The sequence below is a fragment of the Durio zibethinus genome, chromosome 25 (genome assembly GCF_047325235.1).
Source record: "Durio zibethinus cultivar Kanyao isolate XHJ-2024 chromosome 25, ASM4732523v1, whole genome shotgun sequence".
Classification (NCBI taxonomy): domain Eukaryota; kingdom Viridiplantae; phylum Streptophyta; class Magnoliopsida; order Malvales; family Malvaceae; genus Durio; species Durio zibethinus.
The window spans coordinates 18,767,965-18,908,165 of NC_143186.1; the positions used below are offsets into that span (position 1 = coordinate 18,767,965).

Genomic DNA, 140,201 nt, shown 5'->3' on the forward strand with positions numbered 1-140,201 from the left:
AGTCATCTGAGAAAGAAATTCTGAATCTTTAGATGAAGGCTTTAAAGGTGAAATTGTGAATCATCAAAGGAGAATCTTTGAGTTCTTATATGGGAATTTTTTAGAAATCCTCAAATGATAATTTTAAAGTTTTCAGATGAAAATCTTCAAGTTTTAAATAGGAATATTTGAGATGAGCAACTATAAATTTATTGGATGCAAGTTTTACATTTTACAAATACGAATCTTGAGACCTTGCAAATTTGGATTCTGGTAAAACTAAAATTTTGAAAATCAAATTTCAGTTAATTTTGGCAAAGCTGAAAGGTTATTGCGAATCTAAACCTTTGAATTGTAAACTCAAATTGTGAATCTTTAAGTTTCCATCAGACATGATCTATGACTCTTCTGGACACTATTATTGATGAGCAATTTATTTTTTCAAAGTTATGTTGCCTCTATTTAAAGGAGCAATTTATTTTTTTAAAGTTTCGTTACCTTTATTTAGAGGAGCATTTATTTTTAAAAGTTGTGGTTGTCTCTATTTAGAGGAACATTTTATTTTTCCAAAATTTTGTTGCCTCTATTTAGAAGAGCAATTTATTTTTTTAAAGTTGTGGTTGCTTTTATTTAGAAGAGTAATTTATTTTTTCGAAGTTCTGTTGCCTCTATTTAGATAAGCATTTTATTTTTCAAAGTTGTGGTTGCCTCTATATAGAGGAGTATTTTATTTTTCAAAGTTGTGGTTACCTCTATATAGAGGAGTATCTTATTTTTCAAAGTTTCAAAGTTATGGTTGCCTCTATTTAGAAGAACATTTTATTTTTCAAAGTTATGGTTGCCTCTATTTAGAAAAGCATTTTATTATTTTAAAGTCGTTGAGCTTCTGTTTAGAAGAGCTTTGTTTATTTTTTCAAAAATAAAAAAAAAACAAAAAAAAATGCAACAAAAAAAGAAAGGAAAAAAGAAAAAAAAAGTGTGTTGAGATGATAAGGTTGTCTACGTCTTTGCACAATTTTTGTTTCACAAAAAATGCACAAAAAGGGGTAGTTGTAGACACCCAATCTATCTGGGGTCTACCTTTTTTATTAATTAAAAAAATAAAATAAATAAAAATAAAAAAATGAGAAAAAAATGGTGGATGAATTGGTATAAAACTGGGCTAAGGAGTTTGAAGTGGATTGGAAGAGATTGAATAGGACTAAAGTCCCAAGGAAATTGGGATTTCTATTCGACTTTGGAGTTAATGGTTTTAAAGCCTTATAAATGACCCACAAATCAAATTGAAAGGATACACGAAACAGAAGAACATAAAAGCAAAAAAAAAGGGGTTCTGGAGAGTAGAAAATAGTTTTAGATTTTTTTTAGGAATTTTTAAAATTTTTGGCAATTATTTTTTGAGAAGTTTCTAGAAAATTCTAGAATCCGATCAATTTTTCGACAAATTTTCTAGCTAAACTTGAATTTTTTGGCTAGAGTTTCCAGTTTTCGACGTACTTTTTCAGTTTTTTGTTAAATATTCAGCTGAAAAGTGGGCTTTTTTAGAGAGAAGGGAGAGAAAAAAAATGAAAAAAGAGAAAGAGAAAGAGAAAGAGAATTCTGATAAAAATAATCGATTTCAGCCTTATATATTAGTATAAAACAATGTCATTTTGGGCGTGAATAAGTCTTCAGGATCCGCGCATTTTTGCTTAGGCCAACCTAACCCGATCACGACCCACGTCTGACCCATATGCTAACCGTCCCCTGGAGCCAAGCCAATCCGAGCCGTACATTCTCGAGCCGTTTTTCTCCCTCAAGTTGAGCTGATCTCAACTATAAACTGAACCGTTTCTATTTTTTTGTATTTTTAATTTAATTTTTTTAATTTTAATTTTATGTGTTTATTTATTTTAAGAGTATTTTTGCATGATCTAATTTAATAAAAAATTAAAAAAAGTAATAAAATTTTGAGAATAAATATTAATTATCCAATGATAGAATTTATAAAAATTTCAAATGGTAAATTTTTATAAAATTTTTAGGTGAGAAATTTTATCTAAATTTATCCTAAATGGTGGGATAATTTAGATTATGTTTTAATAACAATAATTAATATTTATTTTCAAACAAAAAAATATAAAATAAAAACCATAAAAATATAAAAATTTTTGGAATTAAATACAAATTACCTAAGGATGTGATTTTTAGGCATTTCAAATGATAAATTTCTAAGAAATCTCTAGGATAAAATTTTTTTCTAAATTTGACCCAAATTGTGGAATGATTTAGATGAAATTTCAATACAAGTAATTGTATTTTTTTTCAAATAAAAAAATTTTGGTGAAAATATGTAATAATTATCCAATGATGAGATTTTTAAAAATTTCAAATGGTAAATTCTTAAGAAATTTTAGATGAGAAATTTTTTCTAAATTTGGCTCAAATTGTGGAATAATTTAAATGGAATTTCAATAAAAGTAATTGTCATATTATTTTCTTTCCAAGGAAAAAAAAGAAAAATTTTTTTTAAATAAGCTCAAATGGTGAAAAATTTAAAAATTCAAAACAAAGAAAATATTTTTAATTTAGTCCAAATTGTGGAATAATTAGATATATTTTTAACAAAAAATAATAATAATTAAACATTTTTCCGACGACGGAGTCTTTTTAAGAAATCAAATGGGATTCTTGAATACTCTTGAGGTGAGAAAATATTTTTTAAGAATTCTACCAGATTGATGGAGAATCTTAAAAATTATTTCTAATATTTAACATAAAAAATTTGAAATCATTAGACTCAAGATCATAGGATAAATTTAAAATAATATAGTACCATCATTCGGATGGGCATGTGGGGATGCTATAACCTTCCCCACATGTAACGACTCCCAAACCCTGTTCTGGTTAATAGACCTGAACTTATTCATTTAAGGATCCTTAGTCAAGCTTAAAAGCTCCTTAAAGTAATAGATTCTTTAAATAACCAATCACACATAGTAAAAAAAATATTAGTGACAACTCCATTCATTTGTTAAATTTAGCTATAAATTTACGAATCTATATGTTATAATAATTATCTTTAAACCTTATATTTTTTCTTAGTTATTTGCACGTAGTGATCCAATGAACTCGATGCATTTGAAACCTACAATATAATACAACTTTTGGATTAACAAATAACTATTATTTACTAATTAATAATACTACTAACTGTTGTTACCTATTTACTGCCCATTGGTATAGTAGCTGAGTTGATGTCCACGCTTAACACATGTGAAAATTTTGTTGCCTGGTAGTTGCAAATTTAACTTAGCATTTACCCTTTTAACTGAAGCTATCGTGACCTCAAGTTCGCTCACTTTTTAAACTTTTTCTTCAAACTTTAACACTTTAGTTGCTTTTTCTTCTAAATTGACAACCTTATTTGTCATAGCTATAGGATTATGAACTCCCAGATTCCACTCCATGATTAGAACCAAAGTATATCATTAATCTAATGTCAAATGCATGAATCCCAAACATATAGTCACTCTCTTAAAGTATCAAGCTTAATTACTTAAATGAGTCAAGTATGTATGATTGAAAAGCATTAAAAATGTAATATTGTATGTGGTAGCTGCGTGATCAGGACTAATGATGATGTTTTTAATTTGCTTGTTCCAAATTATGTTAACATAGAAAATAAACTCCATCTATATTATCTTCTATCTCTATAAAGCTTATCATTAAATTATAATTTAAAATAAGATAAAAACACGATTTAAAATTATAATAATAATAAGATATAATTTAATAAAATAAAAAATTATATTTTATATTTTTATGTTAAATCATAATATATAATTTTTATATAAAATATGATATAAATATATAAATTTTAATATTTTATGTTATCTAAATATACAAATCATTATTTTTATGTATCATCTTCGCCGTCAAGTGACATTAATAATTGTCTCTCTCTCTCGAAGTCTCATCGTACAACATCATTAATCCATTCTTTGCACCAAGCTAGACCCACCGACGTCAAACCTTTTTTCTAATTATTATTTATTATATAGTTATAAGACATGAATATATATATATATATATATCAGTAAATTTGACAATTTCATTTTCAAGAAAAAGCAAATTTTAGCTTCTGTCAAAGCATCGGTATGGGATATGGGATAATGCCCTATCCATGAGCTAATGCAAAACTGATAAGCATCAATAAACATCAAGTTTATAGATGTTTCTAATGATTCCTACCACCATCATATAAAAATAAATAAATAGAGTTAAATAACTCAAAATTTAATTTAATTTATTTATATAATTCCTTTTAATTATTGAATTAAATTAAAAAAAATTTTTGGCAATGTAATATCAAGTTAAATCAAAATAAATTAATATATATTATAGATTATGAGAGTCCAATATATTTTTAAAAGCCATATTCTTGTAATCTATTAATAACATTTTAGATGGTGTATAGCTTTAGAATAAAGAGGCTTTTTTCATTTTCAATTTTTTTGGCAAATGAAAAATAAGAATCAAAATGTATTTGATAATTGAAAATAAAAATAAATTTAAAAATTAAAAATAAAAATAAACACAATATGAGGACAAAATTTTTTTTTAATTATAAAAACATGAAATGTTAATTACTTTTTGCTTTTATTTTGCAACTTAAAAAGTTGATCCGTATTTGAATTTTTTAGAAGTTATTAATTAATATTTATAATTAAATGCCATTATAATAATTATTTTCATAATTGCTTATTTTGTTTTTTTCCACAAAATACATTTTTTAGAAAAGAAAAGAAAATAAAAAACAACAACCGTTTTCCAAAAAATGAAAATAAAAAATTTCAAGCTTTCCATTCCTATATGATCCAACTCAATTATAATTAAGCCATCCCAAAATTGTCTCTTTTTGTTTGTTCTTCAGCCCAAATTTTCAAAATCTAAAGCATTTATCTGGGCTCATTTACTCTATCTTGGGCCACTTTAGATTATTGAACCCAAACAAAGCCCAACATTAGATACTTAACTCAAATAAAGTCCAAAATTTAGAATTTTGAAATAAACAAAGCCCAAAATTTAGATGTCTTAACCCAAACAAAGCCCAAATTTTAGTTTTCTAGCTAAGCCTAAAGCCTTATTTCTCCAATCACGGCCGTTTTGATTTTCTATTCGATATTAGTTTCCTTCACGTCTCATTTATTCTTATTTTATTGAGCTTAACTCTGATTTTACATTGAAATCTGTAAATATATTGAATTTTGGAAAAATATTTAAGTTATTCAATTTTGTAGTTAAATATTTTATATATTTTTTTCTCTGATTTTGAACAAAAAGGAGGGATTAGATAGCAGTGATGAGCTCTTTAAAATTTCGTTTGTTTCACGAAAAATAACTTTTAGTAAATAATTTTTATTATTTTTCAAGTGTTTTTTTAGTAGAAAATTGATTAATCAATGGAAAATAATTTATTAGTCAATAAAAAACAATGCTATTTATTTAAAATTTATCTTACAGATTTGAAAATGAGAAAACATTTTTTGAAAAAAAATTATTTATGAGTAGAACTATTTATAAATACTTTTGAGCATAATTTACTTAAAAATAATATTATATTAATAAATAATATACTAAATATCATTAATTTAATTCATAAATATTATTAATAATATATTATTAATAATATATTATTAATAAATAATATATTATTAATATAATATATTAATAAATAATATAAAAAATAACAAATTATTTTATTTTAAGTATTTTTATATTAACATAATATTTTAATATTAAATATTATTATTAAAATATGATTATTTTTTAATATTAATAATTTTAATAATAACTAATTTTTAATATTCTAATAGTTATATTAATATTATTTAAAAAAAGATTTTCTATAAAACAATCAAATAACGAAAAACTTTTTTCACTAACTCATTTAAACAATAGTAAATCTCTTTCAATTCAAAAAATGTAAATATTTTCTAGAAATAATTTTTCAAAATGTTATTTTTTGCAAAACATTTTGCAAAACAAACAGAACTTAAGTTTAAGGAGAAAAGTTATGAGCGGAGGCTTATCAGCTTCAATATAATTTTTTTTTCTAAATTTTAATTTATTTAGCTAAATCAAAATTTTTTTGTCAAAAAAATTCAAAATTTAATCTTTGATTAATTTAAAATTTTGATACTTTTTGGTCTTTCACTTTTAGAAACAAAAGTAACAAAGATGTTTTTCTGAACTAAACACGAGATATTTTAAAAAATTAGGTTGATATAGTCTAATCTTTATGTAAGCTCTCTAAATTTTATCACGTAGATTAACTGGATACCCATATATTTGTTTATGCAATCCTGGATCACGTTCTAAATTAGATAAATTAATTACCTCAGTTTCAATTATAGGAATTTTAGAAATACAAGTTTCATAGTGGTGGTGGTCGTGCTACATTTTATGAGGTAAAATTAAAAAGTACATTGGCTTCTAGAGTAAAAGATGTTGTCTGTTATTTTATATTTTGATTATTTTTCTTAAAGAAAAAAATCTATTGATCTTGACTTCATAACTACAATAATATTCCTAAAATTTTAAATAAAATTACTAACCACTATATAACATAACAAAAAAAACCATTTTTACCAGCACTTATAAGTGCTGGTAAAAGACTAAAAAAGTGTTGCTATAACTATTATTGATAGTTTTTTGACCACTGGCTAGGTGAGTGTTGGTGAAAACTTTTCGGTGATTTAGCCATCGATGTCGGAGTTATACATGTATTTGACGACAAGATGTTTCTTAGCTCTTTAAACTATTATTACAAGGAAAAAAGTTTTAAAGGCATTTTAAAATGCCGGTAAAAGTCATATTTTTATTCAATATTTTTTTATATTTATAAGTAAGAGTAGACATCAAATTTGTTCGACCTTGATCAAATTTGCTATTAAATAATATATATTAATAAGATAACATTATTATTGTTAAATACAATAATAATTTAAAAAATACAAAAAAAAAACAAAACAAAAGCTAAAAAACAAGAAAAAGAAAAAACAAAAGAGCCAGTGCCCCCTTGTTCACCACCCATGCCCCTACCCCTGCCAGGACCCTGTGCTTACCCAGGCACAGGGCCAACACTAGTAAACAAAGCAATAAAAGGTAGAGGAAGGCTGGAGCTTGGGGTGCCACATACGGCACCCTCCCTCTACCAAGCCAGGCACGGGGCATGAAAATAGAGCTCCATGCCAGACCCAAAAAAAGAAAAAAAAAGAAAAAGAGATCTTGCCAAAAAAATAGAGCTTTCTGTCAAAAAAAAAAACAAAAAAAACAACAAAAGTCATAGTCCCAAAGGTAGGGGAACCCAGCGCCGAGAGTTCTGCAAAAGGAGAAAACAAAATCAGTCTAAAAAAAAGTCAAAATACAAAAAAAAAAGAGTTTGACTAAAACTTTGAAGGTCGATTCAGGTTGTTTGGGACTCATTTTGGTGAAAGAAGGGTCGGATCTGTGTTTAGGGGAGCGAAGAGGATCTTTTAAAGATTTTTGAGATTTTTCGACTACCGACCAGCGACCACCAGCGACCGTCGACACGACGGTCGATGACCGACTAATCGGTCTAGAGAAAAGGGGTCTGAGAGTGTAGAGAGAGAAAAAATGAGAGAAAATTTTTGTTGGCTTTTATATAAAGTTGAATGCCAAAATAACGTCGTTTCAGTAAATGATCAAAATGACTTCGTTTTGCCCCAAGATTTGCCCATCAACCGATCGACCTGACCCGGGATCCGTACAACAAACCCGAAGACCCAGTTTTCTTTTTCCTTGATTGGTCTAGTTGGACCGGTGCTGAATTGACCCAGATCGAGTCGGACCGACCCTGAACCGCTGAATCGACTAAGACTGAGCCGGACCAGTCCCAAATCGCTGAACCTGATTAGATTGCAGAATCGCTCGGACCGACGTTGATCGGACCGTTGACCGATCTAGTTCAGGTGATTTTTTTATTTTTTTTGAATTTTTTTAAAATATTATTTTTGTTACTTTAAATTTTATTATTAATATTTATGAATGTTAAAATGTTTAAATTTGCTAGATTAAAATTTTGTTGTTTTATAATATTAATAAATAAGAATAAATAATGAAATATATACTAAAATTTGGTGATAATTTTGCTATTTTTAAAAATAAATCTTATAAAATAATATAAAAATAAGAAAAAAAATTTTTTTATCTAATAATGAGATTCTAAAAATATTCTGAGTAGAGATGCTTTAAGAAATCTTTAGAGAAGAAGATTTTTTTAAAATATTACTAATGTATTGGAATATTTATAGAAAACCTTCAATATAATAAAAATTTCTCTTTTTTCATTTTTTAAATAAAAATAATAATAAAAAATTAATTAAAATTAATAAAATTTTTAAATAAAAAATATAATGTGTACATTAACATATTATCATTTGCATTGCATGCATGACATAATTTTTTACGAAAAGTAAATTTGAGCCTCCGAGGATGAGATTCTAAGGTATTTCAAGAAGCAATGTCTAAGAAATCTCTAGGTGAGAAAGAGTTCTTTTAATGTTACCAACATACTGAAACATTTTAAGAATTATTTCAATAAAAGAGTTCTAATTTATTTTTCTTGAATAAAATTTGAATAATAAACTCTTTAATATAATTAAAAAAACCAATTTCCAATAAATGAAAAAATCAAGAAAATTATTTTTCAAACACCGAAAATAAATACTATTTTTATCAAAATCAATGGATAACACATAGTTAATTGGTATCGTTTTTAAACGGGCACTGTAGAGGTGTTAATCCTTCCACACGTAACCGACTCTCGAACCCAAACTGTTTCACAGACCATAAAATTATCTTTTTAATAAATTTTAATTAATTTTAAAATTTTATTCAAATGATAAATTTTAATAGGTGACCAATTGCACTTAGCCAAAAAAGATTGGTGGCAACTCTGTTTTTCGTTCATTTATTTTCATTTTCAAATTCGTCGAGCGACTCCAAAACTGTTACGACAGTGAGCTATATTGACATTTAAATTGCCCCTAATAGTATTATTTTATTTTTTTAAAATACTTTTCATATTCTAAAAAAAATAATTTATGAATGCATGATATTTGATAATTTATGAAAGCAACCTAGCCACTGATGTATACTTAAAGAAATATACAATCTTTAACACTTGAAACCAAAACTAGGTGATGAAAGAATATGGTGAAACGTAGCATTTAAAATGTCTTGAAATGCTATAGCACTTTGAACCAAATCCTCATTCATCCATTCTAACAACTAAATTTACTTGGAGAAAACCACACCAGGGCAAAAATGATGTTTGTCTTAACAGCAAGTGACCAAATTTTTTTTAAAAGCAATCTTCAATTTATTCTTGATATAAAATGAAAAAAAATAGCATAAGAGTAAGAGAAGAAGTTGTTGTGGGTATTATTATTAAGGGTACAAAGTACAAAATGCACTCGAACAAAGCAAAGGTGAAATACAACCAACATAGTCTTAGCCACGAGATCAGTTGTTAAAAAAAATTAAAAGATCCTTGAGACTTAAAAATTTAACGTTTGACTATATTCAACTTCAATGCTTCTTTAAATTAATTTCCTTTTAGCCAATATATCATCAATTTTTGTTAGAAAATTAAAGACTAAAAAGAAAAAAAAATAAGGTTAAAAAGTTATGATGAATTTATGGCATTTAGAATACCTTTCCTAAAACTTAATATCTTTCATTTTTGCACTTACTTGGGAACAAAGATTGTGAAATATAGAACTTTTAGCAAATACAAAAAACCAATTAAAAAAAGTCCTCAAACACAAGTACAAAATGGTTCATAACATTAGAGAATTTTAGCTTCAAACAACCTAAATATTTGCATACCATCATACTATTTTTTCTTCTTTTCTTCAACAACTTTAAAAACAATACTTATGAATGAGGTTATCAATGTTATGATTTATAAGTAGTGTTTTTTGTTAATGTCTACAAGCTGTTAAAAACATCAAATAACCATCAAAGACAAATTGTAACTTAATACCAATCTTATTACAAATACCGAAACTAGCAAAACACAAAAAAGTTATCAATATACCAATTATCAACAACAATATAATAGTATCATCCTTAAAATATAACAGTGAATATCATTCTAAAGCTATCAAATTATCAAAAAGTTATCAAAATACCAATGCAATAGCATTATCCTTAAAGCTTTCATCTTTCTTTAGTTATTTGCACGTAGTGATCCTAATGAACTCGATGCATATGAAACCCACAATATAATACAACTTCTAGATTAGTAAACAATTATTATTTTTTAATCAATAATACTACTTATTGTTGTTACCTGTCTATTACCCATTGGTATAGCAGTTGAGTTGATGTCTATGCTTAGCACATGTGGAAATCTTTTTTGCATGGCAGTTGCAAATTTAGCTAACTCAATATTCACCTTTTTAAGTAAAGTTATTGTGATCTCAAGTTCGCTCACTTTTGAAACTTTTTCTTCCAACTCTAACATTTTAGCTACTTTTTCTTCCAAATTGGCTACCTTATCTGTCATAGCTATAAGATTATAAACTACCAAATTCCACTCCATGATTGGAATCAAAGTATATCATTGATCTAATCACATATTAACTAAAAATATTCCAAAGTCTAGGTTCACAAAATTTTAAAATCCATATACAATTAACAATTCTAAACATTCCACAAAACTACTTATATGTAAAACACAAAAAACAACTTATATACATAACACAAGAAGCAAGATAAAATCAACTACAAAAAATACTATACAACTTCAACAAAAACTATATTTCAAATAGAAGATTTGTTATATAGTTACTTTTAAGATGGAGATTCTAGAATCATTTGGATTAGAGTAAAGATTTGAGAGAGACAATGGAAGAGCTTTTTTTATTCTTGGTGCTGATGAGCTTTAGCACAACGTTTAAGCTGAAACTAAAAGAAAAACATTAGAGATTTTAAAAAATTAAAAAAGATTCATTAACTTTGATAAACAATAGATGAAAATAAAAAAGTAGAACGTCTATACTTAGCTACAAGCAAAGGAAATAGAAGTTTTAGCAAGAAAATCAAAGTTTGTAGCACAGATTGGTAGTTTGTAATAGAGATTGTAGTAGAGCTTGTAACAATCGAAGAGAGATCAATGAGAATGGTGAAAATGAGAGTGTGAAAGATTGAAGAGATAGAGATTTAAGAGTGAGAGTAGAGAGATCTAAAAAAAAAAAAAAGAGACAGATGCAGAGGAATGTTATTAAGTCACGTAAGAGAGGCAAAGTTATGTGTTATGTGAACCTTTAGATAAGAGTGTTTTATTAAGTGAACTTTCAAATAAGAGTGTTTTATTAAGTGAGTGAGATAAGATTATTATATGTGGGTTAAAAATGACCTTAAAAATTAAACTATTATATGTAGTTTTATTAAGCCAGTAAAATAAAAAAATAAGAAATTATTGGCATTTTTATGAACCCTCAAAATTTTAGTGTCACTAAAATTAAGAATTTTTGTAGTAGAAGTATAATAAAATAAAATTTTTATATCTATTTATAAAATAGTAATGTAATAAATCAATGCAAATAAATAAAAATATAAACATCATATTAAATTAAAATAATCTAATAAATCAATGCAAATAAATAAAAAAGATATTAAATTAAAATAATAAAATAGATTAATGCAAACGTATAAAAATAAGGTGCTTATTAAATTAAAACAATCTAACAAATAAATATAAAACTAATTGTAAACTAATAAAAAAGAATAAAAAAACTTAATTTGACTATCTATTTGTCTTTTTAAGAGTCAAGAAAATGTTTCAACCGTTCAACACCAGTCGAGATGAAAATTTTATTTTTGTTAAAGCAAAGAGATGATCAGATTAGGAATTGGATGAAGAATTTAGAAAAAAACCTGTTTTGATAAAAGTTTTAAAGAGATGTCGATTAGATATATTAATAAGGTGTATAGATATAACAATAAAATAATTGATTTGGATTTCAATTAGGGTTAAAAAGTAAAGTGGGCTTCAATATAATTTGGATTTTTAAATTGAGCTGAAATAATAAATGAAAAATAGTTAATGAAATAATAAAAATAATAAAATAATATAAAAAAGTTAAATTTACACATTTTATGTACCGATTGGGGAGTCAATTTTATATTAAATTAATATTGGATCCTGGCTTCGCCCAATATGTTAAATTAATTTTTAACACTTTATTTAATTAATATTTGATTAAATTAGAATATAGAATAATTTAATATAAAGTTATTATTGTTAAATGCACAAAGCTTTGTTAAAATAATTGGCAATTACTATAAAATTAAATAGAAAATGTTAGATGTGCATTTTAAAGTTACAAAATTCCTAAAAATAGTAGTTGTTAAATAAAACATTTAGTTTGTAGTTATAATTAATTATTAAGAAATTTAGTCATAGTCACAATAGATAACTAATTTAAAATTATTGTGTACTATCATAACAAATAAAAGTATTCGTCAATCTTCAATTAATTATCAATGATAAATTTTTTTTACCATATTGAGAATGATTTGTTTCTGACATTATAACGTATGGTTCATTATTTATTTTTTTCAAGATCTAATAGATTGATAGAAAATATGACAAATGCTTATAGAAATAGCTTGAAATATGCTATGGAAACAATGTCATAACAAATTGTTAATAGAAATTTTGAATGTATATTTTGTTATATTATATGGTAATAGGATATGGATAATTGTTTATCAAGATGGAATGATTATTGACGTTTGCACCGGTCATCAACTGTCAAAACAACGATAAATTCTCATAGAAATAACAGAAACTTCCAAATATAAAAAGTTAAACTCATAATTCAACGGCCCTCACTCACAAAGCTTAGAATGAAACAACCCAAATGACAAAGAAAATCCAAAAAGCACCACACTATAAAATACAGTTGTTAAGCCATCAATACCCTTAGTATACTTTTTATCAAGTTCTAATAATATTTTATTATCTAAATTTTTAGGGGGTGCCATGGCACTGCCAGTCCTCCTTTAGCTTCGCCTCTTGCATTAACTCTTCCAACGTGGCTTTTACATTAGGAAGATAAGCAAAATTCAAAACCTCAACCGTAGTCTCTTCCAAGCTTCCATGGCTTCATATTTTCCCTATATAAACCCTCGTTCGAGCTCATCAAGATCATCTTTAACTTCAAGTATTAGCAAAGATGGCTTGTTCTAAGCTTCTTCTTGTTTTGTTTCTTGGTGCAGTTGTTTTCACCACTTGTAGTGCTAGGAAGCTCACGGGAGGTTTTGACGATGAGGACCACTTTTATCGTCGACCGAGATTGGTTTTCGCTCAGGAGGACGAGGTGGTGGTGGTTAGGAGGTGAAGGAGGTCGAGCTGGATTTGATGGGGGTGCTGGTGCCAGTGGCGAGCTTGTTGGAGGTGGTGAACTTGGCGGAGGTGGGCGTGGAGGGTTCGGAGGTGGTGGAGTTGGTGGACTAGGTGGTATTGCTGGATCTGAAAGCGGTGCTGGTCGTGGATATCATGGTGGAGCTGGGGCTGGTGGTGGGCTTGGAGGATTCCCGTGAAGACATGCAGAAGATAATGTCACATGCAGCAATCCCAAACATATAATCACTATTATAATTTCTAGTTTAATTACTTAACAACGTTAATCATGAGTCAAGTATGTATGATTGAATAACCTTGAAAATGTAATATTGTATGTGGCAGCTGCATGATCAGGATTAATAATGAAGTTGTTTGATGTTTTTAATTTGTCTGATCCAAATTATGTTCATGAAGAAAATAAACTCCATCGATATTTTTTCTTTGAACAAACATATATATATATATATATATATATATATATATAAAAGGCTATGAGAGGTTGATCTAAAAATTTTTGGAGATAATAACCACGTAATCCATTAATAAAATGTTAGGTAATGTCTGATTTTAGAACACATAATCCTTTTTTATTTTTATTTTATTGAAAAATAAAAAATAAGATTTAAAACATATTTGATAATTGAAAATTAAAAATGAAAATGGATTACAAAATGACAAAAAAAAAAGATATTTTCCATTATGAAAACATGAAATACTAATTACTTTTTTGCTTGTGTTTTTGTAAGTTAAGAAGTTAATCTATATGTGAATATTTTGGAAGTTATTAATTAATAAATATATAATATATATTTATAATTAGATATTATTACTAATAATTATTTTCATAATTGCTTATTTTGTATTTTTGGAAAATATTTTTTGTCTTTGTTCATCAAATACATTTTTTACAAAACAAAAATTATTTTTGAAAAATTAAAAATATAAAATATAAAAATTCTCGAATATAATTTTTAATTTTTAATTTTAATAATCGAGATTTAAATCATAACAACCTTTAAATAGTAAAATAAATTTTAGACCCAAGCTTTCCATTCTTGCTTAGGCCAAACCTTGAGCAATCCAACTCAATTCTAATTGAGCCAGCCCAAAACTGTCTTTTGCTGTTCCTTCTTAAGCCCAAATTTTAAAATCTGAACCATTTATCTGAGCTCATTTACTCTATTTTGAGCTATTTTTAATTTTTGAACCTAAATCTAGCCCAAACGTTTGATTTGGAACCTAATAAAGTCCAAAACTAATATTTTAAACCCAAATTAAGCCCAAAATTAAAATGTCCAAACCCAAATGAAGCCCAAATTCAGATTTCTAACCCAAACAAAGCCCAAAGCCTTACTGCTTCAATTGCAGTCGTTTTGATATTTCTTTCGTTCTCGGTCAAGAGAAGAAAAGAATCTGCACTTTTCGTGCATCTACCAATAAAACGATGCCACGTATCGAACTGGCAGTAATGGATACAGCGGCCTCGCTGAACGCGCATCTTTGCGGTCGCTCTCAGCAACACCTCTCTCTTCAAAAACCCTACTTTTTTTAATTATACTGTATTCGACAATTCTCATATTTGTCTTTAAAATCAGGTCAAACCTCTCTCTGTTCGATATTTGTTTCCTTCACGTCTCATTCATTCTTATTTTATTCAGCTTAATTTTGATTGTACACTGAAATCTGGTAAATATATTGAATTTTGGAAAAATATTTAAGTTATTTGATTTTGCATTTTAATTGCTGATATATAATTTTTTTTCTTCTGATTTTGAAAAAAAAAATTAGAAGGGGTTGAATAGCGGTGATGCTGGGCGCTTTAAGGAGAAAAGTTGCGAGCGGAGGCTCATCAGCTTCGGTTAGAACTTTTTTTAAAAATTTTAATTTATTTAGCTAAAGCACTTGTTTTTTTTTTTAATTTTTTTGTGTTTTTTTTTTCCAGGTGTTGGGGAAGTCATTGCGGGCGAATCGGCCAGGTGTTTCAGCATCTAGAGTTTCTTCCGATGCGGGAAAAGAGGTAAATAATTCAGTTGAAAATGAATTGGATTTGGTAATCATGCTTGAATTTTGATTGATCTTGATTCTATTGAATCTATTTAAAGATAAAATCATGCTTATTTTGTCCAAAAAATTTGAAATTTGACCTTGATTAATATAAAAATTTGTTACTTTTTGGCTTTTTCGCTTCTGGAAGCAAAAGACTAAGTAGTAAAAGTAATAATCTATTGGAAACTTTTGTTTTTTTTTAATCAGTTGGGTTTGGCTTTTTATCATTAATTGGTAAATGTTATCACAAGATTTAAATTTCAAGTGTTTGAACAGATGCTATTACTTCAACTGAGAGGAATTGTCCATGTCCGGAACTTCTCTCGTCTTGTTCTGCCGGGTAAATCGTTTGGGCGTTTTTCTTCTCATGTTGGCATAACTTTAGTGATTATCTTTGTTATTAATGACATATTTCATGATTATTATAGGCTGTTCTACTGGTTTAACAAAGACAAGGTTAGTTGGCTCTGAACCTTGTAATAATGCATATCAATTTAAGGAATTAAACTGTCTCTCATTAGTCATTAATTGACACAGTGAGGGTATGAGCTGACTTCTGGATTAATCTGATGTTTGATGTGTAAATTACCATACCTATCTTTAATAAAAGGTCCATTTCAATGCAAAGTAGCCCATCTCATTTTTGTTTTTCCAGAAACTAGATAAGTTAGGGCAATTAGAAAAGGAGATTCAATGCTCATGATTTTTTGTTTCAATTTTTTAAATCAGTTTGCCATTCCTTAGCACTGCTTTCCCCTGACAGCTTTTCTTATGTACAGGGATGTCATTTCTAGCATTCAATTGGAGGCTATCATGCAAAAATCGTGCAGGCCTTTCTCTTCTGGAGATGGTATAATATTGATTAATTTCCTTAATGATATTTATTTAGCCAATGGCTATCAGCTTTTTATTTTTTTATTTTTTTATCTTATTGGTTTTTTTAAATGGTTATTAATACATGGTTATGTCTTTTTGGTTTTTGCAAGAATTTAATTCATGTGCATTATAATCGTTCATTTGATCACCACTTTATCTGGAATAGACCAGTAACATCTAACCAATGTCAAACCCGTTTTACACTTAGCAGTTGGTACTAATGTCAAAATAAGAAAATTCTTCAGAATTTCTTTCAACCTCTGGAAAAGTGCGAAATCAATATTATGAAAAGTTGGCTGTAATTTAGTTATATAATGATTTGAAGTAGAACTTCTATGCTAGTAGACTTTCACTCCATCGTTTTGGCATTTTTAGTTCATTTTTCAATTTGTACTTGCAAAGAGTACATATTGATGAGGAACAGGTGTCTGCTTGACAACAACCATGCCTTCCTTTTTATTTCATTATTACATTATTAAAAGTTTTTTTACTTTCTCAATTTCCTTGTGATGAAGGGGATCTGGTTGATGCTGTTGTCCCCTTTATGGGAGAATCAATTACTGATGGCACTTTGGCAACATTCTTGAAAAGTATGTTCTACAATTGTAATATCCATCCATTCAGTAGGCATTCATCTTCATGTTTGTAAGTGCTTGATTGAGCATGTATCTAAATTTTTGAGTGCAGAACCTGGTGATAGAGTAGCAGCTGATGAACCAATTGCTCAAATTGAAACAGATAAGGTACTTTCTTTACATTTTCTTCTATTGAGAAGACATGGGTTTATACCCCTAATACCTGCAGTGTTTATTTTCATCAGGTAACAATTGATGTTGTCAGCCCCCACGATGGTGTGATACAAGAGGTAATATATCAATAAACCTGTATCTTTGGGTCTCACATGCATGCACAAAAATGTCTAGGTTGCTGGTCATTCCTAGACTCCTACCTTCTCATTTCTTGGAGCTAGGGGATCGGACTGGATCCTGAATGTTAATGTCATAATTCTTGCCAGTATGTAGCCAAGGAAGGAGATACTGTGGAACCAGGTACCAAGATTGCTGTCATTTCAAAGTCTGCTGAGGGTGTACCACCTGCTGCTCCCTCTGAAAAGAAATCGGGAAAAGCTGCTTCCAAGCCATCTCCTCCAGCTGAAACTGTAAGGGAGGATAAGCCAAAAGCTAAAGTTGAAGCTTCTTCTTCTGCAGAGAAGCCTAAAGCCCCTTCTCCTTCACCTCCAAAGCGAACTGCTACCGAACCTATACTTCCACCCAAGGAGAGGGAAAGAAGAGTAAGCCTTTTCATTTTCTGTTTGCGTCCAAATATTAGCTTTGGTGAAAAATGATGTTAGCATCTTAGAAAATAATCCTGAGTGTATGTCTTTATGATTACAGGTTCCTATGACAAGGCTTAGGAAACGGGTTGCCACACGATTGAAAGACTCTCAGAATACTTTTGCATTGTTGACAACGTTCAATGAAGTGGACATGTGAGTTCAATTTTCGCTCATATTTTAGTTCTTTGTATCAGGTGTTAGGCATCCTGCTGACTGTCTGTGTTACCTCACTTTGCAAACATTTCTATTTTGGTCTGTACTGAACTATTTGCTTCCCTTTTCTGATACAAGTTTTCTATGAAGTTAATCAGATCAGCTTATAAAGGCTATGGAGTACTCGTGATGAAGCTGATTCTTTTGATTTGTTTTCTTGTCTTTATTGATTTGCTTCTCTTTGCAGGACTAATTTGATGAAGCTTCGCTCTGATTATAAGGATGCTTTTGTTGAGAAACATGGTGTCAAGTTGGGATTTATGTCAGGATTTGTTAAAGTATGCAATGATTTGTCCCTGAAATGCTCACAAATGTATTCATGGCCTGCCTTTACTAACTTTGCTTTCTCTTTTTTCTCTTACCATATTTTCTATTTTGTTGTATCAGGCTGCTGTTAGTGCACTTCAGCATCAGCCTATTGTAAATGCGGTAATTGATGGGGATGATATTATTTATAGGGATTATATAGATATCAGCATTGCTGTTGGTACTCCAAAGGTAATCTTTCTTGTGGTTGTCTTTTACATTCTTTGATTTGCCAAATTGCAATTTAGCCATTTAAGGGCTTACTGAAACCTGCATTCTTAGTGTTTCTATCAGCATTCTTTACCGGCTAGTTTGCAAAGAAGCTTATATTTCTGTGGGTTTTATGCATGCAAAAGTGAATTGAAAATAAAAATTTCATGTGAACATAGAGCAATTTGTAAAGTTGAAACGAGTAGTAATCAATAGGCTCAAGATGAGATTTGTCCTTTGACAATTAAAGAACATTATAGATTTGTTGAAGGTTTTTTTTACTTGTTTTCTTTATTTACTGAGCTGAAGTTGCTTTATTTTATTTCATGACAAATGAGAAAATGAGATATCTAGAAGATTATACAAGTCTTTTCTCATTATGTTACTAGTCTTGAAAGTTACCTTGCTAATCATAATACGCCAGTATTGACAAATATATGCATGGACCTCATCCCTGCACGTTCATTGAAAATTGGAAAAAAAAATGGAAAAAGAAGAATATGATTCATGTTTCTATGTTAAGCTTTTTGTTCCTTTATCTTTCATGCCAGGGACTTGTTGTTCCAGTCGTCCGTGATGCTGATAAGATGAATTTTGCTGAGATAGAAAAGACAATCAACAGCCTTGCAAAGAAGGCTAATGATGGGACCATATCAATCGATGAAATGGCTGGAGGCTCATTTACGATATCCAACGGTGGTGTTTACGGAAGTCTGTTGAGTACCCCCATTATCAACCCTCCTCAGGTTAGTAGTTACAAACTGAATATCTATGCACTTCTTACACATGCTTGTATATGTATGAGGGTTCCATACACTTCTGACTTATCCGAATTGGTAAGAGGTGTTTGCTCACTCTTCTTAGTTTCTATATTTAGCTTTTGTTTTTGACCAGAAAGAGAATATTCATACATTAAAACAATTTTTTTGCAGTCAGCTATCTTGGGTATGCACTCAATAGTGTCCCGACCAATGGTTGTTGGAGGTAACGTAGTCCCGAGACCAATGATGTACATTGCCCTCACTTATGACCATCGGCTGATTGATGGAAGAGAGGCTGTCTTCTTCTTGCGTCGTATTAAGGATGTTGTTGAAGACCCTCGCAGGCTGCTACTTGATGTTTGAAACGCCTAATCAACTGTAGTGATATTTCATGGTTTTCTGACACGCTTAGAATTGGATGTATACGTCCTCTTTAAATGAACAAGAATAAATGCCTGAAGTTTTGTAGGGTTTCATTTGTTGATTCACCCTTTACGAGTTTCGACATTGCGGCCGGCCACTGTTGAACTACATCGAGTATTGAAATACAGATTTCTAGTTTCTGTATTGCAAATATGTTTTTCTTTCTTTAAATCCAGATGTAAGGGGTACACATATTAGCAACTTGGGTTTATTTTTTTATCCGCAAATCGACATTTGTGACATTAAATATGGAAATCAGACATGGACAGGCTGTTTCTTCTTATATTCATGTATGGTGGTTATTCAAGCTTTTTCACTCTCCAACATGAGAATTCAGGCTTAGATTCATGTATGATTGAAGAGTCGGAGTGAATTTTGCTTCTGATCTTCACCGATCACCGTCCACGCCTGGACGGTCGCTGCCGTCTAGGCTTAGTGACGAGTTAAATTTGCAATAATATTGGTATAGGCTGAAGCACCTGGAGCAAAGGTTGTTGCTATGACGAAGGCAAACGCGTTGCCTAAGGAATGAAGACAGAAAAATAATCGTGTGGTCCTGTGGTTAGTAATTTTCCATTGTTGTTTTCATGTGAAAGCGCGTCAATTCTCCCTCTTTCAGTCTTATAGACTGACAAATCCTGGTTTCCTTGAATGGCAGAACTTTGGGTTTCAAAGGGTAGAACTCATTCGGCTGTTTGTTCATGACCATGCAAAATAAAAGAAAAAAAAATAAACTCGTGTATTTGCTCTAAGGAGAAAGAAATCAAGATTTACCCATGGATGGTCAAAAATCAAAATTTTGACCCAAGATACTTTTATTTAGCACCTTTTTCTCGAGTATTTTGTTATCAACTCATAATACGAGGAAAAATGGTGGAAGTAACAGTTTGAATAGACCTAAATCATGGTTTTTAGGAGCTTGTTTCAAGTTTTGATATCATGGAATTATTATAAAATTTTGATGTGATTCAATCACAAAATAAAATCTTAATTTAATACCATTATTCTAATACTTAAAATCTTATTACCAAAACTTGTTTTGTCCTTTTATTTACCAACTTCCTCTTAAACTAATATTACAGTGTTGGGATTTTTGGAAAGCATTGGCATTTCCACTTTGTGGAAAAAGGTTATTGGTTTGACTCGGCAGAAAGAGCTTCAAGAGAAAACTGTCAATGGGTTCACATTTGTTCACACTTTTCTTTAGCAAGGAAAATGTCAACTGACCCATTAAGTGAAGTTTTTTAACCCGCTCTACACCTCAATAACCACACCGAAAGTCAAATTCTGTCGTGTTGAAACCGAAACCATGGACCAGTTCTGTGAAAAATCCAGGAAATAAATGATATAAATAACCCACTACCTTAAATTATTGTCCATAAATGCATCTGATTGTCACTCATTTAACAGCAAAAAGCCTTTGAATCCCAAGGAGAGTGACCATGGCTATTCTTCAAACTTCTTCACCATTTGTCTCTTACTGTTCTTCCTCAGCTTCCCTTAGAAAAACCAGAGCCACTCTATATAACCCAAATGTTTCAGTTCGAAAGCTCCTGATCAATGATGAGTTTAACCAAAGAAAAGGGTTGATAACCTTCAAAACAACCAATCCCCTGATAGAAATTAAGCTTAAACTTGAAAATAACGGCGCAAACAAGGAAGAAATCTCCAATTCAATGGTTTTGCAAGAGACGTATGCTATAATGGATATTGTAGCAGATAGAGTTGAAATGCACAAGAATATTGGAGCACAGCGTGATAACTGGAACAGGCTTCTATTGAATTCTGTCAATGGAATGACAACCACAGCTACAACAATGGCTGGAATTGCAGCTGTTAATGGAAGTGGAGCATCATTTATGGCTCTGAAGCTATCTTCCAGTTTGCTTTACATGGCAGCAACCGGGGTTTTGCTGGTGATGAATAAGATACAGCCTTCTCAGCTGGCTGAAGAACAAAGAAATGCTTCAAGATTGTTTAAGAAGCTTCACGAGGAGATAAAGACAAACATTGCTATTGGAAACCCAGATTGGGATGATGTGAAAGCTGCAATGGAGAAAGTCTTGGCATTGGATGAAGCTTATCCACTTCCCTTACTTGGAACCATGCTTGATAAATTTCCATCACTTGTACAACCAGCTGTGTGGTGGCCAGAAGAGAAGAGTACTCAACAGGAAAAGCTTGTCAGGAAAGTTGAAAAAAGTGGGTGGAATGAGAATCTTGAAGAAGAAATGAAAGAAGTTGTTGGGATTTTGAAGAGAAAAGACACTGAAGAATATATGAGACTAAGTAAACTAGTCTTGAAAATCAATAAAATCCTAGCCATATCTGGCCCCTTGTTCACTGGCATAGCTGCAGTTGGTTCTGCCTTGATGGGATCATCTTTCTATGGCTCATTTGCTGCAATACTCAGTGTAGTTTTTGGAGCTATGGCCGTTGTCGCTAACAGTTTGGAGCATGGTGGGCAGATAGGGATGGTGTTTGAAATGTATAGGAACTCTGCTGGATTCTTGAGGTTCATGGGAGAAACCATAGAATCAACCCTGGAAGAAGGAGAAGCAGATGAGAGGGAAAATGGGGAATTATTTGAAGTGAAGGTAGCTCTTCAGCTTGGAAGAAGTTTGTCAGAGCTCAGAGACCTAGCAGATGATGCATCCCATCCTCATTCTTCAATGAAGGAAGGGGATGGAGAAGAGTTTGCAAGCAAGCTCTTTTGATTCTTATATTTGATCGTCATTGGATATTTGCATTAGTTGGGAATTGAAGACTGAAATCTCTGGTCAACCTTCTCATTTCATGTTCATTTTACAGATTGTGATTGTACAAGTTTTGATAATGTAATTAAACAAAATCTAGTGAATGGTCAATTAGTTGTTAGGTTAAGAAGGTGGTTATGGTCCAAATCAACTCAAAATTTACTTATTAATTATGGAGATCAATTCTATGTATAGTCTTATATAGTAATATTAGGATTGAGGACTTCTTTCCTTCTGAAATAGTGTGAATAAACTTCACAATTTGGGTTCTCTTCATCTCTTGAGTATTTTATAACTGACTAATGAGCTTTAATGATTTGTTACTGGCCCAAGTTCCCCTCCAAGAAGGGAAAGGACTGGGACAGAAATGAATTAGAATATTAGTTGAATGAAACCATCATCTAATGTCTAAACTCTTCTGAGTAAGGCGCTGCTTGTGGATTTCTTAGAAACCCAAGTTTTGGAAAAGGCTTTGGGAGAGATGGACAATGCCCTATCGCCTATCCCATTTAGATATTATCAATCTATTAGTCGCCTTTTCAGTAATGAGCTGGATCTAGTGGACTTCTTTTAGCAGCTCAAGTTTCTTTAGGCAGAAATGTACTATGATTTCACAAAAGCCCAACTTTCCTTTGTGAGTTTGGATAATGGAGGAAAGGGTCATGAGAGATGGACTCTGCCTAGGCCCATGTAGAACATTTATCAGAGTTAAATATTTCAAACTAAGCCAGTTCAGCCCAAGTTTTGTCATGGGAAAAGAAAAGGTCGGTCCAAGTCTTCTTAATTTTTTTTATTAAGCAGCGAAGCAAAGGGCATTTAAACTTTGCTCGACAAAGAGAGATGCATGTCTTCTTTATTTATGAAGCCAATATTTTTTGACATTGGAATTGTAGAAAAAAGATTATAGAAAGTGCTGATGCTTGAAAACTGAGCCTGCTAGTTATTCTATTTCACCTTGTTAATACATGTTATGTCCCTTCCTATTAGTAAAGATAATATTCTACCGTCCCTATACTTGTGGAAAGTATGATTCTTTAATTCAACCAGCAACTGAAGTTTTGAAGCAGATACCAAAATTTTCTATGGCAGACCTGGGATTTTTACTCCATTGTCACCCCATATATTGTTTATAATTTTTCTCAGAAACCATTTGCACTAGTTTCTTGAATAGTTCATTGAGATGATTCATCTCTTGTTTACACTTGTTTCTGCTGAAATGGCTCTTGTTTTGGTACTTCTATTCAGGTCTCCTAAGGAACCTGGTGGTCAAGGTATTTGACAAAATGAAGGAAGGGAAAGGCCCTGTGATTTCAAAGACTGTTGAAGGAATTTTGTTTGTTTTTTTTATCTCTATCTCATACAATGTAATGGAGAGCCAAAAACGTTCATTGGAAGGAGGTGTTCTCAATCCAACTGATGAAGTTCTAATGGCAAATCAAAAATTGGAAGCATCTCTTATGGGTAACTTACAATCATCAACTTAATTTAAAATTCCTAAAATGTCTGAATTTAAAGTTTTTTTTAACTATGTATAACAAGTTTTGGACCTAACTTTTGCGTTTTGATACTCAGAATCTCTATTACTCGAGCTTGGAGATGAGCATCGGGTAATAGCTATGTGTGGATGCGGGTATGTTTAATTTTTTTTCTAAGGTTTTTCATATATATTTATAAGGTCTGACCTCGTATCTATGTCTATCGAATATAATTTTAGAAAAATAAAAAAATCTAAGCTTAAAATTGCAAAATCTAACACAAATTTAAGATGCTAGCTAACAAACAGGACTCAATTTCAATAGATTGTCTTGTCCTATATATGGAAAAGTTAAGTTATTGTAATAATCTTTCACAAATATAGTTATTATAAAATTTATTTAAAAAAAAGTTAAGTTACAAAAGCTGCAGGAATTGCTCCTTGCTAAAGAAAATAAATTTAATAGAATAATAGCGTACTGAATATGTAGCATATAAAACAGGGAATAAGGTTAGACATCAAACCATAGCTACTTAAAGATGTCATTATAAAAAGATCAAAATGCAACTAACAACTAACATGAGAGTTTAGACAAAAGCTCAAGTAGTATATGTTAAGTTCTACATATCTAATTTCATTTAATAAAAACATAGAACATGTCTTCTTCAACCATTTGAAAAAAAAGAATGATAACTAAAGTTCAAATGATTATTTGTCACAAATTTTCTCAATCCATCTAAGAAAATTTTACTTTTAGTTGAATACTTAAATCGAACAGACCAACCTATGAGACCATCAAGATGATATCGACGTTATGTGTTGGATGGTATTGTTTATAGAATGTGGTAGATATATGCTGAATTTTAAAAATAGTTTAACAAACAATGGCTAACAATAATTAATAAATGTGATATTCAAAAATTAAAATTATTTAAACGTAATAGAACTTATATGAAAGTAGTTTATATATGCTGTATTAATTACGAAGACATAGGATGATTAAACATTTGTTTTTGTCATGGTAAGTTCAAATGATGGATAGTCAAAACCATTGTTGTCAGATTCAAGTTTACCATCTTCATCGGCCTTAATTTTGACATGCTCATCTAACTTAAAAGTTGTATGCTCAAAATAAATAACTTTGGTAGTTTTTTCTTTTTTTTTTGGTAACAATTCACTCATTACGTTTTTTATGATATTTGAAGAAGACGCCTGCATTAATTTTTTTTTTCTCATCTATGAAAATAAAAAAAAATAGAATCTTAAGAATATATCATAAAATAATTACATTGTTTATAAATGAAAAATATTTGAAATTAAGGTATTATCTATTCTTGCTTGAAGAATGTTTCTTGTGATAACAATACCACTTTTAGCATATAGAACAACATAAATAATGAATCATTGTTGTATTTCGAGATGAATACATCATCAGATTGCGAACAATGTGCATCAACAAAAACTTTCCAATCATTTTTAAAGTATAGTTTACCATTGATCTTAACTAAACGCATTCTAAATTGAGTAGGAAGTAAACTTTTAAGAAATGTAGTTCTCAGAATTTTAACATATTGCAGATGTGTCTTTATAAAATTCGTCAGAAGTCTCTGCAATCATAGTGTTTATTTGAAAGTATTTTGTCAACATAAATTTTAATACAGATATGTATGCATTGTTAATCAAAATTAACTTATTTTTTTACACTTATCATCATAGAAAAACAAATCAGTAAAGTAATAAAACAAGCAAAGAAAATTGTTATTTTATTTAATAAGTATTAACAAACTTAGAATATATAGAGTTAAATTATAAAACATTAAGATAACAAACCAGAAAATAGAAATTAATGAATAGTTTATTAAAAATTTATATTGATAAGTAATAATATATATATATGTGCAAATATAATAAAGCAAGAATTTGGCTTTTTTTTTTTTTTTTTGATGAGATTCTATGTAAATGAGGAAATATTTTTTAATAGGTTTTGAATTAGCCCAAAAAAACATATATCTCACGAAGGTAATGAGTATTAAAAAAAAAAAAAGCATGTTGTTCACAAAACCTAAAACAGTTTCTGCATTTCAACCAAAAGGAACATAAGTAGAACAAAATCATAACAAATAATAGTAAAAATAGTATACAGTGGAGCATTCAGTTGAAATATTGAGTGAAAATAAAAATTGAAAAGATTGATAAAATATGTGTTTTTCATTTATATCTATAATTTAAAATGGTAAGAAAAAATAGAAAAAATAGAAGATTGTTAAGAAATAATTTGGTTACCATTAAATCTTCAGAGATATCTTCTTCATATAAATCTTAAAAATTTGTGGAACATGGTTGAAATTCACAAGGTATTCCAACTATTCATCTTTCGGGTTTACCATTTTTTTGTAGAGTTGGTGTCTGCCTCAATTTTATATCGAGAGATTTTGAAGATTTGTTATGATATATAAGTAGAAGTTTAAATCTAAACTTGTGAGGTACTTCTTGTGAAAAGAAACTGTGAGACCTTAAAATTAAAGCTAATAATACCTCGCATGTTGAGTGTGAGTCTCCACAAATGGTATTGAAGTGCTTGCCAGTTGGATAGGAACTAAGCGCTTCACGATAAGAGTCACATCTAGAATTCTAATGTTTGAAGTGATTTTGATTCTATGGTTTTGTGTGTACAGTTCTATGGATATGTCTGTACTTTATGTTAGGCTGGACAGAGACATCAAGCTTTAACGAAAATAGTTTGTGATACCTCAATCCCATATTAAAAGATTATAAGGATCTTGTATAATATATAAATAGAGGTTTAAACCTAAACTTGTGAGATATTTTTTGTGAGATAAAACTATGAGATCTTCAAGTCAAAATAGACAATACCTCACAAGTTAGATATGGGTCTTCATAAATAGTATCAAAGTAATTACCAGTCAAATGAAAGCTAAGGTCTACATTATAAGAGTCACCTCCAAAGTCCTGTGGGGGCTAATTGCTATACAATGAAAGCCACCTTTAGAATCTCAATGTTTGGTTTAATTTTGATTCTATGTGTGATATGACTGTAGTTTTGTCTATACTTTGTATTGGCCTTAATAGGGCCGTCAAGTTTTAACGTGAGAGTTTATTCTTAAAAGATTTTGAGAATCTGTTATGATATATAAATAAAAACTTAAATATAATCTTATGAGATCCTTTTTATGAGATAAAATAGTGAGACTTTCGAGTCAATGAACTTACAAATTGGGTGTAGGTCTCTATAATTGATATACCATTAGTTTTGGTTTCTTTAAAAATTTCAAAGATTGGTTGTTAGGGTTTATATAGTTTGAGAGAAACAATTTAATTAAAGTTATATAAGTGTTAAAATTCTATCGATTATAAAGTTGAAGCTGAATAATTTAAAAAAAAAAAAAAGAAAAATTTGGATCCTAAATGTTAATGTCATAATTCTTGAAAGTATGTAACCAAGGAAGGAGGTACCTGGAACCAGGTACTAAGATTGCTGTCATTTCAAAGAGTGCTGAGGGTGTACCACCTGCTACTCCCTTTGAAAAGAAATCAGAAAAGCCATCTCCAACTGAAACTGTAAAGCAGGATAAGCCAAAAGCTAAAGTTGAAGCTTCTCCTTCTGCGGAGAAGCCTACAGCCCTTTCTCCACCACCTCCAAAGCGAACTGCTACTGAACCTATACCTCCACCCAAGGAGAGGGAAAGAAGAGTAAGCCTTTTCATTTTCTGTTTAAATCCAAATATTAGCTTTGGTGAAAAATGATGTAAGCATCTTAGAAAATAATTCTGAGTGTATGGCTTTATGATTACAGGTTCCTATGACAAGGCTTAGGAAGCGGGTTGCTACACGATTGAAAGATTCTCAGAATACTTTTGCAATGTTGACAACGTTCAATGAAGTGGACATGTGAGTTCAATTTTCCCTCATATTTTAGTTCTTTGTATCAGGTGTTAGGCATCCTGCTGACTGCCTATGCTACCTCACTTTGTGAACATTTCTATTTTGGTCTGTACTGAACTATTTGCTCCCCTTTTTTGATACAAATTTTCTATGAAGTTAATAAGATCAGCTTATAAAGGCTAAGTAGTACTCGTGATGAAGCTGATTCTTTTGATTTGTTTTCTTGTCTTATTGATTTGCTTCTCTTTGCAGGACTAATTTGATGAAGCTTCGCTCTGATTATAAGGATGCTTTTAACATGGTGTCAAGTTGGGATTTATGTCAGAATTTGTTAAAGTATGAAATGATTTGTTCTTGAAACGGTCAATAAGCATTCATGGCCTTCCTTCAATAACTTTGTTTTCTCTTTTTTCCCTTACCATTTCTTCTATGTTAAGCTTTTTGTTTCTTTATGTTTCCTACGAGGGACTTGTTGTTCCAGTTGTCCGTGATGCTGATAAGATGAATTTTGCTGAGATAGAGAACACAATCTACAGCCTTGCAAAGAAGGCAAACGATGGGACCACATCAATTGATGAAATGGCTGGAGGCTCATTTACGATATCCAACGGTGGTGTTTATGGAAGTCTGTTGAGTACCCCCATTATCAACCCTCCTCAGGTTAGCAGTTACAAACTGAATATCTATGCACTTACTCATGCTTGTATACGTATGAGGGTTCCATACACTTGTGGCTTATCACAATCTGTAAAAGAAGGCTATTTCCCTTGTCATGCAGTTGATTGATAACTTGATCCTGATGCTTGTTGGATTTGAATTCAAGCTTCGCAGTTCAAAGGGTAATTCAAAGTTTCTTGGTTGCTTAAAAAATGTTGTTTTATATTTAAGCAGTCATGATTGTAAGAGTCGGTGTGAACTTTCGCTTCTGATCTTCACCGAATCACCGTCCAGGCATAGTCACGAGTTAAATTTGCAATAATATCGGTATAGGCCGAAGCACTTGGAGCAAAGGTTGTTGCTATGACAAAGACAAACAGGTTGCCTGAGGAATGAAGACTGAAGAATATGCGTGTGGTCGTATGTGTCATAACATATAGATCTGAAGATTTATCGCTAGACATTGACTTTAGGAATCATCATCAATCTTTTTTGTTTAGGTGTGATTGGTCACCTAAAGAATTTATCTTTTTAAGGAGCTCCTAAGCTTGATTAAGGGTCCCTAAAAGAATAGGTTCGGATCTGTAAATCAGAACAGGATTCAGGAGTTTGATTACATGTGGGAAAGGTTATAGCACCCTCACAACCCCCATCGAAAGATGGTACCAACTCGATTTCGTGTTATCCAATAAGCCTTAAAAATTACCAAATAATTAATTATTAGAAATTATCCTTAATTGACTTTAATACTTTTGACAGAAAATTAAGAAAATTCTCTCACCTCAAGAGTATACAAAAAAATTATTGTTTCACTTGCAGAAACTCCATCATCGGATCATTTAACATTAAAATTTTTTCAAAAGGACAAAAAGAAAAATGGATGATTTTAATATAGGTCTTTTTTGTGTTTTATCAAATAAAAACTCATGCTTTTATACAAAAAAAATTGATACTTTCAATTTTTTCTTAAAGCATTTTAAGGTTTTTTTATTTTATTTTTAAAGAAAACTGATACTTTCAACTTTTTCTTAAAAATATATATTTTTTAAAATTTTATTTTTAAGAAAAATTGGCTCTTCTAACTTTTCCACTAAAATGCTTTTTTTCAAAAATTTTATTTTCAAGAAAAATTAATACTTTCAACTTTTCCTTAAAAATATTTTTGAAAAATTAAAAATATTTTTAGAAATTTTATTTTTAAGAAAAATTGATACTTTCAATTTTTCCTCAAAAATATTTTTTTTAAAAATTTTTATTATTTTATTTTATTTTTATTAAATTAAAACATGCAAAAAATACTCCTAAAAATAAATAAGACATAAATAAATAAATAAACAAATAAATAAAATACCAAAAAAAAAAAAAAAGAACAGCTCGACTCGAGGGATTTGGCGTGGCTCGCCTCCAGGCACAAAGAACAGTTTGAGGGATGTAGCTTGGCAGCTGGGCTCCAAGGATCGATAGATAAGTTGGTCAAGCACAGGTCAGAAATAAGCTGACGCTCGGGTCAGGTCGCATGCTAAAAAATGCGCGAATCCTGATCCCTTCTTAACCTGTTGTGTGGGAAGATACTTCTTTACGTAATTGAAAATTGCATCTTTCTCCCTTACATCACCACTGCCATGAAATTGAAGCTCCACCTCAGTTGGCAGTAGCACAACAGGTTGGCAATCAAAACCATGACCCACATCAAGAACAATGGCTATAAATTCACTCCCTCATTCAAGAAACAATTCAACAAAGACTTTATCATCAATTCCCTGAGAAATAATTTCTTTGGCCTTTTTAAGTGAATCAGTAACTCCATATGCAACTGTGACACCAATGCTTGACCCTGCTCTTGTTGGTTTGGCCACAACTTTCCCTGAGTTTAAGTCCAACTGGTTGCGTGCAAACCATTTTGATAATTTAGATTCATTCACTTCACTTCCCTGCAGTAAGAAACTAGGTACTGTTACAAACCCATGCTTGCTAAGGCCCAGGGAGGCATCATACTTGTCAAATGCTTGACGACACTCCTTGGATCCTGAGCCAACAAATGGAACATTATTTTTTTCCAATAACTCCTGAATGCCACCCTCTTCACCAAAACGACCATGTATAACAGGGAAAACTCTGTCCACTGAGGCAGCTAGATGCTCAGCAAATTCAGACAAAGACTGGAAAGCTTGGGCAAGGCTTTCCAGCTTAAAATCAAAGTCTGAAGGAGCATTGGAATATACCTGAGCAGAGGATATTGCATAGGCATTGAGATGAGAGTCAATATAATAACAGCTCACATGCAAATCCTCTCTCTGTATGTGATCAAGTACTGAGCGAGCAAAGTTCAAAGAAATCCCACGCTCCGTCGATGGGCCTCCACATATCACACCAACTCTCAACACCCAAATCTTCTCCTCTTGGTCCACCAGTACAACGTCCGCCACCTGTGCAGTGACGCATGTAACTGTAACTCCCACCGTTTTTAAAGATGAGGAAAGAAGAAACAGTAGTCACTAGTTTATGGGTGAATTTCGCAATCAAGTTTGAGGAGAGATGAAGAGAGGGTGATATCTTGGCAGCACGGAGGAGCAGGGAGAGATTGGAGAAGCACGCGAGGGATGCCATCGACAGAATTGAGTTAGGAGTTTATGGTTGAACTGTTTGGGTTTTGGTCTATGCCCGTTGCTCAAAAGGCTGACAAATTGGATTGCTGGGAACGAGTTTTCTAGGAATCATTCTAGAAATTGGATATATTTTCTTCTGTGTTTTTGTCCCTGATTTCCTCTGATCCTTTGTTTCTCTTCGTTGCTGTGAATCACAATGATTTATAAAATCATATTGATAAAATTTCAATTCAATTCTGATTAGCATCTAAATAGAAATCATCACAATCATCAAGCTTAATCTCGATCTTTTAGCTTTTCTCTCTCTCTTTTTTTAATTAATTAATCAGATAATGGAGAAAAGAAAAAAATACAATAAATAAACCATAAAAAAAAATAAAAAAAATGATAAATACGAAATAAAAATATGAAATAAAAATGAATAAAAATCCCTACAATCGAACTTAGATTGGTTTTAATTGACAAAAAACCCCGGACAAAATGAGGTGTCTACAGTTGTCCCTCTTTGCACAGTTTCTGTACAACAAAAATCGTGCAAAGACGTAGACATCCCTCATATCTAGATAATCAGCTTGACATTTTTTTTTTGTTTTTTTTAATTTTTTTATCAGACACTAAAACTTGCTAAATGGCACAAAACTCCCATATGTAGAGGCTAACAACTTTTGGAAAAAAAAATAATAATGGCTCATCTAAGCAGAGGCTGACAACTTTTGAAAAGATAAAGACTCCCTTAAGCAAAGGTTCAACAACTTAGAAAAATAAAAGGCTCTTCTAAAGAGAGGCTCAACGACTTTGAAAAAAAAAAATTCTCTAATCAGAAGCTCAACGAAAAAAATAAACAAAGCTCTTCTAATTAAAGGCTCACAACTTTTGAAAAAATAAATTACTCATCGACAATCATGTCCAGAGGAATCGTAGATCAGATTTGATAAAATTTGTAATGGACACTCAAAGATTCATAATTTGAGTTCGAAAATCAAAGGTTCAGATTCGCAAAAACCTTTTAGCTTCGCAAGGGTTCATTGAAATTTGATTCTTAAAATTCAGTTTCATAAGGATTCAAATTTGCAAGATCTCAAGATTCGCATTTACAAATTACAAGACTCGCATCCAACATTTAAAGATTCTCATTTGAATTTTGGAGATTCACATCCAAAAGTTTAAGCTTTTTTGTTTGAACTTGGAGATTCACATCGAAAAGCTCAAAGCTTCTCATTCTAGTTCAAAGATTCACATCTTAGCAAACTTTAGGATTTTATATCTCAAAGATTCTCATTTGAAATTCAAATATTCTCATTTGAAATTCAAATATTCTCATTTGAATTTAAAGATTCACATTCGACAAATTTTGAGTTTCACACTTCAAAGATTCTCATTTGAAATTCAAAAATTCTCATATGAATTCAAAGATTCACATTCAACAAATTTTGGGTTTCACACCTCAAAGATTCTCATTTAACACTCAAAGATTTTTATTTGAAGATTCAAAGATTCTCATTTGGAAACGTCTTAAAGATTCTCATTTAAGACTCAAAGATTTTCATTTGAAAAAGTCTTAAAGATTCTCATTTAAGGTTTAAAGATTCTCATTTGAAAATGTCTAAAAGATTCTCATTTAAAACTCAAAAATTCTCATTTGGAAACATCTTAAAGATTCTCATTTAAGACTTAAAGATTCTAATTTGAAAATGTATTAAAGATTCTCCTTTAAGACTCAAAGATTCTCATTTAAAAAAGTCTTAAAGATTTTCATTTAAGACTCAAAACTTCTCATTTGAAAACGTTTTAAAGATTTTTATTTAAGACTCAAATATTCTCATTTGAAAATGTCTTAAAGATTCTCATTTAAGACTCAAAACTTTATCAAAATACTCAAAATCACTTTTCCAAATAAGCTTTAAACTTTTACCAAAGTCAAAATTTTGTATGTACTGAATGTCATTATCAATTGTGCAAATGCTTTCTTAATGATGCAAATGCAACAATCTAGATTCTCACAATGTCATATTCTCAACCATGATTCAAATATTTACTGCATAATGCATATGCATAGCCAAACCAAAGTTTCAAATATTCTCTAAACAATAATGCAAATGCAATGCATGTAATGTAGATATCCATGTCATGAAATCCTAATCAAAATGTGGTACCACGGTTCTCAAGATCCCACCATTTTGTAATTTTTTATTTTAGCTTCTCAGTATTTTAGAACGAGTTTCGTCAACTGATCCTCATCATTTTCATCACTTGATCATCATTCACAGGTTTTTCAGCATTAACAATTTCAAAACAAGTTTTTATCTTTCATCGTTAGGTTACCATTCACAGGCTTCTCAGTACTAACAATTCCAAAATTAGTTTTGTCCATTGCTTCATACCACCTAATCATAATTCATAGGCTTTTCAGCACTAGAAATTCCATATTATGTTCGTTACTCATTCACCATTCATAAGTTTCTCAACACTAATCATTCCAAAATAAATTTCACCCATTGATCCTCATCAGGTATCACCATATTCATCTCTTGATCACATAATCTTTTTAGATTTTTACCCTCTATTCATTTTGTTAAGCAATTTATCCCCATGTTCATCATTTGGCCATCTCATGTGTCATTTTCTCAAGTTTTCGCAATCTCTTCATCATTTTTGCCTTATCATCTTGGATTTCTTTCAAAAGAATGCACGAATCTTTTATGCACGAATCTTTTATGCACATTATCATTCATTCATCACCATTTTAATTCATGACAAAGATAATGCAATCATACATTTTCTTGATTCATTCTGGAGATATGAGAATAAAATAGCACTTGGTGAATTGGGAGAAAAGTAATCAGTGAAGATGAGTTTGGTACAAAAATAAATGAAGAAAGAAACAAGTTGGATGCATATCATTGGGATGAGTGGTATATCCAAACAATGAATATTCAAACAATTATGAACATTAATATAGGTTTCTTTTTCAAAAACTCATTTCATTGACTGTCAAAATCATTTTGAGCTCATCAAACTTTGCCCCAGCTTTGAAAAATCTTTAGATGCCTTGATCTTTCATATATTTGAATTGTTCATCCAATTTTTAGCTCAGATATTTGTCTACCCAAATTGCCCTTTCGGTTTTAATTTGAGTTTTCTTTTTTCTTTTCATCTTTTTTTTCTCTTATTTTTTTATTTTTTTATTTTTCTCTTATTTTCATTTTTTCATCCATTTTTTCCTTTTTCATCATCTTTCATCCACTATTGATATCTCTCACACATTAATCTTAATATAACATGATTCCATTATTCCATCATAAGCATGCTTTTGCCCAATATATGATCATTCAATTCGAGCATTCACACTTAATCCAAATGAACTTTTCAAAGTTGTAATATAGGCCATGGTGAGGGGTCATGAAAGAAATGGATAAAATAGGCTCAAAATATGTGTTTAAAGGGTTTAAAACCAAAGGATCATTCATTATTTGATGCAACTTGGCATTTTGCCCCACTTTACATCATTTCACTACTTTTTCTTTTTTCATCGATCTCATTCTTCACAAAAAGATTCCTCTTATTTTGCCTCAAATCATGTATGGCATTCATTTTTTTTTTTTTTTACTTTTTTTTCTTTCCTTTCTTTCTATCTTTAAGACCTTTTACGATTTTTTTTTTACTTTTTTTTAAAAAGCCCCACAGTATAGAGGGTGATCCTTGGTTAGGATTTTTTAGAAAAAAAATTATAATAGGCTCAAAGGGGTAACAATGAATGATTTTTTGAATGGTAAAAGAAATATGGTCATTTTTCATTTCAAATGTGAATGTTTTCCTTGAATTTCATCTATTGAACAAAAATAAGCTTATAAATTTTTACACATTTCTAAGATATATCTATTCCATATCTGCTAGTAGCTAGCTTCTTTTGCTTAAATGATCTCATTAGATCAAGGTGAATGAGTTCTCAAAATTAAATCTCAAAATTATTGTTAGCATCATTATCTAAACATTCATCGTTTGGAGTTCAAAAATGAGAATGAAAAGTTATGAAAGGTGACAAAGAATGGAACAGTGATTGAATGAAAGAGAAAATATAATGAAATGCATTATCCTTGCCCTTTATTAAAATGATAACAAATGAAATCCTATTACATAAAAAAAATCCTAACATTACTTTAAAAGAAATCCTAAAATGACACATAGCTTCCAACCAGCTTTGACATTCTTATCTAAAATCATGCCCCTATGCAATTAAGTGAAGGACTTTTATTGACATCTTACCCCCTGATTCATCGAAACTCATTAAGCCTTTTTGGATCAAACTTTACACTTTATATTTAAAAGCAAGGCAAGTTTCAATAAAATGACTCACGTTCTCATTATGATAATCACACGTCGCATTAACATCATACCATTTTGGATAGGGCGGCTTTAATGATTATAGAATAACTTGGTACATAGAATAACTAGAGATACCAAGTTATTCTTGACCAGTTCTGGGAATAACTCAGTGTAAGTCATTGGGATAGGGTTAACATGTGCCCTTTCTTGATTATCCCGAGATATCTTTGAACCACTCGCTTGGTTGTTAGGCTTTGAAACTATTGTAATGATATGACTAAAATCATATACAGGTATTTGAAAGGTTGATTGGTAAGTTGGTAAGTAAGCTGGTTGTGGATATGGTTGGTAAGGGTAATGTGAGATATTTTTCACAGTAAGATAGTATGGGGGCGTAACCTTGTGGATAAGGTTGATATCCCTTGAACTGTCTATCAAGGCTTACGGCTTGAGCTTCAGTCTCTTTCTTTTTTTGTAGCTTTTTGGTTTTTTTTTTTTTCAACTTGTCATTTTTAATAGCATTCTCAATGATTTCACCTGAGATCACCATGTCAGCAAAATTTTTTATGGTATTTTCTATCATCTTTTCATAATAGAGAGATTTTAGAGTGCTGACAAACAATATCATGATCTTTTTCTCAGTTAATAGAGGTTGCATTTGAGAGGCTATGTCCTTTCATTTTTGGGTATATTCTTTGAATGATTCAATCACTTTTTTTCATATTCTGCAAAGACAAGCGATCAGAGGCCAAGTCTATAATATGCTAGTACTGACTAATGAAAGCATGGGCCATATCATTCCAAGAATGAATGCAAGTCCTATCCAACTAGATATATCACCTAGTAACAGAACCCGTGAAACCGTCTTGGAATACAAGTATTAATAGCTTATCATTATTAGCATGGGCAATCATTTTTTGATAATACATGGTAATGTGAGTCTTCAAATATTTGTACCATCGTATTTCTCAAATTCTAGCATTTTAAACTTTGAAAGAATAACAACATCCGGGACCAAATAGAGCCTAACAGCATCCACTAAACCATAAAAATCAATGCCTTCTATGGCTCGTAACCTCTCCTCTAACAAGTTCATCTTCTGTTCAACTTTTGAGGCTTCTAAAGTCTTATTATCTTTAGGCCTTAGCTTTTTTTTTTTCTTTTGGATCATCTAAATTAGGGACTAGTATTGGTTTTATTGTCTTTTCAGTAAAGACAAGATTTACATAACTTTAACATTGCCTTGAATTTGAAGTTGATGGCATCTAGGGTATGTGTACCTTACAGGATAGAAAAACTGCTATGGTAGTGGGCCTTGTACGGGTTGGGCTTGATGTGGCCCAAATCAGAAGGGTACAATAGGTCATCATCTTCTTGTGAGGGATGGTCTTGTTGGCTGGTATTCTCCTCTACACTCTTTCCCTTATTTAACTTGTTCAAAGCTTTCAAAATCCTATTGAACTCTCCTTTTAGCTTTTCTTGAGCTTTTTCTATCATCTTGAGATGACTGAAATTTTTTTCTTCCATTAGTCTAGCTCGAGCTCTTGTATTATATTGGTGGGTGAAGTTACTTTGTGGAGCTATCCTTGAACTTTTAGTACCACAATTATGATTAGAAATGTCATGCTATGCTTTATGCATGATATGTTGATGCACAAATGAAATGTACATTTTTATGGATGAAATCTAATATGAAAATGATGCAGATGCACAATGTTACATATGACAATAAAAATGATGCATGACATGAATGCAAATACACAAAGTCAAACAATCAAAACAGTTAGATCAACATAACTTATTCCTTCTTGTGTCCTAGTTTTGAGGTATATCTATCATTGGATAGGGAGAGCTCTATCTTAGGTTTAGGCATTTCTAAGATTCACTATATGTGATTCAAAGCTAAAGTCTAAAGGGTCTCAAATTACTCCTTACATCATTGTTCGTCACAGACTAGTAAGGCATCCCAATCCTCACCCATTACAGGTTGCAAGCGAAAAATGTTCAATTTAAGTGAGAGTATTTCGCTAGTCACTGCGGAGGCATTAAAATCTCACGAAAGTATAGGTATTTTACTCCCTCTTAAAAGGATGAAACTGAGTATAGAGCTCATGTTATGCATATGCATATGAATGACATAGTTTGCAACATAAATAAAATGAATGGAAAAGAAAAACAAATCCTTACAACGAATTCAATTTTATTAGGCTTTTTGGATAACACAAATTTATTTGTTTGCCTGACTCTCAACTGTTTTCCAGTGGAGTCACCAAACTGTCATAACATATAGATCTGGGGATCTATCGCTAGACATTGACTTTATAAGTCATCACAAATCTTTTTTGTTTAGGTACGATTGGTCACCTAAGGAATCTATCCTTTTAAGGAGCTATTAAGCTTGACTAAGGGTTCCTAAAAGAATAGGCTCGAGTCTACAAACTAGAATAGGGTTCAGGAGTTCGATTACATGTGGAGAAGGTTATAGCACCCTCACAACGCCTATCGAATGATGGTACTAGCTCGATTTCGTGTTATCCAATAAGCCTTAAAAATTACCAAATAATTAATTATTAAAAACTATTCTTAATTGACTCTAATACTTTTGGTAGAAAATTAAAAAAAAATTTTCACCTCAAAAGTATACAAGAAAACTATTGTTTCACTTGCAAATGCTCCATCGTCGGACCATTTAATTAAAAAATTTTTAAAAGGACAAAAGAAAAAATGGATGATTTTAATATAGGTCTTTTTTGTGTTTTATCAGAAAAAAACTCATGCTTTTATACAAGAAAAATTGATACTTTTAACTTTTTCTTAAAGCATTTTAATGTTTTCTTTTTATTTTTAAAGAAAACTGATAATTTCAACTTTTCCTTAAAATGTTTTTCCTTTTTGAGAATTTTATTTTTAAAGAAAATTTGTACTTTCAACTTTTCTCCTAAAATATTTTTTTTCAGAAATTTTATTTTTAAGAAAAATTAGTACTTTCAAATTTTTCTTTAAAATATTTTTTAGAAATTGGAAATATTTTTAGAAATTTTACTTTCAAGGAAAGTTATACTTTCAACTTTTCTTCAAAAATTTTTTTTTGAAAATTTTTATTATTTATTTTATTTTTATTAAATTAAAACATGCAAAAAATACTACTAAAAATAAATTACAAAACAAACAAATAAATAAAATACAAAAAAAAAAATGAACGGCTCGACTCAAGGGATTCGGTGCGACTCGACTTCAGGCACTAAGAACAACTCGAAAGATGTGGCTTGGTGGCTCGGCTCCAAAGATTGACGGGTAAGCTGGTCAAGCATGGGTCAGAAACGGGCTGACGCTCAAATCTGGTCGTTCGTTAGAAAACGCAGGGATCCTGGTCCCTTCTTAACCTATTATGTGGGAAGATACTTTCTTCATTAATTGAAAATTGCATCTTTTTCCCTTACATCACCATTGCCATGAAATTGAAGGTCCACCTCAGTTGGCAGTAGCACAACAGTTTGGCAATCAAAACCATGACCCACGTCAAGAACAATGGCTGAAAATTCACTTCCTCCTTAAAGAAATAATCCAACAAGGACTCTATCAATTCCCCGAGAAATAATTTCTTTGGCCTTTTTAAGTGAATCAGTAACTCCATATGCAACTGTGACACCAATGCTTGACCCTGCTCTTGTTGGTTTGACCACAACTTTCCCTGAGTTTAAGTCCAACTGGTTGCGTGCAAACCATTTTGATAATTCAGATTCATTCACTTCACTTTCCTGCAGTAAGAAACTAGGTACTGTTACAACCCATGCTTGCTAAGGCCCAGGGAGGCATCATACTTGTCAAATGCTTGACGACACTCCTTAGATCCTGTGCCAATAAATGAAACATTATTTTTTTCCAATAACTCCTGAATGCCACCCTCTTCACCAAAACGACCATGTATAACTGGGAAAACTATGTCCATTGAGGCAGCCAGATGCTCAGCAAATTTGGACAAAGACTGGAAACCTTGGGCAAGGCTTTCGAGCTTAAAATCAAAGTCTGAAGGAGTATTGGAATATACCTGAGCAGAGGATATTACATAGGCAATAAGATGAGAGTCAATATAATAGCAGCTCACATGCAAATCCTCTCCCTGTATGTGATCAAGTACTGAGCGAGCAGAGTTCAAAGAAATCCCACGCTCCATCGATGGGCCTCCACATATCACACTAACTCTCAACACCTGACTCTTCTCCTCTTGGTCCACCAGTACAGCGTCCGTCGCCTATGCAGTGGCATGTGTAACTGCAACTTCCACCGTTTTTGAAGATGAGGAATGAGAAGAAGAAGCAGTAGTCACTAATTTGTGTGTGAATTTAGTAATCAAGTTTGAGGAGAGATGAAGAGAGGGTGATGTCTTGGCAGCACGGAGGAGCAGAGAGAGGTTGGAGAAGCACGCGAGGGACGCCATCGGCAGAACTGAGTTAGGAGTTGATGGTTCAACTGTTTGGGTTTTGGTCTATGCCCGCTGCTCAAAAAGGCTGACAAATTGGATTGTTGGGAACGAGTTTTCTAGGAATCACTCTAGAAATTGGACATATTTTCTTCTGTGTTTTTGTCCCTGATTTTCCCTGATCCCTGATCCCTTGTTCCTCTTCATTGCTGTGAATCACGATGATTTATAAAATCATGTTGATAGAGTTTCGGTTCAATTTTGATTAGCATCCAAAGTTAAATTAGCATCTAGATAAAAATCATTATAATCACCAAGCCTAATCTCTATCTTTCAGGTTTTTTCTCTCTTTTTTTTAATTAATTAATTAGATAATGGAGAAAAGAAAAAAAAATACAATAAACAGACCATAAAAATAAAAATTAAAAAATGATAAATACGAAATAAAAATCTGAAATAAAAATCCCTACAATCGAACCTGGATTGGTCTCAATTGATAAAGAACTCCGGACAAAATGAAGTGTCTACAGGGTGGTTAGTAATTTTTCATTCTCGTTTTCATGTCAAAACGCATCGATTCCCCATGTTTCAATCTTAAACTGACAAATCCTAGTTTCCTTCAAGGGCAAATGTAAAACCCCTATCTTGTATCGAAAAATTTTATGGATCAATTATGATTTATAAATAAAGATTTAATTTTAAATTATAAGATATCTTTTATGAGATAAAATCATAAAATCTTCATATCAAAGTGAATAATATCTCGTAAGTTACGTGTAAATTTTCACAAATAATATGAAAGTCATCATCAATCAAACGAGAATTAAGTGTTACATCATGAAAGCCACCTCTAAAAATTTACGGAAGATAAATATTACATGGTGAGAACCACTTTTAAAATTTTAACATCTGATGTAATCCTGTAATCTTTGTATACTTTATGTTGGATTTATCCAATATTTAGTGTGATTTGATAGACCTATATATTTTGTATTAAGTTTGATGAAGACGTCAAAATTTAATGAGAGGAGTTTATAACACTCTAATCTCATATCGAAAATTTTGTAGATTAATTATAATATATAAGTAAAAATTTAATCTCAAACTTATAAAATTATTTTTGTAAGATAAAATTATCTCAAGTTTGGTGCGGCTCTCCACATCACAAGTTTGAGTTTCAGAGGGTAGAACTGACTTGCCTGTTTGATCATGACCATGCAAAATGTAAAAGAAAAAAAAATCATGCATTAGCTATATACAGAAAGAAATCAAGATTTACCCATGGATGGTCAAAAATCAAAATTTTGGCCCAAGATTTTTTTATTTGGCACTTTTTTCTCGACTATTTTGTGATCAATTCGTAACATTGAGGAAAAATGGTGGAAGCAACGGTTTGAAGAGGCCTAAATAATGGTTTTTTTCAATGGTTTTTAGGAGCTTGTTTCAAGTTTTGATATCATGGAATTATTATAAAATTTTGATGGGATTTAATCACAATCATGAAATCCTAATTTAATACCATTATTCCAACACTTCGAATCATATCGTGAGGAATAAACATTCCCTAATAATCTCCCCAAGTTCATTCTCCACCGAAAGATTATTGCCCTTCCATTTACCAAATTCCTCTTTACCAATATTAAAGTGCTGTGCTTTTTGGAAAGCATTGGCATTTCCACTTTGTGGAAAGAATTTGGATTAAAACGAGATTTCACTAATGAAAAAGCTTTCAACGCCCTCCAATATTCTTTTTTTTTTCAAATATTTTTTTGAAAGCGCTTTTTTAATGTAAATACGTATTTTTATAATTATCATTTAAAAAAAAGTTGTTTAGTGTTATAGTTTGATGTCAAATACATCTATTTTTAAAATAAAATGATCAGTGTTTTTATGTCATTATTTATCTATTTTATAAATTTTATAAATTATAATTATTTACATACTTCTATACAAATTTCATAAAAAAATAAATAGAGATGGAAAATAACGTAAAATGATCTGATTCAGCCAGAAAAAAAAAGAGCTTCAAGAGAATGTCAATGAGATCACGTTAGTTCACACCTTTCTTTAGCAAGGAAAATGTCAAGTGACCCATTAAGTGAAGTCTTTAACCCGTTCTACACCTCAATAGCCACATGGAAAGTCAAATTCCATCATGTTGAAACTGAAACCACGGACCAGTTACTGTGGAAAATCCATGAAGTAAATGATATAAATAACTCACTACCCTTCAATTATTGTCCATAAATGCATCTGATTCTCACTCGTTTAACTTCAAAAAGCCTTTGAATCCCAAGGAAAGTGACCACGGCTATTCTTCAAATTTCTGCACCATTTTTCTCTTACTGTTCTTCCTCAGCTTCCTTTAGAAAAACCAGAGCCACTCTGTATAACCCAAATGTTTCAGTTCCAAAGCTCCTTATCAATGATGAGTTTAACCAAAGAAAAGGGTTGATAACCTTCAAAACAACCAATCCCCTGATAGAAATTAAGCCTAAACTTGAAAATAACGGCACAAACAAGGAAGAAATCTCCAATTCAATGGTGTTGCAACATATGTGTGCTATAATGGATATTGTCGCAGATAGAGTTGAAATGCACAAGAATATTGGAGCACAGCGTGATAACTGGAACAGGCTTCTATTGAATTCTGTCAATGGAATGACAACCACAGCTGCAATAATGGCTGGAATTGCAGCTGTCAATGGAGGTGGAGCATCCTTTATGGCTCTGAAGCTATCTTCCAGTTTGCTTTACATGGCAGCAACCGGGGTTTTGCTGGTGATGAATAAGATACAGCCTTCTCAGCTAGCTGAAGAACAAAGAAATGCTTCAAGATTGTTTAAGAAGCTTCACGAGGAGACAAAGACAAACATTGCTCTTGGAAACCCAGATTCAGATGATGTGAAAGCTGCAATGGAGAAAGTCTTGGCATTGGATGAAGCTTATCCACTTCCCTTACTTGGAACCATGCTTGATAAGTTTCCATCACTTGTACAACCAGCTGTGTGGTGGCCAGAAGAGAAGAGTACTCAACGGGAAAAGCTTGTCAGGAAAGTTGAAAAAAACGGGTGGAATGAGAATCTTGAAGAAGAAATGAAAGAAATTGTTGGGGTTTTGAAGAGAAGAGACACTGAAGAATACATGAGACTAAGTAAACTAGTCTTGAAAATCAATAAAATTCTAGCCATATCTGGCCCCTTGTTCACTGGCATAGCTGCAGTTGGTTCTGCCTTGATGGGATCATCTTTCTATGGCTCATTTGCTGTAATTCTCAGTGTAGTTTTTGGAGCTATGGCCGTTGTCGCTAACAGTTTGGAGCATGGTGGGCAGATAGGGATGGTGTTTGAAATGCATAGGAACTCCGCTGGATTCTTGAGGTTCATGGGAGAAACCATAGAATCAACCCTGGAAGAAGGAGAAGCAGATGAGAGGGAAAATGGGGAATTATTTGAAGTGAAAGTAGCTCTTCAGCTTGGAAGAAGTTTGTCGGAGCTCAGAGACCTAGCAGATGATGCATCCCATCCTCATTCTTCAATGAAGGAAGAGGATGGAGAAGAGTTTGATAGCAAGCTCTTTTGATTCTTATATTTGATATTCATTGGATATTGTACGGCTGGGAATTGAAGACTGAATTCTCTGATCAACCTGCTCATTTCATGTTCATTTTACAGATTTGATTGTACAAGTTTTCAAAATGTAATTAAACAAAATGTAGTGAATAGTCTTATATGCAGCCAAACAAATGATGGTAATAACTAATGAAAGACTATTAATATAATCAACTGAAATTGTAATTAATTATGGAGATCAATTCTATTTATAGTCTTATATAGTAACATTAGGATTGAGGACTTCTTTCCTTCTGAAATAGTGTGAATAAACCTGACAATTTTGGTTCTCTTCATCTCCTTGAGTATTTTATAATTGACTGATGAGCTTTGGTGATTTGGTACCAGCCCAAGTTCCCTTCAAAGAAGGGAAAGGCTTCTGAGTAATGAGCTGCTTGTGGATTTCTTAGAAACCCAAGTTTTGGAAAAGGCTTTGGCAGAGATGGTCTATTCCCATCCCCTACCCCATTTAGACGCTATCAATACATTAGTCTCCTTTTCAGTAAAGACCTGGATCTAGTGGACTTCTTTTAGCAGCTCTAGTTTCTTTAGGCAGAAATGGACTGTGGATTTCATAAAAGCCCTAGTTTCCTTTATGAGTTAGGACAAGGGACGTAAGGATTAGGAGAGATGGACTATGCCCAAGCCCATAGAGAGCATTTATCAGACTTAAATTATTCAAACTAAGCCAGTTTCAGCCCAAGTTTTGTCATGAGAAAAGAAAAGGATCGGTCCAAATCTTCTCAAATTTTTTTATTAAGCGGCAAAGCAAAGGGCATTTGAACTTTACTCAACCTCCTAATGTATTTGAATCCTGACAACAAAGAGAGAAACACATCTTCTTTATTTATAGAGCCAATTTTTTTTATATTGGAATTGTGGAAAAAATATTACAGAAAGTGCTGATGCTTGAAAACTGAGCCTGCAAGTTATTCTATTTCATCTTGTTAATACGTGTTATGTCCCTTCCTATTAGCAAAGACAATATTCTATCCTTCCTATACTTATGGAAAGTATGATTCTTTAATTGAACCGGCAACTGAAGTTTTGAAGCAGATACCAAAATTTCAACATGTTGTTAACATTTTCTGTGGCATACCTGGGTTTTTTACTCTATTTTCACCCCATAAATTGTATATAATTTTCTCATAAACCATTTGCTCTAGTTTCTTGAATAGTTCATTGAGATGATTCGTCTCTTGTTTACACTTGTTTCTGCTGAAATGGCTCTTGTTTTGGTACTTCTATTCAGGTCTCCTCTAAGGAACCTGGTGATCAAGGTAATGGACAAGATGAAGGAAGGGAAAGGCCCAGTGATTTCAAAGACTGTTGCAGGAACTTTGTTTGTTGTGTTTATCTCTATCTCGTACAATGTAATGGAGATCCAAAAACGGTCATTGGAAGGGGGTGTTCTCAATCCAACTGATGAAGTTCTTATGGCAAATCGAATTTTGGAAGCATCCCTAATGGGTAACTCAAAATCATCAACTTAATTTAATTTTCCTAAGATGTCTGAACTTTGAGTTTTTAACTATGTATAACAAGTTTATGAAAGTTTTGATACTTGGAATCTTTATTACTCAGACTCAGAGATGAGTATCGGGTAATGGGTATGCTTGGAACATGGATATATTTAATTTTTTTTTCTAAATTTATATATATAGATTCGATCTTTGTATCATATCCATAGAATATTTTTAAAATATAGGTACTTCAAAAAAAAATCTTAGTATAGCTTAGAACTGCAAAATCTAACACAAATTTAAAATGCTAGCCAACAATCAGTACTTAATTTCAATAGGTTGTGTAGAAAACATGTACATGGCTTCCAATTACGGTAAAAGTAAGCTGAAATTAGACTTGGAATTGGGAAATAATTATTGTCTGAAAGGGCTCTTTACTAGCTAATCTGAATTGCTTCATGGAATTAGCCAATTGCAGCATTCGATCTTACATGCAATGAAAATAGTCAGCGGACACAATTGATCTACCATTGATTTTAGAGTCTGGAACTATCAGCTCAAAGGTTTAATTTTTGAAAAATAGCCCCAATTGCCCTTTAACGTCTTCTAACTTTGATATTAAAGGATTATATAACATATTTCAGGGTTTGCTCTATTCCTTGCACTGGTTGCATATAGATTACACTACTGTATCAAAGAGCTTTATCCGACAACGAGGAGAATATCGGAGACAGCTGAAGAAATGAAACTAAAGCCAGATTTAAAGCATCATGATCTTAAAGAACACCCAAAGAGGGCAACAGCTTCAAGATGAACAATTGATGTTTAAACCTAGAGGCATAAAGATGCCTGAAAAATTAGTGTCCCCTATGATACTCTCTTGCTTCTGGTAGCCTAATCTTTAGGCTTGGGTTACTTTGAAAAGCAGAAATATGAACATGTCTAAGACATGGTCATATGTTATGAACTGCTGCAATTGTAATTGCTTAAATTATATGGCTACACACAGTTTATTACTGTTGTCTGATGATCCTGCTAACTTTGGTCTATCTAACAAATCATGAATCGAAATTTATTTTTCATTTTCGATTCATTAATTCTCAGAATTTGAATGAGTTTTACCCTGAGACTGGAAAACTGGTCTGCAATGGACCCAAACCCTTCAGCTGATGGTTTCAAAGATGAGAAATTTTCAACTTTCACAGCCTGGATTATGTTAGCAGGCTTTTCCATGGTTCTATTACTCATTATTATTATTATCAAACAATGCTTTTTTTCTGAATGTGAAAGGGTAATAATACCTTGTCTTTTCAAGTAATTCATCACCTACCAAAGAAGAAATGATGACATTGTAAATGGCTAACGCTGAGTCTTCATTTCTCCATCAGTTGACTCAAACAAGAATTGGCAAACCGAAACCTTGTTGGTCTCTCCAACTTTTTGCACCTAAAAGCCTCTTCTTTCTTTTCACATGGGAAGTTTCGACTGTCATCACGTAAGCCTGAGAAGAGTTGACCTTCCTGATAACTCGGCTTTGTTACAACTTAAAAGTCATTGCCCGACACAATAAAATAATGGAGTCAACCCCCCATTCCGGTCTCCCTCAAGCACCCAATGCTTCACTATCATCAGCTTTTCTGTAAGAGACTGATGCAATTAATCAAGATCAAGGGAAAACTAGGTGCAATGTTTTGGACTTTGGACTTTTTAATTTTCCACCAAATACTCGTGTATGACACAAATCGGACGGACATGGATATAAAGATTGAATGTCCAAAAACATAATCCTCACTAATTGGACATTTGTTTTATATACTTATAAATCCTTATTTTATGCAGAAAATAAGGTTTCTAATTTGGCAAAGTACAGCAATAATGAACTGCCATATGATTCTTGTAATTGGTGAGGGAGGTAGGCATATGCATTTGCCTGGGAAGGGAATATGCTAAGATCAATTATGACTCATACCCAACCCACAAAGGTAAAGAGAAGACAAAGTTGACTTCTTTGTTATCTTATCTACCCAAGCCTTTAAGTCTCCTCTGTTCACACAAACAAGTGTGAACATCGAGAATAGAGGCTGATGATTCAGTTGATGACTTTGTTCAAAACTCATACTTTTCAAAACTGCAACAAAGAAGTTGATCGCCGGCCGGTCATTTCTGCCAGAAAAAGGAAAATTTGGAGAAATTAACATGGAAAATAGGAAAATGAATCAAAGATGACAGATGGGATTGGAATAGAACAAGAATTTTCATTTACTGTCTCAAAATTGAGATTGTCTAATACAAAAATATCATCTGTTACACTGTCAAATGCCAAAATACTGCTAAAAGTAATAATATTTTCTGTAGGATTTTCTAAGAAGAAATCATCATCTAAGATGAACCTTTCAATTTCAAGTTCTTCTTCAAAAGAATCCAGGAATGATGGAGTTGTAAATGAAAATTCATCTTCTACTGTAACATTGCTGTCATCAGAACATTCCTTTTTTTCTTCAATGCCACTGCTTCTAACTGTGATCCAATCTTCACTCCTACTCCAATTGGAAGCTGGTGACAGATCAGTGCCTTGAAGCAATTTCTTGATCCTGTCAGTCGGAGAATTCAAGGAAAGCTCTTTAGGAATCAAATTCTTAGGAGTTTCCACCACATCGAGTGAATCCCAGAAACCTTGATCCAAGACGGAATTTGGAGAATTCATGGTAGAGTCCTTTACTTCCTTCAAAAGGGTATCTGATTCTTCCAAAAATGGATGTTGAAGCAATTCTTTAGCTGTCCATCTCTCCTTTGCATCTCTCCTCAAACACTTGCCAAGAAAATCCTTTCCTTTCTCAGATAAACACTTTGGAATCTCAGGTACTTCACCTGAAAATCCAATCTTATAAAGAGCTGACACTGGATCATTCAGCTCCGGCCATGGCGAATTCCCAGTACTCATCTCTATAATTGTACATCCAAGAGCCCATATATCAGCTTCAAAGCCCTGTTCCTCCCCACGTGCCACCTCTGGTGCCATGAAAGCCGGTGTACCGGAAAATGCTGACGTGTCAAAATCTTGATTATCACCAACTTTTCCCATCAATTTAGCGCAACCAAGATCAGCAATCTTTGCACCTTCTTTACCTATCAAAATATTTTGGCTCTTGATGTCACAATGTACCACCCCATTAACATGAAGATAATCCAAACCTTGTAAAATCTGCTGACTATATAATCGAACTTTCCCTTCATCCAATCTTCCTCCAACCCTTTGAATTTCCTCGAAAAGCGTGCCACCGGGAACATACTCCATGCAGAGATTGTACATAGGCTGGTTACATGTTTCTTTTGTAACATCATAGCCTATGTACTTAACTATACGAGGACAGCTTAATTTGGACAACAAATAATTCTCCCTTTGTAAGAACATAGAGTGACATAACTCGGTGGACTTAACGGCGAAAACCTCCCCCGAAGGGATTGCGGTGGCTAGTGAAACGGTGGCGGTGGCGCCACGGCCTATGGCAGGTCCTCTAATCCACTCCATTAGAGGCACACCAAGAAACAAAGAGAAAAAAAAAATGTTGGGGCTAATATTGATGCTACGGCATGCAAGAAAACGTGTAAATATATATAAACTTTGGGGGTACCTTTGGTTTTGGCGACTAAATCCAAAGCATATGCAACAAACTGGGGAAAGATTCTTGATGACAAAATTCTGTTTCTTACTTTGTCAGACTTGGGTTTTTTTTTTCCTTTGAGTTCATAGAGCTAGAATGTACCAGGTGGCAAGATGTGAACGCCTTTGTTTGACAGCTCTGACCGCCTATGGACGGCGGTTGCTTAAGCTTGTAATAAAGCCGTTCACATGACGACACATTAGCACGTGCCGAGATTGCAGTGTTAATCACATATTATTGGTTAATTAATCCTTAATTACGGTTTTGATTTTTGCGGCGCAAAGGCGATTAGTCAACAGTTAAACTGTTAAAGTGTGAACCTGAGTTGGATTTTTATTTTTGTTTAGCTTAATTTGCAAAAGAGATTTTATTAAACTTAATAATTTTAAATACGATATAATTATATAATATAATAAATATAAAAATAATAATTTAAAATTTTAATAAAAATTTTATATAAATTTAACAAATATCATTATTTGTTATGTTTAACGTGTTGGTAAAATTATCATACGATAATTTTAATATTTTATATATATTTAATATAAAAGAAATATAATATAAATTAATAGATCTAATGTGAATACAAATTAATTGGATAGACTTGAATGTGAATACATGCATGAATCATAATTTATAAATGTCTATGTCATTTGTGCTTGTTAAGTAACTTAGTAAACTGTTAATTGATTTAGAGTTTAGAAAAGTTATTAAAATGATGTGAAAGATGCTGTTTTAAATTATTGTTAAATTATTCAAAGCTTATCTCGTTCATGCATCCATGCTTCACCACCATTAAAAAAGTTTAGGGATTTATAGTAATTTGAGCATTTGACCCTTCACTTCAAGGGTGATATTTAAAAGTAAGCTATTTGGTTTTTATTTTACTTGTCGATATAAAAATCTTACATTGTAAAGAACATTAGATTTATAAATATTTTGAAAAAAAAAAAAAGAAAGATTTTAAATTCTATTAAATTAAATGCTCGGATGTTAAATTTGTAAACTTTTAGTCGAAAAAATAATTATATTAAATTGTAAAGAGAATTCAATGCAAAAGTTTTCACATTAAAAAGTAAAAATAATGAAATTTGAAAAACGTACTCTCTCTGAATTATTTTTTTGTCCATTTTTTTATATCTCAAAATTATATCTTATTGCTTTTTAACATTTAAAATTCTTACTTTTTTATATTTAAAAATTATCTTTTATAATTTTTTTATTTTTTAATATTAAAAATCATGAAATTTTAATTTTATAAAAGAATTTTAAATTTTAATATTAAATAAATTAAAGTCAATTTTTTTAAAATTTATTAAAATCAATACATAATAAATATTTGAGATGAAAAGAATATGCAAGTTTTTTTGTTATTATTATCGAAAGTAAGAGTTGAATATTATATATTTTAGGATTATTTAAAGATATTTGAAGTAATCTTACCGTTGTGTCAAACTGTCAACTCTTTTTTTAAGTCCATTAAGTTATTGCCTAAAACTTGTAAGCCTTCAGGTACAAGAAATAATTGAATGTACTGATTTGGAGGCTGTGGAGATACTCGTTCCACACCCATACTTTGCAATGTGAAATAAACAAAACCTTTTTGGCCCAAAAACGTGTCCTTAGCTGCTCCAATGGCGCCATGAAATTGAAGAGTTGGCCTATTGATTGGAGGAATCAAAGCAAAAGTAAATAAGCCAGCAAAAGAGGTTGCAACCAACATCAACAAAAATTAAAGTTAAAAAAGATTCACCAACTGTTTTTCCATGGGTGGAAAGTTGGGTTTGAGTCAGAACTTGATGACTGTAAATCAGATGTATGGAAAATTTTCGATTTGGATCAAACATTTGAGTGATGTTCAAGCAAATTCCAAACTGTGAAAGCCAACTTTTTCTTGAAATTGGGGGTTTTTAAGTGACCCCAAATTCCATTTCTAAGTTTAAAACCTTGTCCGCTTTTGATTGAGAATAGTGGGAGGGTCCTTTATTTGCATTTTGCTTAGGCTCTTTCAGCTTGTCGGTGCTGATATTCTTTACTGGTTGCTGCCAGTCCTTTACAGCTCACCCTTTACAGCTAGGTTCACCAGGTGAAACATGAATTGGACCCATTAACTTTTATCAGAATTTGGCAGAGACCAGCAGTCCCACCGCCAATCTTCCTCTTTTTGTCACTTTCTTATCTATTAACCTTAATTTTAATCCCAAATTAAATCAAATCAGAATCGAGTGAATACAAAAAAATATTCGAGCTCAAAGTCCAATCATAATCTGTTATTAGAAGTATGATCTAAATTTGATTAAATTTTAATTTTTAAATTTAAATTTAATTCAAAATAAGATTCAAAATATTTGATTTCATTCTATTAAATTTATTTAATAAAAATAAATTCACTTTTTATGTTCAAAAGTTTATTATAAATTCAAATTAAAACTCAAATTGATATGTAAAAAAGTAAAATAATAATTTTTTAAATTAAAATAATAAAAATATATAAATTTTAAAATTTTAATTAAATTCACAAATTACTAAAAAAATATATTAAAATAATCTAACTCAATTTTAACAATAAATCAAATTATTTAAATTTAAATTCAATAATAACCAAATTAAATTTAAATTTTATCCGTATAAAACTTAAATAACTTACAAATAACTTATAATAAAATAATATAACTTACAAATATTGATATATTATTTACACTCTTATATATTAAATAAATACAAAACTCTTAATTTTAACTACTTTAATATGATTCAATCTTTGCAGTTCAAAATTTTTACTTTTAACTGCATCCAAACATTTAACTAAATGATTAAAACAAAATTTCCAGCAAAACTCAAATTCTTTTCCAAATAAAAATATTCCCTTAATTTTAGTCGCTTAATAATGATGGTTCATTACCTATTTTGGTCTGGTTGTACTAACCAAAACTGAAGCGAACTCAACGATTAACTACTAACAATGCACTTCAATTAATAATCAAAACAGCTCACAATAATCAATATGTTATCCACAATTTTAGTATAGATAAATTTGTGTTTAATTGTGACCTACTTTGCCAGTTTCTTCTACTTGGATTCGCTGGCTCATGTTCACTCTATTTCTCCATGAGAATTGTTTACGACCCACCCTCCTCAAGACTGACAATTCAATATGACAGTTGGACATCCAATCCTTATCTGATTATAATCATTGTTCCAATTAATGTAATCATTGATTTTTATTGAACATAATTCTTTTCTACTCTATTATTTGAACAAATCTCATTTCGTTACGCTACAAAATTAAAAAATTATGAGCTTAACTTCGTTTTTCCTACAGTTAGAAAAACTGACCCGAAATTGAAAAGCTTACCTAAGCCAGCCGAATTTGAACCAGATCCAAACTAATTTAATCAGGAAAAAATCAACAGTTCAAACCTGTTCAATCCAAACCTGAATCGACGCAAACTAAATAAATTTGAAGCTCAAACGACTCGAATTTTCTTATACATAAATCATATGGGTTCATTAAGTGAACATCAAAATCACCCATAAATCCATCCTTTAATCATGCCAGCCATCCATTCATTACACTAAGCTGGCAAATATGTCTAACCAACATCTAAGTACCTGACTGCAATAATTTTAATGATTAATCAATTCTTCTAGATGAGAAAAGAATTACTACATCAATTTGCAAGCCTCATATCCTGCAACATTGAGCACTCAACCAGATTGCGAAGTACATGAATGATTAAACATACTTAAGAAGTATCAGGAACAACATACCTTTCCAGCAAGAATCGCAAAGTTCAGCATTCCGAGTTCAAGTAGCTGCGAAAGCCATCTTAGCTTGAATAAACGCTAAAATCAGTTGCACCATTATACTATTATAGGTAATTATCGATCACGGGAAATTCTTTCTTAATCAAAGTGCATCACAAGCAACAATCTAGTGAAAACTCACAGATCATGTTGCACATATATTTACATGTAATTATCATTTGATACTTAATTCCACACATTTTAAGAGTACTACTAGCACTGCATTAAACTAAGGTGTTTAAATGTAAATAAGTTTCGCTTATGCAGCCTCAGCAAATCCAACTTGCATGTTCCCATAGTCAAACACTGTATGGAACTGGCCCATAAAGACGTCGCCCAGGATCCTGTATATCAATGAATATTATTATAAAAGTATCAAATATTTGCCAGCCTAAAAGTAGACATCTAATGTGAATATAATAAGTTAATTGTAGACAATATAATTATCCTTGGATGTATATGTGGTCAAATATAAAGAATACCAGAGAGGTCCGCGAGGAGGTGGTACATCCAGAGCAGTGAATCCACTTATGCATTGAGCTATATCTCCCTCGCCCACTTTCAGGACATACTGATTTCCCATAACCAAATACGGGAGAGGTCAGCAACAAAGAGAGAATCAGTGGACACTAACATCCCATTGCAGCCAAATCAGCAGACTTAAATTCATTACTTAGACCTACCCAAACCTATAGATAGATAATTATTGATAACTGTGACGGTACTCATTACTGGATCAAAGTAATGTGATAAACATGTTGATCATGAATATCATCAAAGGAAAAGGCCAAAATACCTTAAACAAATTCAGCCTAATACATCATACCTGCTCAGGGGTGAGCTCAAATATCTTTCCACCTATTGTGAATGAAACATTAGGCATAGAAGATAGACTGTTACAATCAACAACTGATTCTCCCATTGGACTAGGCAACCGATCACAGAGCTGCAATTATCAAGTTGGGAAAAAGTAAGCCCCTAGTCGAACTTGCCAAAATATACTAAAAGATTGAAGTGGAGGGCCATTTACCTCATTCACATAGTCTAGTATATGCTCCTGTGTCTGGTTCTGCTTAAGTTGGTTTTGCATCCATATAACTGCCATCTCACAGACAGAACACATTGCATCACGATAATTGCTAGAGGCTTTTCCAGCATTCTCATTCACAATGCTTTCAATCCCCATACTGAACATGATACATTTAAAAAAATCAGTGAAGCAACAGAACACATTCATTCAAAAACATAAACAAAAATTCTAAGCTGACTGATTTGAGTTAAAATGACAATTTCACTTAAGAAACAGGGGGAAAAGAAAAAAAGAAAGATTTTTTGTCCAACCTTACACCTCGAGTTCCATCAAAGGTGCACAAACCTATTTGTGAGCAAATTTTCAGTGGCTGATCCTGTCAATGCATTATAATAAAAACACTAATTAGGAAGTCCAGCAAGAAACTACCAGAATCTAATTCTAACCACCTCCAGATTCCATGTAGCTGCATTGCAATAAAAGCATGTTTAAAACCAATCATATACCTTTCCTAGTAGCATATCAATTATCATTTCTCCATATTGTGAAACTACAGCCTTGCATTCTTGACTTACTACCCCTGATGCTCCAATAGCATGATTGACTTGAGCAATGATGGCCTGAAAATGTAGTATAAAAAGTAAAATCACCAATGAATGATCATGACAGACAAAAACTATTTTTGGCAGCAAATAGCCAATGCAAGCACAGTGACAGGGTCAATGTAATGAATACCATTAGCCCTCTGTCAAACGGTTATAATCATAGATATCTATAATCAGAATATCTGACTAAATATCAAGGTAACATATAACAAGAGCCCTGAATATTTTGCTCTTACTATATCAATGTCATTAGAGGGATAAGCTGGAATAAGCACGTCATAAGACATAAAACAACCTTAGGGGTTCTAGAGTGAAGCTTAAGTGTCTAACAAACAATAGCAACATCCTTAAAGGGAAGGCAACGAATATTGTCATTTTGGTCATTAATAAGAGCACATGTACATCAATAGAATTGTTTGAAGAAAGGAAAGGAGTGCAACTATATGGCAGGAAGTGTTAGTTAAAGAAGAGCTTCTGTCACGGGTGAAATGACACATCCAATGTTTCAGGGATAAACTATCATAGAAAGGACAAAAACATGGTTTACAACAACCTTGCTACACAGGCACAGCTTCACAAGCATGCATGCATGCATAAATAGACACAAATATTAATACAAACCATGGGACCAGTCAACAAGGAAGTCCCAGAATCTGCAATAGCACTGCAGCCACTGGCACAAAATCCTGAAACAGGTATAAGAAAGTAAGGAAACCAATAAATGACTACAAAACATTTGTGTCCCTTATCTTATCAATTATGTTTATCCTGTTAAGCATAATACATTAAACATGTGTACAATTATCTTCATAAGAAAACTTTGAGGACAATTTCTCACCAGTTGTTTGGTTACCAATCAGGACATCACCCAAATCAAACTGCACACCAGAAGAAACAGTAGCACTCATAAAATGAATACATGAAGTCAAATATTAGATAAAACACATTGGAAGTTTAGAATCCTAACCTGCCAATATCCCTTCCTTGTTACAGGAACATAAGTGTGATCCCCCTTGTAATGTTTTGGATCCACCCCACCAAAAACCACTTCTCCTCCTACATCATCCTCAGGATTGCGGTTAAACCAAAATGAAAAAACCGGTTCCTTAACAAGACCTTGATTGACCATATTGTACCTGGAGCACTTACAAAATCAATATCCTAGGCGATGGCATTCTTACACAACAAACATCTTATGCCAACAAACTGAAACCAAAAAACCAAAAGAGCATATAAAACATAAAACGTTCTATTGTATACCACACAGGCAAAGCATTTCCAACTGAAATCTCTTGGAATCCAAGTCCAAGTATACCATCAAACTTGGCAACCAAAAATGTTATGCTGGGCTCTCTTGTTGCCTCAATAAATTCCTAAACAGCAAAAGAAGAAAAAGTTACTCGTTCAGAAACACATACCACCAACAACAGCCATGTCAAGGAATTACAGCTCAAACATATGTAATAAACAATTTAATGAATATACCTGATTTTTAACTACAAGATCACCAACTGTTACAAGGTCCTCACTAAAGAATCCAGAAATAGCTCCACTGCCGTATTGGATATCCGCAGGTTTACCTGCAAGTAGACTCATTAAAAGAGTATATGCAGGCATCTACTTCATTATCCTCACTTTGACTAAAATAAACAAGGATTAATAATTACATCCTTCCTGTTAGCCTTATCCAAGTTTTCTCAGTCAAAAGCACAAGAGGACTGACTAATTATGCATAACAACAAACACACGAGTTTTCCAAACGGAGCAAATGGGGCATATATTAACCAAAAAAAAAGCAGTTAAAAAATTGCAAAAAGAATAAAGTAAATAACACCTAAATTCAACTACTGCATTTGCTCTCAGTGACATTTATAGACTGATCAAAAGATAATAACAGGTTTATAAGTGGATAATCAAGATGTCATAGATTTCAGGAATGCTAGAATGAACCAAGAAGCAGAAACAAACCATTAGCCTTGTAGGTACGTGAACGGCTTGATTTATATCTTGAATGGAAATAGCAAGCTATCTGTACCGAGACACCAGCAACATGTAAGAAATATTCCAAATCAGACAAGTCCAATTCTTAGGCACTCCAATATCAATTTTAAGAAACAAAACTTACCGAGAAATAACACTTAGATGAAGGCACCCACAAATTAGAACTACCAGTGTCAAAAATCACAGTGAAATTCTGTGAAGGAGTGCCGATACCAATCTCACCAAAGTACTGTGCATCCAAGTAGTTCTTTAGTGCCACAATATCAATGTCCTCTGCTTCCCGTAAGTTCCCATGGAGATGATACTTTCTAAGAGAAGCTCTCAATGCCTCTCCCTCCTTGGAATCAAGGTGAGTAGCCAACCGATTGTTTCCATCAAACTTTCTCTTTTTGAGTCCAATTCTAAACAATCTGCCATTGGGTGTGGAAAAGACGATAGGAAACAGAAGAAGACAAAGAAAAAGAGTGACAGTAATAGTTGTCACTATTGTACCCATTCTGATAACTGCGAGTCTGCAATTGTAAGGTAACATAACAAAGATTTAATCAGATATGATTAGAAATACAAATGGCAAAGCTGCAATAATATGATATCAACACACAGCTAGAAATAGTTCCTTCACACAAAAGCTAGCACACCAGCCACTTTTTGCTTAAAGAGTGACAAAACCATCTTCAGTTCACTTAAGCCTAAAACATCTATTCAAATAATGCTGCCATGTAATATTCTATCCCCAAATGTAAATGGATCTGCCCAAGTTTTGTGACAACATCATGTCCATTCCATGCTTTTTATTATTGAATTTTTCATATCAAAAGATTGGTCACTGAGAAAACACAGCACACGTATACATAAACACCTACAGCATAAATAATCAAAGCTAAGTGGAATCTTACTTAAAGTCAAATAGTTACTCTACACTTAAATTAATTGAAAGTAAGTAGTATCTATATTATACCACGTGTCCAACACTGGAAAATTTTTCATGTTTGGTTGACGATAAATGGGTGGAAATAAATATCTATCTACTTAAAACTTCGAAAAAAACATCGTAAACTTGATAAAATTGAATATTGAAGTCAAAGGGATCTCATCAAATTCAAATAGTTAACTTTCACTTTTCTCAGGTTCCAAACTCTATAAATCTCAAAATATCTCATCAACCAAACAGAAAACACAACAAAAACTACCATAAAGTTAATGAGAATCCGAACTTCAAAATTAATACGGTCAACTAAAAACCAATATCAATCAAAGTCAAACAGTAGATCTTCACTCAATTCCTTTTTAAAGCGAAGTTCAGTTTTCTATGACCCCAAACACTAAGTATCACAAAAAAAAAAAACAAAAAGCAAAATTACTAAAAAAAATTAACAAAAAAAGGAATCAAAAGCAGACATAATAAAAAAAGCTTCTTACATTTTTTGATGATTTCAAGAAGAAAAGGCAGAGCAGAAAAATGAAGTGAAGCAGAAACGACGAAGATATTTTTATATTCCTTTAGTGGTCTCCACTCTCTCATTTATTTTGAAAGCGAGGGAGTGTTGAATTAGCGGGTTTCTTGGAGAATCATATCCGTACAAGTAAACACGTGTACGGTGGAGACTATTTTAAAATTTGTTGCTTTTTCTTGTCGAATAAAAATTTGAGAGTTTGATCCAGTGCGGATGTGTGTATGAGGATATTGATAAGGAAGGGAAAGCACACCGTTGGATGAAGCCAGAAAGTTTAGAGGGTAGTTCGAGATGGTAGATCTGGTAAGACAAGAAATAAATAAAGAGGATAACGTTTTCAGATTTTTTTCTAAATAATTGCTTTTGGGTTGTTCTTCATAATTGCTTTCCGAGTGTACTTATGGGTCGATACATACTAAATGGGCCAAATTCAAGATCTTTAAATTATTGCCTCTGTTATTTTGTGAACAAAATAAATGTATTTAATAAAATGATATATGTATATTTTTTAAAATATTAAAAATAAGGCATATATTAATCTGTTAACTTCACGAGGTTAAAAAATATATATAATATATCAAAAATGAATTAAAAAAAAAAAACTAGACCATTTAAATACTTTAAGATTTGATTTAATAAATATTTATTATCCTTTTATTTTAAGTAGATGGTTAAGCTTCAAAACTCTAATTTTTCTTAGCTTACCTTAATATTAATATGTTCATTTTTTTGGTAAAATGAAATTAAATTCAAATTTAATAATTAAATTATTAATTAATATATTAACAATTAAATTTTTTAATTTTATAAACAATTTCAAAAAGTTACTTATTAATTTAAAGTATATATTTAAAAATTAATTATTTAAATATATATATATATATATATATATATATACACACACCGGCAAGCTTTGGAATTCTTTATTATTCAAGTAGACATGAAACTCACTTATTCATTATCGTTAAAAAGCCAAAATTAATTGTGCCATTCGAATTTACTCTTATAAGGAAACTAAAAAATATTACATAGATTGCGCTTATTTTTGGGTACTCTTATTAAGGCAACACGAGATAAAGGGTACTGTTTTAAATAATAAAAAAAAAGTTTATTGCTATGAAAGGTTATCGAAAATTAAATATGAATTTATTTGTAAGATTGACAAAGCAATATGAAATTGGAGATGTACACCAAGAGAAAAAAGGCATTAAGCATGTAAATTTTGAAATATTTTGATCATATTATAAACAAAATTGAAGCTGCATGTCATGATTGATTTCTTAATTTTAATGATAAGTATAAAATTTTTTATAATTTCAAATATAATAAAAAAGTTAGATTTAAAAATGATTAATATCATGAATAATTTTTAAATTATAGTAAAATATTTAATATATTATTTAAATTTTAAAATTATTTAATATGATACTTAAATTATAAATTTATTAATTAATATTATATTTAAAAAATTATTTATCTATTATATATTATCATTTAAAATTAATTATATTAAAGATAAACATCATATTAATAAACATATTTATAATTTAAATATTATATTAAAAATTTTTTAAAATTTATATATCATATTAAATATTTTATAATGAATTCTTCGCGCTATTTGAACAAAAAAATGTGGGTGAGTGAACGTTACTATCTTCTTCCCTATAATTGGATTGGATTTGGACCTAAAAGGGCCAAATTTGAAATTATTAAATATGACAAAACGGCCTGCTTCACATTAACAAAGGGCTGAAGCTAGTTTCAAAGCCCAATCAAGCAAATCAAAAACCAACCAATGGAGGCCCAATACAAAAAAATCCTCCCTAATCAAAGAATTGACTTTTTTTTTTAATAAATTATGTTATCTATTGATAAAATATTAGACTGTTAGTTTCAGTAACAAAATTTCAATTCTAAAAATCTTAAATAAAAAAAAAAACAGAATTCATTTTTTTAAAATAAATAAAAATACACGACAAATCGATAAGAAGAGAAAAGAAATTTTCTTTTAGATTTTGATAATTCAAATCTATTATCCATAATAAAAGTCTAATTTTAGCTATAATTATTTCCAAATTTTAGCTATATCTTTTTTTTTGAATAATTTTTTACTAATCAAGGATAAGAAAAAGGTAAAAAGAAAGGCTTACTCGAGCTACAAGAAATAAGCATGCTTTTACTATAGTTACTTAAAATCCTTGAATTTTTCCCAAGAGAAAATTTATTATGGGACCAAGAAAATAAACACTATTTTGATTTTGCAGGCTAATTGATATTACTATTCATATATAAAACTTAAATTGACAAAGAAACAAGAAAAATGATCCATATATATAGTAGTTTAATTTGGTCATATAGGGTATAGATTGCTTTGAATTGTCACATTGGAATCTACCGATTCTAAATTGGATTTTCTATAACTTACATTATGTTTGGTAGGAAAGAAGGAAAATGGAAGAAAAGGAAAAAGATAAGGAAAGAAAATGGAATGAGAGAAAAAGGAAAGTTATTTTTTTATTCATTGTATTTGGTATATAGACAAATGATTGTATGAAATAGTAATGTCATTCAAATCATATCATATAATTACATTATTAAAAAAAATCAATAATTTATTATGCATCATATGTGATAATTAAACAATGAATATTAATTTTAATAAATTAAATTTTTAATAATAAATAATTAATTTTTTAATAGTGTGATACATACCATATTTGAATTAAAAAAAAATACTAACATGACGTAATTGTTCGTACAATATTTTCTTTTGGTATATATATGAAAGATGAAAAATAGAGGGAAAAAAGGAGGATAAAGGTAAAATTATAAATAAAATTATTAATTTAAATTAAATGAGTGTTTTATTCTTATATTAAGAAGGATTGAAATTGAAGGAAAAAAAAAGTACAAATTTACTCATTTTACTTTTCTCATCTTTTTCACCCCCACCAAATCAAGAAAAGGATTAAAAAATTTTGTTTTTTTTTCAATTCTATCCTCTTTCCCTCTTACCAAACATAAACGTAAGATTCTGATCCCAATTCCCAACTAATGATATAATTTACCCTATCTAAGTATGAAATTAGGCTTGTAATTTGCTTGTTTTTATATATGAAAAGCCTAACATGGGAATAGGTCGGCCATTGCCACCAGCCTGAGCCTGAGCCCAATTAGCCTAAATTGCACCATCTATTGCCTAATGTTGTTAATGTTAATTATGAGTCCAATGCAATTAGCTAGTAAAGTCAATTTGAAAAAGAGCAAATTTTAATGTTAATTATGCACCCAATGTGTCTAAATTTCTAGCCAGTAAAGTCAATTGAAAAAGACAAAAACTTTCCTGCATAAAGACTAGCTTACTTCATATATTTTTTGCTTTTATCAATCAAGAATCAACATGTTTTACAATAGTTTAATGCCCTTCTTTAAATGGTTCTCTTTTACATCAAAATGTTTATAATATACCATAAATCTCTTTTTCCTTTGATATGGGGGATAGAAATGATTCGAATTTTGTTCTTTGAACCATGGATCATATATCATCCCGAAAACTAAATGCTCAAATGAACCATAACTCTAATTATGTATACCTCATTTTTATTATGATATTTTTGTCGATTTATATCTTAATCCTAAAAATAAAATGATTTGACCAAAAACTCAAAATTGTGCGAATTTGTCTTTAGCGTGAAAAAAAAAAAAAAAAAACCCTACTTGCCATCACAAAAGAAGCTAAAATGAAGCTATTGAAATTAATGTTATTCAAGCTTATACCTGCTGAAGATAGTGTGACTTGATACCTCAATTTCTTGGTCCCCTCTTAGAAACCAACATATAAGCTAGAAACCCTACAACTACAAGGCCTGCCCTGATCTACTACTTATTAATCTGACCTAAAGAAGAGTGTGTCATTTTCCTTAGGGCATGCATGCAATTCTTGGATAAATCTCAGGTGTGAGAGGTTGACTGTATACCTTTCATTTACTCCAACAAATTTTATATATAGTAATATTACTCATATTGATGGCTTAAAACATGTTTCAAAAAATTAGGAAAACAAGCAATAATTCATCAATTTAAAAAGAAATTTCATGCAAATGTGCTTTAACTTCTTGACATAATGGTTTATTCATGTTCCCCTTTAAAAGAAAGTTAAGGTTTTAGTTTTCAACCTAAGCTCATTACTGGGCTGTGACATAATTTTAGCTTCTAAATATTAAAAAAAAAAAAAATTGGATTGGGAATTAAATTTACCTTGTGATCATGAAATTAAATTTCAAAAATTCGAGTTTGAGGTTGAATTGTAGAGTAAACCAAAATAAAAAGGATATTAACTTTGATAGAATATTGAAAAAAAATTGTTCGACTTCAAAATATAAGTCTTTGGAGAACATTAAGAAAATGGGCTTTAATTTCTAACCTAAGTTTATATATAACAATCAAATATATAGACCTAGGTTGCATTAACTGGTAATAAAATTAATTTAATTACTAGCTAGAACTCTAATAATACTTGAATTTTTCAACCATTGGGGAAGAAATTAATGTTCAATTTCAAAATATAGGCTGTTAGTTATGTTTATCAAACTAAATTTTAATTATGAACGAAAGTTTGTACTAAGAAATTGAGTTTTTAGCGACATCTTTTTTATTGTTCACGAATGATTATAAATAATCGACAAAATATAATAAATTTAAGATGTATATAGTCAAAAAGAAACATAGCAAGACTTTGTGAAATATTGGGATAATTCATTGTAGCTAACTGATAATTATTATTTAATTAGTAATTCAAATATTATATAAAATATATATTTATTTAATGCAAAAAAGATTAACTCTTGTCAGCCTTCGCATGAACCAAGATACATGTAAGTAACATAAAACCCTAGAACATTACATCCTTCTAAAAAGTAGACCACTTTTCTAACCAAAAAAAAAAGTTACAAACTGCAAATTAAAAAAAAATACATTAATTTTCTAACAAAATGTTCTTTTTTTTTTTTTTAATTTAAGTATTGTTGTTGTCTCCGTTGTTTCTTGAACTTGTGCTATTGTTATTATTACCACTGATGTCTCTCTGAGAATTGCCTATAATGGAAGTAATGGCTGCTACTAGAGCTGCAGTGAAGTTGGGATCAGCAGTGATGGCGGCAGCTGTGGCGGCGGAATCAGCCATGGAATGTGGCTGCATTTGATTTTGAGCTAAATGGGGATGTTCAGTTCCCTGAGAGGTAAAAAGAGTACCCAAAGCTTTTGGTTGGTTATAAATGGGGTGGCCAAGCAGGTGAGGCAAACTTGAAATGTTGTGAGACCAATTTGGAGGAGGGGGATGAATTTGGTTCAATGGCCTTTGATTAGGGCCGGAGTAAGTAAGGTCCAATGTAACAGAAGGAAATGGAGCTGAAGCTGAAAGAGTGATCAAATTTGGTGAGCAAGGGAGCATTCCTTTTGGGAGGATGTTCGAGTTCATTATCCCATCTGGACTAGGCATTGATCCGGAAAGTAGCATTGATGCTGCTGCTGATGTAGTTGATGCCATTGCCATGGCAGCGGGAGGGAGTGGATGGTTATGATTACCTTCATATGTTGTAACAAGGATGGTTCGATCATCTGCACACCTTTGCACCTGTTAAATTAATGGAATTCAAGATCACTGCAATTCATGAGCTGTCAAGGGTAAAAATAAAAATTTGAATTATAAAGATGATTAGAATTTATACTTGTTTGCGAACCGAACAACCAGTAGCCATGGTGCAGCGGTAGTAAGCTCGAGGGCAAGGGTTTCCTTTTGCCATCTTCTGCCCATATTTTCTCCATTGACAACCATCAGAAATCTGCACCCATTGAATAAGTATTTAGCTTTGAATCTGTCTGGTGATAAATAAACTCCTATGAAAGGCAGTTATTATAGGGTTGTTGAATACTAGAATTGATGATCCCTAAGAAACTGATTTTAGTGACTTTCTGCAATAAATAAATAAAAAAAAAACCATAGCTAGCAACCTAAATCAATATATCAGTTTTATTAACTGAAAGACTGCTAATGACTTATTAAAGGCCAGGAGAGATTCTGAGAAGCCTAATTTAAGTAATCTTTTGCAACCAAAAAGTAGCAAAGAAAGGATAAAATAAGTTCATGAAATGGTACCATAACTTTACAACTTTTCCTACTGACTTTCTTAAAATCTACTTCAACAAAAGTAGGCGGGGGGTGCCAAGTGCCAACCTAAAATTGTGTGCTCACCGGCATGTTTTCTTACACGTGGGCGAGTTTAATTCTTGTGCTATATTACTTGTTAGAAGTAATTATCAAATACAACTGGAATACCATTAGTTTGTACTGATTTGAAGTATTCTTATTTCCTGAATTGCTTGATTCAAACAAAATTCTTGATTAATCTATTAAAAGCTTACCATTGACGCTTCAGATCGAGCTCGAACTGAGACACGAGCTTTTCTAATCATGGCCGTGGTCTCTTGTGCTTTTTCAACATCCCTTGAGGTATTGAACTTGGCAACTTTGTGAGATAACCATCCTTGATGAGATCGGCCTTCAGGGGTATCTTCTCTCTGATTTCTTCCAGGGTCCATTAAATCTTTCCTGCTTGGAATATCGCGTGGGATTATTTCATTTTTACCACTGTTTTTTTGTCTTCTTTCCATAGACTCAATAATGGAATTCCCAGGCGGTCCTGACAATTCCTGGAATCTACCCTCTGAAGAAGATTCTGAAAGCTCATCTTTTTCAGCCTTTGCAGCTTGTCCCAGATCCATGAATTGCCTTGCAACAATAGCTACTCCATGCCTTTTCTCTTCTATTGCGCTATTCATCTAATAAAATAGATAAAAAAAAAACACATATCTATCAGTTATTAATTATTACTATCGAAACTAGATAGAAACTGATCAAATTGTTTAGTTATGGTGTAATTCTGCCGCAGTTTTACCTCAGTATTCGCTTCTGAACCTTCAGCTGATCTTAGATTTCGTTGTCGTTGCATCAATGAACCAAGATGCATCTGTAAAGCGTAGTAGTTACTATTCATCTGATTTAAAGTAACTCTCAGACGTTGATTTTCTTCGTTTATTCGTTCCAGTTCAGCTCGAACATCTTCTAACTGCACCATGAAAATTTTCCTAATATTAGCATCCAAAATCCTCACAGTTTCAGCTATATGATCAATTCAAAAATGTGTTGTAAAGTCCAGTCATCCACACCTGATTTGCTCTTTGTTTCTCTTTCTGATTCTGTGATGTAATTATCCTATGATCACGAACTGATTTCTCACTTGCAGTATTAGTTGTCAAGAGATTTAAACCAGTCTAAAGCAAACAAAAGAAAATTAGTTTCAAGTAAATAGCAAAATAGGCTAATGAAAATTAAAAGACGAATGAGTTTGGTACGACATAATTCTCTTACATTTATATCTGCTTCTGGTTCATTATTCTCTTGCACCAATCCATGATGTTCACTTTCCATCTTCACATGATCATCATCAGCCTTGACTTGTGTTGTAGAAGATCGATTATTGGCGAAAAAGTCCATCTCGTTGACTACTCGTTTCCCATCTGATGATGATGATGATGATTGAACCAAAGAAACATGCTGGTTATCAACAGGATCCATGAAAACTTGTTTCCAGGCAAAGGGTTTACAAGATTTTCGAAAAGGATCGATCCCGAAAAGAGATTGCTTGGGATGGAGGAAAGCAGTAGTGGCAGTTGCATCAGCAGTATCAAAGGAGAGTCTTGCTCCTCCTTTGTCCATAAATTGAGAGAAAGAAATGGGGCAAAGGGGATAAATACAAGTAGATATAGTTTTGTGATGTTTATATTTGTAAAAGAGATCAGGTGGCAATTGGCAATGGACTAGGCATTTAAAAAGGGGTTTGGACTAAGACCAAATGTGAAAGGAGTAGTGATCTCTCAAAGCATGAAATGTGTTTAACAAAAATTTCAATGGGAGAGAGAGAGAGAGTGAGGTCAGATGGTGCGTCAAGTGGACACATGGCTAAAATTGATGGCTACTTAAGAGAAAAGATTCTTTAAGAAGTTACGAAAAAATTGAAAGGGAAAAAGAGAGAGTGATTTATAGATTTATAGATTTATATATTTAGATTTCCTTTTTAAGAATTACTTCTACCAAACTAAAATATGTTATAAAAAATCAAAGTATGACTTTTATGATGAACATTCTTGGAGTAAATCAGCCTAAATGCATTAGATCAATGTGAGATTTAAATGCATTAGATCAATGTGAGATTTAGGCTAAGTTTGAATTCTATTGTATTTTTAGTGTGATGCCATTGAGTTCATTGCATCATGAGTTGAATTTAAATATCAATTTCAAGTTAATTCATTTCGTATAAATTTCTCATTAAAATTTTTTTTTCAATTGCAGTTATAATAATTTTTATTATTATTTTCAATCCCATCGAAATCAATTTTATCGTTCATGCAAATGGAGCCTTAAATAAAATTTGAAAACATATGTAAACATATTATAAAAAAGGATAATACTCTATTCAGTCCTTGAACTATTGTATTTTTTTTTTAATGTATTATCTATACAAAAAAAAATTTTAATCAGTTACCTAAACTTTATTTTCGTGTTTAAAATCATCCTAACCCCTTAAAATCATTAGATAACGTTGATATGACACTTAATTACTGACGTGGATGACACTTGATTATTATGTGACAATAATGTGACTGTCACGTGTCATTTTTAAAAAATAAAAAATAAAAAACTTTTTCTTTCAAATTCTATTTTAAAAACTTTTTTTTATTTTTTAAAAATGATACGTGACAATTATATCTTAAATCACATGATAATAATATGTCATTCACATTAGTATTTAAATGTCACATCAATATTATCTAATGGTGTTAAGGGATTAGGATAATTTCATACATGAAAATAAAGTTTAGGTATTTGATTAGAAATTTTTTTTATTTAAGTACCATATTAGAAAATGTATAATAATTCAAAAGCCAAATGAAATATTATCCGTATAAAAAATGCTATACTTCTTTAATATTTACAAATGATGTGATTCCAAATTTTAGATTTGTTTAATACAAAATTCAAATCAATAATACAGTTTTGAATGATGTGTTACCAAACCTTTGAATATGAATTTTTATCAAAATGGATTCAAAATTTGGCATAAACACTTTATATTTATTAATGGCATTATAATATATTTATTAATAAAAAATAAATTAATATTAGTCAGCATTTGTAAATGAATTTTCTTAGGATTGATAGAAGGCTAAAAATATGGAATAATTAATTATTTTTTAAATACATTTTTTTATTAAAAATAAACAAGAAAATTGCAAAGTCCTATCAAATAAGAAAGTTTTTACCACAGAAATGAAAAAGAGTGGTTTGCTTTTGACTGGTTCTAAAACACACCGCCCTGATTGGTCTTACGTTGATACCACGTGAGGGTAAAAGCGAAAGAGTCAACGATATCGACGGCCAGGATTCTTTAGTACTATTGTGGACCCCACTTTTGTTTGACCGGTCAGCATTTTTGATCGTGCGAACATTTGTTTTCATGACGGCCAATTTCTTTTCTTTTTTTTTTCTCTGATAAATTAATTTTCACTCATTACTTTCAAATGAAAATATTACCATGAGAAGTTTTTTTTTTTCTTTTTTTTTTTTGAAAACGTAAATTAATATTTTATTTATAAGAAAAAATTAATATTAATAATATTGGCAAAAATATCATATTTTCAAAATACATATATTTCTGATATATACCAATATACACATATAATTCTTTATTTACAAAATAATTTTTTTATTATTTTCATATTGAAATTAATGATTTTTCTTTGTACTAAGAGGAAACTATTGATTTTCAATGATATAAAACAGGAAGTCAAAAACCAACCCTAATTATCTAGACTTAATTATAAAATTAGAAAGTATATTTATGGCAACATTTATTTGAAGTTCGTCGAAAAGAAAAAAATTTTTGATCACATGTTTTATTAATAAAATATTAAAATTTTAATTTTAACAATTAAAATTTAAATCATAACTTTATCAAATACTTAAAAAAATTTAGCTACATGTGTGTTTGAATTAACCTCTTCTTCGCAGTGAAATCTACAACTCCCCAAAAACAATCAACATGAACATTTTGAATCACATGGTTTTGTTCTATCACTGTTTTTTTCTTAATCATTGATTATGGAGTTGTTGAAAAAACAAAAGATTAAAGTCAAAACTAAAGAAAAAGGGTTTTTCATGCGGCTTCTTCTTATCACATTATTTGATTATATTTATTTATTTATTTATTTGAAATTTATAATCTACTCTTAAATTTTTTACTCTATTATTTACCTGACTGAAGAGGATATTATGAGTATAAGCTCCATCAAACCCATAATCTTTAAGTGTTAACTCCAATAACATGTCAATTGATCTTCAAATATATATATATGTATATCTATTTGAAATTTTTAATCTACCCTTAAACCTCATGCTCTATTATTTATCTTATTGAAGAGGATATTACAAGCATAAATTCTCTCAAATCTTTAATTTTTAAGTGTAAATTCTAATGACATTGTAATTGATCTAAAAAATAGTCTGCATTTGATTTTATATATAAATATATATATATATATTCATGAATTTCTCACCTTTTAATTTTCTTTGCTTTGTCCAAAATGTTCAAATATCACGAAAAAGTGTGTGACAAATTGGGAAACTTTTTCCATCATTTCGCCTTTGAGAAGTTAACAACACGTGAGCCGAACTTGGACTTCAAACTTCAAACTAGTACTAACTTGTGTAAGTTCCTTAATAACTTGGAATTTCACTATTTATGATGACAAAAGCTTTCGCTTCCCTTAACCAAAAGTTTACTATTTAATGTCATCAAAATAGACTTTTTTTCCTTTAGCTTTAATTGGTTTCAATGTAATTAAAGTTAGACCTTATATATATATATATATATATATATATATATATGGGTTAGGGTAAAGAAGAAAACAGTAACCACACATCAAACTATTCTTCAGATACTTCTAGCGACTGAAAGATAGAAAGGGTGATTGTGTTCAAGCATGTAAACCTTAAAATTTATTTTAATAGATCACGAATATAATTTTTAAGTTATTATTAAACTGTTTGTGTACAAAGGATCACGTTGAAGCTTAAAACAGACAGTTTAATTTGAAAAACATCGTTAAAAATTTGAATAAATCAACAATAGAGATATGTTATATATCTTGGAGTTTTAAAAAATTATATGACTTAGATTAGTCATGTTAATATTGGTCCCATCTTATCATCAAAGTGTAATCAAGAATGAATTATGATTTGCTATATATATATATATATATATATATATATATATATTGATGAGATTTTCTTGTTCTCACTTAAATGCATCTTTGTTTCTCCCTTTATCTCGAAATTTCGATCCAATAGTTCTAGAGCTAAGTAAGTAAGTATGCCTTGTTCAAAAGGTCATTGAAAGAATGGTTTTGTTCATTATAACAAGGGGAAAATTTTAAGGCTTGAATTAGGTTAATAGAGATAGGCTTGGGCATAGCTATACATTCAATGGGTACTAAGTCAAAAGATGAAAAAAACTTTGAGGTTTTTCACCTTTGCTTATTAGGGAATAGCTGGCTAAGTTTAATTCAAAGCCATTATTAATTATTTAAAGCTAGAAAAGTACAAAAAAACATAATGTCCAACTTGAAAAACATTGCTGATATTTTGATAAAATGTTAAACTTTTAATTTCAATGATCAAGATTCAGTACTTAACAATCTCTAAATAAAAAATATAAAAAAATTAAAAAAGAAACGTCTTAGCTAAATGCACATAAATTAAATTAGTAATCAAAACCCAAAAAAAAAAAAAAATGAAGTTAATTGGGATTAACCTTGCCATGCCCTAAAGGTACCACGTCTTCCCAAGTGCAAGCCCTATTTTGACCATAATTTACTCAAATACCTAATTCTTTATTTACCCTTATAACACAAAAATATAAAAATAAAGTAAATTATTAATTTGATCCTGAGTCCGAAACAGTTGGTGTCAGCTAATTGGTTTTAAAAGAAGTATGTGCAAAAAAAAAAAAAAAACATTTTGAAAATGAAGTGATAGGCCATTGCTACACGAAATTAATAAATTTGTAGTAAATAATGATTAGTTGAAAATCTAAGGGAAGATTATATAGCCAAAGTCCAACTTAAACTGACGTTTGCAGGCCAAGATTTTCCATGCTAGCTCCTTTCTTGGCTTGCATGGCTCATTCATTGAAGATAATTGACAATGACTTTCTTTTCTTTCCTTTTCTTTTTTCTTTCTTTCTTTTGTTCCCTTATATATGAAAGAAATATTCAGTATCATCTTTCTCATTACTAGTATTCTTTTAGCAAAATTTTGAAAGTAAAATCCTGAATATAACGTGTTGATGTAAGAAAGCATGATTTCAAAATTATTCAGAGAAAAAATCATTAGGTTTAGGTAAAATTTGAAGGTATCTTTGATCGAATTATAGAAATCAAATCAACATGAAGTATAAATATAGGATCAAAAGAGGTTTAGTTTTCTTCAGTTTTTTTTTTTTTTTTCTAGTTCCATATAATTTGCTTTTGCTTTCAAATATTTTTTTCAAGACCCAAAATGTGAAATAAAGCAAACTAATAACATATGTGTTCTTACGTAATTGGAAAATTGAGAGTGTTGGGTAAACATTTTCCACTTGAGTACTTCAAACCATCTCCTATTAAAAACTATAATTGAAATAGAAGTCCAAATGGAGTCTGGTAATTGCTTCTGTTAATTTTGTGGGAAATATGAATTAAAAACAAAATATATTCATGATAAATGTGATAGAACAACTACTTCAAAATTATTGTATATTATAAATCATTCTGGGTAGCTTATATGACTTTGACTAGTTCACCAAGATCATATATAAATATATATACAATCAAATTTAATTGCTTCTATTTTCTATTTGTTTTTAAATTTAAAATATATTATTACATAGTTTTAATTCAGTCAAGCATTGTAAATTTGATGATGGAAAATGAAACTATAGTTAAACCAACTTGACTGAAATTATTGTTCTTCAATTTGGCATTCTATATATAAACTTTGGTTTGTGAATGTTTAAAGAAGAAAGGTATCAGACTTTGAAAAAAATTGGGGAAATGTCAGGTTGAAATTTTGGATATATATAAAGGATTAACATTATTACCTAAAGAAAGAAAAGACAAAAAAATATATTTCTTAATCAGTTGATTGGGAAAATGGATTCTCAACTATCAGTCTTTGATGGTGAAATTGGATATAGTACAATGTTTTGCCTTTGACCACAAAAATTAAATGGGTCACTAAAGTTTCTAACGTTTTAGGGTTTTTCCTTTTTTTTGTTTTGTTTTGATTTTCAATGTTGCCTTTATATGTATTAAATTGTTTAATAACTAGATTATACCTAGTTATGAGTGATAAATAAAAAAAAATTTCTTTTTTTTTTCAATTAGAATTCTATTATTGTAAAATATTTCAAAAATAAAATTTTTAATATATCACGTTAACGTAAGTGAATACTTTTTCAAATTCAAAGGATTAAATTTAGATAAAATCTAAAAATATTATTTAATATCGTATTATAATTAAAAAATAAATTATATATATAGTTGGTCTCTTTTCAAAAGTTCATAAATATTTATATAATTCTATTAATTGTATTGTAAAACCATACTCCAAATTGTGGCAAATTGAATCACCAAATTCAATTATAAACCTAAGCCTAGCTTGCAAATTACCCTCCTAGGGCATAGCTCACCAAATTTCTTGGGCTATTGTGAAAAGTTGTGGTTCCACTTTCTGTCTTGGCATGACAGCTATGGGTTTGACAAAAAGGAATTATATTCCATATGCTCAAATTCAAACCCAAAGTTCCTTTAATGTTGAAGCTTCAAAACAAAATAATAATTACTCATTATCGTAAGTTAATAGAAATTGTATAGAAAAATGTGAGCCCAAATCACTCTTTTCTTCTATCTCCAGCTTACTTGAGAAGTTGGTTTTTCATTTTCCTCACTTGTAATTTAATATTATAAATTGAGTGCCACTAGGGTGGTTCAATTCTATCATGCAAAATGAAAAAAAAAAAAAAAAAGTTTGATAAAGTCAATTCTATTTACCAACAAATGATGACTCAACTGATAAAAGAATTTATTTCTCTCTTAATTGCCTCAATTTTAAATTCTTTTAAAGAATATAAAAAAATAATTTTTCGTAAATTTATTAGGTCCAACATAAATACTCGTAAAAAATATCAATCTCGTTTTCCAAATAATCGGGAAAAAGACATTTTTTTTTAGATATTTGTTCTTCAGCTAATAGGTGGAGCACCTGTATTAGAAGGGGAGAATATAAAATAGATAGTGTTTTGGCAAAGAAAAGAATTTTTAGTTGCCCTGTAAAATATTTCATTGATTCATTCTTTTGATTGATTAGAATTATGAGATAATGAGTTTGTTTTTGTATTGATTGAAGGGTCAAAATCTTAAGTTTTTCAGTCTGAATAATTCTGTAAAAGCTATAGTCAATGAGAATATTTGTGAACTCAGCATAAGCTTGACTAGATTGTTTACTTTTAATTGCTACCATTTGTGTCATTAGTAATGAACTATTTGAGTTCCAACTCAGAAAAAATCATTGACAGAAAAGAATTTTCCTTGTTCTTTTTGTAAATAAATTTTCCGACAATTGAATTCTAATCATTGAAATTAATAGATCATCACTTTTCGGATTTGGCTAGAAATTTCCTATATAAAACTCCATTTCTTGATTGAGATTTCTCATAAGAAATTGGGAATTTGGGGGGCCCCTTGATCAAGCCCTAGTTTCCAAGTTCTACTTTCAACTTTTAACCAAACCTAGGTTTCATGTTCTGAAGCCTTCAAGTTCAGCCAAAGCTGATGATATAAGATTAACCATTAACTAGACATGTTCATGTCTTACAAGATCTCAGATTTATGAAACAAACAAAATCAGGACTCATATCCAGAGGTAACCAGAAATTTCATCCTTTTCAAATGGTGCTTGAATCGATGGAGAATGCCCAGATATGGCGCTCACTGAACATCCAAAGAGCAATACAGACATGGCAACTGTAAGATACAGACTAAAAATCAAGGTCGTGTTGCTAATTACAAGGTGGCCATCAGCATAGCTCGAATTTTGGCTCTTAAATCATTGGAAACCGTGGTGGTTTCAGAAGGCAGAGATGGAGCCTTTTCTTCTGCATCTGGTTTTGAAATATCCACAGAAGCTTCCCTACTTGCACCATTGCCCTCACTCAATTTACATTGATCTGATTTTGCACAAATCTCTCCTTCCTCCAATTCCATCTCTCTTCCTGAGTGAGATCTCTTCCTTTGATGACGGTACTCACCATTGGCGGACCTATGGTGCTTATGTCGATGGCGAGAGCGTTGATTCTCATCTTCGGAGGAGCTACAATGCCTGTGACAGTGTCTAGAGCATCGATGCTCATCCTCAGAGGAGCTATTATGCTCATGTCCAAATCTTGAACACCGATGTTCAGTATCTGAAGAGCTATCTCGCTTCTGTCTGTGGCGAGAATGATGTTGGTCACTCACAGAGTAGTCTGATTTATGACCTCGTTCATCATCAGAGCTACTATCATGCTTATGTTGATGTCGAGAATCGTGATCCTTCAAAGAGGAATGCCTTTTCTTATGTTTACGCCTATCCCTAGTACGGAATGAGGAGTGATGAGATCTCCGTTTTTTATCCGAATGCTCCCTAACTTTCTCTTCTTCTTCCTCCTCCTCCCGTCTGCTATCCTCTTCATGTCTTTTCAATCTTGAACGATACTTCCTCTTTGATCGCCGTTCATTATGATCAATACCAGAATACATCTTTTCATGCTTTTCATTTTTATCGGAAGTATTAACATCCGATGCAACTGAGCAGCCTTCCCCATCTTTTCTGAAAAGACTTCCACCATCCACACCTGAACCAGAAACCCCTGACTCTGGTAGTTCAGCAGATAAGCCTCGTGATGGTTCAGTTTTAAGTGGTGCAGAACCACCTTTTACCATGGCGGCAAACATCTTTGCCCGTTTCAATCTCTCAGCTTTCAACTTCTCTTCTTTTGTCAAACATGCCTCAGAGGAATCAGCCTCACTTGCAGCTGCAATAGCTGCTGTCTTTGCAATAGCATTGGCAACAGGACCAGAAACACTTGGCTCCCTTTTCTGCTCTGGTTTCTGGTTGGAACCCTGACGCTGAGATGAAAGGAGACTACCAAAACTAGAGGCATGCCCACCCTCACTACTAGGGGCCTGGCTGCTACCATTTAATGACGTCTTTGAAAGAATTTCTATATTTGGATTCTTAATGCCTCTTGTGGCAGCCTGAAGAATGGCAGCTGCTGCAGCTGCATCCACACTAATTCCAATTTGTGGCTGGGTAGCTTGGGTAGGGGGATCTTGTCCATCCTTCTTTGATTTGCTGATTACCATTTTAAACTTCTCTTTCCTATCAGAATCATAGGGTATGTCAGATCCAACAGATACACTATCACTTTCTCGGGATGAAGCGGCTTTCTTCTCTACCCCAAGGCTGGATGAATCATGCTTCTCAGAAATAAATCCTTTACCAGGAAACTTTGACTGCAGAGGAAGAGGGATCTAACATCAGCAGAAGAAAGTGACAAAATATTGTAGTTCTGTGTTGAAGATAGAACCAAAGAATTTGCTTTCGTGATCCAATCAGAGGTCAGTCACAACATTTGATATGAATGAATATGCAATACCAAACCAATTATAAAAAAAAAAAGGAAAAATAGATAGAAAATCAAAGTGACAAGTCAATACATAAGCAACATTTTGGCAAAAGAGGAAACGTATGGGAAAAAAAAATGGTGAAGGTCCTATTCAAGCTGTTTTAACCCATGCCAATCCAGAATCAATAAATTTGTCTTACTAAAAAGAATCTCATAAGAAACAGAGACATTATGCAGAACATTGAAAAGTGAGAATCGTACCCTTTCAGCTTTTTTAAGAACTTTTAGATAATAAGGATGATATAGATTGGATGGCAACAGGAATGGAAACCTCCCATGCTTAACATCTTGTTCAACCAGAACTGCTTCAAACTGTCTACCATTTTTCAGGATAAACTCAACAATCTTATCAACCACTCTCTTTAAATCAGATGAAGGCTCCACAACTGGTAATTCAACTTTTGATGTGGGTGGCAAAGAAGAAGCTCGAGATTTCTCAGCAGCAGAGGCATCACTTTCTTTCTTCAGCCCAGTTGTTCTTCCAGCCATAACTTTTGTTATCGAAAGATTTCTTTTTATCAGAGAAGCCTTTTCCTTTAAAGGAGCTGAATGCTTTGTTACTGTCTCATCTTTCCCATTGACACTTGTAGAAGATTCTTTCTGCTCTGGTCCATCAGTTGATGTTTTATTAATAGCAACCCCAGCTTCCACAGATTTCTTTTTCTTAGCATCAGTAGCATTCTCCATTGCTCCTTCCTCATCTTCTCCAGAATCGTATACAGTACCAAGCAAAGATAATGCACCACCTCCTCTAACACCACCCACCTGATCAAGTGCACTGCCAGCTTTGCTTTCTTCATCAACAGAGTTGCTGTTCAAAAGTTCTTTGTGATCAACAAGAAATCTAAAGTATAGGTGAAGTGGATGATCAGGCATCAAGAAGCCAAATGTCGGGTTGTCACCCTGTTTGACCCTCAAAACAATCTCTGATTGTCCACCATGTCTGCTTACAAACATAGCTGTCCTTGCCATGATCTGATGTACTTTCTCTGTGGGAGGCTGAAGAAATGACAGAAAAAGAAAAAAGCTTTCAAGTTAATAATGAGAATTTAACAATTGCAAAGTCCCAACAGTGATTGAAAACTTACTAATAATCCCATAGAAAAATGAAAAAAGAAAACCACAAAATCTCACATATATTCAGATAAGCACAAAGATCAAGAAACAGAACTCCTAGGAAGATATGTATCATCCCATTTGCTCAAGTGAATAAGATTCCAGAAAAGTAACGAATTTCTATCATTCTAATCCCACCTGCATGCCCCCTTGTCATGACATCAAAAGGAAACAAGAACTGCATCTGCGCTCCGAGCATCTGAAACTTAGACATTGTAAGCCTTAGAATAACACATGCACCTTACTCAACTATCACACAGCCACATTGGATAAGTATCAAACAGACAATTATATCTAGAGTATACAAAAAAGAAGTAAAGATATATTTTAATAAGATAACCATGTACTTACTAGGTTTTGAAGTAAGCTTGCAGGCACAGGAAAGGGTGGCCGAAAACTAGATTCTGCATCAGTATCCTTTAGCTCATTGGATTCACCAGTTTTTCCATATGAAAAGGGAACAGAATTATAGCCACCACCAGCAGTGTCAGGTTCCTCATCATTATGTCCACCTGGAAGCAAAATAAACCAGAATCAAAACCACTTCTATGTACAGCCATTACGAAATTACACTTTTAGAAACACATAGCGAACAGAACCAACAACAAACACAAAAAGAAACTAGCTAGGATTATGCTAGTGTAAGGTTGTAACATTCTTACTTGTCTCTCTGAAACACGAAACTGTTGCAAACTAGATTCCTTCCTGCAACCTTGGAAAAGCAGTACAAAATATACAATGTTCATGCAAACTAGAAAGTAATCACCCAATTGCTCAGCATAATACCATCTTCAAAATAAACAACAATAAAGCATATCTATTTCCATAATGCAAACAGCAATACTCGTAAGCAACAAAACCTTGTAAATCATGCACTGGGAAACTCTCGTTAAACATCTTTCAAACCCTATAGCCAATTAAGTAAGCTTAAGATAATATAAACAAGAAACCAGCATTAGTTACTCAAGCAGAGTAACTTAAACCAAATGGCTTTTAAGATGTAATGATTTTGATAAAACAAGCTCAAAATCAAATATAATATTTGATTTCATCTGTTTCTTTAGAGATATTTTCCGACAAGTGTCAAGCACAAAAGCCTCAATAGTGACAAGAACCAAGGAATTAGACAATCAAAGATTCCACATAGCTCATATTTTACAACATTACATATAGAAAGCTCTTTTCTGTTTTTTTTTTCCTACTAACCTTATTAAACCAAAGCTAAATAAAACAAGACCTATAACCTAATTTATTTGCCCCCCCCCCCCAAAAAAAAAAAAAAAACTAAATTAAAGCTCTGTTTCGTTGTCACTCTTATTAACATGCTTTTGATGGGATTTGGGAAAAACTGAGCATAAATTAAATTAAAATCATGTTTTTAGTTATCCTAAAAGGTTAAATTTTTTATTTTTTTATAACTAAAGATTGCAATAATAACAATAATTCTTTCTTTACTTTCCAAATATTGGAAAAATTAAATCTCATAAAATTCAAGAAATTCAGTTCATATTAACAATTAAAAATAGAAGCAATGAAATTTTTGCATACATTAAATAGTAATTTAAAAAAAAAAAACATTTTTATCGTTTCTCACCTTGCTGATCAGACCGCGAGGAAGAGGGAGGAGGCAAATCGAGGTAACGTTCACGATCGAGCTCGGACTCCAAGGCATCATCGGCGGTTTGCGGCGGAGATGACAAGTGGCGCCGCCTCTTTCGTGAGAGAGGAGGTCCGGAGAGGAGATGGCGCACGTCGTACCGATCGATGGAGAGGGAGTTCCAGTCGACGAGAGCCTCCGAGGAGTTGACAAACGCCGCCATGGCGTCATCGTCAAAGAGCAGCGCGTGGCGGCCTACCATCTCTAGATCCATCAGGAGTCAAATAAGGATTTGCTTTGGAATGTGGGCTAGAGAGAGTAAGACAGTTTAATGATATTGCTTCTGAAGAATATGTTAGCCCCACAAAAACAATGGCTAAGAAGAAGCGAGTTAATTTTTTTTGCAATGGTGCCCTTATAGTTGTTGTTTATATTACTTTTGTCCTTACCCTTTTAACTTTTATTTTCAAAACCATGAATAAAAGTTTGAATATCACCGAAAGTGATTGGTTCAAAACTCGTTCTCGAGATTTTAAATTTCAATTTTATTTATATTTATAATTATTTATTTTTAATTATCATATATAATATATTTTATTTTAATTTAAAAAATTAAATAATTTATTTACCCCAAATTAGGTTTTTACCAAAACAAAAAGTTTGAATATCAAAATTAATAGTACAAGATTTAAGATAAATAATTTCTTCTTGTGATTTTCTTTAACTTGAAAATTGTGGATTATTTTTTTTAAATAAATGAAAAGTATAAATATTATTTTTTAAATATTAAAAATATTTCTTACTTTTTGTATTTTTGATTACCAAACATAAATTTAAGAATCCAATACTTAATTTAAAATAATAAAAATATATTAAATTTTAAAATTAAATTAAATTTAAAAATTATTTGAATATATTCAAATATATATTACTTGATAAATTAAATTATTTAACTTAATAATGATCAAATCAAATTTATAATTTATCTCAATCAAACTCAATGAATACTGACGAATCATTTACAATAATTTTGACGTTCAATTTTTTTTTTTTTTAATCTTTTCTTTTTTTAAAAAAGAGCAATGAAAATCAATAGCCGCTTTCGCGTTGCGTTCCCTCCAAAGCGCACCGTTTTTGTCCCCTTCTGCGTCTTGCATTTTGGGCTCACTTTTAAAGATCTTTGGGCCTTTAGCCCTTTCTTTTTCCTTTGTTCATGGGCCTTCTCTGGCCCTTTCAAGTTTCAAATGTTTATTTTTCTCATTTTATTTTTAATCCAAATAACGAAAAAAATGAGGTGAATATTAAAAAAAAAATTTATAATTTAAATTTTATTTTTTAAAAATTTATTATATATTATTTTCTCATATTTTATCCTAAAGTAGATGTAATATTCGATATTTGAAATAATGAAAATAAAAGTAAAGAGAGGTGGATTTATTTAATTTTTTTATTTAAACCCATTCTTTGAACGAAGAAATGCATGATTTTATTATTAAGTTAAATATTTAGTACGAAATTTCTATAATGATTGATGATATGTTTATTAATTTATATTTGAATCTTATTACTCTCTTTTTTTTAAAATATTAATATAAGTTTGAAATTAGTATTTTTCATAATATTCCTAATTACTTATATTATTTTTAAAAAAAGAGATGAATTGTAAATTTTTTTAGGCAATAATTCAAAATTAGCATATATAATGAATGGGATTATATAATAATGTTTAAAGGTTATGAAAATAGAAGTTGGTCCAAATGAAATCCAAATTAACTTTCCTCTCTTCAAGTAGTAATACTAACATATTTCTGTTTCACAAAAAGCCATCCTTCATAGACGGGATTTGTCATGTTTTAGAGAAGGTTACGAAAAAGTTGGCCATCTTAATTAATATAGTGAATCCAACAAACTAAGTATGACAATTTATTTCAATTAATTCGTGATCAAATTTAAATTGATTTAAAAATATTAACAATTTGAATCTAATATAATTTAAAAAAAATAAAATTGTAAAATTTTGAAACAAAATAATTTAAATTAAAAAAAATCAAAATTAATATAATTCAAATTCATCATAATCGAATCCATAACATAAATCTTAATCACTTGTTGCACAATAAACACATCATGCATATCATAGATTCTTCATCGCTAACTCATATTTATTTTTGTTAGATTAAAAATTTTATAAGATCAATTTAACTTAGCAGTCCTTTGAGCTGAAGTTTTGCCTTCCCCAAACACGTTAGGTAGCTGCAAATTTAGGGTCTGTGTCTTTTTTTTTTTTTTTTGCTTTAAATGGCAAATTCCAACTTTGCTTTGCCGTAAGGCACGGCTAAATTTCCTCAGGTCAGCCATATGAGGGAACCGGGTGGTCCGCACCTTTGCTGTTCATTAATGGAGTGCAGGAGCTAGCTTTGACATTAAAAAGTCAAGACTCAATGGTCGTTAAATGGCCAATGCCTATGCTTCAAGCTTTTATTAACAAAACAATTAAATAATGAATTATTATAAAATAAAATTCATAAAAGTTTAGCCACCCAAAAAAAGAAAAAAAAATTCTAAGTTCATGCTTAGGGTTATAAGAATATTGAAAACCATATATCAATCTTCTTTGGTTATTATATATGGAAATGTATGTTTTTAATTGTTTGAAAATATAATTTTAAAACGTTAAATTTAAATTATATTTATATATAAATTATAAAAATAGAATGCATATTTTACTTATTTAAAAGTTATACAAAAATAAATTTCAAATTTATTTCCGAAGAGAGAATAGATTTAATAAATTTATGTATTCAAAAATATTTTCTAAAATAGATACATTTATATGTATTTTATCAATTGGCAATAATTTCAATGGTGGATTTCCTCTATGTTTGGGTTGGGTTTTGAGCCTCATCTCTTGCAATAAATTAAAAAAAAATTTATATCATTTTTTTGATTGAAAAAAAAAAATTACATGAATATAATTTTTTCGAATTTAAAACTTTGGAATATCAACTTTAATGGTATGTTCATTAATTCAACCGTCAATAAACAAAATATATCTAATTTTTAAATTTCAACAAATTCATAGAGGAATTTTTTAAGATATGCAAATAAATTTTGATATTTTTTAATTACATCAATTGTCTAATGATATAATTAAACAAAACCCATGACATTTATGAGCCTAACTTGGGATGAATGCAACATCATCTAAGTTGCTTAAGAATTCGATCACACTCCTTGCATAGTATCCCTCCACCTTTTATAAACTCAAGGTCCAATCCCCCCATTTCCTTCACAAAAGATCTCCCAACCCTTCAAGAATCCAAGATTGGAACACACAATAGGAAATGGAACTTACCAAAATTATCGTCACTCTAGCTCTAACCTTTGCTATAACAATAGCTTTGGCAATGAAAAGCATCGGCGTCGCAGAAGAAAAGCCTACTTTGATCAATGTCATTCAATCTCTAAAGGCTGATGATGATCAACCGTTGCCAATGCGTTCCAAAAGGGTGAGCCGTTTCCTTAAGCATGAAGATAAGAACCCTAGAGCAGCTGACCGTTGCCACAAAGATGAAGAGGCTTGCTACATTCAAGGTGGCTACAACTCCACTTGCTGCAACAACAAATGTGTGGATTTGGTCATCGATGACCTCAACTGTGGTGCATGCAAGAGGAAATGCAAGTTCACCCAGGTTTGCTACCGGGGAGAGTGCGTCTATGTTTCTTTCGACAAAAGGCATTGCGGCGGGGCTTGCAATCACCAGTGCAATCCGGGTGAATATTGCGTTTATGGAATGTGTAATTATGCATAAGTATTTATACAAAAAATTACATATAAGTAATCGAAATTAAAATGATTAGATAATTAAGAGTTCGTATGAAATTCATGATTTATTCAAATACATAATAAAAAAATTCACATTTGAGGTGGTTTTTAAACTATATATATATATATATATATATTCATATATAAAGTGAGCAAAATATGGATGAATTGCTTCATGTTGCTATAGTCTTACACATTTTTTTGGGTTAGGGAGAAAGGAGGAGGATATTTCATTGTATACTGATTCCATTGTTGTACAAAACAGGAATTTTGGATTTTATATGAATGAGTCATCTCTTTTTCCTTTTATACTATTCTTCATCTTCTTCACCATTTATTTGAAATCCCTTTAATTTTGAATACATTGAAAAAAGATCCTATGATTAGAGGTGCTTATAATTTGGTTTTAGCATTAATGGATTAAATCGATTTAATTTGATTAATCGATTGATTATCAAATTAATTTTGATAAATTAATAATAATGATTTTTAAAAAATTTTGATTTTCGAATAATTTAGTTTTTAAATTGAATTAACATAATTAATCAAAATATAACAAAATTCAAATATAAAATAAAAAATGTATGAAATAGATTATTTTACTTCCTAAGTTGTGAGAGTTTTTAATATAATATTTGGATATTTAAATATTTTATTGGATAATTTTATTTAGTTTATTTAAAATATAATTATGAACTCATTTTTTCATATACATTTTAAAATCATGAATAGACCACAAATTCTTAATTTAATCCACATCCACCAAATATTGACCAATATTTCTATTTTCTAATTTTCCATGCCCACAAAATAAAAAAAAAAAGAATCAGATTTCTTTTCCCAATTTGCCCTTATAGAAACACTTAAAAATAACAATATTCACTATTAAAAAAAACAATATTCAAATTGAAGGTAAAAAAGGAAAAATGGCGGCTCCAGCAGTGGAGGGCGCAGCGGTGACGGCCCTCCGGTCGGTCCTACTCCGAGCCCGACATGCAGCGGAGCGTGCAGGGACGCAACCCGAACGGGTTCGAGTCGTGGCCGTGTCGAAGACCAAACCCAACTCCCTTATCCGCCAAGTTTACGACGCTGGTCACCGCTGCTTCGGCGAAAATTACGTCCAAGAAATCGTCCAGAAAGCCCCCCAGGTATTTCACGTAATTACCAATGAAAAAGTCAAGATTTTTGCCCTACAAAATTTCATTTTTAATTTGTATTTATTAGTTATATTATTTTTGCAGCTGCCTGAGGATATTGAGTGGCATTTTATTGGGCATTTACAGAGCAACAAGGTTAAAACCCTTCTTGGTACGGCTAATTTTCCAAAATTTTTTAAAGTATTTTTTTTTTTAAGGTTAAAGGATATAAAAAGTCCTTAAATCATAATTAAAAAATCCTCTAAACTTTTAATTTTTTTTTTGCAATCAATTAACCTTTCTAATATTTATTTTAACTCAATTACGCACTTAATACTGTTAATTTTTTTTCAATTAGGATAAAATTTCATGTGATATCAATAAAGTAGATGAAAGTTTGTCATTGCAATTAATATGTGTGAAAATAAAATGAAATAAAATATTTTTCTTTTTCTTCTCTATTTTCTTTCCCTCTCTCTGAAATTTTTCTAAGGGATCAATTAACCGTAGTTCGAGGATTGAGTGATTCAATTTTGCTATGAGACTAAATTTCTTCTGATTAAGGATTCAATTAAGTTGAAATAGAAGATAAAGTGTTCGATTGATTGTAATAAAATATTAAGGGTTTAAATGATTTTTAAATTATAGTTAGGGGCATTTGTAACCCTTATGCTTTTTTTTTTTTAAAAGTGGCATTGTTGGATTTTCCTCCTTTTGATTCAGGGTGAGTTAATGACTATCCAGTAAAATCGAGGTCTTACATTTAAACAGGAGTCAGAGATCCCATTTCTACATTTTTTCTATGTGGTTTGGCAGATTATTACTGCACATGTTGCACAAAATGTGATGGTAACAGTTGCAAAATTGGTTTTGGCTCTTTGTGTATGTAAGATTTGTTAAGGGATTTTGGCCAGAAGGTCTTCTTTTGAGTGTGATTTTGCATGTGCCTTGGGTGATTGTGTGATGAAGCTCTTATTGGTATTATCTTGTTGTAAGGATTATATTCACTTCTGCAAGTTTTCCCCTAAGTTTGTTTGTTTCTGTAAATGCAGGTGCAGTGCCAAATCTGGCCTTGTTTGAGGGCGTAGATAATGAGAAGGTAAAGGCTTAGCCTAGCATGTTTTGTTTATATGTGAGGTATGAACTTATTTCTTAATTGTTTTGTTTGTATAAAGGGAAGTTAGCATTTGGTTTTTGATAGGGCTGAATTTTGAACTTCTTGTGCTTACTTATATGTCATGTCAGATTACCTTAATTTTGGAAAATTAGGTCTTACTTCGTCTTTATAATTCACAGATTGCCAACCATCTTGACCGTGCAGTTTCAAGCCTTGGGAGAAACCCTTTGAAGGTTTTTTTACAAGTAAATACAAGTGGAGAAGCATGTGAGTGAAGTAAATCCGTCTAATTTTAGATATGAATCTTCAATTCAACGTGTTTGACCTTTCAAGCATGTTATTGATTTCCCTTCATTTAACTTTCTTTCTGTTTGATTATTAATGTAGATCTTTCTAGATGGCATATGTAGACATGGGTACTCAGCTGCTTACTGAGGCAATTAAAACTGTTAGGATTTTGCATTGTTGCACATCCAGCAGAATGTATCATCTTTTTTAGCACAATCATGTTTTCCATAAGTTAACCTCGTATAAAATTTGATAGACTGTTCATATGATTACTTTGATGTTGTTGCAGCAAAATCAGGGATAGAACCCTCAGCTTGTGTACGGTTCGCAGAATATGTTAAATTGCGCTGTCCAAATTTGGAGTTTTCTGGCTTAATGACAATAGGAATGCCAGACTACACATCAACGCCAGAGAACTTCAGGGTAATGGATTCTGTAGCATTTAAAAAGGAGGATGCAGGATTCCTCCAATCAGATAATGATATAAAATATTTTGTCAACCTAATTGGTGTCTATGATTCCTTTTTCTACTATATATGACTCCATATATCTTATGTTGATGTTGGTTATTTTAGTACCAGAAATCTGCTTTCTTCTCTTCCTCTTTTTGTATCTTCCTTTGTCTGATAACGTTCTTGGGCATTCATCTATATCTTCTGATGAACAGACGCTATCCAACTGTAGAATTGAGGTTTGTAAGGCACTTGGAATTACAGAGGATGAATGTGAGCTGTCAATGGGCATGTCCAGTGACTTTGAGCAAGCGGTATGGAATACATTAAGCTTTGACCAAACAAACTCTCTTTGGTTTCAAAAATTTTCTTTCACTTTGTTCTGAAATTTAATATATATATATATATATATATATATCCATAAATTGTTGACAAAAGCCATTATAGCTCATGCCATAGTTACTGAGAAACCTGCCATAGAAAGTGGAAACTGGTTCGAGATAAGGGTTTATGTGGCAAAAATCAGTCTTCTGGAAAGTTGGTACCATCCTTTTTGTCGTATCGAGTAAACAGGCTAGAAAGGGTCTGAGACATTGAGGGCAAAATTTGCTTTTGGAAAAATAATTGATATGCAGATTACAGATTACACCATTGATGAATGTCGCTCTCTACCTTTGCAGATTGAAATGGGCAGTACTAATGTGAGGGTTGGCTCTACCATCTTTGGACCAAGGGACTATTCAAAGAAGCTGCCAAATTGATGTCTCAGTTTCTTGCAGTTGCTTGAGTATCCAATCTATTCTTCTGTAATCATTAGTTAACAAAAATTACCAAATCCATGTAATTCTTCTACTCATAATCTTGTTTTTAATTGTATTCTGGCATTAGTAACTTTTGGTAAATGATGTGACCGTAACTTCAATGGCATCCCCAATGCGGAATTGTAAACAAAGTTTATCAATGTTCATGAATCAAACTCTGTTCTAATTATTTCTTAGTTTTTTTATTGTTAGTTTGGTTCTTTTTATGGATTTTTTCTTTTATTTTTATGTGTATTAAAAATTATTTGATTATATTTTAATTTTTACAGTTAAACGTGTAATTTCATTGAAAAAAAAAGAAAATTAAAGAAAATCAAACCCTTGAATAAAAAAAAAAAGAAGAAAATACTTAAAATATACTAAAAAATTGGAAATAAAAGGCACTAATGAGAATAATCTAAATTTATATTTTTTAAAAACAGTACTTTCGAAAATAAATATTTTGGATTAGTAAAACAAAATAGAAACTTTTATTAAAAAATATAAATAGGAGAATTTCATTGCCCGAGTCAACTCAAAAATCTCTGACTCAACTCGTTACCTACCTTCTCTTATCTTAAACCTCCCCAAAACACTCCGCCAAACCCAAAATTTTCTCGAAATGACTTCACTTTCTCTCCAACCCAAATTTTCTCTATATCCAAACAACCCAATTCTCCATTTCCAACCCCAAAACAAGCCTCAAATAATCATCTTCCCCAGAAAAATAAAGACAAAAACAAAATGCTCGTCTATAGACCCCCAACAACAAAAACAACAGGAAAGTTACTCTAAGAAGAAGAAAAGTGTGGGTGAAAGTGAGAGAGGAGTTGACCCAGTTGGGTTTTTGACAAAACTAGGCATTACCCATAAAGCCTTTGCTCAGTTTCTTCGTGAAAGGTATGATTTTTAGCTGAAAACAATTGATTTTGAAAGTGAAAAAAAGAAAAGAGAGAACCTGGAAAGCTGACATTTGTTGGGTTTTTTTTTTTTTTTTTGGAGATAAAAGTTTTGAGTAATGAAGACAAAGAAGCGATATTAAATTTTGTGCTTGGTTCACAGGAAAGTGAAGGAAAAGAGTATAGTTTTTAGCTGAAATGAGTTGTAAGGAAATGAGTTGGAATGCTTGGGGTGTTTGTTTTCAATCAGTAATCTTTTTTGTTGTTAAAAAACAAAGTGTTTTCTTTTCTTAAGAACTAGATTGTTGTTTATTGCTGTCTATGAATATATAGTGTCTTACATGTTATTAGTTTGATCTTTTTAATCTGTTTTGTAGGTATAAATCATTGAAGGATCTTAAAGTTGAAATTTTTACACGCCACCTCAATCTTCAGGAAATGGCATCTGGATTTGAGATTTTGGGTATGCATCGTCACAAGGAGCATCGGGTGGATTATATGGACTGGGCTCCAGGTTTGGCCTATGCTTCAAATTTTTATCAATTTTCGCACCTGAGTTTTTGGCTTAAGCTGAATTCTTCTGTACCCTGATTTTAGTTTGTTTTGATCATATGAGCTTTTCAATACATCTATAATTCTAATTTGACTTGATCGAAAATTCAACTTACTTAATTGTTAATGCTTAACAATGTTTATCACTATGATATAATAGATATCTGTGAAGAAATCTACCTATATTTTCCTCTGAGCCAATTGTTATATTGTTGGTCATTGGTAAAAATTGAGCATGTTGAAAACAGGTGCTCGCTATTGTGCATTAGTTGGTGACTTCAATGGGTGGTCACCAACAGAGAATGCTGCAAGAGAGGGTCATTTTGGCCATGATGATTATGGATACTGGTTTATAATTCTTGAAGATAAATTAAGGGAAGGAGAAGAACCGGATGAACTGTATTTTCAGCAATATAACTATGTTGATGATTACGATAAAGGCGATAGTGGTGTTACTATTGAAGAGGTTTTTAAGAAAGCAAATGATGAGTACTGGGAACCTGGAGAGGACCGCTTTATTAAAAACCGTTTTGAATTGCCAGCTAAGTTGTATGAGCGACTATTTGGCCCCAATGGACCTCAAACTCTAGAGGAGTTAGAAGAAATATCAGACGCAGAAACCAGATATAAGGCATATAAGGAACAGCAAAAAGATGATCCACCAAGTAACTTACCTCCATTTGATGTAATTGATACCGGAAAAGAATATGATGTTTTCAATATTGTGGCTGATCCTGCATGGCAAGAGAAATTTCGAGCTAAGAAGCCTCCCCTGCCATACTGGATAGAGACACGCAAAGGAAGGAAGGCATGGTTGAAAAAGTACACTCCAGCTATTCCTCATGGAAGCAAGTACAGGGTGTATTTCAATACACCTGACGGGCCTTTGGAACGAGTGCCTGCTTGGGCTACTTTTGTACAACCAGGTAATTACTCTGCCGAGATGGCAGTTTCCTGCTTCATCTTAATGCATCATTTCCATTTGAGCAACAACTACAACTTTGTCTTGTTCACTTTTACGTGTTTTTAACCACTCTCATTCATACTGTTAGAAAGATAGATAAAATTGACTGGAAAAGCAACATTTCAACAGTTCCAAGTGTCTTTCATCTGAACCTGTTGATTATGTTCAGATGCAGAGGGAAAGCAAGCTTACGCAATTCACTGGGAACCACCTCCTGAATGTGCATACAAGTGGAAGAACGTAGCCCCAAAAGTACCCCATTCTTTGCGCATATATGAATGCCATGTTGGAATCAGTGGATCAGAGCCCAAAATATCTTTGTTCAATGATTTTACAGAGAAGGTGCCGCTCTAATTGTTGAATTGTTCATATGTCTTAATGTGGTGAAATTTGGCTGATATTTTCCTCTGTTTTATGCTATGTTTTTCCACTGCAGGTTCTTCCTCATGTAAAGAGAGCTGGATATAATGCAGTGCAGTTTATTGGAATCGTTGAACATAAAGATTATTTCACTGTTGGTTATAGAGTGAGTTAAACATTCTTCCCCTTTCCTTTCTTTTCTAAGATTTGATATTTTTATTAATTTAGGTTCCCAAGTTGTGGACTCCTGTATCCACTTTTTCATTTCAAATATTGAAAAATAGATTGCTACAAACCTCTGAACTATAGACACAGAATCTTTCTGTTTCATGCCTCTAGTATTTTATGCAACTAGTTCCAGACTTTGATTGTCAATTTAATTGTATGTTTAGATCACAAGGAGACAAAATGTTGTTACAACATTGATGGTAAAAATTTATTGTCAGAAATAGATAATTAAACTTGTTACATGTAATTGGAAGCACAATAGCTGTTCTTGTTTTTTAATTTTCATTGCTTGTTGTTAGGTCACAAGCAATTGCAAGACATAGCGGGGTGTTTTTAATCTTACAAGCGCATCATGCTAACAGATGCTTGTGATTGGTGGTTACCTTTTTCTACATATTCTGCAGCTTAGTCATTCCCATCTTTATTTTATAGTTAGATGATCTGTCATGTCTATGGTGATGCAGGTCACTAACTTGTTTGCTGTTAGCAGCCGATATGGCACTCCAGAGGACTTCAAGCGTTTGGTTGATGAAGCACATGGTCACTATTTTTCAATTCTGCAGTTAATTTTGAAGTTTGAGTTTTCTTTGCAATTGACAAACTAACTTTATCTAGCATTACAAGATAGCTACACTAACTGCATCTAAGCTGCTTCATACCTATTACAATTATCTCAAGAAGATTATAATGTAAAAAAGTGAATCAAGACTGACACAATTTTAGTTGATGTGGGATTTAAGTGTTACTGTTACCAGATCCCAAATGTCATAAGTTAAACTGGCAGAATAGAATTGAGTTTCTAAATAGTTCTTAACTTACAGCTTGTTTGGAGAGAAAATAATACAAGTTAGATACAGTTGATAACACCAGAATAAGGCTTTGTGTATAACAGAAGTGCTCCTAGACTAGGCATTATATGTCACGGCTTGGAAAGCTCTTTCTATGCTATATTAGGAATGTATGTTTATATCAGCATATAATTACCTTCTTTCTAGTTGTGGTTCATTTTTTCTGGTTAATAAATGTAATACCTTGCCTTTTTAAACCTTTTTCCTGCAGGACTGGGACTGCTGGTCCTTTTAGACATAGTGCATTCCTACTCTGCTGCAGATGAGATGATTGGACTATCACGTTTTGATGGATCAAATGATTGTTACTTTCATAGTGGTAAATGTTTTTCTTTTTCTTTTTGAACAACTGATTGTGTTTTCTATTTGAGCCTTGATCTCACTTATGTAATAGACTTGTATTGTTGTATGATGCTTTTTTGAGGGATCTTGGAATTTGTGCTTGTGATGTTGATAGGAGACATAAGACTTGCAAACTTTGCAGTTCTTTTCTGGCTTCATTCCTAGGAGTTCACCTAGTTGAACAGAAGCTTGAATAAATATACTTGAATATTTGACATTTCTATTGAAGTGATAAGATATTTTGTTTAGTTGAGGTTGCACATGATAACATAATAACTATTACCTAACAAATAATGGAAGTTGTAGATCAATTGTGCTATCAAATAACCATAGAAAACCGATAAAATAGGATTTATGGAAAATTCAAGCCACTCATTGAGAGAACTATCATTGCTATTGCCATTAGTCTATACAGAATAACTGGGGACTTTATATGCTCAGATGCTTTAGATTGGCATATAAATGCACAATAGGTAGAATATAGCTTTTTGTTTTGGTTGATATTTCTTAATGTTATTGTTATACTATTAAAAAATGAGGTCAAGTTGACGCTAAAAAACTTGTAGTATGTTATGACAGTGTCTTTTGTTATTTCCAATTGTCTACACTTGTAGGTAAACGAGGACATCACAAATACTGGGGCACCCGAATGTTTAAATATGGCGATCTAGATGTACTACATTTTCTCCTCTCGAATTTGAACTGGTAAATATGGAGAACATCTTTCTTCTTTTTTCCTTCTTTTTTTTGCTTTTCGGTTTTATGAATTGTAAGTTGATCTTTTGGGAAGTAACTTGTGTTCCTCTTTGGGAAGGCAGTATTGGCATTGATGATGAGATAATCCTTGAGCAGGTGGATTTCAGAGTACAAGATTGATGGTTTCCAGTTCCATTCACTAGCATCGATGCTGTACACACACAATGGCTTTGCTTCATTTACCGGTGACTTGGAGGAGTAAGGCATTAAATGTCTTCTTTTGTACCAACCTCCTTTCAGAGAGAGAGAAAGTAGTTAGTGATTTACTGTGTCATGTCCATAACCCTAATGCCTGATTCAATTTATTTTTTAGTTTATGAGACTAAAGTAGTTTTGATCTCAAATCAATATATTTTTGCTACATAAGATGCAGGATAAGCTAAAATAACAAACAGCTGGACACCTACCTCATCCCTTAAGAGATGGTACCCCAACCGAGAAGATGGCAGATTCATTTTGATGTTAAATCAACAACATCGTATTATTTGTGGAAATTTATATCGGGCACCTAAAACGAAGGAGTTTTAGCAAAACCTTAGGTGGTCTGATACTGTTTTTTAAGTCAGTTATTATCCATTGTTCTATAATCTTTTCCACACTCTGGAATTCCAGGTACTGCAATCAATATGTTGACAAGGATGCTTTAGTGTACCTCATTTTGGCAAATGAGATACTGCATGCTCTTCATCCTAATATAATAACAATTGCTGAAGATGTAAGTATTATGATTTTTCTGCTGTTCTTTTCTGGAGAAACCCAATAGTAATATTGCTTTCTCTATCTGTCTTTGGAAACCAAACTTCTTGTCCAAACACAATTTATATTCAACTAAGTCCTTACTAGTCAACTGATTTGTTAGCTAACCATGGTTGACTTAGAAACTTGGGCTGGTTATCCATAATATTTCCTTCTTGGTTTAATCAACTTCTACATGAATTTTACACTGTACCATTTTGATGTCTCCTTCACTATTTTGGAGTTCTTAACTTCCTTGCATTTTATTGCGACTGACAAAACAGTGTTGCGTGCATTGAATTTATTTGCAATATTATCTCTGATACCTTTATTTATTATATGTTTGGATATGATTTTTCATCTATCAACTTGGGTCTTTTTTTTACTTTTAACTTTTAACACCTAGCTGGTCTGGACTTGCATTAAATGAAACTTTGTCAGTTCTGTTATTACTCTTGAGAACGTTTTCATATGGAGCTTTATTTATTTATTTATTTTGTGGACTTACAAAAAAATTTCCATCTGTTTTAATACTCAGGCGACATTTTACCCTGGATTATGCGAACCAACTTCTCAGGGTGGACTGGGATTTGATTATTATGCCAATCTCTCTGCATCAGAGATGTGGTCAACTTTGCTTGAGAGCACTCCTGACCATGAGTGGAGCATGAGCAAGGTTGTGGTGGTTGTGTTACATGATTAGTATAGATTCTCAGCATTGAGTATTATGTTGTTGTTGCCTTTAATTCTCTTTCTCTCTCTCCTAACAAGTGAGATATAGGAGGCAGGGGGATTCATTCTTTCCTAGCATATATTTTTCCATCTATTATTCTGCCATTAACTCTTTGTGCTTTTGTGCTGCAGATTGTTAGCACATTACTAGGCAACAGACATTATGCAGATAAAATGCTTATATATGCCGAAAATCACAACCAAGTACCCTTCTACTTAAGTCTTTTGTTGTATAAGGAAAGCTTTGTTTGAAATGTATTAAGACAAGAAATTTATTCACATCTTGAGTTATAAATACGTTAGAATGATGCTATTCTGCTATTACTATCTTCTATGTCAGTCAATATCTGGAGGGCGCTCATTGGCAGAGATATTGTTGGGCCAAGGGAATGAGAAAGCTCCTCACTCAAAGGAGTTATTGCTAAGAGGATCTTCATTACTCAAGGTATTCAATATTTCTGCTTTTCCTATTTGTTTACTCTCTGCTAACAGTTTCTTCTTTGTTGCTCTTTCATATTCATTTTCCTTTTTACAATCTGGAGAGCTTAACTTTTTTCCCCCTAATGTGAGACATACTGGTTAGATGCACCAAGCATTATTCTAAAATGGTTTGGCTTGTCAAAGCTGAGGATTCCCTAAATCAGCTTGTAACTTAATGCTCTCATAATTTTTATGTGTTCTTCTTGTGCATTGCATTAAAGAGAGCAATCTCTAGCAACAAACTTATGTGATTTAATCTGGTATGTTAATTCCTGATTGGTTTTCTTTCCCTTAAACCAGATGATCAAACTGATTACATTCACAGTTGGTGGCCGTGGTTATCTTAACTTTATGGGGAATGAATTTGGGCATCCACAAGTGAGGATGATTTCCCTTTTACTTATCCGTGAAGACTTTGTTTCTTGTGATTAATGATCTTTTGATTTAATAGAGGGTTGAGTTCCCAATGCCGAGCAACAATTTCTCATTTTCACTGGCGAACCGATGCTGGGATCTTCTTGAAAAGGAGGGAGTATTTTGGGATTTATTTCGCTTTGATAAGGTAACAATTGTATTACCATGCAGGAGAGTCCTTTCATAGTCGCATACATGTGAGCTCAGTTTTCTTATGTTACTTGCTTCATAAGAATCCGAAGAAGTGCTAGAACTATTAGTGGCATAAGCATTAATTCAATTTCAGTCATCGCTTTACTGTGTTCATCGTAGTAAACATATTGTCATGTAATTGCTAGGTTGTCCTTTCTGTTTATTGAAGAAGAAATACTTGTCAAGCTTTGGTTGCAAAATTCTAGCAGAAAAGGCATTAGTTACAAAATCTTACTTTTTCTTCCTAACTTTTAGGACCTGATGAAGTTGGACAAAAATGAAAGGGTACTTTCAAGAGGATTGCCCAACATCCACCATGTGAATGACACTAACATGGTATGGCACAGCTCTCTTTCTCTCTCTCTCTGCATGCATCAATGCATATACAGCTGCTCATACCATATTATTTTCTTACTCGGGCACTCCTGTGTATGTATACAGGTAATATCCTACATAAGAGGTCCTCTTCTCTTCATATTCAATTTTCATCCCACAAATTCTTATGAAAGATACTGTGTGGGTGTGGATGAAGCTGGAGAGTATCAGGTAACCATATGAAATTTCTTCTTCATAAGTCGATACAGTTTCTCTTCATCATCCGGCCATGGCCACGACCCACACATACACAAATACAGTTGTTCAGTGCAGATGTTCCAAAAATCTAAACTAATGGACATAACTTCTTTTATGTGTTTGTCGTTGTGAATGTCTATTGTATAAGTTTAGCAATTAGCATCTGTTTATTTGGAGGAGCTCTCGATCTAATGCACCATGAATATTTTACAGTTTACTAAAGACCCTATTCATTTACAATAGAGTTGAAATATTCTTTGGTGGTACAGGTCATAATGAACACCGATGAAAGAAAATATGGAGGTGAAGGTTTAATAAAGGATGAACAGTGTCTTCAACGAACCATTAGCAGAAGGTAGTTATCTACTTCTCTGAATATCTTGTCATATTTTATAGTAACAATCTATCATCTGAATTTTTGCAGGGTTGATGGTCTACGAAACTGCATAGAGGTTTCACTGCCTAGTAGGACTGCACAGGTTGGTAAACTTGGATGCAATTACTCTCTTTGTTGTCATCGTTTGAATTGATAGCAACCTTTTCACCATGATCACCTATACACTTGGCATTGTGTATTTGCTGTTAACCCTCGCGCAAGCGAAGGCCAGAAACTCCATTTAGCAGAATCCTTGTTCATCCAAATGTTACAATGTATACAATAATTCAGTCGAGCTTTAGCTTTCCAATTCTTGCAGGTGTACAAATTGAGTCGAATTTTAAGAATATGAGGACATTCTGCATTCTCAAAGAAACCTTATTGGCACAGTTTCATCGAACCAAAGCTTGTTCCGGTGGCTCATCCATCAAATTTGCTGTCACTGTGAGTTACCAATAGGAAAGGTTGCAGTTAAAGTTCATAGCATGTTGGCAATGGCAACCAAGTCAGAATTAGCTGAGAAGGGAAGAATCATATTTCCTGGAAATTCATTTACTTAAAGAGTCAGAAGTTTGATCATCGTCAATCTGAAACCTTACTGCAGCTGTAAAATTTCACAGTTTTGTCCTAAGCTTCAATTCAAGCTTGACTGAATTTGTTTGTAAATATTATTTGCACTGTTTAGCTAAAGGATTGTTACATACTTTATTAAAGTATAGAACTCGATTTTGATAAACTGGTAATGAATTTTTTTAATTTCATAAATAGTTAAAAAGTTTATATATATACATATCCTAAAATATTGTTAAAAATATAGTATTTATAATTTTAAAAAATTGAGAAAAAATGATAGTGAGCAATTAGTCAGCTTCAATTAATTTGATTTTAATTGATTGATTAATTTGATCGATTAATTTGGTTGTAAGTTAATTTAAAAAAAATTTGAATTTAAGTTAATTTAAAAAAAATATGAATTGATCGATTATAAGAATGAAAATCAAAATAAACTGAATTGAAAAAGATTGATAAGAATTTTTGGATTTTTCAAATTTTAAATAGATAAAATATAATTTATAAAATGGATTGATTCAATTTAAAAAAGGATTGATTTATTTATAAAAAATTATTTATTTATCAATTTTGTCGATCGGTTCGATTCATGATGCAAACCGATCGATTACTGCTTAAATCGATCATTTAATTAAGAAAATTATTAAATTCGAAAAAATCAATCCCAATTTAATTAAAATTTAAAATTTTTTATCGATTTATTTTATTAAAACTGACCAATGCATTCTTTAATGTCAGTAAAACAAGACTTTTGTGGCCGTAAAGATTATTGAATTTTTTTTTATTTGAAAATAAATTTCAAATTTTATGGAAGTTTATTTTTTTGAAAAAAAAATTCAAGAAAGTTTCAAATTATTAAATTAAAAGACATCCTAACTGATCCAAGAAAGGAAAAAAAGACAACAGACTTCTTCATGAACCACTTTCAAGCAGTCTTTCTCCATGAACCAATTCTTCCCTCAAGTCGATTCGCTCACCCACCGTTACACAAACCACCATGCCCCACCAATCTGCTACAACCATGTCATCACCTCCTTCCCTTCCAAAATGGAAGTCTCGGTCGACTTACATCCCCCGCCGATCTCCTACAACCACGTCACTCCTACCTCCTCATTTTTCAACATAGAAGCTTCCATCGCTGCCGTTGAGAGCATCCTCAACTACAGTTTTCGAAACAAACGCCTCCTTGAAGAAGCTTTAACTCACTCTTCTTACTCAGATTCGGCGTCGTATCAACGACTCGAGTTCGTCGGCGACGCCGCTCTGGGTCTAGCTCTTACCAACCACGTCTTCTTGGCTTACCCCAAGCTTGACCCCGGGCAACTGTCGTTGATCCGGGCAGCTAACATAAGTACCGAGAAACTCGCTCGCGTTGCCATTAAACACGGCCTTTTCCAGTTCGTCCGACACAATTCCATTGGTCTCGAGCATAAGGTTATTTCCCATTTCTTGTCTTTTAAAAATTAAAATTAGAAAAATACATAAATAAATTAGAAAACTTTTCTTCAATTCCCTGTCTTTTTTTGTAGAGATTCTTTTCTATTAAAAAGTATAGAATTTGATATAAATAAAGGGTTGCTTTAGCACTCTTATTTATTATAGTAATAATTTTTGCATTAAATGGAATAGTTGTAGGAAAAGACATTACTTTATATAGTAATTTGGTTCTTGAATAAAAATGGGTTTTTGTTTTGTTATTATATTATAGGTAAGGGAGTTTGCTGAAGTGGTTAGTCAAGAAGATGATCCAGTTTCATATGGTGGATCAATGAAAGCACCAAAGATTTTAGCTGATATTGTGGAGTCTGTGGCAGCTGCTGTTTATGTTGACATTGATTTTGATCTAACAAAACTGTGGGTGGTATGTGATTTACTGTTTTTGGTTGATCATTTTTCGTTCCTCGTTGTTTAAACCTGTTTTTAAGGGTATGTGAAGTGAGGGTTAAGGGAATTGTTATGGTGTGCTTGCAGATCTTTAGGGGTTTATTGGAGCCTATAATTACATTAGAGCATTTGCAGCAACATCCTCAACCAGTGACGGTATTGTTTGAGTTTTGTCAAAAGCAAGGGAAGCATGTTGATATAAAGCACTGGAACAATGGGTTAAAAAATGTTGCTAGTGTTTTTGTAGATGGGGAGTTTGTTGCCTCTGGTTCTTCCGAGCAAAAGGAAATTGCAAAGCTTAATGCAGCAAGGGGAGCTTTGCATAAGTTGTTGACATCCATGCCTGTTGATGTCAATGCATTTGGAATGGATGGGATTACCGAGTCTTTTGAGATTGAAGGAGCGAAACAGAAGTTGCATGAGCTCTGCAGCAAGAAAAAATGGCCCAAGCCTATTTATGAGTATGACTTTGTAATTTCTTTTAAACCTATTGAAAATTTTTCAGGATAAAGATGCATTAATGAATTTTCATCTCTAGCATATTCTTGTTTAGAGATCCCTTATATACAGAATTATGCACTTTTCCATTACCTCTAAGGATTAAATTTTTAGACGGATAAGCATGTATAATAAAGGTTTTTGTTCCATATTGTAGAGCATGTTAGAGTTCTTTGCAGTTTTTCTTTGACTATTAATGATTACTTATAATTAGGCATGAGGCAACTTAAAAAGCCAGATACCTATATCTGGTATCTGAAGGAACTGAATGGCAAGATAGACGTTCATGTAATAAGCAATGTTAATCACAACATCAAAATAGGATTCATTCCATTAATTGGGAAAGTTACTTGTATTGTTATTGTCATGATGTAATTTTAAAGGACAATGCAAGGTTTCAAGTTCACATGCTGTTTGCCATTATTCTGACTTATTGTCAATTTTTTAAGTAGTTTTGTTGCCTTCTGTCTGTTAAAATATCTAATCATTTATCTTTTTATTGCTTCTATTTTCAGGCTTGAGAAAGATGAAGGTCCCCCGCATGAGAAGAAATTCATATCTGCGGTTAAAATTCCAACTGAAGATGGTATATTTTATACTACAGGGGATGAAAAGTCCAGAGTAAAAGAAGCAGAGAACTCTGCAGCTTCCTGTATGATTCGATCCCTTCAAGAATCTGGCTATCTGTGATTCTGCTCCTCACTTTACAAGTATCTCTATCATATCTCTAGCAACAGTTAATCTTGCTGTATGTTGTATTATTCAACAATAAAGAAAAAATTGATCACCAAATCTATCTGCATCTGTCTTAGCTTAACTGAAGTTCACCAAGATGTTGATGACTGCCTAGATACAAGGGTTCAGGAAAGCCAACAATGAGATCTCTGTTTATTTGTTGTATCTGGAAGAACATTCCATTTTAGAATCTCATGGACACCAACTTTCTTTTTTTTCCTTTTTTCTGGATCAGATGTCTTGGTGTTGAAGAGTGATATCAGGTAGTCCTCCAACGTAGTGAATTCAGAATGTCACTTTGATGATATGCTAATTTTCTCAATTTTAAAATTTTATGATGTTCTTCTATCCCTCAAGGGATGATAATTCTTGTATCAATACAATTTGATGTTTTCACACTTGCTTTATTATTATAGCAAGTGATCAACATAACCAGTTACAGTGGTCCAGTGCACAAATGTGATTTTGGTGTTAATTTCTCCATATTTTCAAGTTGAATTCTTGAATCAATACGCCATTTTGAAATTAAAAAATGAATCTTAGGACAATATTAAAAATCCAATATTTTGCCAATAGAAAAATGAATCTTAGCACTGGAATGCCTTTGATTGCAAGTCTGCAATATCTTTGATAATAAATCTGTTTCTGAAATGAGCAATGGTAGTTCTTGAATCAATAAAAAAGCAATTTGTTGCATTTAAACTGGTAATAAATATTATTTTGGCTTTTCCCCCATCAACCTAAAGGACAAATGCTCAAGGGGGAAGAATGAATTTGAGAATTGTACATGATGTTGGTAACCATATGGGATTCATTTTCTGTCAGCTTCTTCTTACTGTGCCTTGAAGATGAACACATTCATATTCATCAATTAAAGGGAGTTGAGCTTCCAAGAAGCTGCATTGCTTCAACAAGGGTCTTCTTGAATCTCTCTAAATTGATCTTGATATCTTGGCCATCAATATACATAGACCTGAATGCATAGTAGCCCTTAGAGATTACAGATTCTGGATCAGTAATGACAGGATGATCTCTCCCATAAGTGTCAATGAGAGAACTTTCCTCTGGTTCGATCTTATACTCCAAGTATCGGACATTCATTTCCTTTGCTGGTCCTCCGAAGTAGTTGGTTGCCACCCATTCATTTGCCAGTGGCACCACTTGAACCATCACTGCACCAGCGGGCAAAAATATTTCATTTGTTAGGCCAGCTCCATGAGCTCCAACCATGATACTACATGAGTTCACTACCTCAGCAAACTTGTCCAAGTTTGACATCCTGCCAGATTCTGCCCTTACGACTTGAAATCCTAGCTCCTCCATCATTTCCACCATTTCATCTTCATTCAAAAACCTTCTTGTTTTGCGGCGTGATATAAGTATCAGCACTGGCTTTTGAATCTCGGACACATGCTTTATTTTCAGATTATATGATTCTCTCAGGAAATTCCTGAAACCAAACATGGAATAACCTCCTGGAATATCAGTGGTGCTGAGGGCTAGATTGTCATGAAACTTAAGCCCTATTACAACCCCTGGAAAGCAGTGAACACTTCCATCTGCTTCAGGATTAATGACCTCATAACTAGATAAGTGAGAAAGAATCCTGTTGTACTTTTGAACCCACCAAGGCTGGAAATCTGTGATGACAAACTGTAAGCGGGATCTGAAATGGCGGCAAGTGATGAATAAAGGGATAATAATCTCATTGAACTCATGAAACACGTTTCCTGTGAATCCTTTAGAAGAGAAGACCACAGCTGTGACATTGTGAGTGAAAGTACAAGCTGGTGGATTGGTATTTCCTTGCAATATCTGAACTGGTGTAACAAGTTTCATGGCAGTTTCATCCTCCTTCCTTGCATATGGCTGAACAATTCTCTTAACTTGAGGTTGATCAGATGGCACATAAACTGTCAATGCTTTGTTATCGATCCTCACTGGTTTATTTGCAAGGCATACTTCTGAATGAATATCAGTGTGGCATGAAAATCCATTGGAGTCAAGCTGAGCTCGATCGTCACCTGTTCCATTGAACATAATATTCAAACATTTAGATTTCTGAGTGTGAATTGGCATTTAAGTTAGGAGAAATTAAATTCCAAGAATGCAAGAGATGAACAAATAACCTCTAACAAGTCTTCTTAACAAAAATTCCTGAGGATCAACTGCATCAACATCGAGCCTTTCACTGCTTGGATTGCCTCTTAAATTTGTTAACGGGTGCTTCCCTTCACATCCAACGAGTTAGAATCAGCCAGGTTATATATAAACAAAACTACAAAGAAAAATAGCCAAACATTTGAATTGATAAAAGATGATTACATGACTCAAATATGGTGTCTTTTGATGGAAAAAAAGTAGCATAAATCACAACAGTTAAAACTAAACAGATTGCCAGAGTTGCACAATTCACCAGCCTTCTCAGTTCCTTCTCCATGTTCTTTCAACTTTCTTTCAAACCGTAAAAAACCTGAATCCTGGCAATGAATGTGTTTGAAACAAATAATAAATAAATGAAACAAAACCTCAACCAAAAGAAAAGAGAAAAAATGAGTCTTTTTCATGTTGTTAACCTCCAATCATCATATAATAATGGTCTGTATTTGTATCTTTCTATGGCATACTCAACCATTGACGGAGAAACTTCAGCTGCATTTCTAAATTATGTTGCCGACAAGTTCCCCAATAACATTTAGTTATCGAACTATTTTTATATTTTAATTCTATGGTGGTTGGTGCGTTATTTTTTTAATTTTGCATGATGATTTGACCATGAGATTGTTACATATAAAAGACTACATTATGTTTTTTTTTCTTTTTTCTGATGATTGCCTTCTGCTTCTTGGCTTTCATGTCATGGTTCCAACTATTTTTTATAATTATTTATAAAATGAAAATAATAAAAATTATATGCATGTTACAAATGATACCATGCACCAAATTCATTTATTAATATTTGGTAGTTAAAAAGTCCAAAAGGAACAACTTTGTTAATAAAGGTTTAGCCATTGGGTTAATAGGGGCTGCTAATGGGACAAGGTTTTGTAATTTATAATCTATAAATAAAGCCCACATTCCTACCTTAGGCCCAAAAAGGCTATTGGAGTATGGATGATGAACTGCCACATCAAGCAGTTCCGGGCTTGGTTAATTTGTGCTCCACTTAGTTTTGATGTTTGACGTCAACTCTTGAGCTAAAATCTTTGACAAAATGAGATAAAAAGTGATATCGGTTGAATTCAGTTTAATTTTTTTAGATATTATATAGTATTATAAAATTATAAAATTTAATTTGAATTTTGATTTTATTTGAATTGAATAGAATTTTATTGTTATTAGTTTTATTGAATTTAAAATTTTAATTTTTTATATATTATTTAAATATAAAATCTTAATATATATAAGTTGATTTTGATATAAAATTTTTATTTTTATTTTATAAAACTTTAAAAGATATATAAAAATTAAAAAATATTTATATAATTTGATTTGATTTTTTATTTCGATTTAAAATTTGATTCGAATTTAATATATATATATATATATTTAATATCTAAATTTAATTTAAACAAAATAAAAAAAAAACTGATTTAAATTGAATTAAATATTTCGATTTCAAATCAAATTTTAATTTTTTATTTTTTTCTCACTCCTAAAATGAGCTAAGATTAAGCTTTGAATGGTACCATAAAATAATAGTATATTTGAATCTGAGAAGAGAAAAAGCAATTTCAGTGATGTAAAGGCTATCATGTCTTTCAAAACTTTAGAGCAAAACCATGAATCTGTTTTTCTCGAGGTTGGGATATAGAGTGGGTGTCAGCATCTGAAAATGCCACAAGAATATCAAAGGGAAGCAGAAAAAGTAAGATAAGGATCCATGTTAGTAGACTCAGTGTCACGGATCGAGACTCAAGCTTCGAATTCGCGCGACTCTGGGATTCAGACATTCACCCTTTCGACATCCCGAATTAACTTGACTACCACGATTCATACCCTTGTGAGGTATTGTCTGCTCTGGCCCCTTTAACCTCACGATTTTATCCTACAAAAGGTACCTCACAAGACGGAAATGGTGTGAACCTTTTTATACCTCAGGGACCCTCTTATTATGTTCGATGTGGGATTCAGGACTCCTCTTTAGATCCGTGACATTCTCTCGCACCCAATCTCGTGACGCCCTCGTCACGGAGGCCGGTCACCCTGTATACCTTCCTCGAGGCGCTCGACGTGGATCGAACGGTTTAGGGTTGGCTCTGATACCACTTGTCACGGGTCGAGACTCAAGCTCCGAACTCGCGCTGCTCCGAGACCCGGGCATTCACCCTTCCGACATCCCGAATCAGCCTGACCACCACGATTCACACCCTTGTGAGGTATTATCCTCTCTGACCCCCATTGCCTCACGATTTTATCCTACAAAAGGCGCCTCACAAGACGGAGATGATGTGAACCATTTTATACCTCAAGGACCTTCCTATTATGTTCGTGGGATTCAGGACTCCTCCTTAGATCCGTAACACTCAGCTTGAACACCCAGGCCACAAGACGCAAGTGGAATTTTACAAGAATGATGATATGTCCTTATTTCCCACTACATAAATCAAAAGTCAAAAATGGAGTTCGAACATTTTGATATCAGAAAATTTGGAAACATCCAAAATGGTAAAATCCAAAGAGAACATGAAGGGGAAGAAAAGAAAATTCCAGGCAGGTTAACCTCACATGGATATCAGCAAAAGATAGTTGAATAGCTTTTCTTTTCAAACAAAGCATCTGGCACTAGCATTCAGGGTGCTATCAGTTTGACAATTTGTTTCTACTAATATGTCTGGCTGACATCAAGTCTTGTTGGTTCCACAACATTAACCTTTCTTTTTGAAGAATTGAGTTTTCACCAAAACCTGGTAATGGTGCACTGAATCCAGCTGCCAACAGCATAAAGGTAAATAGTCTATGCTACTTGGATTAGGGTGAATGTCAGATTGAATACTTATCCATAGTACATGTAATTTTTCTAAATTTTTTCACATATTTGCAGCATTGGACATCTATATCCATGTTCATTGAATACTTGAAGAAAAATGAACAGTCTGAACAATCGCTTATACTACATATGTTGTTTGTCCATTTAATAATTTTTAAGAATAATTTTTATGTCCAATTTGAATGTTACCTCCTTCAGAATTGGATGAATAAAAGGACAAATCCGATGCACAAAGGTCACAAAATAGCAACCCTACCATTCAGAATTGGATGAATGGTAGAAGAAAATTTTGTGACTTCACCAGTTAAGATATGCAAAAGTTAGTCAAAGTTATCTTAAAAGAAAGCCAACTCTAATTGTTGTCATACCCTTTTTCTTGCAGGCTATAAGAAAAGTGAAACTAAGCCAGCAAAACATTGTTTGTGCATTACCTTGCAGACTTTTTCTGTATAGTTGAACATCAATTTCTAATCCTGAAAGATCTTTAGAAAAGAAAAAGGAAAAGGAAGGATGAAAATCTATTGATAACTACAGAAAACTCAGTTGAAACTTCCCTGAAAGGTTGTTAATGAGTCAAGGTAATTATACCATCAACAGAGCAAAAGAGACTATTGACTGTAGTTTTCTTGTCATTTTGGATAGTTTCTTCTCTCTCAAACTTTTGTTTTGAGACTAGAAACTCAATGACCAGTTGACCAGTCTATTACTTACTGTGTTCTGTCAGATGAACTGGTCAAGGATTGATTTTACTTGTTTCAATTCAGACAAAATTTTCTTAGATACTTCTAATTGCTGATAAAACATTTTTTTTTTACTAGGATATTATTGCTGTGACTAAAAACTATGAACCATGGAAGTAAGATGCTCAGGCAAACGCTAGTGTTTTAATTAAATCCCTTTCCTGCACAATTCTACTTCATCCACATATCACACGGTTATAGGAAAATTTCAAGAACTGATATTCTGAACATTTTTCTCATCAAACAAATGTGACAATGTGTGTGTGTGTGTGTTTGTGTGTGTGTATATATATATATATATATGAGAAGTACTGAGATATATGGAAAAATCCTTAAATCATATCTATATTAATACAGAAATATAGTATGTGTACAATCCGAGGCTATGTGTAATTTTTTGTTTCGTGAACCCTCAAGGTAAAATATTGTGTGAAGTGCCTGAGGAGACCAACCGTGCATCTGTTTGGCAAGCAGGAAAATGAGAGAAAAACATGCATGATCTGTACAGACAAGGAAGAACACTGTACATGGCTTAGTTTAATTAGTTCTCCCCTGACCAATCATAAATATTATACCCAAACCAATGATCCTAAACTGATGGTAAATATAATATGATATGACGAAGACTTGAAGAAAAATACACTTAAAAGGCTTTCTGATAGAATCCATGAATCTTCTTCAAGACTCTTCCCTTTGCATCTTCAACTGTTTGTGGAAATTTCCAATGAAAGTTTCAGCTTTAGCAAATAACTCATCTTCTTCTTCCTCCTTCTCATGTTCCTCATCAACAGCTTCTGCTTCAGTCTCTCCAATTCCTACAAAAAAAAGGCGTGGAGAGGAAGCACTCTTCTTGACTTTATCCACCTTGATCATTGTCCCAACAATCTTCTCAGGGGCAGATTTCTCGACAACCTTAGCTTTCTTTTCATTGCTTGTAGGAGCAACCTGTGTTTGATCATCCTTGCTTTTAACAGCCTTAGCTTCTTGGCTTGTTACTTGTTTTGCTGCAACATAAGTAGGCCTAGAAAACACTGAGAGTAATCCGGCATCGGCTCCAAGTGCTATAATAAGGAGATTGAGTACAAAGTAAAGATAAGCAGGCCTTGAGGATGAAGATACAAGTGGTGCAATGAAAAGAAGTGCTGCTACAACCGATAGTATTAGAACTTCAGACCTTTTGAATTTGTTCATGGCTAGTTTCCCTAGTAAATGAAACGGTAAAAGCTTTGGGATTGATCAGGAGCTTGAAGGAATGTAATTGGAGTAGCAGTTGCCAGAAGTAGAGACCAAGAAGAACCTTTTGAAGATATAAATAGAACAAATGGTGATGGGTGCATATCTGTAAATCATGAATTTAAAAGTTGACAAATTACAAAAGATATCTAGGACAGGAATCTGTTGATTATCCTTTTTGTGTTCTTTCTTTTTCTTTGTCAATTTGACATTCATCACCTTTAAATCTCATTTTCAGGCCTCCAATAATGAAAAAGGAGATCTTCTTAATGAGAATGGAACATAAGAATATGAATGTAAACTTTTTATAGTAGCTTCTCATCATTTTTTTAACCAAATACAAATTAAGCAAATCAATTATTATTTTATTAAACAATACTAATATCAAACTAATCATTATCAAACTCCAAAACCCTTTTTTTTCCTTTGTTAAATAGATCCATATCTCCTTTGAAAATCATGATTTAAGGTTTAAGGTTCAATCACAAATATGCACAGATTACCTGAAGGCACTCATAAGATGAGACAATCCCTTCAATTCTAAGGCTATACATCCCTTAGGAGGGGATGGATGCCACATAGGCATAAGCCATACGACTTGATTGATGCTAAATGGAAATAACAGCTAGCAAAAAATGTAGAGACAACAGAACATGCAAAGGGGAGTAGATACGAACACAATTGGACAAAGGCTTGATAAGGTCGGTGCAAAGCACAATCATGACTTCAACCTTTTTTTATTCTTTTTTTTTTTTTTTTTTTTTGAGAAATGCTGGTCCCTATAAAAGAGAACATTGGCCCAACCATTATGTGGGTCCTATTTTTATTTTTCAATACATAGTTGGGCCCCACCTTTGGGGCCTTTGTCTATGTTAAGGGACTTTTATCTTAGTAACTCCCCCCACACTTGAATTGGTGCCTTTGTTGTCCTTAATTGCATTTTTAAAAGCTTAAAATGGCCAAATTTTGGGCCTTTTAACTTCTTTATAATCTATGCATAATCAAGAAAAGAAATAACAAAAATTTATTACAAATAATCAATTAATTTATATAATTACTCTTACGAGTTAAAATTAAATTTTAATAAATTCGAGATTTAAATTTTAACATCTATAACTTTTTTGTATTCTCAATTTACAACCTCCCAAATACCAAAAAAAAAAAAAATGTAAATCGGGTGCAAATTATCTTGAAAAATGCATATCTCAATCAAATTAAGTGTGACAATAATGTAAATAGTAGGTTATCCTGTAATGTAAAACTCTCTTATCTCATGCAAAAAGGTCATCGAGTTCAAATTGCTTTTAGTTTCCTATGAGAATTACGCTCTACCAATCAAGAAAAAGGGAATCAAGAAAGGAAGAAAGTGTGGCCAAGAATCCCTTTCGAATTTTCACTTAAGTTGCTTTCCTTTTGTGGCCAATCCTTTGCCATGCTCACTTAACTTTATCCATATCTTAAAAAGTTTCCTCCACTTTCTCTCTCATCTTTTCAATAACAAGATAATTTTCGCAGTTGAGTAATAAATACATCATTTTTGCTTAAAAATTGAATTCGATTATTAATTTATTTAATCACCAAAATGACATCCAATAAATTTAAATTTAAATGAAAAAAATTTACTAAAATTCTCATTCGGATCATAAGCCTTAAATGATAATAACAAAAAGAAGCAATTTTTGCCAATAAAGGAGAGAGTCCTTATCTCGATTGTTAGCAAGAGCCAACACTGATTTTCTTTTCAACGAACATTGGCCAATGCAGCTAATTTCTTTCAACAAATGATCATTGCTTTTTATAAGTCATTGTCTAACATTATTTTCACCAGAACCACACTTTAACGCTATAATCCATGATGCAGTTGCCAAGGTATTATAGCATATTCTGTTCTAGAAAATGATATACTACTTGATTTGGCATTTTTCTAATGAAAGTTCAACCTGGACTTTCATGTTTGAACCAAAATAATGGACAATCCTCATCTTTTATATATATATATATATATATATATATATATATATATGTATGTATGTATTTATATATCTATATACATATATGTATGTATGTATGTATGTATGTATGTATGTATGTATATATTTGCTCTAAATGGTCACATGTCATATTCTTACATTTGTTCATGATTATCCATCTTTGTCGCCCTACATACAGATATCATACCGAATCAAGAGATGCCTTTTGCATCAACTTCATAATGGCATCTATGGCTTTCTATGTCAGCCTACACAACCATGGCATTCTATTCATAGGAGTCATATTTCAATATGTGGTTGGATTGAAGACTCTGCATGACTTCAATATAGCAGACAAAATTACATAGATTAATCTTTACTGATCATTTAAGGATGTCATCATGAGCATGCATAAGTTGGCAGACAAGTTGACACAATGGCATGCAACCAAGCCAATCACAAAAATAATTCATTTTCTTCTTCTTTTCTCCTGCCATTGCTGTAGAGTTTATAGGCCTAAAAATTCATGTGCTACCACCTGATAAATTCATGTGCTTAAAGATGAGCTCCAGGCTATGGCAGAGCCCAAAGCCTTGCCACAGCATCTGTGCTTTGCCATGAAGCAGCGGCTAGCTGTATACTGGGATCGTCTAAACTGGGACGATCTCGGATGCTTAAGCCATGCTCATTAGCCAAATAATGCAACAGACAGGTGAAACACAGATGGGGTTTGGATATTGGAGTTTGCAATTAGATTAAACCCACAATCTATGTGCTTCAAATGAGGTTGACTGAGTGAGGAGATCAGCTCAATGCCCTCGATGAACAATTAGTTAAGCTTTCAATGAATTCGGTTTTAATTTCTTCTATGTCATTCTAATAAATAAAACCATAATATTAGGTCGAAGAAACAACTTGACAGGTTGGTTATCCTTTGGATAAATTGGCATGTCATTGGAGTTAACACTTAAAAGACGTGAATTTGTAAGAGCTTACGCGTATAATATTTTTTTAAGGCAGGTAAATAGTAGGATAAGAGAGTTTAAGGAAACATTAAAAATTAAAAAAAAAATACTAATTAATATTCAATACTACAATCACTTTATATCTAAAATTTTATGCTTTTTTTTTTAATGTTGATAATGTTGGTAACTAACTAGTAATTATATATAAAAAAAAAATTTAATAAAAATAAAATAAAAAACTGAGAAAATTAAAATTAAAAGCTTAACTACATTTTGAGGGATTATTGTTCATGATCAACATATGGGCCGAGGTGACTAGTTCAAATGCTTCTTTCAATAGGCTTGGGTTATCTTACCTTGGGCCTTAAAACATGTACATGGCCATACCAAGAACAAGATTAGGAATGTGGCCCCAACCCAATCCCACAATTTGTCAAAAAGCAATCCCTTTGGATTTTTTTTTCTTTTTTTTTTTTAAAATCTTGGAGGGCAAAATGGTTTTCTTTTTAAGGGGGAAAAAAAAGGAAGTTAATTAATTTCTTTGTCATGTTCTATTTCTTCTAATAACTAGGTATCTTTAATTAGTATATGGGTTAATAGAAAGATATTAACTAGAATTTTTTTATTATTATTACATGATGAGTATAAAATAGAAAATTGATTGCTTCAATATTAACAATTAAAATAATCTACTTTCATTTTTTTAATAATATGATCAAGGGTATTATGAGCTTTGATCAAAAAAATAAATTTTCATTTGTGGAATTTAAAATTGTTCAAGAAAAAAAAAATAATGAAGTGTATAATTACAATAATTTACATAAAAATTTTGCATTATTACCCTTTTTTTTATTTTTAAACTTAATATTTCCTTTGTTTTAAAAAATGTGAAGGTAATTACAATAATTAATCAAAATTTGCATTTTATGCATAAAAATTTACATGTTCCAAAGCCCAAATTATTAAATTTTTCTTCATTCAAATGTGTTTAATTTGCATTACATGGAACAAAGGTTTAAGTAGGGAAGAAGTTTCCAAAGTCATTGTCATGGTGGTAGAGTTGCATCTTTCTCAATGGTCTAAAGTCTAAACTATCGATTTGGAAGCATTTAAAATACCCCATTCAAGTTGATAAACTCATGTGGTTTTTACCTTCTCATCTTGTAGTTTTTCCCTTTTTTTTTCCTTGGAGAAAAAGCAATCCATGAAAATTAGGGCTCATTTTTCTAATTTCAACCTTCTCCTTTTCTTGTCATATGAGATTCTTTTAAATATTTTATTTTTTGTCCACAAATTATAAATAGTTTAAATATAGTAAATGTGAAGCATATGACTTGATTTTTTTTTTTTTGACAAAAGATAAAAGCTTAGTCCAACAAAATGGCTAATCATGTTTGTTAAAGGAGGTAAATTTTCTCATAAAAAGACAATTTGATCACAAAAAATTACTATAGATAGATTTTTTTCTACCACGTAATTAATTACATTAATCACATGTTGATTGTGATATTAATTTTAAAATTTGTTTGCTTGGATTAATGCATTTTTTAAATTTTTTAATATATTCTTAAATCTTAACAATTATCTATTTAATTCACCTTAAGATAACATTATGCATTTAAATCCTATTGAACTTGCAACCTAAAAATTTTTTTTGATTAATATGCATACCATTTGATTTAATACTCAATTGGCAAATTAATATAATTGTTTAACTTGATTGTGACAAATTCAATTTATTCTTTATATATAATCTAACTTTCGAATTTAATTTTAAATTGTAGATAATAATTTTTTTAAAATAGCTTAATCAAATTTAAAATTTTAAAAATAATAAATTTATTTAAGTGACTAATTACCCTTAATCTAGAAAAGGAATGTTCCATCAATAGATTCCATAAATCCGATCCCTATTTCTGGCCAACTTGAGAGAACCATTGAAGTAGGATCAAACCAACCAAAAACAAAAGTATATTTCCATTCATGAGTGATTGAGCCATTTCCACTAAACAAAAATGAACATGTCTTGTATTTTTTAATATAAAATTAAAAATTAAATCAATTTGGTATTATAATTATGAAATTTCATAACTTTATAAAAGCAAGATCAAAGGCTTTTATAAGTAAAAAAAAAAAAAATGTACTGCAACACGCCAAGAGTCACATGGGGAAGCAGATGATATCCTATCAACACACACCAAGAGTCACACGGGGAAGCAGATGATATCCTATCAATTATTATCATAATGCGAGATGAGTGGCTATGGTTGGGTTTGGCAGAGGCCAGAGATTATCCCTTCAAAGATTGATCGATATTTCTGTCATTTAGTACTCAGAAGAAATTTCCTATATGTACCCTTGCTTTAGACACTGGACCCATTCATAGGACAAATGGAAGATGCTTTGATAGCAGCATATATATATATATATATATATATATATTTATGAATAATAAAAGTATTTTTATTTTTATCCAAACATTTTTTGATTTTATTTTATAAAGGATATCTTTCATATATAAATTAATAATAATAATAATAATAATATTTTAATATTTTAATTATTGGTGATAATAATTTAGATCAAATTATATTTAGTTCAATTTTTTTAAATAATATATAATATTATAAATTTTTAAAATCCAATTCAAATTCAAATCGATTATTTTTGAATTGATCCAATTCAAATTGAATTCTATCGATTCAGTTCGATTCATCGATCTTTAAAACTTAAATTTTTTATTTTTTATATATTATTTTAATAGAAATTTTAATATATTTAAATAAATTTACTTATGAAATAATTATTTTTATTTTACAAAAAATTTAAAAAATATATAAATTGTTTTAGTTCAATTTTTTCGATTTTTTATATCTCAATCCGAAATCTAATTTAAACTTAATATATATATTTAATATCTAAACTTGATTCAAATAAAAAAAATTAATTCAAACCAAATCAAATATTACGATTTTGAATCAATTTTCGGTTCTCTTAATTTTTTTCTTGCTTTTAATTTTAATATGTGATTAAACCAATATAAATAATATAACAATTAGTATTTAAATGTGTGATTTAAATAATTAATATTTATATAGTTAAAAATCTCAAGTTTGAATTTTAATAGTAATAAAAAAGATTAAAAAAATATGTAATTTAAATCAATGCCCATTTTTTCTATGTTGGATAAATGAATGTTTTTGTTGATAATCAAACACTTTTGGAGGAAATATGTGTTAGTAATTCATTGCTAATCTCACATTTGTTGATAAATAAAAAGTCCTGGTCAAGAAACTTTTCAAAAAGGCATGTCATGTACATCAAGAAATTCTTATAATCCAACTAAAATAATAATAACATTAAATTAACAACTTGAAACTTAAGTTAAATGAGGAGAGACATCAAATTTGACATGTTAATTTTTTAATAATCAAACTAAAAAAATTTTGCTTTTACAACCAAATTCATGCATCAATCATTCATTCATCATTAAATTAAAAAAAAATTATTTTATTCATAATCAATAAAATTAAAAAATCATATATACTATAAAATTTTTTTATTAATTTATTATTTTTATTTATAAAATTTAAAAATTTTATCCAAAATAAATCAATATAACCATTAGTCATTATATATAATTTAGATAATAGTATTAAGATACGACTCTTTCCCTCTCAAAATAATTATTATTTATTTATATTTTTAGTAAAAATAATTTCATTTTGATCTTATTTTTTTAAATAAAATATTAAATTAAAATTAAAAAAAATATATTTTAAAAAATTTGAAATTTGAAATTTATAAAATTTATAAAATTTTATTATTTTATTAAAAATAATGGTCATAATTGAGTGAAGAGTATAAATAAATAAATAAATAATCCCTCGACCAAAAGAAATTGTATGGTTAAGCAAGAGCACAACACCACTCTCCTTTCCAGGCGCATGTGTTTTGTGGTCAAACTATAATTAGTCATTCGCTTTCCGTACAAATTGGGATTTCAATCCTTTCCTTAATTCTGTTTACATCAATCGTTTTTTAGTTAAGCAAACAATAACCAAATCTTGGAGGAGCCAACCAGACCAGACCCAGTAGAATCTATAGCCCTTTTGCGCTGAACCACATGGCCTGACGCGGGTCGAAGCTCCCCGTCTCCGGCGGCATCCTAGTGTCCTTCGAGGCTCGTACGGGTTGAAGAAGAAAAAACCCAATAAAACTCTGACAAATACCATCTCTCTTTCTCTTTCTATTTGTCTCGTTTTCGTATGTCTCTGTCAAGTTAATTGTCCTTGTGCCCCCAGAAACCTACCACGAGAAGGCACCAGGGCCACTAGCTTTCTTTAGAACCCACTTCTCACAACTATAGCCACAATCGCTTCGAAGAACAGACACCACCCTATTTGCCTTCTCGTTCACTCCCCTCTTATCTATATATCTTCTTCGTCTCTCCTTTCAACTTACACCACCAAAAAAGAAGAATTGGAAAACGGGTTCAAACTTTGGGTGCAGACCAGGTGTTTGATAATAGTCTGATTGAGGTTGGAGAGGTTGGGTATTTGGGTAAAGTAATTTAAAGGGGATTTTGAATTTTGGGTTTTTTGGTTTTGGGGGGGTTAACACCCAGGGTTAGACAAATTGTGGACATCACGGCTATACACGGAGTTTCTCGGTCTCTTATTCATGTCCGGGCTGTACGCCGCAAGGGTTGTGTGAACGAGAGCAACCCTTCGCCGCACGGCGGGCGTGGAGCTTTGCCTTCTGAAGGCGGTAGTCCTTCCGACCTCCTCTTCCTTGCTGGTGGTGGTATTGTCTGTTAGGAGTTTCAGTAGTCAATTAAGCTAGCTTTTTAGTCTATAAAAAATTACTATTGAAGAAGCTTTTCTAGATCGCTCGTAAGAAGAAAATTAAAGGCTGTTGTTTTTCGTTGTCTACGTTGTTCTTTGTGGGATTTCTTTATTTGATTTTTTATTGGATAAAGAAAGAGGAAAAGAGAAGTAGTAGCAAAGATGATGCTCAGGATTAAGAGGGTTCCCACTGTTGTTTCCAATTACCAAAAGGATGAGTCGGAAGAGACTGCTCGCCGTAGCGGAGGATGTGGAAAGAATTGTCTTAGAAGCTGTTGCATTCCAGGTATTTGTTAAATTTACTTTTGTAAGCCTTTCTTGGTTGGACAAGTTTTTGACAGAATTGAGTTGTAACTGGAACTGGGTTTTGGTATATAGGAGCAACGCTTCCTTTATATGCTTTCAAGAAGGTGAACAATATTGAGAGTGAAAAAGATGTTCTTGGAATTGAGAACAAAGAGCCTCCGGTTGCTTTTCTTGACTCACTCGTTCTTGGGGAGGTAAATTTTGCTATTAAGCTTGTGGGTAATAAGATTTAAGAGCATTGTTATGGTTAATGATTGTTGTACTTACAAATAGTGAGGTTAAAAATACTTTATGGTTTTATCATAGTGGGAGGATCGCATGCAAAGAGGGCTCTTTCGATATGATGTCACTGCCTGCGAAACCAAGGTCTTATTTTGGGCTCCTTTTCTATTCCTTTGCTTTACTTGTTTATCCGCAAATTGTGAAAACCATAAATTTTATAGTTAATTAAGTTGTTGGTACCATCTAAATTTTCTGTGTTTATCATTCTTTAGGTGATTCCTGGTGAATATGGCTTTATTGCCCAGCTGAATGAGGGCCGCCACCTTAAGAAGAGGCCAACTGAGTTCCGTGTTGATAAGGTACTCCAGCCCTTTGATGGGAACAAATTCAACTTCACCAAAGTCGGGCAAGAAGAGGTGCTATTCCAGTTTGAAGAAAGTGAAGATGGTGAAGTTCAGTTCTTTCCAAATGCTCCCATTGATGTTGAGCATTCTCCAAGTGTCGTTGCCATAAATGTATGTTAGCTCTACTTATTCAAACTGTTGAATAACTTGTTGATCATGAGTGCTAGACTCATATGATTAACATTATTTGAATAAGATTAACATTATTTGAATAAAATTCATCAGGTTAGTCCTATCGAATATGGGCATGTGCTGTTGATCCCTCGAATTCTTGAATGCTTGCCCCAGAGGATCGACCATGAGAGCTTCTTGCTTGCACTTTATATGGCAGTTGAAGCTGGGAATCCGTATTTTAGATTGGGTTACAACAGCTTGGGTGCATTTGCTACAATCAACCACCTGCACTTCCAGGTATCTGACCTCCCAATTTGGTACTCTTCATGTATTTTGTGCTTCCATGATATCTGTTAGATATAGTTCTGTACAATTAGAAAAGAGAAAGGTGGTTTAACTGTTGCAATTGCTGCAGGCTTACTACTTGGCTGTGCCGTTTCCCATTGAGAAGGCTCCTAACAAGAAGATAACCACTTTGAAAGATGGAGTGATCATCTCAGAGCTTTTAAAGTATCCAGTTAGAGGTCTTGTCTTTGAGGGTGGTAACACTCTCCAGAACTTGTCTGACACTGTGTCTGATGCCTGTATTTGCCTTCAAGATAACAACATACCATACAATGTCCTCATCTCTGATTGTGGAAAGCGGATCTTTCTCCTTCCACAGGTAACGAACTAGAAGCATAGTTGACAAGTTTTAATCATCTCTATGATATTGCTAATTCTTACAATTGAATTTGCAATTCGTCAATTGAACAAATAGTGTTATGCTGAGAAACAAGCTCTTGGGGAAGTTAGTTTAGAGCTTTTGGACACCCAGGTGAACCCAGCTGTGTGGGAAATTAGTGGTCATATGGTGTTAAAAAGGAGGAAGGACTATGACGAGGCATCTGAGGAAAATGCCTGGAGGCTCCTTGCAGAGGTTTCTCTCTCTGATGAGAGGTTCCGTGAAGTCAATGCACTTATCTTTGAAGCCATTGCCAGTGGTGAAGATGGCATTGAAAATGTTCCTGAGCTTGAGGAGCCTGATACTAGATCTCAGTCTCTTGAAAAAGAGAATGCCATCACCAAAAGCTCCCACCAAGCTATGGTGTCTGGGACACAAGAATGCCTTGTTCTGCAGTAAGAATTGGCATTCAGTAAACAGAACCCTGTACCTTCCAGGATCAGTTTCTACTGTTGTCAGTTTGGGATCTAGGACTAGGATTGTGCTTAGAACTTCCATGAATTATGGCACTGGTAGCCTAAATAAGCAAACTTAGTTTGCACTGCTGCAATGATATTCGACTTTGTGTAAACTGCTATATGCTCATCGACTTCAGGATGTTCTTTCTTGGATCATGTAAAATACAATGTAATGTTTGCTGTTATGAGCTAATAAATGCACGTGATGATGTGCTTCATGTAAATAATTGTTTGCTCTGCTGCTGGGTTCTTGGCTACCTAGCCAAGTAATTGGTTTTGTGTAACAGGACACATGCAAGTTTACTGGTTTCTTTAGGGGACAAATGTTTGGTAATAAGGATGACACCCGAATTATGAAACTGGTAGGTTTGGATTTGTAATGTAAGCAGAAAATATAGTTGATCTGATCCAACCCACCAATAATTATTGATCTTCATGGGACAAAAGTAACGAAACGTAAAAAGGAAACCTACTCAGTAAACACGTTAATGTGGGGTCTAAACAATGAAAATATCTTTTGACTTGTCAGCTTCACTTGGTTTTCATGGATCCTATGAAAAATATTGTGGGTCTTGTAGATGAAAAGAATAACAATACCCATTTATTTATATATATAAAATTTTCATTGGCGTTTTTATTTTTTGCTTTTTATCTTTTGTTTTTAGTTGAATCAAAAGAGTTATAGATTTGATAGAATCAAATGGGTATTGTATTTGATAGAATCAAAATTAAAAGAAAATTATTTGGGAAACTTAAAGGCAATAATTCTCCTTTAAATAGATACTAACAACTACTTAAATATATATATATATATATATATATATATATATAGATTAATATCTTTTAAAAATAGATGAAGAATCAACTTGAAATTTTATATTGCAATTTGTACATATTTTAAATAAGGATGAGAAAAAAATAAAAAAATCGAAAACTTATTTGAAATCGTAATGCTCAATTCGGTTTAGATTGATTTTTCTTATTTGATTTAAATTAAATTCAGATATTTAATATATAGATTTGGTTTAGATAAAATTCGGATAGTAAATATATAGATTAAATTTGGATCAGATTTCGAATTGAAATATGAAAAATTGAAAAAAAAATATTGAACCTAGTTATATATTTTTATTAGTTTTTTATATATATTTTAAATTTTTATAAATAAAAATAATTATTTTATATATAAATATATTTAAATATATTAAAAATTTTATTAAAATAATATATAAAAAACAAAAAAATAATGATGAATCGAACCAAACAAAACATGTTGAATTCGATTCGGATCAAATCGATTTCAAGATAAGATTTGTTTGAATTCATATTATATTTTAAAAATTTATAATATTATGTATTATTCAAAAAAATTGAATCAAATCGAATTTAATTTGAACATTTATCACCATCAATTTCAAGTATGAGTGTAATTGTTATCTTTTTTAGCTGCTTCACCATTTTTAATCTAAAAATTTTATTTTCAATATTTGGTTTAGGAGTGTAAAAATATTTATGAAATGAATAAGATGAATAGAAAAAATTAAAAAAAAATGGGCCATGGGCTTTTATGATAATAAATAATATAAAATTTAAGATTGGACCTCCGTTAAATTTATTTGGGCCCAGCCCAAAGATATCTTTTCATTTTTATTATTATTATTACTTTGCAAATTGTCTTTGCATTTTCCTCTCTCGACCACCCCTCCGTTGTTGCGCCGCAGCAGTTCAGCCTTTTAGGCGTTGCCACCGTAGGCTTCACTTGTTCGCCGCTGATTCCATAGCCAGGCACGGTTGTTTATTTTTCTTTTTATTATAATTTTCTTGTATATCCAATATGTTTTGCTTTGCTTTTCTGTGAAACTAGTTTAAAACTTTTATTTTTCCACTTATCTTCATGTACCCAGATTCTATATTTTGGATAAAGAGGTAAATTACATAATTTGAGAATCTGGGTTGTGTTTTATTTGGCCATTGAGTCTGGGTTGTGTTAGGATTTGATTTCAGTTAAGTTTTGTTAAGAAAAATGTTGGGTTTCTTTGTGCACCTTTAAAGACATTGAACATTTATATCATAATCAAAGCAACCTCTTTTGTTTGGTTGTCTCTGACTTGAGTTTTTTGACCTTTGATTCTGAGTTAAAAGTTTTTTTTTTTTTTGTTCCATACCATTGGCTTTGGTTATTATAATTGGTTGCAATGAGAATTTTTAGTGTTGTTTTTGACAAATTCTTGTTGCTATAAGTTCTAGTAAGGGAGTCTAATTCTTTATGAATTCATTGGACATTGATTTTTTTTTTTTCAACTTTGTTACTTTCATAGTTATATTACTCTACTAAGCTTGTTTTGGAATTGTAGTTTTGTGGAAAATGAAGAAAGGATTGCACCCTCAGATGCAATGGATATCTTATGTGACCCAGAGTGGTCGATTGGTGAATGTTATGATGACAAAAATACACAGTGTTGGTAAAGTTTATCACTTAAGGGCGAAACGCCAAATGGCTGCAAGTGTAGGACAGATTGCTAAGTTTAACCGTCGTTATGGGCTGGAGAAGCCTGAGGACTCAGAGAACTCAGAGAAAAATGAAAAATGAAAAATGAATTATGAATGGTAATGAAGATTGGGTATCTGTAGTTAGATTTAAATATCTATGTTGTGGAATAAGCATGAGTGTCATTAGTGAAGTGAAGCACATTTGTTTTGCGTTTTACAAGCACTTGAATTTTAGAACATTCCTATTTTGATAAAATAGTTGTTTCAGAGATCGTTTGAGAGTTTTCACCAATCTTTCGAGGCTTTGTTGCTTTAATATAGCATGCAACAGTTATTTGTACCTCAGATTTTTGCTAAGAGTACCAAGCATTTATATACTGATTGGAAATGGTTAACGTAGTTGAATATTATCCAGTTGTACATTTCCATGAATTTATTTTTAAATTGTCGTTACTCATGAGTACTGACATCAGTTAGGGAGTAACTTCTAATATGGCGCGTCCAGGCCTGTAGTTGATTAACTCCATCTTGTTTCGTGTTTTTGATGAGGTAAAATTTAGTTTTTCATTTCTCTCATTGCTCTGATTGATACCCGAGTTTCATCTACCTATCCATATATTTGCACATCTAGGTCTTGGAACTTTTGTATTGAGTAATATGCTTTGGAGCTTTCATCGGTGGGAAGTTGGGAATGGTTTGTAATCTGCATTTTGCTGCCATGGTTTTTGTATGATGTCTGTCTTGTATTTGCCTGATATCTTTCAGATGGCTTATAAGTTTGTTAATGTCTCAACTTGAACTTGCTAAAGCATGTGATCTGGTTTATGGTTGAAAGTTGAAACTACCTGACCGATCAAATCTAGATTGTACGTGTAGTGCATGCTTTTTGCGGTTCATGGAAATAGTTAGCTCAGGTTTACAACGCAGCAAGTAATGGCCTTTCTGTTTTGGAAAAACCATTATATTTGCAGGAAAAAGGGTCTGGTCACGCCCTTCCATGCCTTAACAATTTGGACATACTAAAAGCAAAGGGCTTCTAAACCACATCAAACCAAGGCCTTAGATAGTATATTCATGTAAGCAAGCCAGAACTGCTTTTTACCAATTTATATCCTTCCTTGTTCTTGTTGGTTTTGTGCATCTTGAAATGATCTGGTTAGCCAAGGGTTCGATCCATATATTGGTGCTATTGCCTGAGTTAGTAACATTTATGGCGGAGGCTGATAATATATCGGATATCCAAAGGACAGCTACAAAATGCAGCTGCTGGCTCATCGTCATCTTTCTCACCATGACGAGGGAAAGTCATGAACCCGCGACCGACTGGGTGTAGGTGTAGGCCATGAATATGTAGACGGGAACAACATCCACCAAGAGCTCGAGGATGCAGTATTGTAGGAACCAGTGTGTTGACCTTACCTCTGACGTTAACAACTGTGGTTTATGTGGGATTAGATGCCCATTTAACTGGCGATGCTGCCGGGATTATGTATCACTAAAGATATCAGTCCCTTGTGGTAGGTGTGGAAATAGATGCCCTTAGGGGCAGGAGCGTGTGCTTCAATGGCATGTGTGGATATGCACAACCTTTACCACCATGGCCATTTCCATTGCCTCATCATCCCCCTTACTTTCAGTCACCACCATTACATCGCCCCCCCTGGACACCCGACTTAGCCGCTAGGGAGTGATCAGTCGTCAGTCACCTCTAGAAGTTGGAAGTTGTTAGTCTCGTTTCTTCTTTGTTCCTAGATGTTTCTCGTCTTGTCTTTACTATGAATTTCACATCAGTTGAATACTAAAATTGGTCACCAATTTCATCTTGCGAGGCGTTGATGTGGACCGTAATATTTCTCATGTTGTAGTGTTTTTGTTTTGTATCCCTAAAATTAGTCAGTGCCACCGAAAAGAATATATCATACGATAGGAATAGGATGCTTCACAAAAGTTAAAAGAGCAAAAGGAATCTACAAGAAATGCTAACGTTTGATTGCTGGAAATTGTGAATTTCAATTCCGAGAAAGGTTAAACGTATACGATTGAACTTGCCTTTCATTGCAAACTCTTCATCTACACCCGGACACAGATAACAAAATCCAATAAAAATCTTTCAATATGAAAACAAAAAAGAAAAAAAAAGAGTTTATTTACATATTTTCCGCGAAAAATCTTGAAAATGAATTTTAAGACAAGCACAAAACCTTCGGGAATTTTTTCACTCTTCCCAAAGATCCCCCACTTCTCGTTCACTTTCTATATAATATATTCAAAGGGCAAAAGAAACCCTATCTTTCTCTTCTTTTCACTTCTTTTTCCCAGCACCCAAACACCACTTTCTTTCTCTTTCCTGGAAATTCCCGGGTATATTTTCTCGGTCTTGTTTCTTTCTTTTTAATCGGTTTTGTGATTTTTACTCGTTTTATGTTATTGGATACTTTTTATTTGTTTGGTTGATGAGAAAAAGTGGGAAATAATGGAAATTTTGAAGTGGATATTGTACTGAGAGTAAGTGGGTACTGTAATTTTCTTTTTAAATGTTTAATTTGTATGCTACTTTTTCTTGGGTTGTTTTTTGAATTTGGAATTCTGGGATATTTCTCTTGATGTGGTGATAGATGATTACTTAGAAAAAGTTGTGATTTTTAATAAGCTTACCATTCCAAAATCATGGTTTTATGTTACCAAGCTAATAAAATGGGGGGTTTTCATAAGTTTCTTTTTGGGGTTGGTTGGTTTTCATTATTCTAAGTGTTAAGCTTGATTAGTGTAATGAGAATGGTTGGTTTTTTAGTATACTCAATGAACGTTCATGCTTTTTGATTCATGTAAGTTTTCTTGTTTTCTATAGAAATGAATGTGGATTCATATTGGTACTTGATCAAAGATAAGTTTAACTATTGGTTTATATTTTGTTTCAGGGACTTTGAAGCTGCTTTTTTTTAATTCAATTAGAATGGCTTCTTCGCCATCATTTTCTATGTGCACCCTGAACAGGGACTCGTTTGCCATAAAAGCAATAAATTTCAATAAAGAGTTCAAGTGTAATGTTTCAAATCTCCTGAATAAATTGCCTGTTCAGGCTAAGTTATCTGCTGACTTTATCTATTCAAGATTGTTAATCAGTGGGAAATCACCGAAATGGGAACAAAGCCAAAGGCTTTCAAGGAATGGGATGCAGTGCTGTGCGTTGGAAATTGACGATGTACCTACATTTACAAAAGGAAAAAAGTTTCAACTCGATGATGTGATTGAAGCTCAACAATTTGATCGAGATACTCTAAGTGCTATATTTGAAGTTGCACGTGAGATGGAGAATATTGAAAAGAAATCGCCTGGAAGTCAAATTCTCAAAGGTTATCTTATGGCCACCCTTTTTTATGAGCCTTCAACTAGAACTAGACTTTCATTTGAGTCTGCCATGAAGCGGCTTGGTGGTGAAGTTCTGACAACAGAAAATGCACGAGAATTTTCGTCTGCAGCAAAAGGAGAGACACTTGAAGGCAATTTTTTTTACGTTTTAGTTAGGGTTCTTAGAAGTGGTTCCATTGGTGTTTTTCTAATCAAGTAACTTGGTATGCAGATACCATAAGAACCGTTGAGGGGTACACTGATATAATTGTGATGCGACACTTTGAAAGCGGAGCTGCTAAAAGAGCAGCAGCTACAGCGGGCATTCCTATTATTAATGCTGGTGATGGTCCTGGACAACATCCAACCCAGGTATGTTCAGAGCTTTTCCCTAATGTGATTTTGGGAAACTTATAATTGATTGTCACAACTTTGAATCCTTCAGACAGTCTTGAATGGTATTATGGCTGGGAAAGAATTGTAAATGTAAAACAGATGTGATTAAGAAAAACTAACAGTTCCTATTGTGTAATTTTTTGTTACTTCTAAGTAAATGCTATCTTGGGTAGAATTTGACTTTACTGCTTCTTAGTAGTAAATATATGGTATCTAAGCTATAGTAAAAATGAGCTATCACTCACATCGTCACCCCACCCTCGTTCACTACCCTCTCTTCTGGCATTTTATGATCCTTTCTTTGAGATTTTGAGGATGTTCTGGTATATATGTTTAGATCATACAACTCTTGATTTCAAAGATTGTTTCTTTTTTGATGTTGTGTAGGCCCTTTTAGATGTCTATACCGTAGAAAGAGAGATAGGAAAACTGGATGGCATAAGAGTTGGGCTTGTGGGAGATCTTGCCAACGGGAGAACAGTTCGTTCTCTTGCCTACTTGCTTGCAAAGTACCAAGATGTGAAGATCTACTTTGTCTCCCCTGATGTTGTTAAAATGAAGGTTAGTATTTGACAAACTCTGCTTAATGAAAACTAGATGACCTGTATTTATTGTCAAACTGGAAGTATAACGGTTAGACTAGCTGTCAAAGATTGCTGAATTAACCTGTTGAGTATCTCACTTCCGATTGCTGCCTTTTTCAGGATGACATTAAAGATTATTTGACATCAAGGGGTGTGGAGTGGGAAGAAAGTGCTGATTTAATGGAAGTGGCCTCTAAGTGTGATGTTGTGTATCAAACCCGAATTCAGCGAGAACGGTTTGGAGAGAGAATTGATCTTTACGAAGAAGCTCGAGGTAAATACATAGTGGACAAGGATGTGTTAAAGGTGATGCAGAAGCATGCTGTGGTCATGCATCCTCTCCCAAGGCTTGATGAGATCACTGTGGATGTTGATGCGGATCCAAGGGCTGCCTATTTTAGACAAGCAAAGAATGGTCTTTACATCCGGATGGCTCTTTTAAAACTATTGCTTGTTGGGTGGTGAGGAAAGCGTTCTTTTTCCTTTCCAGATTTTGACATCTATCATCTCAGCTTGCTTGGGTCATTTATGTTTATCGATGAACAACATTCTACAAGTGAAACAAAAAGTTTGTTAGTTTCCCATGTTGAGATCATAAAATGGTCGGCTTTGTTTTGCCAAAGTTTTGGTGTTTTGTTAGTAAATTAGCGTTAACAGATATTAAGATCATCAATGGTGGAATAATGGTTTTTCGGGGTTGTGTCCTCAAAAGTCAAAGTAATCTAATAATGAAGTTTTAGTCCTCAAATTTCTGTTTTATTGGACTCGCCTGGCTGGCATGGAAATCAAGTTGGATTGAGGCTTTATCTTGCAATTTAAATCTCAAAAAAAGACAAATACCCATTAAATTTTCAAAAGAGTTCACTTAAATTTGATAATGTGATGTTACAAATATTGAACATTTATGAGATTATAACGACATTTGGACCAAAACATGTTACAACACAAACATGTTTTGTACTAATACAAAGGGAAGTTGGGATCAACTTCATGGGACCAGGACTCCAATCCCCCAACAATATCGTTAGCTAAACTGAAAACCCTGTTGTGGAGGAATTGCACGGCCCTTTGTGAATCATTACCTCTTCTACATATTACATACAGGTTAGCACCCGGTCCAGTGCCCTCCTGCTCTTGCTGTTGTTCTTTCAATGCAGAAGAAATTTCAGGCAACCTAGCCTCCAAGCTTGCGAGCGGAATGTTCAAGGACTTGGGGATAGAAACTATCCTGTAATGGTGTTCTGGTCGCACGTCTACCAAAATATGCGCTTCACCACTAGCAATCCTCTCTTTGTACTCCTTACCGGTTATTCTAGAATCAGTGGCAAGCAGTTTCAGCTTCGGGGGAGATTGAAGGCAAGTATGATCATGTATGAAGAAAAGCTAAGTCTCAAAATATATGGCAATAAAATATGAAGTATAAAGTATTTTATCTTCGCCTTTTCTGAAGTAACATGAGTGAACCTAATTACAGAATGACTATGTCAACAGAAAAGCAAATTATGCAATTAAGAACAAGGAGGGCAGAAAGGAAAATTACCGTTGACAATCGAGATTGAGTCAACTTCTCATAATCGAAATCCTTGAAAAGCAGTTGGTTGAATGTTGGATTTTCTCCACAAACTTCACATTGCAATGACCCGCCTCTTATTTTGACCTACGCAATAAGAAATTCACTTATCAGAAATTAATATATATCCAGTATTCATATTTTCAAGTACAAATGGTACCAAAAGATGAAGGAGTGGGTGGATCATGCCATACAATACGAATTCGAGCTGACAAAGCATCAAACAGAAGCATCTGCCCTGAAAGTGGTTCACCAACAGCTCTTGCTATTTTAATGGCTTCTAGCGCTTGAAGACAGCCGATGATTCCAGGTACTGAAAATGCGTAGATCGATAAGCATTGGAACTGAGAATACGCAAATTAATATGGTAAACCCACAACTATCTGGAAATAGCAAAGAATAGAACAGATTTACCGCGAGGAATGCAGAATAATGGACTAATAGTTACTGCTGGATTGTGAAATGGGAATAATATCTTGACATACCCACTCCTAAGACTCCACTATCAGAGCATCTTTGGCAAGCAGTTGTAGGAGGTGGAGTTGGAAATAGGCATCGATAGCATGGACCTCCTTTGTAATTGTAAACTGTCAGCTACATAATAAATCAATGATGTAGTTTTGTTTGAAGCTTGAGCAAGATGTTTTAAACACACTTAATAGATGCAAACTAGTAGACTACGAAATACGGAATATGAATTATACAGCATACCTGCCCTTCCAAAATCCTAGTGCGGCACCTGATACTAGAGGCTGCAGGTAAACACGGAAGCAATTAGTACTAAAAATTGAATAAATTAGGGACATAACACTGACTCTTTACCTTTCCCAACACAGCACAGCAATCACTGATCATGTAATGACTAGGAGCATTGTCTGTTGCATCTATGACTATGTCATATCTAGGAAATGTCAGCAGTCATGGATATCACACCCCACATGACTTACCTAGCAAGAAAGGAAGAAAGAAAGAAGGAATGACATTTCTATGTCATTAACAAGGATACTGGCTCAAAATTTCCAAAGCATTAGATGCGCACAAAGCTTCTTTGTATTCAACAATCTGTACAGTTGAGTTGATCCTGAAATTCAAATCAATATTAGATAAAAGCAAACAAAGTAAATCAAAAATGAAATTACAAGAGACTACAAACTTTATTCAACGCTACAACTTAATATTTAAGCTATTGAAATGGAGCTGGATATATTTGTAAGTTTGTAACATACGCACGACAAGCAGCAGCAGCGGACTTCACTTTTGGCTGACCAATATATGCTTCAGTGTGAATAACCTGAAGTATAGCAAATCAATAATAATAAAAGGTGAGTACCGGAAAATTCATGGTCACAATTGAAGATCACAGTGAAGAAATCTAAGAGGTATGTTACATCAGAGCTCAAACATAAAAATTGATCAATAAAAAATGATCAATGCTCTAAGTTAATGCTTCAATAACAACAAAATGAATAACCATATGCAGCTTATTCCATTCAATTTAGCACTACCATTTGCCACTTCAATTTCAATAGAAGAAAAACAAAGTTTGAGGGTGTAGGAAACAAAGGATGAAGATTCTGTGTTATTGACACTATGATTCATGAGTACACCATGATTAGAACTTAGCCATCAGACAATAAATAATAACATGAACCTACTTTCAGTTGTAAAATTTACAACTTATACCTGCCTGTGCATATTATTAAGCTCAACCACATCATGATCCACAATTCCCAATCTACCTAGAAATCAATGAACAAAATACGCGAAATCCCTTTTCAATCCCGCGGCCAAAAGAACTAAATGAAATCTCAGGTATGCCTCAAAATGCTGCATCCTATTCTTACCAACACCACAAGCTGCAAGATATAACAGAGCCGGCGAGCCTAAGCCTCCAGCTCCAACAACCAATATGGACGACTTCAAAAGATTTGATTGTGCTACAAACCACACCAAGAAACTTAATTACTCAAAAAAAAAAAAAAAAACCTTTTACCTGATTCAAAGAGAATTAAAATAACCCAGATATTTTCTCTTCTTTCCCATCACAAACATGCCAATTTCTTTTCAAATATCAATTTTTTTTTAATACAGCTTAGCATAAAAGTATTAACTTTAAGAAACTTCTCATTGAGATTAAACAAATACGTTTCACTCAATATAATAACGTAATTAGCCATAAGCAACCATAATTTTACATAATTAAATAATTAACGTCAAAATACAAAAAATATGAATTTTTCTTTTCTTTTTTTTTTTTTTACCTTGGACTCCAAAAGAAGGAAGCAAAAGATGGCGGCTGTAACGCTAAATACTATCCCCGACAGACCTGTGCCAGGTTGGCATCAATGGCAGAGATTGGAGGACAAGAACCATTGCCAACGCCGTCGTTTTGCTGCTGCTGAGTTGCTACTGACGCTGTTTCTTTGAGCCGAGCTTCGAGGATTGAAATCTTTTGCTCTATCCGGGCTTTCTCGTCGTTCAAAGCTTCGACTTCGAGGCGGGTTCGTGCCACGTCGTCGCCGTTTGACTCCATCCTCTAGCAGCTCCGATGACTGAAGACTGAAGACTTTTTGTCGGAAACGCAAACAGGAACCTAAGCAGCGTACTTAGGTTAGTTCGTACTTGACCAAGGGTAGTTTTGTCAAACTAAAATTTTGAGTTTAACACGTATAGAAATAATAATATGCGGCCGGTTTCTCATGCAATTGCTTTAGTAACATTTTTTTTTTTAGAACTTATATTAGTAAATTTAATTTTTCTTGAGGAAATATTTTTTTGGCTTCTCAAGTAGGAAAGTTCGATAACGTGATTTATACGAAATTCGTGTTAATTTTAGTTAATTGATTTTGAATTAATAATATATTCTATCTTCGAATAAAAAAACAAATGTGATTTATCCCCGTCAACTGCAAGCAATTGGTTTATCACAGATGGTGACTCGCATCTCAAGTAAGGGGCACCTGTGCGTCGCATTGGATGGTTTCCCATATCAAAAAGTTTGGGTGCATGTGGTTTAGACTGGACTCCCTTGACTCTAATCAATTGCCCTTAACTCAAACCAATTGATTACGAGTTGATGACGTATTTTGTTTCAGAAAAATGTGTATATATAATATTTATGTCTTATCCAACATTCATAGGTACAAGTCCAAAAAGATGCCCCAAAAACTGGACCTGAAAAAATGAATTGAAACCTCAGTCCAAAAAAAGAAAGAAATCCTTAAATAAGGCCGAAAAGGTTAGCCATTGGTTAGCTACAGCATAGCTTCCTAGGTAGGAAGCAGCCCAATCCAGTTCACATAATCTTCTATTTGTCTTGTACTTGGTGAATATTAACTTGGCATCAGACCATCGTTGCTTGATTTACTTAAGGCACTTTGGTGTTTGATAACTAACTATATTGAGCTGCTTGTAGATATAGTAATTTTAAATATGGAATGATATAAAAACAAAATAAATAAATAATTTAAAAATAATATAATTTAAAATTTTAATAAAAATTAAAAATATATTTTTTATACTTTTATTTTAATACAAATTATGATATATATTTTTATATAAAATATAATATAAATATATAAATTTTTAAAATTTTATATAATACGAATACGTGAATTGTCATACCTAATTGTATGATACTTTCAACTTTACGGTATCCTCACTACATTATTACAGGCTACAAGATCACGTCTACTTCAGATTAGCATCAGAGTGAAAAGCATTGTTGACACCATTTTATTTATCTATTTATTTATTTACTTATTTATTTTTTTCTATTTATTTATTTTTTTTTCTCGCAGCGGCACTAATAGCTACCTGTAGCTGTTAGTCGTTATGACAACAGGTGGCTGCCTTAATTGTAGGTGATCAAAATCTTAAAAAAATCCAGGATTTTGATCTTTCTTTTGCTCTATAAATAGAGCTGTAAAAACACTATAAAAAAAAAGAAGCTGAAACCTCTAAAAAAACTGCCATATTAAAAAAAAATAACTTTCTATCAAATAAAAAAATCCAAAGCAAACAAAACACATACAAACGCAAAAACAACAGTCTCTCAAAACGAGGACCATAATGCCAAACAAAAAACAATATAGATACAAAAAATTTTTAGTTGAACCTTTCAGATCAAATTGCGCCATTTGGAGCTCCTTTGCACAAAAACAGGCCCTAATCTGGACTCAGAAGGTTGAGAACATCCATTTGGTGAATCTTGAGATTTTTTGGTGATCGACTGTCGGTGGTCGACGACCATCGACGACGGCCAACATGACAGAGTAGTCGCTAGATTCTGGGTTACTAGAGAGAGAAAAAGAAAGAAGAAAATAAAAAAATAGCTGATTGGGCCTTTAAATAGCCTTTAAAAATGACGTTGTTTAGAAAAGAAGCAAAACAACGCTGTTTCAATCCCAGAGGATTCGCGTGTCAACTTGCAACCCGACCCGGGATCCACACACCTGACCTGATGCCTTGTTCTCCCTTTTGCTTCTCGATCGATCTAGTTAAATAGACCCAGACCGACGCCAAATCGCTGAATCTGAACCAATCGGATCAGATCGGATCAAACCATTGAACTGGCCTAAACTCGTATTGACCGGATCGTTGATTGATCCGATTCAGGTAAAAAAATTTTATTTTTTGTTTTTTTGAAATTTTTTATATATTATTTTAAATTTTATTATTAATGTGTATGCATATTAAAATATTTATATCTGTTAGAATAAATTTTTGTTGAAATAAGTAAAAATATATGATAAAATATATAATAAACTTTTTTTTTTATATAATTTTGTTAATTTTAGAATAAATCTTATAAATTAATAAAAAAATGTAAGAAAAGAAAATTTTTATCCGACGATGAGATTTAAAAGTATTCTAGGTCAGAAGATTTTTTTAAATACTATCAGTATATTGGAGTATTTATAAAAAATTTTCAATATAATAAAAATTTTCTTTTTCTATTAATAATAAATAAAATTAACTAATTTATTGAAAAATAAAGTGATAAAGGAATAGTAATAAAAAATAAGAAAAAAACTTTTATCCAATGATGTGATTCTAAAAGTATTTCGAGTAGTGATGCTTTACTAAACCCCTAGGTGAAAAGGTTTCTTTAAATATTACCAGTATATTGGAATATTTATAGAAAAATTTTAATACAATAAAAATTTTTCTTTTTTTTAAAATGAAAATATTAATAAAATAATTAATAAAATTTTTAAAAAAGAGAATAAAATGTGTGCATCAACATGGTAACATTTTGCATTGCATGCATGACATAATTTTTTTACGAAAAGTAAATTTGAGCCTAAAAGGATGAGATTTTAAGGTATTTCGAGAAGCGATGCCTAAGAAATCTCTAGGTGAAAAGAAGTTCTTCTAATGTTACCAACGTACTGGAACATTTTAAAAATTATTTCGATAAAAAGGTTCTTATTTATTTTTCTCAAATAAAATTTGAGTACTAAAAAAATTTTCAACAAACGAAAAAAATCAAAAAAATTATTTTTTAAACACCGAAAATAAGACTGTTTATATTAAAATCAATGGATAACACATAGTTAATTGGTAACATTTTAAACGGACATTGTGAGTGTGTTAATCTTTTCTCACATGTAACTGACTCTCAAACCCAAATCGTTGCGCAGACCCTAAAATTATCATCTTAATAAATTTTAATTAATTTTAAGATTTCATTAAAAGTATATGTTTTAATATATGACCAATTGCACTTAGCCAAAAAAGATTGGTGGTGACTTCATTAGTTTTTATTTCGTTTTTAAATTCGTCGGACGGACACAAAACCATTACGATAGCTTGACGACTCCACTGGAGAGATCATTTGTTTTCAAGAGTCAAGCCAAAATTAATTACATGTTATCATTAAATTTTGATTTAAATAGTCCTAATTGGTTTATTAGATTTTTATTTTTCACTTTTAATAAAAAAAGGGTAAAAAATAAAACAAATCGAAAACAAAAAGAAAAAATTCACACACATTTCTTTTACTATGCCTCTTATGCTTTATTTTTTGTATATATTACTCTTGATAGATTAAGAAACATGTACACACACAATGACACGATGCACCTCAATGCATGAGCTCTATACCTAAGCTCCATTCCTTATAGCAAGAAGTAAAATACCTATGTCCTTATGAGGTGATAACTTTCGCAATGGTAAGTAAAATACTTTCACTCAATCCTTTTCATTCGTAACCTATAATGAGTGAGGATCGGAATGCTTTACTAGTCCAATGTGGACAACAATGAGAAACAATTTATGAATATTTAGACACGTGTCAATCCAAACTCAGCATATAATAAGTCTAAGAAACCAGCTTTAGGTAGAGTTTCATCTATCTTCTTGTAAGAAATACTTATGTCTAATACAAAACAAAACAAAAAATCTCAAAAACATAAAAAAATATTTTTTCTCAAACCACATCCTCACACTAACTCGATTTTGTTTGTTTTTTTTTTTTTTGCATAATCATGTCATACAGTTTTGCATCGAGGTATTTGTTCTAGGACATCTTTCTCTCGAGAAGTTCTTCATAGATCCCATAGAACTATAGATTTGCTCAAATCTTATGTAACAAAAGTTGTATGAATCAATGAAAGTTTCTAGTGTTAGAATTTATCCAAGAGCAAATATCTCTCACTTGCATTCATGCATCATGTGCACCATTTTTTTAAAATAATCAAAAATAAAAAAATAAAATTTTTAATGCATGGCATTCTAATTTTAAAAATTTATGATAATAAAGGTTCAAAAACAGCTCACACACCAAAAATTTTGACTCAACCTACCTGCAATTCATATAATACTATAGCTTAAACAAGAATCATGGAACAAGAATAAGTTGGTCAATTTGAGAAGATGGAGAAGGCTCGAGAAGAACTAAAAGAAGATATTGATAAAATAATTGACGTGCTCAAGAAACTTGATAAAAAAAAAAAGTAGTGGAAAGACATTTCAGCTTTCAAGAGCAATTGCCAGACATAGTGGATCCTATTTACCCTTCAAGGTTTGAGCTACAACCAACCGTACCTTCTCAAGGAACCAACGTGCAAATTTTTACTCCCAGAAGATATTTCAATCTTTATCCAGGAATGACATCCACATCTACTCTAAGACAATTTTAAAATTTTATCAATCCTGTTATGATGAAAAAATCACCTGAACCAATCTTGATTCCTAATTTGGATGATCCTAAAAAGAGAAAAAAAAAACAGGGATAAAGATACCTGAGAAAGTGAAATATATCAGTGCCCAAGAGAAAATAAAGTTATTGGAAGAAAGGCTTAGGGCCGTAGAGGGAATGAATTTTTATGACTCTACGGATGCAAGTGATCTTTATTTAGTCTCAGATGTGGTCATTTCATTAAAATTTAAAGTCCCTGAATTTGAAAAATATAATGACATAAAATGCCCAATGACTCATGTCACTATGTATTATCGTAAGATGGTGGCATATGCTCATGATGAGAAGTTGTTGATGCACGTATTTCAAGATAATCTTATGGGATCTATAGCTAGATGGTATATCTAATTAGATAAGACTTATATTCATTCATGGCAAGAGCTCACTAGGGCATTTCTTACATAATATCGGTATGTCACAGATCTGGTTTCAGACTGTCTATCTCTACAAAGTATGAAAAAAAAAGTAATAAAAAATTTTAGAGAGTATACACAGAGATGAAGAGATGTGGTTGCACAAGTTCAACCTCATTTCATCGAGAAAAAGATAATTGTCTTATTTGTGAATACTTTAAAAGTATCGTACTATGAGAGATTGATAGGTAATGCAATCAAGAACTTTACAGACATGGTGATATCGGGTGAGATTATTGAAAATGTTATAAAAAATGGTAAGCTCAATGTAGGAGAAACAAGTGAAGCAAAAAAAAGTGAAGCCCAAAAAAAAAGAGAATGAAGCCCAAATAGCAAACTATATGGGGCAATAGTTCAGAGGTTTCACTCCACACCCTACACCAATAAACAATGTCACATCCATCCCTTATCCTTATCAATCATATCAACCGCTACAACAACCAGTTTGTATACCTCATTTTCAGTCTTTTTTTCAAATACCCAGCTATTCATACAACCATTTCGTTGCACCTACCATATCAAAACAAAGATCCAATCCAGGTGTGGTCTAAGAGCCCCAAGAAATATGAAAAAAAAAATCATTTTTGACCCTATTCCTATATCTTACATAGAATTGTTATCCCAACTTATCCAGAATCGACTTTTGGAACCTGTGCATCTAAAACCCCTTCGACCCCCTTATCTAAAATGGTACGATCCTAATGCAAAATGTGATTACCATAATTGAAATCGGGGTCACTCAACAGAGAACTGTCCTGCACTGAAATACAATGTTAGAGATCTCATTAAAGCTAAAAAAATAAAATTGAAAACTAACAATGATCATCATGTTATTGAAAACTCTCTACCTTGATATATTGGAAAAAAGATAAACCAAGAGTGTTAAAGCATTGATGTGATGGACGATAAGGAATTAAAGAATGATTCTGTGGCTTTTCTTGGAAAATGATAGATACTTCATTTAGTGTTACAAAGAGGTGGATTGATTCAAAATAAAAAATGTGCCCCTTTTGTTTCTTTTTTCACTTCTGTATTAGACATGTGTATGAACTTCATGACTTATATAAAAGTTGAATCTGAATGCTAATTAAGAAAAAATATATTTTTTAAGTTTTGTATAAAATAATGAATTTTTTTTTCTTTTCATAATAAAAATTTCAAAAATTTTGGTGATTGTTATTATGAACATATCCAAATAAAATATTCTCGTGTCCTTTTCATGTCCCAAAATCACTTGAAAAACCTTAATGCACCAAATGATGCAATTTTGAACTTTGTGATACCTCTTGTCAAGGCAACAAACACTGAAATAATCAATTTGGAAAAATCATTTAAATTTTTTAAAAATTAGACAAATATGATGTTTTTTTTCTAGATGTTGGTGACTTGATAGGTGTCAAGACTATACTTCAAACAAAAAGCCATAGCCATGAATACACAAATGCACATTTTTCTCTAGGGGCATATTGACAAAAGAGAATGGTTTTCAATTGCCCCAAAATTATCTAGTTCATGCCACTATCCAATTTGGTAATGATGTGCACAATCAGGACCTAAAAAAAACCCTTTCGACATGATTCTCATTGTCACACAAACCTTGTTGACTTACCAAGATAGAACAAAGATTGGTTGTCATATGAGTTGTGAAGGAAAAAAAAGAGAGAAAAAAGCAAAAGAAAAAATATTAATGGGTACATCGTGCACTCTAAATATTCAAATGATCCCAAAAGAGAAAGTGAAAAAATACAAAAAAAAGCAAAAAAAGATAAAAATAAAAGAGGTGAGAAAAATAAAATTTTAATTTTTCAAGGAATCACTCTTCAGCACAAGTGACTAGGCTTGAGATGACAAATGATCATCTTTTTTTATCCTTTCATAAATAAGAAATTATCTGTTTGCTATCCCTTTGAGCCTAGTGAATTCTTTTTAAATGAACTTTAATCAAGGATCATCTTCTACATTAGGGAAAAATACAAAAATAAAAAAAAAAATTAGTGAAGTCATGCTTCAATAATAAAGAAAGAATGCCTTCAGTTGTAAGGGTAAATGTCCAAAAAATTAAGTTTTAGAAGTTTTGAACATATTCCAACAAATGTTGAAATATGCAAGAAAGAGTAAAAATGAAAAGAAAAAAAAGGGAAAGAATGTAACGATTACGACTAAAAAAAAAATGGATGAATGCCCTTTAAAAAAAAAAGAGTCATTCACATGATGTAAAATGATAATTAGTCTGATCATCTTCAAACACATGTTTTGGGCTTGTTTATCCATTCTTTTAGAACCTCAAACCCTGGCCTATGTTACATACCTTGAAAAGTCCATTTCAATCAAACATGAATATTTGAACTGAAGAGTTTGTTCTTTATAGAATCCTCATGACCAATTTCACTTTTGTCTATTTTCTTTGCAAAATTTTCTCTTTCACAAGAGTACTTGAGTGCACGATGAAATCGTAAAAAAAAAAAAGAAAAAAATGGAAGAATAAAACTCTAGGGTGAAAACCCAAAAAAAAAAGGTAGTTTAGAGTAAAAATGAGATTGCAACATGAAAACTCATTGCAACCAATCATTGAGATCAAAAAATCTTGGCCTTTCCTAATATGATCTTAAATTTAGCATAGCTCGTCTTAACATCTATTAAAATATCACATTATGATACTAAAAAGAGTGTCAAATCTGATTTAACCACAAAAGAACCTTTCCAAAAAATTTATTGTTGACCCTAGATAAAAATTTAATTTTCCCAAATAGACCTTAGTTTGACAATTAATCATCATAGCCTTTTGAAAAGATATAATTACCATGTGGATAATAATGATCACCATTTTTTTTAGAGACTTAAGAGTCACATTGTTTCATAGATGTTGACTAAGGTAATTTTTTTTTAGAATTTTGTCATTAAAATAAAATGTTTTTAAAGAGAAAAAATAAAATTTTGAAAAAATTTTGAGTAAAATAAAAGGCAATATGGGAACACAAAAGTATGTTTAATCAGTTGAGTTTTTACCATGGTTTGAGGGTTTATTTTTTTAATTCCCTTTCATCAAGTTTGAATTGGTCATATGCATATTCGATTTGAAGATAAAAATGGAAAGAAAAGTCGAGAAATCTAAATTGAGAAGAAAGAAAGCAAAATTGATGAAAATGAGCACAAAGAAAGGATTTGGAATTGAGATGGAAGATTCGGGATTGAATGAAAGAAAACTTTGAAGAAAAGAAGATTTTAGGTAGTATTATATCTTGACCTATTTAAAAATTTTTTTTTTTGAGCATTTGAACCTTTTAACATTGCATTTGCATCATTAGCTTGTCCTTCATTGATAAAGCATGTGTGTATTGGTATTTTAAGAAAAGACATTTGTATTTCATATGCATCATTTAAGAAAAGACATTTGTATTTCATATGCATCATTTAAGAAAAGACATTTATATTTGCATCCTTATTTTAAGAGAAGACATTTGCATCATAATGGTATTCACCAAATTTGGAAGCATTAAAAAAGAAAAAAAAAAGGGCAAAAACTTATTCAAAATATCAAGATGAGATGGCACAAGATGAGAGCTTTGAGCTCAATCTAGCTGGCAAGAAGGTTGTTAACCCAGTGAAATCGGCATCAATTAAAAAAAATATTGTGATAAATTATTTTCAAAGTTTTCGATGATGATATCCGAGTATTAAAGTATGAATTTCATTTTCTTGATGATGATATCCAAGATATTTTCAAAATTAATCGATGGTGATATCCGAGTTTAAAGTTTAAATTTGTATTTACATTTTCTTGGTGGTGAAATCCAAGACATTTTCAAAATCACTCAATGGTGATTTTCGAGAATTAAAAAAAAAAGGTTATTTGCATCTTTTTGGTGGTGATATCTGAGTGTTAAGGTTTGAATTATATCTTTTCGATAGTGATATCCGAGTTTAAAATTTGAATTTGCATTTGCATTCTCTTGGTGGTGATATCTGAGAATTAAAGCTTAAATTACATTTTTTCGATGGTGATATTCGAGTTTCCTTCGGTGGTGATATTCGAGTTTCCTTCGATGGTGATATCCGAAGTCATTTGCATATTATCGGTGGTGATATCCGAGTTTAAAGTTTAAATTTTTATTTTTATTTTCTTGTTGGTGAAATCCAAGATATTTTCAAAATCACTCGGTGGTGATAGCCGAGTATTAAAAAAAAAGTCATATGCATCTTTTCGATGGTGATATCCAAGTGTTAAGGTTTGAATTGCATCTTTTTGGTGGTGATATTCGAGTTTAAAGTTTGAATTTGCATTGGCATTCTTTCAGTGGTAATATCAGAGTATTAAAATTTGAATTGCATCTTCTCGATGGTGATATCCGAGTTTAAAGTTTGAATTTACATTTGCATTCTCTCAATGGTGATATTAGAGTATTAAAGCTTGAATTACATTTTCTCAATGGTGATATTCGAGTTTCTTTAGGTGGTGATATCCGAAGTCATTTGCATATTATCGGTGGTGATATCGAAGTTTAAAGTTTAAATTTTTATTTGCATTTTCCTAGTGGTGAAATCCAAGACATTATTAAAATCACTCGGTGGTGATATTCAGGTATTAAAAAAAAATCATTTGCATCTTTTCTGTGGTGATATCCGAGTGTCAAGATTTGAATTATATTTTCTCAATGGTGATATCCGATTGTCAAGGTTTGAATTGTATTTTCTAGAAGGTGATATCCGAGCATTTTCTCGGTGGTGATATCTGAGTGTTAAGATTTGAATTACATTTTTTCGGTGGTGATATCCGAGTGTTAAGGTTTGAATTACATCTTGTCGATGGTGATATCCGAGATTATTTATCCTTCGATAGTGATATTCAAAGTTATTTTTTTAATGAAATTTTAAAGTTGTTGAGCCTCTGCTTGTTAAGCCTCTACTTAGATGAGCTTTTTTAAAATAAATTTTTAAAGTTATTGAGTCTCTGCTTAGAGGAGCTTTTCTAAGATGATGAATTTTAAAATTGTTAAGCCTCTACTTAGAAGAGCTTTTTCAAGATAAATTTTTAAAGTTATCGAATCTTTGCTTAGAGGAGCTTTTTCAAGATGATAATTTAAAATTAGAGGAGATTTTTTCAAGATGGAATTTTAAAGTTGTTGAACCTCTGCTTAAAGGAGTTTTTTCAAGATGATGAATTTTTAAAGTTACAGAGGCTCTACTAAGAGGAGCTTTTTTCAAGAGAGAATTTTAAAGTTGTTGAGCTTCTGTTGAGAAGCTTTTTCGAGATGAATTTTAAAGTCATTGAGCTTCTGTTGAGAGGAGCCTTTTTCAAGATGAAAATTTTTAAAGTTGTGGAGGTTCTACTGAGATGAGCTTTTTTCAAGATAAAATTTTAAAGTTGTGGAGCCTTTGCTTAAAAGAGCTTTTTTGAAGATGAATTTTAAAGTTATGGAGCCTCTGCTGAGAGAAACTTTTTTCAAGATAAAATTTTAAAGTTGTTGAGCATTCGCTTAGAGGAACTCTTTTCAAGATGAATTTTAAAGTTGTTGAGCCTCCGCTTAAATGAGCTTTTCTAAGATAATGAATTTTTAAAGTTGTGGAGCATCTACTAAGGTGAGCTTTTTTCAAGATAGAATTTTAAAGTCGTTGAGCCTCTATTGAGAAGAGCTTTTTCAAGATGAATTTTAAAGTCGTTGGGCCTCTGTTGAGATGAGCTTTTTTTAAGATGAGAATTTTTAAAGTTGTGAAACATCTGCTGAGAGGAGCTTTTTTCAAGATAGAATTTTAAAATTATTGAGCCTCTGCTTAGAAGAGTTTTTTTCAAGATGAATTTTGAAGTTGTTGAGCCTTTGCTAAGATGAGCTTTTTCTCAATATGAATTTTTAAAGTTGTTGAGCCTCTGCTTAGAGGAACTTTCCTAAGATTATGAATTTTAAAGTTATTGAGCCTCTGTTTAGATGAGCCTTTTAAATTTAAAAAAAAAATAGAGGGTTTTATGCTTAATGTTTCTTTTTTTTTTTTTTTGGGATAAAATGGTTGTCTGTTTATCTTTGCCTTAATTCTTGATTCTCAAAAATAAGTAAAGAAGGACAGTTGTTGACACCATTTTATTTATCTATTTATTTATTTACTTATTTTTTTTATTTTTCTTGTAGCGGCTCTGACAACTGCTTGCAGTTGTCAGTCGTTCTAACAACCGGTGGCTGCCCTAATTGTAAGTGATCAAAATCTCAAAAAATTAAGATTTTGATCTTAATTTTGCTTTATAAATAAAGCTGTAAAAACACCATAAAAAAAAAACTCGAAACCCTCTAAAAAAAATCTGTCAAATTAAAAATAATAACTTTCTATCAAACAAAAAATTTCAAAGCAAACCAAACACATACAAACACAGAAACAACATCCTCTAAAAATGAGGACCGCAACGCCAAACAAAAAACAGCATAGACACAAAAAATTTTTGGTCGAACCTTTCAGGTCAAATCTATGTCATTTGAAGCCTCTTTTTCACAAAAACAAGCCTAGATCTGGACTCAGGAAGCTGGGACATCCATTTGGTGAATCTTAGAATTTTTTGATGACCGACGAATGGCAACTGGCAACCACCGACGACGGTCGGCATGATGGAACAGTCACCAGATTTTGGGTTGCTAGAGAGAGAAAGAGAGAACCTGGGAGAAAGAGAGAGAGAAAAAAAGAAGAGAGCAAAAAAAATAGCTAATTGGGCTTTTAAATAGCCTTTCAAAAAGACGCCATTTAGGAAAAAAGCAAAATGACTCTGTTTCAATCCCAGAAGATCTGCACGTCAACCTGTAACCTGACCCGAGATCCATGCACCCGACCCGATGACCCATTCTCTCTTTTATCTTTCGATCGATCCAGTTGAACCTGCCCAGACTGACATCGAACCACTGAACTCGAACCAACAGGATCAAACTGCTAAACCGACCTAAACCCACGTTGATTAGACGTTGATTGATCCGGTTCAGGTAAAAAAAAATTATTATTATTTTATCTATTACTTTAAATTTTATTATTAATATTCTTGCATATTAAAATGTTTATATCTGTTAAAATAATTTTTTGTTGAAATAAATAAAAATATATGATAAAATATACAATAAAGTTTTTTTTATAATTTTGTTAATTTTAGAATAAATCTTATAAATTAATAAAAAATAAGAAAAATAAATTTTTATCCGACGATGAGATTCAAAGGTACTCCGAGTAGTGATACCTATGAAATTTCTAGGTGAAAAGATTTTTTTAAATACTACCAGTGTATTAGAGTATTTATAAAAAGTTTTCAATATAACAAAAAAAAATTTCTATTAATAATAAATAAAATTAACTAATTATTGAAAAATAAAGTGATAAAGGAATAGTAATAAAAAATAAGAAAAAAGAAATTTTATCCAATGATGAGATTATAAAAGTATTCCGAGTAGTGATATTTTACAAAACTCCTAAGTGAAAAAGTTTTTTAAATATTTCAGTGTATTGAAATATTTATAGAAAAACTTCAATATAATAAAAATTCTTCTTTTCTTTTTTTTTTAAATGAAAATATTAATTAAACAATTAATAAAATTTTTAAAAAAGAGAATAAAATGTGTGCATCAATATGGTAACATTTCGCATTGCATGCATGACAGTTGTTTTACGAAAAGTAAATTTGAGCCTCCAAGGATAAAATTATAAGGTATTCCGAGAAAAGATACCTAAAAAATCTTTAGGTGAAAAAATGTTCTTCTAATGTTACCAACGTACTGGAATATTTTAAAAATTATTTCGAAAAAGGGTTTTAATTTATTTTTCTCAAATAAAATTTAAGCACTAAAAAATTTCCAACAAATGAAAAAAATCAAAAAAATTATTTTTTAAACACCGAAAATAAGACTGTTTATATTAAAATCAATTGATAACACATAGTTAATTGGTACCATTTTAAACGGGTATTGTGGGGGTGCTAATCCTTCTTCATACGTAACCGACTCTCGAACCCAAACTGTTGCGTAGACCCTAAAATTATCCTCTTAATAAATTTTAATTAATTTTAAGATTTTATTAAAATGATATGTTTTAATAGGTGATCAATCGCACTAAACCAAAAAAAAAATTGGTGACGACTCCGTTATTTTTTATTTCATTTTTAAATTCGTCGAACGGATACAAAATCGTTGCGCCAAGCATTGTCTGTTATTTTTCCTGTTCAACATATAAGCTCACATGTACTTTGTCATGTAGTATGTTTATCAATTCCTGTATTCCTGCAGTAACCAAATTGTCAATCTTTGCTTATCTTTGATTTATTAGTGGCTTTGAATCTTTGCTTGATTATTGTCTGGTTTACCATTCATGTAGCATATTTTTGCTGTTATGTTCTTCAGTTTTGGAGTTCAGTATGCTGCAATCTTCATCAAAGGAAACCAACCCTAGTGAAAAAGATTGGTTGATTCATATGGTTCCAAAATCAATGAGAGAAAAAAGACACCCTAAAGGTTTGTTGGCTTATGGTACTTAGACCACTATTAATATGTGCCACACAATTGAGAACCTTTGTTGGTAGGTATAGAGCTAACAAGATACATCCAAATTCCATTCCACAAGCATAATCATCCTTGTGCATTTTAAATTTTATAATTGTAACTAGACAAGTCTTTTTGTTTGCACTTGAAAAAGAAAATTTCTATTTTTGCTTTGACACGCATTTCCAACATGACTTCATATGAACATATTATGTCGATATATTTGATATATTATCAAAATTGTTAGTATATATATTTTATATACTATCAGTGAAATTTTTTTTTTAATTTTATTCATCAATAAGATATTATCATCTAATTCATTTCATTAATAAGTTATCATCATGATTCATTGATAGTATATTGAATTTATATATTAATAATGTATCAAATATAAACTCTTTTGAATATATCATATTATTATAAAAGAATGTAGACAAAATTAAAAAATATCCTTGACAATATTTAAAAAATTGGCAAGAAAAAGTTGCTTAAATAAGGAAAACAATGAATTATTATTCAGCTTCAAAAACGAACAATTCTTTTTATTCCTTTCTGTACAAACTTCTCTTGTTCTTCTTTTCCTGTGCATATAAGATTGGTTGCATATTATGTTTGAACAATTTCAATTGAGAAATTGATTTTTGGGCAACCAAAGGAGTATTAAAATCTCCATTTTCAAAACCATGCAACTTAGCCAAAGCCCCAACCAGGCTTGCTGTATTATAGGTGCAAGCCTCAGTCTGAATGAAATTCTTCCTATCATCACTAAACTGATCCATCTTATCTGGTCCACCAACAAGGGCCCCAACAACAAGATTAGGGTTTGGATCATTTCTTTGAAACCAGTTATCATACCCCTGAGTGCACCCAATAAATCCCTTGTTCTCTCTATAAGATTCAATGGATGCTCCTCTGTGGTGCATCCTTTGAGGGTACCTTGAACCATATCCAACCAAGTAACTCATGGCCATTGGATTAGCACCCAAGATGTAATCAACCTGTGATTTTGCAAAAGCAAAGACTTCTTCCGGACCCACGTCTTCGCGATCGCATCTCAGCCGTTGATTTGAAGCTCGAAGATGATCAGAGTAAACTGTGAGAAGGAATGCTGCATTTGATACATATTGCATGTTATTCCATTGGCGGATGAACAATAACCCTCCTGGGGTGCGGTTCACATTTGTCACATTGTTTTTGTTAAGGCAAGCACATAAATAGTATTCAGCCTTTGAATGATACTGTTCCAATACATGCTTGAATTTCATTTTCCTATGCTTTTCTTCCACCAACAGCTGCATCAACAGAGAAATTGGAATAATAAATGTTAACAATTTTTTTTCATAAAACAGACGGATGCATAAGAAAGAAATTGAGGACGGAAAATTTGCACGTGTAAAAAATCGAACCCTAACCTTGCATTAGATAAAATAAGGACTAGATTCAAATAAAATCCGAAAAACAGCTTTGATGATATTATTAAAAGAAATACGAAAATTTTATGTGCATATGTGGGTGCAGACACGTATATATTTTTACCATGGAAGCAATGATCTGAAGACCAGCAAACTTGACATCCCAACTAAACTCAGTTACGGACCAAGTAATCCCACCAAACTCATTTGCCATCTCCAAAGCATATCTCAAATAATCCTCATTGTCGGTGGCCTTATATAGCCACAAAGCTGCCCACAACAGCTCATCTTCAAACCCACTCACCGACGGATAGTACCCTTTCACCACCTTCACACTTTCATCATACTTCCCTCTAAACTTGTCTCCAAATTCAAACAACTGCCCAAATTTATAAAAAAAAAAAAAAAAAAAAAAAACCCATTTTTTAGTTAAATTCAAATGTATTAATAAGCAAGAAATTAATATGCTGACCAAAAGCTTGCATTATGTTACAATATGGCAATCTCATTTAAGTAGGCTTACCTGTTGTGCATGTTGCAATAGTAGACGAGAGTAATGTGGGTTTGCTGTCCTAAACACAATGGAGGCTGACGCCATTGCAGCTGCTGTCTCAC

General features: G+C 31.9%; 15 protein-coding genes and 7 pseudogenes across 43 annotated transcripts in view; 13 read left to right on the top strand and 9 right to left on the bottom strand.

Annotated features, from left to right (window-relative positions):
• The first annotated feature begins 943 nt into the window (after positions 1–943).
• On the top strand, positions 944–84,775 carry LOC111276437 (uncharacterized). 3 transcript variants are annotated; one of them, XM_089754218.1, is made up of 7 exons: positions 944–953; positions 81,692–82,078; positions 82,959–83,005; positions 83,203–83,290; positions 83,601–83,734; positions 83,979–84,077; positions 84,444–84,769. In XM_089754218.1, the coding sequence occupies exons 2-7, from the start codon at positions 81,697–81,699 to the stop codon at positions 84,522–84,524; spliced, it is 831 nt and encodes a 276-aa protein (XP_089610344.1). In that variant the 5' UTR covers positions 944–953; positions 81,692–81,696; the 3' UTR covers positions 84,525–84,769. The 3 variants fall into 3 exon arrangements, with proteins under 3 accessions (XP_089610344.1, XP_022717907.1, XP_022717908.1); XM_022862173.2 differs by lacking the exon at positions 944–953 and having other exon boundaries at positions 81,656–81,918; positions 82,012–82,078; positions 84,444–84,775; XM_022862172.2 differs by lacking the exon at positions 944–953 and having other exon boundaries at positions 81,655–82,078.
• Positions 14,965–19,859, top strand: LOC111275661 (dihydrolipoyllysine-residue succinyltransferase component of 2-oxoglutarate dehydrogenase complex 2, mitochondrial-like). Of its 8 annotated transcripts, none has more exons than XM_022861136.2 (15): positions 14,965–15,091; positions 15,194–15,263; positions 15,348–15,422; positions 15,728–15,791; positions 15,880–15,907; positions 16,231–16,301; positions 16,843–16,917; positions 17,015–17,070; positions 17,148–17,192; positions 17,343–17,618; positions 17,722–17,816; positions 18,064–18,154; positions 18,264–18,374; positions 18,944–19,138; positions 19,325–19,859. In XM_022861136.2, the coding sequence occupies exons 2-15, from the start codon at positions 15,213–15,215 to the stop codon at positions 19,514–19,516; spliced, it is 1,425 nt and encodes a 474-aa protein (XP_022716871.2). In that variant the 5' UTR covers positions 14,965–15,091; positions 15,194–15,212; the 3' UTR covers positions 19,517–19,859. The 8 variants fall into 8 exon arrangements, with proteins under 8 accessions (XP_022716871.2, XP_022716874.2, XP_022716873.2 ...); XM_022861139.2 differs by having other exon boundaries at positions 15,197–15,263; XM_022861138.2 differs by having other exon boundaries at positions 14,965–15,000.
• On the top strand, positions 20,927–22,596 carry LOC111275662 (putative F-box protein At4g22030 pseudogene; annotated as a pseudogene). The gene has a single exon (XR_016333508.1). The product of XR_016333508.1 is annotated as a putative F-box protein At4g22030 pseudogene (transcript).
• Positions 23,513–23,873, top strand: LOC149511751 (uncharacterized; annotated as a pseudogene).
• Positions 26,143–28,495, top strand: LOC111276128 (dihydrolipoyllysine-residue succinyltransferase component of 2-oxoglutarate dehydrogenase complex 2, mitochondrial-like; annotated as a pseudogene). Its single transcript, XR_016333612.1, has 4 exons — positions 26,143–26,160; positions 27,258–27,517; positions 27,621–27,715; positions 27,962–28,495. The product of XR_016333612.1 is annotated as a dihydrolipoyllysine-residue succinyltransferase component of 2-oxoglutarate dehydrogenase complex 2, mitochondrial-like (transcript).
• On the top strand, positions 41,795–44,113 carry LOC111276125 (putative F-box protein At4g22030 pseudogene; annotated as a pseudogene).
• Positions 44,451–46,769, top strand: LOC111275660 (uncharacterized). Its single transcript, XM_022861134.2, has 2 exons — positions 44,451–44,796; positions 45,434–46,769. The coding sequence occupies exons 1-2, from the start codon at positions 44,514–44,516 to the stop codon at positions 45,601–45,603; spliced, it is 453 nt and encodes a 150-aa protein (XP_022716869.2). The 5' UTR covers positions 44,451–44,513; the 3' UTR covers positions 45,604–46,769.
• On the bottom strand, positions 46,912–48,586 carry LOC111275659 (mitogen-activated protein kinase kinase kinase 18 pseudogene; annotated as a pseudogene). The gene has a single exon (XR_016333710.1). The product of XR_016333710.1 is annotated as a mitogen-activated protein kinase kinase kinase 18 pseudogene (transcript).
• LOC111275658 (aspartic proteinase-like) lies at positions 52,324–57,435 on the bottom strand. Of its 2 annotated transcripts, none has more exons than XM_022861132.2 (14): positions 57,314–57,435; positions 56,019–56,406; positions 55,862–55,922; positions 55,379–55,473; positions 55,154–55,266; positions 54,861–55,029; positions 54,732–54,771; positions 54,515–54,579; positions 53,795–53,908; positions 53,600–53,664; positions 53,289–53,445; positions 53,085–53,204; positions 52,741–52,829; positions 52,324–52,602 (listed from the first exon to the last, which is right to left on the bottom strand). In XM_022861132.2, exons 2-14 carry the CDS (start codon positions 56,388–56,390, stop codon positions 52,518–52,520), a joined length of 1,545 nt encoding a protein of 514 aa, XP_022716867.2. In that variant the 5' UTR covers positions 56,391–56,406; positions 57,314–57,435; the 3' UTR covers positions 52,324–52,517. The 2 variants fall into 2 exon arrangements, with proteins under 2 accessions (XP_022716867.2, XP_089610304.1); XM_089754178.1 differs by having other exon boundaries at positions 55,862–55,918; positions 56,015–56,406; positions 57,314–57,430.
• LOC111276124 (WRKY transcription factor 6-like) lies at positions 62,153–65,255 on the bottom strand. Its single transcript, XM_022861934.2, has 6 exons — positions 64,778–65,255; positions 64,576–64,680; positions 64,305–64,475; positions 63,772–64,188; positions 63,078–63,191; positions 62,153–62,983 (listed from the first exon to the last, which is right to left on the bottom strand). The coding sequence occupies exons 1-6, from the start codon at positions 65,123–65,125 to the stop codon at positions 62,366–62,368; spliced, it is 1,773 nt and encodes a 590-aa protein (XP_022717669.2). The 5' UTR covers positions 65,126–65,255; the 3' UTR covers positions 62,153–62,365.
• LOC111275657 (uncharacterized) lies at positions 72,180–77,296 on the bottom strand. 7 transcript variants are annotated; one of them, XM_089754842.1, is made up of 6 exons: positions 76,942–77,296; positions 76,010–76,052; positions 75,699–75,859; positions 75,486–75,546; positions 74,433–75,230; positions 72,180–74,058 (listed from the first exon to the last, which is right to left on the bottom strand). In XM_089754842.1, exons 4-6 carry the CDS (start codon positions 75,489–75,491, stop codon positions 72,568–72,570), a joined length of 2,295 nt encoding a protein of 764 aa, XP_089610968.1. In that variant the 5' UTR covers positions 75,492–75,546; positions 75,699–75,859; positions 76,010–76,052; positions 76,942–77,296; the 3' UTR covers positions 72,180–72,567. The 7 variants fall into 7 exon arrangements, with proteins under 7 accessions (XP_089610968.1, XP_089610966.1, XP_089610969.1 ...); XM_089754840.1 differs by having other exon boundaries at positions 76,010–76,059; XM_089754843.1 differs by having other exon boundaries at positions 75,486–75,552; positions 76,010–76,059.
• LOC111276499 (stigma-specific STIG1-like protein 3) lies at positions 80,111–80,836 on the top strand. The gene has a single exon (XM_022862242.2). It carries the CDS (start codon positions 80,289–80,291, stop codon positions 80,754–80,756), a length of 468 nt encoding a protein of 155 aa, XP_022717977.1. The 5' UTR covers positions 80,111–80,288; the 3' UTR covers positions 80,757–80,836.
• Positions 84,776–85,091: 316 nt separating the features above from the next.
• Positions 85,092–93,779, top strand: EMB2729 (Alpha amylase family protein). Of its 2 annotated transcripts, none has more exons than XM_022861127.2 (20): positions 85,092–85,463; positions 85,840–85,976; positions 86,263–86,940; positions 87,148–87,320; positions 87,415–87,504; positions 88,031–88,106; positions 88,626–88,733; positions 89,371–89,461; positions 89,609–89,710; positions 90,125–90,227; positions 90,786–90,923; positions 91,112–91,183; positions 91,320–91,424; positions 91,760–91,837; positions 91,911–92,021; positions 92,321–92,401; positions 92,507–92,611; positions 92,908–92,993; positions 93,063–93,117; positions 93,334–93,779. In XM_022861127.2, the coding sequence occupies exons 1-20, from the start codon at positions 85,186–85,188 to the stop codon at positions 93,364–93,366; spliced, it is 2,700 nt and encodes an 899-aa protein (XP_022716862.2). In that variant the 5' UTR covers positions 85,092–85,185; the 3' UTR covers positions 93,367–93,779. The 2 variants fall into 2 exon arrangements, with proteins under 2 accessions (XP_022716862.2, XP_022716864.2); XM_022861129.2 differs by having other exon boundaries at positions 85,126–85,463; positions 93,317–93,779.
• A 680-nt stretch (positions 93,780–94,459) lies between these two features.
• RTL2 (RNAse THREE-like protein 2) lies at positions 94,460–97,049 on the top strand. Its single transcript, XM_022862171.2, has 4 exons — positions 94,460–95,018; positions 95,293–95,445; positions 95,556–95,929; positions 96,482–97,049. The coding sequence occupies exons 1-4, from the start codon at positions 94,527–94,529 to the stop codon at positions 96,654–96,656; spliced, it is 1,194 nt and encodes a 397-aa protein (XP_022717906.2). The 5' UTR covers positions 94,460–94,526; the 3' UTR covers positions 96,657–97,049.
• A 324-nt stretch (positions 97,050–97,373) lies between these two features.
• On the bottom strand, positions 97,374–99,577 carry LOC111276123 (alpha-1,3-arabinosyltransferase XAT3-like). The gene is made up of 3 exons (XM_089754553.1): positions 99,027–99,577; positions 98,831–98,932; positions 97,374–98,725 (listed from the first exon to the last, which is right to left on the bottom strand). Exons 1-3 carry the CDS (start codon positions 99,139–99,141, stop codon positions 97,569–97,571), a joined length of 1,374 nt encoding a protein of 457 aa, XP_089610679.1. The 5' UTR covers positions 99,142–99,577; the 3' UTR covers positions 97,374–97,568.
• A 3,173-nt stretch (positions 99,578–102,750) lies between these two features.
• LOC149511752 (uncharacterized) lies at positions 102,751–103,921 on the bottom strand (annotated as a pseudogene).
• A 7,140-nt stretch (positions 103,922–111,061) lies between these two features.
• LOC111275655 (GDP-L-galactose phosphorylase 2-like) lies at positions 111,062–113,901 on the top strand. The gene is made up of 7 exons (XM_022861126.2): positions 111,062–111,732; positions 111,825–111,946; positions 112,059–112,118; positions 112,247–112,489; positions 112,604–112,789; positions 112,908–113,156; positions 113,253–113,901. Exons 1-7 carry the CDS (start codon positions 111,609–111,611, stop codon positions 113,613–113,615), a joined length of 1,347 nt encoding a protein of 448 aa, XP_022716861.2. The 5' UTR covers positions 111,062–111,608; the 3' UTR covers positions 113,616–113,901.
• A 1,442-nt stretch (positions 113,902–115,343) lies between these two features.
• Positions 115,344–116,574, top strand: LOC111275654 (uncharacterized). 2 transcript variants are annotated; one of them, XM_022861124.2, is made up of 2 exons: positions 115,344–115,459; positions 116,029–116,574. In XM_022861124.2, exon 2 carries the CDS (start codon positions 116,040–116,042, stop codon positions 116,262–116,264), a length of 225 nt encoding a protein of 74 aa, XP_022716859.1. In that variant the 5' UTR covers positions 115,344–115,459; positions 116,029–116,039; the 3' UTR covers positions 116,265–116,574. The 2 variants fall into 2 exon arrangements, with proteins under 2 accessions (XP_022716859.1, XP_022716860.1); XM_022861125.2 differs by having other exon boundaries at positions 115,358–115,464.
• LOC111275653 (aspartate carbamoyltransferase 1, chloroplastic) lies at positions 115,357–121,251 on the top strand. 5 transcript variants are annotated; one of them, XM_022861117.2, is made up of 5 exons: positions 115,357–115,459; positions 119,083–119,664; positions 119,745–119,884; positions 120,296–120,469; positions 120,613–121,251. In XM_022861117.2, exons 2-5 carry the CDS (start codon positions 119,118–119,120, stop codon positions 120,955–120,957), a joined length of 1,206 nt encoding a protein of 401 aa, XP_022716852.2. In that variant the 5' UTR covers positions 115,357–115,459; positions 119,083–119,117; the 3' UTR covers positions 120,958–121,251. The 5 variants fall into 5 exon arrangements, with proteins under 5 accessions (XP_022716852.2, XP_022716855.2, XP_022716853.2 ...); XM_022861120.2 differs by having other exon boundaries at positions 115,358–115,464; XM_022861118.2 differs by lacking the exon at positions 115,357–115,459 and adding an exon at positions 116,722–117,240.
• A 55-nt stretch (positions 121,252–121,306) lies between these two features.
• On the bottom strand, positions 121,307–122,656 carry LOC149511753 (adenylyltransferase and sulfurtransferase MOCS3-like). 3 transcript variants are annotated; one of them, XM_089754110.1, is made up of 4 exons: positions 122,548–122,656; positions 122,257–122,375; positions 122,033–122,149; positions 121,307–121,830 (listed from the first exon to the last, which is right to left on the bottom strand). In XM_089754110.1, exons 2-4 carry the CDS (start codon positions 122,293–122,295, stop codon positions 121,453–121,455), a joined length of 534 nt encoding a protein of 177 aa, XP_089610236.1. In that variant the 5' UTR covers positions 122,296–122,375; positions 122,548–122,656; the 3' UTR covers positions 121,307–121,452. The 3 variants fall into 3 exon arrangements, with proteins under 3 accessions (XP_089610236.1, XP_089610235.1, XP_089610237.1); XM_089754109.1 differs by having other exon boundaries at positions 121,307–121,875; XM_089754111.1 differs by having other exon boundaries at positions 121,307–121,841; positions 122,032–122,149.
• On the bottom strand, positions 122,518–124,744 carry LOC111275652 (adenylyltransferase and sulfurtransferase MOCS3-like; annotated as a pseudogene). Its single transcript, XR_016333489.1, has 8 exons — positions 124,324–124,744; positions 123,907–123,999; positions 123,746–123,801; positions 123,289–123,353; positions 123,069–123,143; positions 122,885–122,963; positions 122,774–122,814; positions 122,518–122,656 (listed from the first exon to the last, which is right to left on the bottom strand). The product of XR_016333489.1 is annotated as an adenylyltransferase and sulfurtransferase MOCS3-like (transcript).
• A 13,972-nt stretch (positions 124,745–138,716) lies between these two features.
• Positions 138,717–140,201, bottom strand: part of LOC111276122 (endoglucanase 11-like) — a 2,485-nt gene continuing 1,000 nt past the window's right edge. Inside the window, exons 3-5 of the mRNA XM_089754398.1 lie at positions 140,110–140,201; positions 139,711–139,965; positions 138,717–139,466 (exon numbers count right to left, since the gene is read on the bottom strand). The exon at positions 140,110–140,201 is cut by the window's right edge and continues 109 nt beyond it. Of these exons, the coding sequence (XP_089610524.1) occupies positions 138,717–139,466; positions 139,711–139,965; positions 140,110–140,201 (1,097 nt within the window). The remainder of the gene's footprint in view (positions 139,467–139,710; positions 139,966–140,109) is intronic.

Excerpts from the sequence above, each read along its gene's own strand:
- LOC149511753 (XM_089754109.1), bottom strand. The coding sequence starts at position 122,295 with ATGCTTCTGTTTGATGCTTTGTCAGCTCGAATTCGTATT. Across the intron at positions 122,150-122,256 it reads TGTCAGCTCGAATTCGTATT|GTCAAAATAAGAGGCGGGTC; the intron begins GTATGGCATGAT and ends CTTATTGCGTAG. Across the intron at positions 121,876-122,032 it reads CTCAATCTCGATTGTCAACG|CTTTTCTTCATACATGATCA; the intron begins GTAATTTTCCTT and ends TTTGAGACTTAG.
- LOC111275653 (XM_022861117.2), top strand. The coding sequence starts at position 119,118 with ATGGCTTCTTCGCCATCATTTTCTATGTGCACCCTGAACAGGGACTCG. Across the intron at positions 119,885-120,295 it reads CTGGACAACATCCAACCCAG|GCCCTTTTAGATGTCTATAC; the intron begins GTATGTTCAGAG and ends GATGTTGTGTAG. Across the intron at positions 120,470-120,612 it reads CTGATGTTGTTAAAATGAAG|GATGACATTAAAGATTATTT; the intron begins GTTAGTATTTGA and ends TGCCTTTTTCAG.
- LOC111275660 (XM_022861134.2), top strand. The coding sequence starts at position 44,514 with ATGATTCGTCTCTTGTTTACACTTGTTTCTGCTGAAATGGCTCTTGTT. Across the intron at positions 44,797-45,433 it reads TTTGGAAGCATCCCTAATGG|GGTTTGCTCTATTCCTTGCA; the intron begins GTAACTCAAAAT and ends AACATATTTCAG.
- LOC111276124 (XM_022861934.2), bottom strand. The coding sequence starts at position 65,125 with ATGGACAAAGGAGGAGCAAGACTCTCCTTTGATACTGCTGATGCAACT. Across the intron at positions 64,476-64,575 it reads AGAAACAAAGAGCAAATCAG|TTAGAAGATGTTCGAGCTGA; the intron begins GTGTGGATGACT and ends TTCATGGTGCAG. Across the intron at positions 63,192-63,771 it reads CTCGATCTGAAGCGTCAATG|ATTTCTGATGGTTGTCAATG; the intron begins GTAAGCTTTTAA and ends CAATGGGTGCAG.
- LOC111275655 (XM_022861126.2), top strand. The coding sequence starts at position 111,609 with ATGATGCTCAGGATTAAGAGGGTTCCCACTGTTGTTTCCAATTACCAA. Across the intron at positions 111,947-112,058 it reads ACTCACTCGTTCTTGGGGAG|TGGGAGGATCGCATGCAAAG; the intron begins GTAAATTTTGCT and ends GTTTTATCATAG. Across the intron at positions 112,490-112,603 it reads CAAGTGTCGTTGCCATAAAT|GTTAGTCCTATCGAATATGG; the intron begins GTATGTTAGCTC and ends AAAATTCATCAG.
- LOC111276123 (XM_089754553.1), bottom strand. The coding sequence starts at position 99,141 with ATGGAGAAGGAACTGAGAAGGCTGGTGAATTGTGCAACTCTGGCAATC. Across the intron at positions 98,933-99,026 it reads AGACACCATATTTGAGTCAT|GGAAGCACCCGTTAACAAAT; the intron begins GTAATCATCTTT and ends TTGGATGTGAAG. Across the intron at positions 98,726-98,830 it reads GTTAAGAAGACTTGTTAGAG|GTGACGATCGAGCTCAGCTT; the intron begins GTTATTTGTTCA and ends TCAATGGAACAG.
- EMB2729 (XM_022861127.2), top strand. The coding sequence starts at position 85,186 with ATGACTTCACTTTCTCTCCAACCCAAATTTTCTCTATATCCAAACAAC. Across the intron at positions 85,977-86,262 it reads TTATATGGACTGGGCTCCAG|GTGCTCGCTATTGTGCATTA; the intron begins GTTTGGCCTATG and ends TGTTGAAAACAG. Across the intron at positions 92,994-93,062 it reads CAACGAACCATTAGCAGAAG|GGTTGATGGTCTACGAAACT; the intron begins GTAGTTATCTAC and ends GAATTTTTGCAG.
- LOC111275657 (XM_022861130.2), bottom strand. The coding sequence starts at position 77,218 with ATGGATCTAGAGATGGTAGGCCGCCACGCGCTGCTCTTTGACGATGAC. Across the intron at positions 75,860-76,941 it reads CTCGCGGTCTGATCAGCAAG|GTGGACATAATGATGAGGAA; the intron begins GTGAGAAACGAT and ends TTTTGCTTCCAG. Across the intron at positions 74,059-74,432 it reads TTCTTAAAAAAGCTGAAAGG|TCAAAGTTTCCTGGTAAAGG; the intron begins GTACGATTCTCA and ends CTTCCTCTGCAG.
- LOC111275661 (XM_022861136.2), top strand. The coding sequence starts at position 15,213 with ATGCTGGGCGCTTTAAGGAGAAAAGTTGCGAGCGGAGGCTCATCAGCT. Across the intron at positions 17,619-17,721 it reads CCAAGGAGAGGGAAAGAAGA|GTTCCTATGACAAGGCTTAG; the intron begins GTAAGCCTTTTC and ends TTATGATTACAG. Across the intron at positions 19,139-19,324 it reads CCATTATCAACCCTCCTCAG|TCAGCTATCTTGGGTATGCA; the intron begins GTTAGTAGTTAC and ends ATTTTTTTGCAG.
- LOC111276499 (XM_022862242.2), top strand. The coding sequence starts at position 80,289 with ATGGAACTTACCAAAATTATCGTCACTCTAGCTCTAACCTTTGCTATA.
- RTL2 (XM_022862171.2), top strand. The coding sequence starts at position 94,527 with ATGAACCAATTCTTCCCTCAAGTCGATTCGCTCACCCACCGTTACACA. Across the intron at positions 95,019-95,292 it reads CCATTGGTCTCGAGCATAAG|GTAAGGGAGTTTGCTGAAGT; the intron begins GTTATTTCCCAT and ends ATTATATTATAG. Across the intron at positions 95,446-95,555 it reads ATCTAACAAAACTGTGGGTG|ATCTTTAGGGGTTTATTGGA; the intron begins GTATGTGATTTA and ends GTGTGCTTGCAG.
- LOC111275658 (XM_022861132.2), bottom strand. The coding sequence starts at position 56,390 with ATGGGTACAATAGTGACAACTATTACTGTCACTCTTTTTCTTTGTCTT. Across the intron at positions 55,923-56,018 it reads CATCTAAGTGTTATTTCTCG|ATAGCTTGCTATTTCCATTC; the intron begins GTAAGTTTTGTT and ends GTCTCGGTACAG. Across the intron at positions 54,580-54,731 it reads GATTGGTAACCAAACAACTG|GATTTTGTGCCAGTGGCTGC; the intron begins GTGAGAAATTGT and ends TACCTGTTTCAG.
- LOC111276437 (XM_089754218.1), top strand. The coding sequence starts at position 81,697 with ATGGCGGCTCCAGCAGTGGAGGGCGCAGCGGTGACGGCCCTCCGGTCG. Across the intron at positions 82,079-82,958 it reads CAAGGTTAAAACCCTTCTTG|GTGCAGTGCCAAATCTGGCC; the intron begins GTACGGCTAATT and ends CTGTAAATGCAG. Across the intron at positions 84,078-84,443 it reads CCAGTGACTTTGAGCAAGCG|ATTGAAATGGGCAGTACTAA; the intron begins GTATGGAATACA and ends CTACCTTTGCAG.
- LOC111275654 (XM_022861124.2), top strand. The coding sequence starts at position 116,040 with ATGAAGAAAGGATTGCACCCTCAGATGCAATGGATATCTTATGTGACC.